Source organism: Ambystoma mexicanum, chromosome 8, assembly GCF_040938575.1.
Source record: "Ambystoma mexicanum isolate Mex_15411 chromosome 8, UKY_AmexF1_1, whole genome shotgun sequence".
Classification (NCBI taxonomy): domain Eukaryota; kingdom Metazoa; phylum Chordata; class Amphibia; order Caudata; family Ambystomatidae; genus Ambystoma; species Ambystoma mexicanum.
Window position 1 is genome coordinate 1,158,020,072 of NC_090929.1, and position 144,179 is coordinate 1,158,164,250.

Sequence of the window (144,179 nt, forward strand, 5' to 3'; positions counted from 1 at the left end):
CGAACGCTCCTCGGGACCGTAACCAAGCCAATCTACCAGGCACTGGAGACGACCCCTACAAAGGCGGGAACCCAAAATGGCACTGACTTCAAATACATCCGGAGAGGAGACAGACGCCGGGGCCGGGGCGGAATCAACCGGGTGGGGGCCAGATAGGGCTTCAGAAGGGAGGTATGAAAAACCGGATGTATGCGCCACGTAGATGGAACAGAAAGATGCAAAGCCACCGGATTAAGGATCGCAGACACCCTATAGGGCCCGATGAAACGGGGAAGCAATTTGCGGCAGCCAGGCAACCTCAAATGGCGGGTGGACAACCAGACGCGGTCACCCACTTGGTAAGAGGGAGCCGCAGTTCTCCTCCTGTCAGCTTTCCTTTTCATGGAAGCCTGAGCTTCACGCAAATGGATCATGGTCTGGGTGTGAACAGCAACCAGATCGCGGGCACAGGCATTGGCGGCAGGTGTCGGGGTGGGTGGAAAATCGGGGAGTACGGGGGTGCTGCCCATAAAGAGAGTAAAAAGGAGAGAATCCCGTAGAGGAATGCCAGGTGTTATTATACGCGAATTCAGTCAAATGGAGCAGGTTCAACAATGCGTCCTGGTACTGAAGAGTCAGGCACCGCAGGTATTGTTCAAGGGCCTGGTTAACCCTCTCCGTCTGGTCATCACTTTCTGGGTGGTAAGCCGAAGAAAAATGAAGATCAATACCAAGGATTTTAGTGAGGGACCGCCAAAAACGAGATGTAAATTGCGGACCCCGGTCAGATACAATGACCTGAGGTAAACCAAAGAGTCAGAAAATGGACTTGAAAAACAATTGGGCTAGTGAAGGAGCTGAAGGAATGCCTGAACAGGGGATAAAACGGGCCATTTTGGTGTAAGAATCGACAACCACCCATACTGTCTCATGTCCCTGCCTGCGGGGCAAATCAGTTATAAAGTCCATGGAGACGGTATGCCAAGGCCGAGGTGGTATGGGTAAGGGGTGTAAAAGACCCAACGGGTGGCCCTTGCGCGGTTTACATTGTGCGCATATGGAGCAAGTGTTCACATAATGTTCCACATCGCGTCTCATCAGGGGCCACCAACACCAACGCTTTAATAATTCCAGAGTGCGTTGTTGCCCAGGGTGTCCATTGATGGCCGCGTCATGGGACCAAACGAGTGCCTGATTGCGAGTATCACTAGTGGGCAAGAACAATTTCCCCTGTATAAAGGGTAAGCCTTCCTGTAAAACCAGATCCCATTCTGTTAGTGCATGTGGATGAAGCCAAACCCATTGTCGAATGGACTGCAACATGGAGGGTGATGGGGTGCACAAGCAACCAACATGCCCCTCGCCCAGGAGTGTGTCTGGATATAAGGACAAGGAATCCCCCCCAAGAGAGCGAGAAAGAGCATCAGCCTTACTATGAGAAGACCCCGGTCTATGTTTCACCACGAAATCGTAAGCAGCAAAAAACATGTGCCAACGTACCTGCCTACTGTTAGAACACTTAAGAGAGGCCAGGTCCTGCAGGTTCTTATGATCTGTGTACACTACAGTTTGATGTTTGGCCCCGATAAGGTGATGCCTCCAAGTTTGCAATGCGTCCTTGATGGCCAACAATTCTTTTTCAGTCACGGGGTAGTGACATTCAGATGGCGTAAATTTCCGTGAATGAAAAGCCACAGGGTGCAAGTGGCCTGTGGTCGGGCAAGGTTGTGAGAGCACTGTGCCTAATGCGAATGAGGAGGCATCCGCTTCTACATCAAAATGGGAATCGGGATCGGATGTTTTAGTACAGGGGCAGTGATAAACCGTGACTTTAGCGTATCAAAAGACTGCTGTTGTTCTGAGGCCCAATGGAACGGGAACCGGGGACTAGTTAAAGCAGTGAGGGGAGAAACAATCGAGGAGAAATCGGCAATGAATCGCCGATAGAAATTGGCGAAACCAAGAAACGATTGTAATTGTTTGAGAGTGGTCGGAGCGGGCCAATCAGTGATAGCGCAAACATTTGATTGGTTCATGGATAGACCTCCTGGTGTAATATGGAAACCTAGAAAGTCGACTTCCTGAGTATGGAACATGCATTTCTCGGGTTTAGCGAACAAGGAATTCTACTTCAGGCGTTTCAGGACTTCTTTAACATGGGCTATGTGTTCTTCTAGGGAGGAGGAGAAGATCAATATATCATCTAGGTACACTACGACAAAGATATCAAGAATGTCATAAAAAACCTCATTAACAAAACGCTGAAAAGTGGCGGGGGCATTGCAGAGACCGAAGGGCATCACGGTGTACTCGAATAGACCCTGACGGGTACAGAACGCCGTCTTCCATTCGTCTCCGCTGCGCATGCGAACCAGGTTATAGGCACCCCGGAGGTCGAGTTTGGTAAATATGGATGCCCGTGTTAGTCTGTCCAATAGTGTGGAAATAAGGGGTATAGGATACCGGTCTTTTATGGTGATAGCAATCAATCGTCTATCGTCAATGCAAGGACGTAGGTCCTCCTCCTTCTTAGGCACGAAAAAGATTGGGCTGGCAGCCGGAGAACTGGATGGTCGTATGTGGCCCAAACGTAAAGCCTGTTGTATATACTCTTTGAGTGCCTGCTCCTCAAGCGGAGAGAGCGAATATATCCTACCCTTCAGTATTGGTGCATCAGGAATGAGATCAATGGGGCAGTCGTAAGGTCTATGTGGCGGTAGACCCTCTGCTGTGCCCTTATCAAAGACCTCGAAATAGTCCTAGTAAACAACGGGAACCCCTGCTACGACGGCGCCCACTGTATGTGCGACCGTTTCGGATGTACCTGTGTTTCCAATACTGAAGGAGGCCATGGCCCCAAGTAGAGAAGCAGGAGAGGGCCGTGTCTCGGGTTCTGTCAGGCAAAAATGTTGACAAATATCGGATTCAAAGGTAACTTGTCCAGTTCCCTAATTGATCAACGGATTGTGTTGCCGAAGCCACGGGATACCCGGTATGACACCAAACTGAGTGGTGGTGATAAGATCGAATGATAAGGTTTCCCGGTGCACATCTTGGATCATCACTGTCATTGGAGCGGTTTGATATTCATTACGGCCGGAAGCTAGACTCGAGCCATCAACCGCTTGTACCGGTTCAGGGTATTCTTTCTTGATCAGGGGTAAATTGAGTGTTTGTGCTAGTGCAGTGTCAATAAAACAGCCAGTAGCCCCAGAGTTGATCACGATTTGTACTGAATGTGAGTGATCTGCGGTTGGTTTCAATAAAGCCTGGACCACAATCGGTCGGATAGGACCAAACATTGGTCCAGTCGGGGTCAAGGAAGGGCCCGCCCGTACCCCCAATTTTAAGGGCGAGCCTTCTGAAAACCCGATGGTCTCTTCGGGCGACGGGGACAATTTGTTACGTAGTGCCCATGGATTCCACAGTAAAAACAGGCGTTGTCGGATATCCAACGTTCCCGTTCTGCCTGAGTGATAGGGCTTCTAATCCCACTGACCTGCATTGGTTCTGGAGTAGAAGAGGAGGTGGTCGGAGGAATTTGACTGGATGCTCCTAACTCTACCCTACGCTCGATCTTACGTGCGTCTATCTGCAGGGTTAGGTCCACTAGTTCAGAAAAAACGGAAGGAAGAGCAGGGATCACCGACAGGGCGTCTTTCAGACTTTTGCAAAGACCGCGATAGAATACAATTGCCTTCTTTTCTTCAGGCCATGAGGTCTCAGCAGCCAATTGATTGAAGCGGGTGATGTATTCAATAAGCGTTTGTCTGCCTTGTGTGAGATCCAATAACTCTAGGTCTCGAGACTGCGCCCTATACCTAGTATCAAATACCTTGGACATTTCCGCAACCAACAGATCGAAGTCGTATAGGGGGGGATGATCACTCTCCATTAAGGGGTTAGCCCAAATTACCGCCACCCCAGACAGGTGCGAAAGAAGAAAGGCTGCTTTGGTCATGGCATCAGGGAAAGCTTGGGGCCTACACAAAAAATGTAACTTGCACTGATTCAAAAAAGTGCGGTACTTCCTGGGGTCACCCTAGTAGCGTTCAGGGGCAGCAAGAGGAAATGAAGTAGAAAGGACGACTGGGGTGGGGACGGTGGGTGGCGGGACCGGTGTTTGGGATGGAGGGGTAGGGTCGCCGAATTCGGCGTCAGCGGGTAAAGGGTAATGGGTACTTTGTAGGGCATCAAGTCTATGGTGAATGGCGGTGGTGGCTGAGGCCATGTCAGTCCTAAGGGCCGCAACCGCCTGCATTAAAGCGGCCACGGGGTCCCCGGAGGAGGTGCTCATAATCCGAACGACCAAAAAGGCCTTAGTCTGTTCTGATCTTGATGGTCGTGCAGATTTATTGCACCTCCGTCCCCAAGTACCGCACAGGCAAGATAACCAACTACCTGTGCAGTCTTTGAGGCCACAGATATTGTAGCCGTCAGTCAGGAACCGGGAACACCGGAAGAACCCCAGACCACTGTAAGGCAATAAGCAATGTATAAGCAAACAGAGGACAATAGGAATGTAAACTAAATACAGCTGGAATAAGGCTTACCCCGATGGATGACAGGAAAACCCTCAAAACGATGAAGAGCAGTGAATCGGGGGCCAGGTGAATAGGGTTCAATCTGACTTGCAGGAAGGCAACACCCGGGATCAGGATGGCAAAGATCCAAAGGTACAAGGTGCAAATACAGGAGCAACAGGTCCAAAGTTCCAAGGATGCAATGTAGAGGGAAAATTCCAAAGGAGTCCAAAAGAGCAGTCCAAGATCGTGCCTAATAGTACTTAGAATCCAAAGAGAGCCAAAAATCAAATCCGTTGAGCAATCCGAGGTCAAGTTATCCGAGGTCGTGAAGAGCGGTACCAGAATCCGAGGAGAGAGCAAAAGGCAGGTCTGTGAAGCAGTCCGAAGTCGAAACAAGGATGAAGTCAGCAGGAGCAACAAGAAACGCCAATACCTCACGTGAAACAGCTGTAAGGCACTGCTTCCGTGTTTTCGAGTGCTTATGACTCATTCAGGGCTGTCACGTGAGGAAAAACACTGGAACGTGCGGCGTGAGGAATGTCACGTGATTCGGGTCACGTGATGCAGTTCAATCAGGGTTGGTGCGGGGCTCTCACCGTACAGTGCCAGGATGAAAACCGGGGAAGATGTCGGCCACGAAAAAGTCTCCATGGCAACTGCCAACAAGCGGAGGGGCGAAAGACACCCGGACTGCCAGGCAGCGTTTTCATCCACCGATGCTGCTTCGATGTCTTAGTTGCCTCTGCAGGTGAGTGAGCGGAAGAGACCTTTGGGATGGGAAACCTAGGAGACATGACACATATCTCAATGGAGCTAAAATAGTACCCTTGGATATTCAATGTTTTACATTGTCCATACCAACCTTGCAAAGTCTCTCAGATCATGAAACTCCTCGCCCTACTACTTCTTTAGATGAGAACAAATTAAATCTCAATCTTAAAAACACATTTTTAAAAGCACAAGAAGGATGTTTAAAAAATACTGTGGCAAAACATTAAAATCTATAATATCAAAGATAAAATGATCTGATACCCAGTAGCTAAAGAGTTTTACATGATTGTCCAGCCAGTCCAATTCAAATGATTTTTTTATTTTCACCTTGGCCGGAGTCAGTATTAAATCCTCAGCCACCACTTCTATTTTCAATGATAACTTCATACAATCGGTTACCTAACTAGCGAACACACTGCACTGATTTAGCTCTACTGTAGTGTAGATTTCATAAAACACAAAAGAATCGGGGGTCAATAACATGTTTCAGTACAGCTGCAACATTTGCCAGTTTATACACGCTTTGAGTAAAATCAGGGCGAGTTCATGACAGATGATACTAACTGGGAGTCCCTGCAGGAAGTTTAAAGTCCTCCTCCAGGTTGATGCCTATATTTTGTCCGAGTCCATATCAGACTCAACAATTTGTGCACCATTTGTGTTAGTAAAATAGCAGCAGTGGTCTGATTGAAAATTTACCAAATCGCTTATCTATTTGCCGCATTTGAGTTGCTGAAATGTTTGCATGGGCCATCAATCTGCAGAATACTTTGAGTTTATTTCCTACCGCTTGGATCATTACAGCCAGATACTTACAATCATCCACTGATTCCAATGTTGAACCATTTAATAGGAAGTTAAAATTCAATCTTCGATCTACGGCATATTTTCTGGATCTCACAATCATCACCTGCATCTTAGACAAGTTAACAGACCGATATAAATCCCTTAAAAAAGTTTTACTGCTGCAAATCTTTTTTGCAGGCCCATTGTGGTTTGAACATGAACTAGAGGTCATCCACATATACCAAGTACTGTGCATGGAGCTTCCCTAGTCCTGTTGGGTTTGTATTAAGATTATTACAAGCCGACCATATGTCGTGAATATAAAAATAAATGGTGCGAGAATGCAACCTTGTCTTAGGCCATAACAAGTATTGATCCATTCACTGTGTGTACCTGTGTTTTCCAGCCTAATACTAATTTGTGTATCCTTATGTAAAGCAATTAAAATATTAAGCAAATTGGCTGGACAATTCCTACTTCCTAATTTGTTCCAAAGCTTGTTTCTATCAACACAATCGAAGGCCTGAGTGAGGTCAGAGAAAGCCATAAATAACCGGTTGTATACGAATTGTTTGTATTACAACTGTTCGAATGACAATTGACCTTTTCACAATTGACCGAATTGTGATGGTCAATTGTAACATATATGCTGGGGGAAACCCCCCGCAACCCCCCACCCAACCCAAACCCACCCAAAACCCCTTTTTTATATATATATATATATATATATATATATATATATATGTATATCACATGGCCACGGTAGTGGCCATCTAGTTATGGTTAAGTTGCCGTTTCCATAGGAAGAGCACTTTTTGGGCGGCTTATAACTTCGCTCTACCTGGACGAATCCTCACCAAACTTTGCAAAAAAAAGTATTTGAGTCACTCTGAATTTTTTTTGCAAAGTTTGGTGAGGATTCGTCCAGGGGGGGCAAAGTTATAGGGGGGGTCCCAAATCTTTTTTTTTCCCCATAGACTGAATGGGAAAAAAATGTTGCTCGCGTCTACAGCCCAAACCGCTGGACGGATTTTCACCAAATTTGGACCAGGAGCAGCGGCTTGGTCACAAATGCGTGCTTTTGCAAATTTGGTGAAAATCCGTCTGGTAGTTATTTTTAAAACAACCAAAAAGTAGGTAAAAAAAAATTAGTGATATCTGTGTTCGGTCCGCGGACACACTTCCCTGTTCGCTCCGCGGACAGTGTCCTGATTGGCCAATCGGCTTGCGTGATGTTCGCGGACATGCAACGTGTTCGCTGATTGGACGGCGTGGAGCGTGAAGCGCGTCAGATTTTCGGTAGCGCCCGCCATCTTGGATTCGCGGTCGTCCGCGGACAGCACGGTGAAACTTTGTTCAAAATTTGTATTTAGTAGAGTGTGTTGGTGTGTAGGAGTGTTTGGGGAGGGTGGGAGTGTATGAGATAGGATGAAAGTTGTGTTTTTTTATGTGTTGGACGTTCTTTTTGTGTTCGATTTGTCTGCGGACATCACAGGTGTTCTGAAATGTTCTAAATAAACTGAATGGGGGGTGTTCTGAGGACTCAATATGTGTCTGTTTGTTCGCAAGCAAACTGAAAATGTTCTAAGAACACTCGCAGTGTCCTGAAATGTTCACAAATAAACAAAATCGGGGTGTCCTGAGGACGCTGTCCGTATTGTTGGTTGTCAAGTTGAATATGTTCTAAGAACACTCGCGGTGTCCTGAAATGTTCGCAAATAAACAAGATGGTGGTGTTCTGAAGACGCTTCTAAGAACACTTGCGGTGTCCGGGGAATGTTCGTAGGGGGTTTCCTGAGGACGCTGTCCGTATTGTTTGTTTTCAAGTTGAATGTGTTCTAAGAACACTTGCAGTGTCCTGAAATGTTTGCAACTACACAAAATGGGGATGTTCTGAAGACGTTGTCGAACACTTGCTGTGTCCTGAAATGTTCGCAAATATGAATGGGGGGTTGTGACTGGCAAGTTGAATGTGTTCTAAGAACACTCGCGGTGTCCTGAAATGTTCGCAAATAAAGAAAATGGGGGTGTCCTGAGGACGCTGTCCGTATTGTTCTCTGTCAAGATGAAGGTGTTCTAAGAACACTTGCGGTGTCCTGAAATGTTCGCAAATAAACACGATGGTGGTGTTCTGAAGACGCTTCTAAGAACACTTGCGGTGTCCGGGGAATATTCGTAGGGGGTGTCCTGAGGACGCTGTCCGTATTGTTCTCTGTCAAGTTGAATGTGTTCTAAGAACACTTGCAGTGTCCTGAAATGTTCGCAAATAAACAAAATGGGGGTGTTCTGAAGACGTTTCTAAGAACACTCGCGGTGTCCTGGAATGTTCGTAGGGGATGTCCTGAAGATGCTGTTCGTATTGTTCTCTGTCAAATTGAATGTGTTCTTAGAACACTCATGGTGTCCTGAAATGTTCGCAAATAAACAAAATGGGGGTGTTCTGAGGACACTGTCCGCATTGTTCGTTGTCAAGTTGAAAGTGTTCTAAGAACTATCGTGTTGTTCTGAAATTGTTAAGGTGGGTATCACGTGAGTGAAGCGTACCAGTAGACTTGGAAGAAGATCTTGACGTGGCAGCCAGACTGACGACTATCTTCTGATGAGTAAATGACGCGGGAAACCGGCCTCTCCGCCACCCAAGGTTGAAACAGGGTGGAAGATGGACCGACTCCCAACGCCACGGGACGCACTCTCCTGATTAGCGTGGCATCAGGACAGTGCAAGCACTGACAGGAGAGGCAGATGTTGAATGTCCTTTGACTGTAGAGTCCGAAGTTCTTTCCAAGAAGAGGTCCCAAGGACCTTGTAATGAGGAGCGTTGAGGAGATGCTGGTATAGCTGCTGAGCGTGTACAGGGAGACCGAAGTAGGTGGTTGAGCCTGGCACCCGCAAACCACTGGAGAAACAAAGACGACAGGCAGGTGGATGGTCCGGCTGGAGAACAGCTGGTAGTCTCAAAAGTCCCAAAGGAAACAGGTAACAGCTCAGGCAAGAGTGTGGGAACCAGACCCAGGAACTGGACAGTGGAACCAACCCCAAGAACTAGACTGGGAAACCAACCCAGGAGCGGGACTGGGCAGGGACAGAACATGGGAACCCAGGAGAGAAGAAACTGAACCCCCGGAAAGGGGACCCCGGGACCCAAAAGGACCTCCAAACAACACCAAGGAGGGAAGGAACAGAAGCCACAGGAGGGGCAAGAAACCAGGGAAGAATTCAGGCAGGAGCAGGCAAAAAATGCAGGGCAGGAACAGGCGAGCAAGAAACGAGCGAAGAACACGATCAGGGCACAACCGCGTTGAGACGTGACTTGCCCCTGATCGAAGCTCGTTTTATGAGATGGCCAGCACCCGAGAGGCTTGAAACGCAAACCGTCTCGTTGCTGGGTGCCGGCGCATCCAAAGCGAGGCTCGAGACGCAAGCTCTCGCCGTGGAGAGGGCCCAATCTACTGCGCATGCACGGAACCGAGACCGTGGTCTCCCGCGCATGCGCAGAGGACTCCTGACAGGAACCCTAGAAGCTCTCCCCATGGCGGATCCCCGCAAGCGAAAGCGCGGGTAGATCCGCCAAGAGGGAGGAGAGCGAGCAGGTGTGGAGAACCCCAGTCTCCAGGTAAGTGGCGTGACAGAAATGTTCGTAGTGGGTGTCCTGAAAACGCTGTCCGTATTGTTCGCTGGCAAGTTGAAAGTGTTCTAAGAACACTCATAATGTCCGCAGACATTAAAAGTTTCCATAGACCATAGTTGAAATGTTTGACTCTATGAATGTGATATGCTGCGGTGGTTGTTGCCAGGGCATAGAGTCGTGGGTGCATGGCCATTTGGCCAAGACTGTATGCCCTGGCAACAACCACCGCAGCATATCACATTCATATTTGCTTATAACTTTGGGTGAAAAACAAATGTATAAGGAACAAAGGTATTAGATACTATGGATGTGATATGCTGCTATGGTTCTCCTTATTATTGTATACTTACTGTTTGGTCTAGTAACCGGAATACATGTATTTCTTGTTAATTTCTGTGATAAAAGAAAATAGCATGTTAGTATTAGTATTTTGTAATGACTTATTACATTGTATAATCAATATACTTTTTTTTTTTGGACCCTCATATTTAGTAGATTACAAATCAGAGTACTATGCAATTTGCTCAGTTTCTGTATTTGTTGCTAAAATCATTGGGTCTGTGGGAGAAAAAAAAATCCATGTTGGAGTAAAAAAAAAAACCTTTTTCTGTTATGCTACAGTTTATTTGTTTGTTTGTTTTCAGTGTTCACTTGTTGTTTCTGGCTAATGCTTTATACTTTGGCTTGTTGCATTTGTTTGGAGCAGTAACATGTTATTTATTTGTTTTGATATTATAAAGTTTTTGATATATTTTAGTGGTATTGATTTCTCTATTTGGATATTGTTAAAATTTTGGGACAGTTAGATACCAATTGGCGTATTCTAACTGTGTATTTTTTGGCCTAATTTAGTGGTATTAATTTATCTGATTAGTTGTTGAAGAATCTTTGAGCTGTTAGATAGCTTTTGGAGTATTCCAACAGTTTATATTTTTTTAACACAAATTTACTTAAAGGTTTAAATACAGTTTATTTATCAAATTTTGGTTTTAAGAACATCAAATAAGCGTTTGTAAGATTTGCTGGTAATCTCTGCTTTAGAGTAATGGTACTATCATTACATTCAAACCATCCACATTTCTTTTTTATATATGCAGTGTAGTGCCCTGAATTGGTTGTGGCTCCTGCGTGGTAGATTATACCTATTGTTGTGAAGGTTTTCTTACCAAGTGATATTTGACCATGTGTGAATCCAGTCAGCTTGGAGTTGTTTTTGGTACCATCTGCATTGTAACGTAGAAGCATTAGTATTACGTATTTACTATGTGTTTGTATTACTAACATGGAGTGATTATCTGAATTGCAGGTAGAGCATAATCTACCATGGTTTGCATTTTGTACAAGTTGCTGAAATGGAATGGATTCACAATTTGGTATTGATATATATATGAAGCATTCATTGGGGATTTCTTCTTGTGTCACATTGTTGCAGAGAGTGCATGTATGTTTCCACATGTATGAAATCTGAATGATTTCATTTATAGGTATGTTTGTGTTTTCCAGTACTTGTAGTAAGTACATTAGAAATTATTGTGGATCTTCCTGTGAGTTTATAGTGAATTTCACCATTCCAGCACAGTAGTCCAATTGTCGTCTTATTCCAAAAACACTATCAGGGTAATTCATAGAATTTCGCAGAAAAGTGTCGCAATCGGCTGGCGCAGAGTGTCCGCGTGCGATTGACTGCGCCAGGCACGTGCGATAAAACCGATTTCCGCGCACAGCGTATTCATGGATTTCATGCTCCCAAACCAGCCGTGGCGCAGAGTATCGCAGCGACCCAGCAGCAGCGCCAGTAACGCCCCCAAGAACGCCCTCGCGCAAGGAAAAGCCAGCAAAATCGCTAAATCATCGCAAAGGGCTGCGCTAACCCTGGACCAGTTTACAGGGCAGCCAAACAAGGAACGCAAAGCGGGTAACGTGCATATCAGGGGTACACGTGAAGTCATACACGCGATTAGCCAGGGTAAGTGTATTACAGGGGTACACGTGAAGTCATACACGCGATTAGCCAGGGTACGTGTATTACAGGGGTACGCGGGAAGTTTAACACGCGATTGGCCAGGGTACGTGTATTACAGGGGTACGCGGGAAGTTTAACACGCGATTGGCCAGGGTACGTGTATTACAGGGGTACGCGGGAAGTTTAACACGCGATTAGCCAGGGTAAGTGTATTACAGGGGTACACGTGAAGTCATACACGCGATTAGCCAGGGTACGTGTATTACAGGGGTACGCGGGAAGTTTAACACGCGATTAGCCAGGGTACGTGTATTACAGGGGTACGCGGGAAGTTTAACATGCGATTGGCCAGGGTACGTGTATTACAGGGGTAGGCGGGAAGTTTAACACGCGATTAGCCAGGGTAAGTGTATTACAGGGGTACGCGGGAAGTTTAACACGCGATTAGCCAGGGTACGTGTATTACAGGGGTACGCGGGAAGTTTAACACGCGATTGGCCAGGGTACGTGTATTACAGGGGTACGCGGGAAGTTTAACACGCGATTGGCCAGGGTACGTGTATTACAGGGGTACGCGTGAAGTTATACACGCGATTAGCCAGGGTACGTGTATTACAGGGGTACGCGGGAAGTTTAACACGCGATTGGCCAGGGTACGTGTATTACAGGGGTACGCGGGAAGTTCAACACGCGATTGGCCAGGGTACGTGTATTAAAGGGGTACGCGGGAAGTTTCACATGCGATTTGGCCAGGTACGTGTATTACAGGGGTGCGTGGGAATTATCACACGCGATTTGGCTTGGTACGTGTATTACAGGGGTGTGCGGGAATTATCACACGCAATTAGGCTGGGTGGGTCCTCACAGGTGTTCCCTGTACACCCTCCACAGCCCCTGCAGGCAGCCCACAAAACAGGGGACTACCCTGCACACCTGCTCATGTCCCCCTGCACCCCCACCCCCCAGCAGTGCAGGGGCACCCTCCACCAGGCCCCCACTCATGTCTCCCACCACCCCCACCCCCCAGCCACCAGGGTCACCCTCCACCAGGGCCCCACTCATGTCTCCCACCACCCCACCCCCCAGCACTGTGGGGCACCTGCCAGCAGGCCCCCACCCATGTCCAACTCATGTCTCCCACCACCCCCACCCCCCAGCAGTGCAGGGGCACCCTCCACCAGGCCCCCACTCTTGTCTCCCACCACCCCCACCCCCCAGCAGTGCAGGGGCAGCCTCCACCAGGCCCCCACTCATGTCTCCCACCACCCCCACCCCCCAGCACTGTGGGGCACCTGCCAGCAGGCCCCCACCCATGTCCAACTCATGTCTCCCACCACCCCCACCCCCCAGCACTGTGGGGCACCTGCCAGTAGGCCCCCACCCATGTCCAACTCATGTCTCCCACCACCCCCACCCCCCAGCCACCAGGGTCACCCTCCACCAGGGCCCCACTCATGTCTCCCACCACCCCCACCCCCCAGCACTGTGGGGCACCTGCCAGCAGGCCCCCACCCATGTCCAACTCATGTCTCCCACCACCCCCACCCCCCAGCCACCAGGGTCACCCTCCACCAGGGCCCCACTCATGTCTCCCACCACCCCCACCCCCCAGCACTGTGGGGCACCTGCCAGCAGGCCCCCACCCATGTCCAACTCATGTCTCCCACCACCCCCACCCCCCAGCACTGTGGGGCACCTGCCAGTAGGCCCCCACCCATGTCCAACTCATGTCTCCCACCACCCCCACCCCCCAGCACTGTGGGGCACCTGCCAGCAGGCCCCCACCCATGTCCAACTCATGTCTCCCACCACCCCCACCCCCCAGCCACCAGGGTCACCCTCCACCAGGGCCCCACTCATGTCTCCCACCACCCCCACCCCCCAGCAGTGCAGGGGCACCCTCCACCAGGGCCCCACTCATGTCTCCCACCACCCCCACCCCCCAGCACTGTGGGGCACCTGCCAGCAGGCCCCCACCCATGTCCAACTCATGTCTCCCACCACCCCCACCCCCCAGCACTGTGGGGCACCTGCCAGTAGGCCCCCACCCATGTCCAACTCATGTCTCCCACCACCCCCACCCCCCAGCACTGTGGGGCACCTGCCAGCAGGCCCCCACCCATGTCCAACTCATGTCTCCCACCACCCCCACCCCCCAGCACTGTGGGGCACCTGCCAGCAGGCCCCCACCCATGTCCAACTCATGTCTCCCACCACCCCCACCCCCCAGCACTGTGGGGCACCTGCCAGCAGGCCCCCACCCATGTCCAACTCATGTCTCCCGCCACCCCCACCCCCCAGCACTGTGGGGCACCTGCCAGCAGGCCCCCACCCATGTCCAACTCATGTCTCCCACCACCCCCACCCCCCAGCACTGTGGGGCACCTGCCAGTAGGCCCCCACCCATGTCCAACTCATGTCTCCCACCACCCCCACCCCCCAGCACTGTGGGGCACCTGCCAGCAGGCCCCCACCCATGTCCAACTCATGTCTCCCACCACCCCCACCCCCCAGCCACCAGGGTCACCCTCCACCAGGGCCCCACTCATGTCACCCACCACCCCCACCCCCCAGCACTGTGGGGCACCTGCCAGCAGGCCCCCACCCATGTCCAACTCATGTCTCCCACCACCCCCACCCCCCAGCACTGTGGGGCACCTGCCAGCAGGCCCCCACCCATGTCCAACTCATGTCTCCCACCACCCCCACCCCCCAGCACTGTGGGGCACCTGCCAGTAGGCCCCCACCCATGTCCAATTCATGTCTCCCACCACCCCCACCCCCCAGCCACCAGGGTCACCCTCCACCAGGGCCCCACTCATGTCTCCCACCACCCCCACCCCCCAGCACTGTGGGGCACCTGCCAGCAGGCCCCCACCCATGTCCAACTCATGTCTCCCACCACCCCCACACCCCAGCACTGTGGGGCACCTGCCAGCAGGCCCCCACCCATGTCCAACTCATGTCTCCCACCACCCCCACCCCCCAGCACTGTGGGGCACCTGCCAGTAGGCCCCCACCCATGTCCAACTCATGTCTCCCACCACCCCCACCCCCCAGCCACCAGGGTCACCCTCCACCAGGGCCCCACTCATGTCTCCCACCACCCCCACCCCCCAGCACTGTGGGGCACCTGCCAGCAGGCCCCCACCCATGTCCAACTCATGTCTCCCACCACCCCCACACCCCAGCACTGTGGGGCACCTGCCAGCAGGCCCCCACCCATGTCCAACTCATGTCTCCCACCACCCCCACCCCCCAGCACTGTGGGGCACCTGCCAGTAGGCCCCCACCCATGTCCAACTCATGTCTCCCACCACCCCCACCCCCCAGCACTGTGGGGCACCTGCCAGCAGGCCCCCACCCATGTCCAACTCATGTCTCCCACCACCCCCACCCCCCAGCCACCAGGGTCACCCTCCACCAGGGCCCCACTCATGTCTCCCACCACCCCCACCCCCCAGCAGTGCAGGGGCACCCTCCACCAGGGCCCCACTCATGTCTCCCACCACCCCCACCCCCCAGCAGTGCAGGGGCAGCCTCCACCAGGCCCCCACTCATGTCCCCTATCACCCCCACCCCCCAGCCACCAGGGTCACCCTCCACCAGGCCCCCACTCATGTCTCCCATCACCCCCACACCCCAGCAGTGCAGGGTCACCCTCCACCAGGCCCCCACTCATGTCCCCCTGCACCCCCACCCCCCTGCCACCATGTGCAGCCCCCACCAGGTCCTCACAATGTGCGTAATGGTCAGCCTCCACAGCCAAAAAGCCCTACCAAGTAACCCATTCACCCACATGGAAATGGAAATCACATGTTACACCCCCAATGTTCATGAAGCAAATGAACCCATGTCCGTCACACACATATTTTCCAATTGAATGGGAAAACACACAACATGACATGCATGAAACCAATGAGATGAAACCACACAGTGAACAATGTAAAAAAAAATGTATTAGAAAAAAATACGAATGCTAAAGAAAGAAAACTAACTACAATGTAAATGTGAAAAAAGAAGCTGCATGTCCGCATAAAAACACAAAACTAGAAAATCTAATCCAAAAAGTTTTTGCCCAAAGTGAAATGTCAAAACTCTCCGTGCAACAAAGAACTATGTACAAAAATAACAAGGGTCCATCATCACAACAGAACTAAGGAAACCTCCTAAAAAACCTACCTAAATATCAACTATATACAAAAAGTGGAGCAGTGTCCGTCGACTCCAAATCATAAGAAAAAACAAAGGAAACCTAAAACTAAAGAACTATATACAAAGGCGGCGGGCAAGTCCAGCGGCTCACTCTGTGGTGTTCCGGGCCAGGGCATCATCGAACTCCTGTTCGATGTCCCGGAGGCGGTCCAGTTCCATGGCCCCGAGGGTCCGCAGGGACGACGCCGTGTCCTCCTCCAACCCCCTGCGGATTGCCTCGAGGCACTCGGCCCGCCTCAGGGCCCTCCGCATGGAGTTCTCCGCCCTGACCATTGTGAGCCGCGCCTCTTCCGCCCGCCGCCGCTCCGCACCTATGGCGTGGCCCAACCGCTGCCACACGGAAGACACTCTCTGTCCTGGGTCCTCCTGCCCTCCGGCCGTTGCCTGCCCCTCCGATGTCGAAGGCCCCGAGCCTTCATGGCTCCCACCATCTTGCTGCTGCTGCTGCTCTGCCTCTGCCCGTGCACTGCCTCCTGCTGCCTGCACATCCTCCGCCGGCTGGGGTGCAGTTGTTGATGTGGCCACCCCTGCTGGACGTCCGACTCCCGACTGTGGCAGGGATGCCTCCTCCACCAGCCTGGCCGCACTGTCAGAGGCAGCTCCACAGGGCACCCAGGTGACTGATGGGTGGGAAGATGGCACAGAAGACGACTGGCGCGTAGGGGGTCCAGTTGAGGAGGGGGTCGGAACAAGCCCCATCAGACGGAGGAATCCGGTCTGGGTGACCTGTCCCAGCAGGCTGACGTGGTCAACGAGCCATTCGAGATGACGTGCAGTCTCTCCATGAAAAGACTGCAGGTCACCTCGCATGGCCCGTTGACACAACGCCACACCAGCCAGGACAGGCTCAACCCGGACCTGGATAGCCACGTCCGCAGGCAGAGGAAGGCCAGTTGACGTCAGCTCATCCCCTGCCTGAAAACGGGTCTGGACGTAGGCATCCCTGCTGGTGCAAGATGATGCAGGGACAAGATCGGGGACAGGATTGCACACAGGCACCTCCGCGGCCGCCTGTGCTGCCTCCTGTCCCTGGTCCTGGACTGCACCACTAGCACCAGTGGGATCCCCACCTCCAGACCCCGTCTCTGGTGCTTGCACGGCCTCCTCCTCCACCAGACCCCCCACCAACCTGGATGACTCTGTGCCATCTTCCCCTGTTGGGCCTTGTGGGGTCCCAGCTGCCCCTTCTGCTGCCGAGGAGTCCAACTGCAACCTCCGCCTCTTGGACCTCCCCCCGGCAGCTGCGGCCTGGGACGCGGCACCGGACTCCTCACTCCCCGACGAGATGACAACACGGGAGGGGAGCCGGGCCTTGCGTCTCCGGCTGGCGGTCGGATCCCCGCCGCTGTGCTCCATAGCACCTTCTCCGCCCTCTTCATCAGTTGACGCTGCAGACAGGGAGAAACAAAACACAGGCATCAGGGCACTGTACAATGGACACATACACGCATGACAGTTGCACATGAGTGGCATTGGCAAACCTCAGACATGTCATCACAATCCCCAACACACATGTCATTGCAACTGGCACACATGAGCCATACCACAGCCATATCGCAACTGCCACCACCATCCCTACACATACAACAGCATCAGCAGCCAAAGGGGAGCCATACATCACATGCAACACAGGAAGTGCACCACACATGTACACACACCACCACACTTGCATGCATGTCTACACCTCTGCCAAGTGTCGCACTGTTCAGACGGGCATCCATGTCACATCTGCCAATCAGGCTTCCACATACCGCTGTCACATGCATCCATGTAGCATCACTGTTGCACCTTTGACAAATACACACACATGCACATGTACACAGTGCTCATACATGCAGCCGAAAACAACATACATGCCTGAGATCACGGACATGTCTACTTACATACACATTCATCCAAACATGTGTGCACGCACAACTGCATTTGCCATGCAAGCCCACACACACAAGCACCATCCATGTCTCACACATTACAGCCCTCGCATGTGTCAGCCCCACGGCCCTGTACACCCCCACCCATACTCCACCCCATACAAACAGATGTGCAACCGGCACAATGGGGAATGATCACCACACGCCCTGCTCACAACCAGGATGCATGTACACTCACCGCTCGACTCCAGACGGCTCTGCTTCTCTAGGACCTGGACGTGGAGCGCTGGGGATATGCGTTCCAGGACCCCCATCTGTTCTTCCGACAAGTGGCCCCGGCGCCCCTTGGCATCCGCTGCCTTCAAGAGGCGCCGGGCCTTGTTCAGGGTCCTGGACCTGAAGTCCTCCCAGCGCTTCCTGACATGTTGTAAGTCCCGGACTGCCACCCCCTCCGCGTTGATGGCAGTCACGATGTCTGTCCAGATCCGAGTCCGTCCTTCCTTGTCGGCGCGGGAACTTCCAAAGAGGGCATCATACTGCCCCAGGACTTGCTCCACCAGGACACCAACTTCGGTGGCACTGAAGCTGGTGCCCCTCTGCCTCTCTGGCCGGGGGTTGTCAGTGGTCACAGATGGTGTTAGCCCCGACATGACAACCCCAGAGGCAGGAGTGGGTGGGCAACTGGGTCCTGGGGCTGGGCTGTGGAGCGATGGAATTCCAGTCGGGAGTCTTCGGTTCCAGCAGGGGTGGTCACAGCAACAGCACCCCTGGCTGATGTGCAGGCAGCAAATGGCAGTGCACGTGGGCAGCAGGCAGTCAGGCAGCAGCAGATAGCAGGTGGGAGCGTGCTCGGGGCTCTGGGGGGCAGTAATTCGGCCTTCTGGGCAGGAGCGTGGTCTCCCGTGTGCTCACGCGTGGCCAGCTTGGTACGGAGTGAATTGGCACGTGAAAATCCTGCACGTCAGCGTGAAAACCGAGGAAAGGCCCTAAGCGCGTAAGCGCGTCAGCACGCATACGCAATTCCATTGGACCAAAGGCCCTCAGCGCGTAAGCGCGTCTGTGACGTGACCCGCACGGGTGTTTCCCACACAGCACGTGATGACAGAGCACACGTGGAAAGACTGCACGTCAGAGTCTCATTGCGTGTGATTGGTGGAAATGGCCGTACACCGGGATACAGGTGCGCTGACGTACTTGCGTGTGTAAGTGTCCGCGCACACCTCATATACACGTACATAGGCCAATCGCGTGTACACGCACTTTTGTCCAATTACACGCGATGAGACTCTGACGTGCAGTCTTTCCACGTGTGCTCTGTCATCACGTGCAGTGTGGGAAACACCCGTGCGGGTCACGTCACAGACGCGCTTACGCGCTGAGGGCCTTTGGTCCAATGGAATTGCGTATGCGTGCTGACGCGCTTACGCGCTTAGGGCCTTTCCTCGGTTTTCACGCTGACGTGCAGGATTTTCACGTGCCAATTCACTCCGTACCAAGCTGGCCACGCGTGAGCACACGGGAGACCACGCTCCTGCCCAGAAGGCCGAATTACTGCCCCCCAGAGCCCCGAGCACGCTCCCACCTGCTATCTGCTGCTGCCTGACTGCCTGCTGCCCACGTGCACTGCCATTTGCTGCCTGCACATCAGCCAGGGGTGCTGTTGCTGTGACCACCCCTGCTGGAACCGAAGACTCCCGACTGGAATTCCATCGCTCCACAGCCCAGCCCCAGGACCCAGTTGCCCACCCACTCCTGCCTCTGGGGTTGTCATGTCGGGGCTAACACCATCTGTGACCACTGACAACCCCCGGCCAGAGAGGCAGAGGGGCACCAGCTTCAGTGCCACCGAAGTTGGTGTCCTGGTGGAGCAAGTCCTGGGGCAGTATGATGCCCTCTTTGGAAGTTCCCGCGCCGACAAGGAAGGACGGACTCGGATCTGGACAGACATCGTGACTGCCATCAACGCGGAGGGGGTGGCAGTCCGGGACTTACAACATGTCAGGAAGCGCTGGGAGGACTTCAGGTCCAGGACCCTGAACAAGGCCCGGCGCCTCTTGAAGGCAGCGGATGCCAAGGGGCGCCGGGGCCACTTGTCGGAAGAACAGATGGGGGTCCTGGAACGCATATCCCCAGCGCTCCACGTCCAGGTCCTAGAGAAGCAGAGCCGTCTGGAGTCGAGCGGTGAGTGTACATGCATCCTGGTTGTGAGCAGGGCGTGTGTTGATCATTCCCCATTGTGCCGGTTGCACATCTGTTTGTATGGGGTGGAGTATGGGTGGGGGTGTACAGGGCCGTGGGGCTGACACATGCGAGGGCTGTAATGTGTGAGACATGGATGGTGCTTGTGTGTGTGGGCTTGCATGGCAAATGCAGTTGTGCGTGCACACATGTTTGGATGAATGTGTATGTAAGTAGACATGTCCGTGATCTCAGGCATGTATGTTGTTTTCGGCTGCATGTATGAGCACTGTGTACATGTGCATGTGTGTGTATTTGTCAAAGGTGCAACAGTGATGCTACATGGATGCATGTGACAGCGGTATGTGGAAGCCTGATTGGCAGATGTGACATGGATGCCCGTCTGAACAGTGCGACACTTGGCAGAGGTGTAGACATGCATGCAAGTGTGGTGGTGTGTGTACATGTGTGGTGCACTTCCTGTGTTGCATGTGATGTATGGCTCCCCTTTGGCTGCTGATGCTGTTGTATGTGTAGGGATGGTGGTGGCAGTTGCGATATGGCTGTGGTATGGCTCATGTGTGCCAGTTGCAATGACATGTGTGTTGGGGATTGTGATGACATGTCTGAGGTTTGCCAATGCCACTCATGTGCAACTGTCATGCGTGTATGTGTCCATTGTACAGTGCCCTGATGCCTGTGTTTTGTTTCTCCCTGTCTGCAGCGTCAACTGATGAAGAGGGCGGAGAAGGTGCTGTGGAGCACAGCGGCGGGGATCCGACCGCCAGCCGGAGACGCAAGGCCCGGCTCCCCTCCCGTGTTGTCATCTCGTCGGGGAGTGAGGAGTCCGGTGCCGCGTCCCAGGCCGCAGCTGCCGGGGGGAGGTCCAAGAGGCGGAGGTTGCAGTTGGACTCCTCGGCAGCAGAAGGGGCAGCTGGGACCCCACAGGGCCCAACAGGGGAAGATGGCACAGAGTCATCCAGGTTGGTGGGGGGTTTGGTGGAGGAGGGGGCCGCGCAAGCACCAGAGACAGGGTCTGGAGGTGGGGATCCCACTGGTGCTAGTGGTGCAGTGCAGGACCAGGGACAGGAGGCAGCACAGGCAGCCGCGGAGGTGCCTGTGTGCAATCCTGTCCCCGATCCTGTCCCTGCATCATCTTGCACCAGCAGGGATGCCTACGTCCAGACCCGTTTTCAGGCAGGGGATGAGCTGACGTCAACTGGCCTTCCTCTGCCTGCGGACGTGGCCATCCAGGACCGGGTTGAGCCTGTCCTGGCTGGTGTGGCGTTGCGTCAACGGGCCATGCGAGGTGACCTGCAGTCTTTTCATGGAGAGACTGCACGTCATCTCGAATGGCTCGTTGACCACGTCAGCCTGCTGGGACAGGTCACCCAGGCCGGATTCCGCTGTCTGATGGGGCTTGCTCCGACCCCCTCCTCAACTGGACCCCCTACGCGCCAGTCGTCCTCTGTGCCATCTTCCCACCCATCAGTCACCTGGGTGCCCTGTGGAGCTGCCTCTGACAGTGCGGCCAGGCTGGTGGAGGAGGCATCCCTGCCACAGTCGGGAGTCGGACGTCCAGCAGGGGTGGCCACATCAACAGGTGCACCCCAGCCGGCGGAGGATGTGCAGGCAGCAGGAGGCAGTGCACGGGCAGAGGCAGAGCAGCAGCAGCAGCAAGATGGTGGGAGCCATGAAGGCTCGGGGCCTTCGACATCGGAGGGGCAGGCATCGGCCGGAGGGCAGGAGGACCCAGGACAGAGAGTGTCTTCCGTGTGGCAGCGGTTGGGCCACGCCATAGGTGCGGAGCGGCGGCAGGCGGAAGAGGCGCGGCTCACAATGGTCAGGGCGGAGAACTCCATGCGGAGGGCCCTGAGGCGGGCCGAGTGCCTCGAGGCAATCCGCAGGGGGTTGGAGGAGGACACGGCGTCGTCCCTGCGGACCCTCGGGGCCATGGAACTGGACCGCCTCCGGGACATCGAACAGGAGTTCGATGATGCCCTGGCCCGGAACACCACAGAGTGAGCCGCTGGGCTTGCCCGCCGCCTTTGTATATAGTTCTTTAGTTTTAGGTTTCCTTTCGTTCTTATTATTATTTGGAGTCGACGGACACTGCTCCACTTTTTGTATATAGTTGATATTTAGGTAGGTTTTTTAGGAGGTTTCCTTAGTTCAGTTGTGATGATGGACCCTTGTTATTTTTGTACATAGTTCTTTGTTGCATGGAGAGTTTTTACATTTCACTTTGGACATAATTTTTTTGATTTGATTTTCTAGTTTTGTGTTTTTATGCGGACATGCAGCTTATTTTTTCTCATTTAAATTGTAGTTAGTTTTCTTTCTTTGGCATTTGTATTTTTTTCAATACATTTTTTTTTCCATTGTTCACTGTGTGGTTTCATCTCCTTGGTTTCATGCATGTCATGTTGTGTGTTTTCCCATTCAATTTGAAAATATGTGTGTGACGGACATGGGTTCATTTGCTTCATGTACATTGGGGGTGTAACATGTGATTTCCATTTCCATGTGGGTGAATGGGTTACTTGGTAGGTCTTTTTGGCTGTGGAGGCTGACCATTACGCACATGATTGGGGATTGTGAGGACCTGGTGGGGGCTGCACATGGTGGCAGGGGGGTGGGGGTGCAGGGGGACATGAGTGGGGGCCTGGTGGAGGTTGAGCCTGCACTGCTGGGGGGTGGGGGTGGTGGGAGACATGAGTGGGGGCCTGGTGGAGGGTGACCCTGCACTGCTGGGGTGTGGGGGTGATGGGAGACATGAGTGGGGGCCTGGTGGAGGGTGACCCTGGTGGCTGGGGGGTGGGGGTGATAGGGGACATGAGTGGGGGCCTCGTGGAGGGTGACCCTGGTGGCTGGGGGGTGGGGGTGGTGGGAGACATGAGTGGGGGCCTGGTGGAGGGTGACCCTGCACTGCTGGGGTGTGGGGGTGGTGGGAGACATGAGTTGGACATGGGTGGGGGCCTGCTGGCAGGTGCCCCACAGTGCTGGGGGGTGGGGGTGGTGGGAGAAATGAGTGGGGCCCTGGTGGTGGGTGACCCTGGTGGCTGGGGGGTGGGGGTGGTGGGAGACATGAGTTGGACATGGGTGGGGGCCTGCTGGCAGGTGCCCCACAGTGCTGGGGTGTGGGGGTGGTGGGAGACATGAGTTGGACATGGGTGGGGGCCTGCTGGCAGGTGCCCCACAGTGCTGGGGGGTGGGGGTGGTGGGAGACATGAGTTGGACATGGGTGGGGGCCTACTGGCAGGTGCCCCACAGTGCTGGGGGGTGGGGGTGGTGGGAGACATGAGTTGGACATGGGTGGGGGCCTGCTGGCAGGTGCCCCACAGTGCTGGGGGGTGGGGGTGGTGGGAGACATGAGTGGGGCCCTGGTGGAGGGTGACCCTGGTGGCTGGGGGGTGGGGATGGTGGGAGACATGAGTTGGACATGGGTGGGGGCCTGCTGGCAGGTGCCCCACAGTGCTGGGGTGTGGGGGTGGTGGGAGACATGAGTTGGACATGGGTGGGGGCCTGCTGGCAGGTGCCCCACAGTGCTGGGGGGTGGGGGTGGTGGGAGACATGAGTTGGACATGGGTGGGGGCCTACTGGCAGGTGCCCCACAGTGCTGGGGGGTGGGGGTGGTGGGAGACATGAGTTGGACATGGGTGGGGGCCTGCTGGCAGGTGCCCCACAGTGCTGGGGGGTGGGGGTGGTGGGAGACATGAGTGGGGCCCTGGTGGAGGGTGACCCTGGTGGCTGGGGGGTGGGGATGGTGGGAGACATGAGTTGGACATGGGTGGGGGCCTACTGGCAGGTGCCCCACAGTGCTGGGGGGTGGGGGTGGTGGGGGACATGAGTTGGACATGGGTGGGGGACTGCTGGCATGTGCCCCACAGTGCTGGGGGGTGGGGGTGCAAGGGGACATGTGTTGGTGTTCATTAGTTCAAGGAGACATGTGCCTTTGCTGGGGGGCATGCCCATGTTGGGTGGGCTGCCTGCGGGACATGACCAGGGATGCAGGGTAGTCCCCTGTGGTGTGGGCTGCCTGCAGGGGCCGTGGAGGGTGTACAGGGTACACCTGGGAGGACCCACACTGTCAAATCACATGTGGGACTCCCCGGCACCCCTGAAATACACGTACCGTGCAGAAATCGCGTGTAAAACTTCCAGCGCACCCCTGAAATACACGCGCCCAGGCTATTCGCGTGTAAAACTTCCCGCGCACCCCTGAAATACACGCGCCCAGGCTATTCGCGTGTAAAACTTCCCGCGCACCCCTGAAATACACGCGCCCAGGCTATTCGCGTGTAAAACTTCCCGCGCACCCCTGAAATACACGCGCCCAGGCTATTCACGTGTGGAACTTCCCGCGCACCCCTGAAATACACGGGCCCAGGCTATTCGCGTGTGGAACTCCCCGCGCACCCCTGAAATACACGGGCCCAGGCTATTCGCGTGTGGAACTTCCCGCGCACCCCTCAAATTCACGCGCCCAGGCTATTCGCGTGTGGAACTTCCCGCGAACCCCTGAAATACTCGCACCCAGGCTATTCGCGTGTGGAACTTCCCGCGCACCCCTGAAATACACGCGCCCAGCCTATTCGCGTGTGGAACTTCCCGCGCACCCCTGAAATACACGCGCCCAGGCTATTCGCGTGTGGAACTTCCCGCGAACCCCTGAAATACACGCGCCCAGGCTATTCGCGTGTGGAACTTCCCGCGAACCCCTGAAATACACGCGCCCAGGCTATTCGCGTGTGGAACTTCCCGCGAACCCCTGTAATACACGTAGCCCGCTCCCCCAGGCCCGATCGCGTGAGGAACTTCCCGCGCACCCCTCAAATACACGCGCCCAGGCTATTCGCGTGTGAAACTTCACGCGAACCCCTGAAATACACGTAGCCCGCTCCCCCAGGCCCGATCGCGTGAGGAACTTCACGCGAACCCCTGTAATACACGTAGCCCGCTCCCCCAGGCCCGATCACGTGTGGAACTTCCCGCGCACCCCTGAAATTCACGCGCCCAGGCTATTCGCGTGTGGAACTTCCCGCGAACCCCTGAAATACACGCGCCCAGGCTATTCGCGTGTGGAACTTCCCGCGAACCCCTGTAATACACGTAGCCCGCTCCCCCAGGCCCGATCGCGTGAGGAACTTCCCGCGCACCCCTCAAATTCACGCGCCCAGGCTATTCGCGTGTGAAACTTCACGCGAACCCCTGAAATACACGTAGCCCGCTCCCCCAGGCCCGATCGCGTGAGGAACTTCCCGCGAACCCCTGTAATACACGTAGCCCGCTCCCCCAGGCCCGATCACGTGTGGAACTTCCCGCGCACCCCTCAAATTCACGCGCCCAGGCTATTCGCGTGTGAAACTTCACGCGAACCCCTGAAATACACGTAGCACGCTCCCCCAGGCCCGATCGCGTGAGGAACTTCACGCGAACCCCTGTAATACACGTAGCCCGCTCCCCCAGGCCCGATCGCGTGTGGAACTTCACGCGAACCCCTGTAATACACGTAGCCCGCTCCCCCAGGCCCGATCGCGTGTGGAACTTCACGCGAACCCCTGAAATACACGTAGCCCGCTCCCCCAGGCCCGATCGCGTGAGGAACTTCACGCGAACCCCTGTAATACACGTAGCCCGCTCCCCCAGGCCCGATCGCGTGAGGAACTTCACGCGAACCCCTGTAATACACGTAGCCCGCTCCCCCAGGCCCGATCGTGTGAATTACTTCACGCGAACCCCTGTGATGCACGTACCCTGCAAATCGCGTGTGACACTTCCCGCGCACCCCGGTATACATGCACACGTATTTTTTGTCAGCGGGTGTCCGTGTTTGTGGGTACCCCTTAGCACGTCATTTTTCCTGGAGGGCCACAGTATGGGACATTCATCATGGCAGTATATAGGTGCTTTTTGTTGGCGCACCTTTTGGCGCACATTTCTTACAGCCGCAGAGACGCTACCGCCTCCTTTCTTGTGGCGGTCGTGTTTGTGCCTGTGCGCTGGTTTGAGCGTGCGCTTTTTTCCCCTATTCTATTCCATGAATACGTGTTGTAGGCGAGCGTGTGGGCGTTCCGCGCACTTGTGCCCTGTACTTCCCCCGTGACGCCCACGTTTTGGCAAGTTGTTCCCCATTCCGAGTGTTACGCCCGTGTTCCGCCTACTTTTATTGCGTGCGCCGCGCTATGTGCGAATTTCGCTGTGGCCTGTGCGATTTTCGCTGTGACCTGGCGCACGCTGTTAGATGGCCTGTGCGCCAACGTGCGCCAACGTGCGCCGCGCACTTTTTTTTCGCACATCCGCTGGTTTTCTCGCGCACGGCCTTCCATGAATCGACGTGCGCTGCTTTTCGTGCGATTTTCGCACGTTCACTGCGATTTTCGCTATTCCACTGCGAATCACACGTTTTTGCCCACTTGCGCCGCGCTAATTATTCCATGAATCGGCCTCTATGTGTTGTCAGGATTGTTTGCTGCATTTCTGTGAAGTACTAACATTTGCAAACACAATGGGTCTGTACTGTGTAAGTAAATGTTGTCAACAATTGGTGGTAATTGAAATAGAATATTCATTGCTACATTTGCATAGCAACTTACACCAATTATATTTGAGAATTTAAATGGTCCGGGTAGTTCTGTATCTTACTGCTTTTTTGGAGTTTGTCTTCCTCCTTTAAAGAAGCACCTGGTTTACTTTCTCTAATTGATTCTTTTTTGTTTGTGGTACTTGATGAAGTATTAATTTCTTTTACTCTCTTTGGAGGATTTGCAGTGACGTCCTGTTGCATTTCTGTTTTAGTTTTCTTTTACAACGTTTTAGTTTTTGTGGAACTGAATATGTGTTTAGATGGGGAGTGTATAGTGAGCGAAGTCTATTATATTCTAAAATGCAAGGAATATCAGCGTTTACTTTACTTGCATCAAAGTTGATTAGAAATAGACCGTCAAGTGTACGTAAGCGTGATAGTGCTACGTAGCTCATGCCTTCTTTAAAGACTGTGTTACCAATATCTATCATTGCTTTGTCTAGGGTAAGACCTTGTGATTTATGAATCGTGACTGCGTATGCAAGAGTTAGAGAAAATTGTTCTCTGCGTACATACATATCTTTGAAGAGAAGGAATCTAGCTGTTGAGCGTCCTATCCGTTTTACTTCTGAAAGTTTGTCAAAGAGTATATTGACAAACTGAATTTTGTTGTCACGTGGGTATGTTTGAAAGCCAACAACTGTACCCAGTGCTCCATTAACTAGTCCTTGGTCCACGTCAAGGTTACGTTTAAGCATTACTCTGCAATTTAAGGATAATTTTAACATCTTTTCTAAGCCTGCTGTGTTTGAGATTGATTTTTCTAAATTATTTAGTCTTGTTGTGGCTTGGTCACACATGGGTAGTGTCATACCATGTACATCTAGTTTGTCTGTGGCGCTAATTTCCATTATTGGTTGCATTTCTTTACTTAACATTATTTCATTGAATTTGAGACAGCTTGCAAGAGTTGGCATTAAGGCCATGCAATTGACATTTTTTGGGGGCTAATTGTTCCATAACATCTGTAGCACATGCATTATCGCCATAAAGTGCATTAATGTGCCGGGTTTTCAATGTTGCTTCTGCTTCTTTAGAAAGTATACCAACTCTCAAACTTTTAAAATGTTGTCATAAGTTAGATCTGCAGATTGGCGCATGTTTTCTGTTAATTCTCTGTATTGGAAATGTTGCCAAAGGTTGACATTTCCAATGCTGCCAACAGTTTTACGGCAGAGTTTATGCCCTAATGTTTTAAAAATAGGTTCACCTTTTACTGGTGTTAATTGAAGCAGATCTCCAAAAACAATAATGTGTTTTCCTGCAAAGAGCTCTTCATAGTCTGTATTGAGTACTTCTTGTAATCTGAGGTGAATCAAAGCTAACATCAGGTTGGAGACCATGCTCACTTCATCTATTAGTAGCATTTTCATTTGTTTCAATATTCTGCGTAATTCCATTGCAGCTTCTGCAGAAAGTTTGTAATAGTCTAATTTGGTCTGGTGTTCTACTGGTAATAGTAGTAATCGGTGTAATGTAACACCACCTATGTTGTAGGCAGCTAAACCTGTGGGGGCAGTGACAACAGCTGACAGTTTGTTGTTTGTCAATTGTTGAAGGAACTTACTAATGATTTTGATTAGGAATGTTTTGCCAGAACCAGCTTCACCACTGACGTACAGTAGTATAGGTTTATAATTATGGCAGGAACATTCTTTATTTTCATGTTTTACACCATGTGCAATTTGTTTTGTTACTTCTTGAAAAATGCTACTTTGCTCATTGTTTAGTTTAGATTGTAGTATAGTTAAGTCTTCCTTATCTTCATACTGACACATGGTGTTTTCTACTTCTATCATAGCTAATTCTGCCTCATTTGTTATTAGTGGTTCTCCCAGTGGTTCTTGGCTTCCTGTTACAGAAGGTTGACTACTGTCAGGAGTATCCTTATCTAGTTGGGCTTGGAGTTCTTCTTCATGTTGCTGTTCATTGTGCAACATTGTTTTGTACTGTGTAAAGTTTATATCAGTTATAGTGCTTTCATTTGCTTTGAAAGCACCCTCATATGAGTCATAGTTATCTAGTAATTGTTCTTCTTTTCTCCATGGTTTGAAGAGTTGTAGCAGGGACATGTAATATACTTCTTTATGTTGAGGAGTCTTCAATGACAATTTGATATGATTAATTAAATCTGGTTTAGTGAGTTTAACTAAGCTGCCTTCACAGTCTGTCACTCTATATTTACCTTTTTTCATCAGGTTTCATATTATTTTTGTATGTGTAGTTTTGGGATATTTGGTATAGACACATGTTTTCAAAAGTTTTACTTCTGTTTGGGTAGTATGTGTCCAATAAATTGTTTTTTAAAATGTCTTGGCTGTTGGGATCATGTTTGGCTATTGTTTCTATATCTTCATACGATTTTAGAACTCTTTTTCTAGATTTAGCTGGACCAAGACTTAGCCATACTATATTTTCAGATTTACCATACAATGAAGTACCAGTTAAACGATCAGCTGCTTCATAAGATCCACATTTTCTATGGGTGAGCATTTTTATGCCCAAGCTGTATAATTTCTGAGATTGTCATGTCTCGCTGGCGCCGCGGCTCCCTTTGGCGGCGCTGGAGAATGCGGACTTTGTCCTTGTTTCCTTCTCCCAGCATGGCTCCTGTTTCTACGGGTAGCGTTGCAGTGTTCCCGTCTTCAGTCAGACGTCCTCTGACGTCACCGCGCTGTTCCAAGGATCCCGGATATGGTGCTGCAGAACCACAGCTCAGCGCGTCGCTTCTCTCCTCAGACGCTCCGTAAGTTCGCAGCTAGGGTGCATGTTACCTACATCCTTGTCCTTAAACTCACCTTTTCTCTTTACCTACCTATCTACATATCTACAGACTTGTGTCCGTATCCAGCCTCCCTCTCCCGACCTCCGAGACTCCTCAAGACTCCTCCTCCATCCAACCCGCTCGGTACTGCTCTTTTCTCACTTCTGTCTGTTTTTTCCATGATTATATTTCAGCTCATACCCTGTTTGTTTAAATTAGAATACAGAAGCAGACAGAGTCCTGCAAATAGAATCCTTCCCACGTTGAAGATCGACGTACCGAGGACGATTGGATCCATCTCCGTTCCGGCAGGGTTTTCTCCCCCAGGAGGGTTTCCCTGGGATCCCTTACACCACCACTTGTTTCCTAATCAGGAGAGGGGAGGTGTCAGGGTCCCTAGGGGGCTCCCCAACTGCCTCGTTGATTGCTGCACCATCAGGTTAGTGTTTGAAAACTTTACAGAGATACTGTTTTATCTGATGACAGGTCATTCCAGAGGTCTTGGAGCTCTGTCTTTTCTGCTTTAGTTAAGTATGCTGTGACATATCGTGCAACTGCAGTAGAATTGTCTGCAATGTACTGCACATCTATGTTTGCATTCCATAAGTGGGCAATGATTGCATTATAATCATTGATATATTTTTCTTCTTATTTTCTTTTTATGTAATATGTATTTTTTGGTGACTTACCTTTAACACTATGTCTAACTGAAGACATGAGGTTGTTTACTTGACCTGTATTTGTAACTGGTCTAGGGAAACCAAATCGGCATTTGGTGTAGTATTTGCCTTTGTTTTTGTATTTGCGACGACAATATTTTCCACTATTGTGTCTTTGAAATTGTAAAATCTGTGCACGAAGATCACTATTTGTGGCTTCTGATGGAATTTCACAAGTGACATATTTTTCAATAAACTGTAAAACAGTGGCATCACTGTCTTGACCAAATTTAGGAGCATCTTTAATCCATAAAAGCATGTGGATATGTGGTGCTCCTCTGGCTTGGTATTCTTTTCTCCAAAAGAAGTGTTGCACTTCTGCAAGGGGAGGAACAGTTTTATTACAAATAAAATGTAGCATAGCAATGAAGCGATGGTGAAAATATCTTGAAACATTAACAGGATCCAAAGAACAAAGTTCTCCAGGTGTTAGAATATCTATGTTTGTTTTGTTTTTATTTGATATGCGTAGGAAATCATGTAAATCTTCCCATGCATATTCTGCACAACTTAATGTAACAAACCAAGTGGGTGGGCCAAGGTTTCTGATCATACAACGTACATCTCCATGACGTTGAAACCAGTACTCTTTAGTACCACGCATATTTGCTAATAGATTTGTAATATTTGATTGGAAAACCTCATCATTTTGTTGCACTTTCTCTAATAATTGTGTAGCTGTCATATTTTGAAAGTGTGATCCTGATTTTAATATGTGTGCAACTCCGTAACATAAAGTTGCTAGTTCACTTTCAAGGAGTAGGTGGAATATGTATTCCACATTTTGTCTAAATCTGGGATCTTCAGAATACATCCGTAATGAGCGGTATTCTGAAGCTGATATTTGAATAGGTCTATCATCAGACCTTCCTCTTTTGCCAGTAGGAAAGAGTAGAGGAAAAGCACATGCTTCTATACTTTTTTCCCATATACTGATTGGCGATCCTTTTGTTTGACGCATTTGGTAAGTTTCCAGTACATCTTGTACAGTGTCATTACAGTGCAAAGGATGAATTGTATAATGGTCTAAAGTATTTGATATTGTAGCAGGATCTAGTAGCTCAAATTGACCAGCTTCTTGTGTTTCTTGAATTATTTCAGTTGTATCTTTCAAGTTTTCTTCAATATTAATTTCTTTGTAATATTCATTATTCTCTTTAAGATATTGGAAGGCTTGTCTAACTTTATATAAATCTACCAGCTGTTGCCATATTTTTTTGTCTTTTGTAGGTACTCCATTCACTAATATAATTAAAGATTGCTGCATTGGACGTTGCACTCCTAGAGTAAGCACATTTTCTTTTAGATTTAATGGTAAATAAACTACTTTTCCACGAATGCCTTTTACCAATTCAGAGGGAGGTAATTTTGTTGTTTTTGGTTGAAGGCGTATTATTGCTTGAAATGGGTGTACTGTTTGAATTATGATGCTCTCATATAAATTAGGTTGTTGTAGAGGTTTTGGTACTGGGTATAATTCCAAATTATTTGTGATAGAACGTGAAGGAGTTTGGTTGTTGTCAAGTTTTGTAGTGCAATAACTGCAAAGTATTAAGGGCTCAGTTATTTCATATTTGTTTTCTGCTACAAGGTAGAGAGCTAATTCAAACCATTTAGAATCTTCATTGTCTTCTATTTTGTATTATAGGTCCACAGTTTTTGTGTTACTTTTATAAAAAATTCTACGGCAACATACACATACATGGTTTGGTACTTCAGCTGATGTACTTTTAAATTTTAGTATTTCTTTTTTGTATGTGTTTAGCAAAAGGTTGCCATGTGTAGAATTGTTGCTTAATTGGTTTAAAGCTATTTCATTCTGTAAATGGCTTTCACTTCCAAAATATTTTTTCTGGATATAGTGAATTTCTTCAAGTAGGTCTTTTGCTGTACCATGTAGAAGGATGTTATTTAACTTTGCTAGTGCTAAAGCAGGACTTTTAGCATAGTACAGTTTATAGACTAGATTTCTTATAGTTGAATGATGTGTTGATATCCTTTTGATATCATGGAAAGTGGTTTTACAAGTAGGTCCTGTAATGCAGGCCAATGAATGTCCTTGTAGTCCTGTGTACTTGCGCACTGGACAGGTATCTATACTTTGCAGTAATTTAATTTTGATTTTGTCTTTGCTTTTTACATATTTATTGAGGAATTGGCGTAAAGATTTGAAACATTGTTTGGGAATGTTACACATTGACGTGCATGGCCATTTGTACACTAGACGTTCTGATTCAGTTGAATGGAGGGGTAACTCTAAGTTTTCAGGGCATATTTTTGTAAGAAGTACTTCTTGTTCCATTATGGTATTATTCACTTTTTCATAACCTCGACCACTGCTATGTATGGCAATTGTATTAGTTTGCTTTTGTTTGTACGCTTCTTCATTAAAATATGGTTCTGTGCTTATAGTGTGATTCCATTCACCTCCGCTGATACTTAAGAAGTTCTTTCTGTTGATATTTCGCTTATTGAAAAGTCTTTTTTGTAATTTAGTTATTAGTTTTGTTAGTGGTTTCGTTTTGTTTAACAGTAAAATAAATACATTTCTTTTGAGAAGAATTGCACTGTCCATCAATTTCCTAGGATAGGTTTTAAGCTTTTAACCTGATTTCTCTCCTGTTTTTATAAGATTTTGAAGGACTTTGTGACGGTATATTTTGGCTAAAATACTTTTCTTGGTATGCTTACTTTGCACAATATTAAAATTTGAAGAAGTAGTTTTATCTGTACTGATAGCTGATTTTCTGTTAATTGTTTTTTGGTTTGTTTTACATTTTGATAGAGGAAGCGAAGTTGTTATACTTGAAACTTCTTGTGTTTCACTAAATTATTGTATTAGCTGTTTTGTTTTAACTTTTTTTACAAATTCTGCTAGAGATGGATGCTTATGTTGGACACCTTTATTTTCATTTGCTCTACTTTTGCGTTGCTTTCTACGGACTTGACTTTTGGTAGGCATTCTTTAGGGTCTGTTGAAAAAAATAAAGAAGATATGGGTTGGGGTGTTCTGGAATGTATGTGTGCTGTGTGCATGAGTGTTTGAGTAAGATGATAAAGATGTATGTAATGGTGTGTGATTGTGCATTGGGAACTAAAACTAGTAGGGATAGGTATTCTTGAATTTATGTGTTACTAAACTGGGGTTCAGATGACAAAAAAAAAAGTAAGCTAGTGGTGTGGAAAAGTACAAATAGTAAATCTAATGTATACAATTAAAACAGTTGTTTGTTCTATAACATGAAAATTGTAGTGGTTCAGTTGGCTAATTTGTGTGTCCAAAAATAGAAATTTGTGGGCCATTCTGGCTGTAAATCGCTGTTTAAGACATGGAAATTTTTGGACAAAATGGTACAAAATCTCTGTTTTTAGAAACCGAAATAGCTCGTATTAATGTTATACTATATTTGATTAATAATACAAATATTATGGTGATATTTTACTTACTTTTTTTTAAAATTAACAGGTAACTTCTTAGTTTTTCTTTCTTCTTCAAATTCGGCTGCTTCTTTTCAGGAAACTGGTCTTCACTGCAATTGTAAAAGCTTCAAATTAGTAACTTTGTTTGTATATAGCACTGTTTTTGATTTAGATATTGATTTTTTTAATTGAAATCCTCAGTGCCTTCTGTAAAACCATTGAACTAATTTATTTACATAAGATACATTGCATCAGTTCAGTACATATGATATGTTCTTAATGAACAAATTGTATTGAATGACTAACTGTAGCAAAAAAAAAAATATCTTTACTATGTCTTGTGAAATTTATAATATATTAGTGAATACCACTATTTCTGTAAGTAAACTGTTCTAGGTAATAGCGCCTCAATGTCATGTCTAATTTAAAGTAATTAAGTAAATAAATAAATAAAAACAAAAAATATGAAATTGTATAAGTTTTTAAGGTTTAAACATAGATTGTGTTTGCATGCAATTTTGTTTGAATATATGGAGTCTATATATTTCATTTAAAAAATGTTAGTTTAACATGATTTGAGTGTGTGTGTATAAAGAAAGTAAAAAGTATAAAGGTTTATAAGTGATAGTTGATTTTAGGAAATTGAAAAAAGTACAGTAAATTCATTTTACAGATTTTACAAGGTAAAAGTCTGTTTGAAAATGTGTTCATCTACTATACAGAAAATATGCATACCTGAAGTTTGTGTTCATGCATATGGATATACATGGAGCTGCAAGTAGAAATCTTGGAGATTTGTACAGTATTTCTGGTAGATTCTGCTTGCCAATGATATGACACTTGTACTCAGAGAGATTCAGAGTACATTTGCAGTGCTGATCTATGATGATGCAGTTAGATGTAGAGGTCTTGAATGTGATTGGTGCATGGTCATGTGTTTTTTGAGGTACATCCAATGAGGGAATGGCAGAGAGAGTGGAATGGTAGAAGGGCTGTTCATGTTACGATATGTCCGCGGACATGGCGGTAGTTCGCGGACATCAGGACTTACATCCGGGGATTTTTGGGTTCAGAAGTCATGCAAATGAGAATAAGCACTGAAAGGGATTGGTCAGGAAAGTTTGGTGGGTGTGTTGTGCCAGGAGAGATTTTCTCAGATACTCTTTTTGCTGAGAGAACAAAAGATAGCTATGGCTGTGTGTTTCAGAAAACAGATTGTTTGGATTTTAGGAGATTCGTGGATACATTGGTTGAAGGTGCATGCAGAAAGCTGTGGAGTAGCTGTAGATCTTGGATTCCCACATGTGGAAGTACACTGGCATGGAGTACGTGGAATGAAGTGGTTGGACTTGCTACCTCTCTGTGCTACTTTGGAGACAGAGCAACATCCAGACATAATTGTAATTCATTTTGGAGGGAACAGTTTAGGACATGTGACTGGAATTTGTTTGCAATTTGCTATGAAAGAAGGACTTAGGAAGGTTATGGACATGTTTCCTAATTCTCAAGTGATATTTTCACAGATTGCGCAGAGACAGATGTGGCTTCGTTCTTCTTCATTTGGTCCACAAATGGAAAAGGCAAAGCACAATGTTAATAAGGCTGTTTGTGGCTTTCTAAGAGATTTTGGCATGTCTTCTTTTCACAATGAAAATATTATGTTTTGTAGTACATACATTTTTCGCAGAGATGGAGTCCATCTTACTTATGCTGGCAATCAGATTTTTCTGAGAAATGTACAAAATGCATTGCGACCTTTTTTGGAATCACAACAACGATTTTGAAGTAGATGTTAAGCATTTACAATTTTTGACTTACAAACACCACCCAAAGGCTCTTTTCAGAGCCACCACTTCTTTCCAGAGAAAATGACAATGTTTGTGATGGAGTAGCAACCCAATTTTTTTAATGTTCGCGAACTGTCCGCGGACTTCTAAAAAATACAAAGAGCCCTGCTTCATTTATTTTCACTTCTATTTTTTAACTGGGAAAGGCGGCTCTGAAAAGAGCCTTATTTTTTTTTGTAATTTTGTATTTTTTTTGGTTTTTCAGACATGACACACTAGGAGAGGAGGGTAAAGGAGGGTAAAGGGGGGACATCAACCACAGGGATAAGAAAGGGCGAGCTGAGAGACGAAGATGTAGAGTGGTTTTTATTTGGGTAGTGAGCAGGTCTTCTCGTGCTCTGAGACGATAGTCTCAAAAGCACTCCGAAGTCGCTCCCCCCTGCAGAGTACTGTGTCACAGTACATACATACAACTGTGACCCTCGAAAGGTAAGGGTCATCAGCATTCTGTATGGCCTGTGAGGCAGCTTGAGAAAGACGCTGTCCCGCAGAGGTGGTCCTTGTGGTGACAGGATCAGAAACAGAGGATGAAGTAAAGGAAATCAACCTGCTACGTTCTTCGCAAGGTACAACCCTGCGAATAGCCCCAGAGTGAAATGACCTCAGGTGTCGCTTCATAGTAGTGGTCCCAAAGCTGTACTTACCGTGCTTCCCGTGACTGAGTATCATTTTGCACTCATTGCAGGTAACACGGTTCGCACGAGCCTTAGGACCATTCCCATGAATGGTAAATAACTGCCACACCCAAGACTCACGCCTAGTGCGGGTAGTAGGGATTTCCTCTACCTCATTCTCATCATCCTCTTCTTCCTCCTCCGCATCCTCACTCTTGTTCCCCTCTTCAGGCCCTTGGGGAGGTGGTGGTGGTGGAGGGAGTGGTGCTGAAGCAGGTGCAGCACCAAGTGGCAGTTCAGCAGCCAAGGATGCCATCTCGATGATGGTGTAGTTTGCAGGTGGCAGCAAAAATCACTGTGTTCTGAAGAATAGCCAGAAACACAATGGGAATAAGCTCTTGGGCGTGGTCTTTTATAGGGGTGCTTGTGCGCTGTCCGCAGACATGCGCACTGTCCGCGGACATATCGAACACAAAAAAAGGATCAGAAAGTTTCAAAAGGTATATAGAAACTCAAGATTGCTATGTGGGACTTGTGCCATGGTGGGATTTTATTGAAAAATATTATGGATTAACTGAAAATGTACTTTTAAATTGTTCGGGGACATGAACAGTGTCCGCATTTCAGGACACACGATGAGCGTGGGCGCGGTCATACGATCCGTTTGCGAACTAGTCCGCGAAGGAAGCGCGTGACCGCAGGACACCAAGTGCACGGAGATTGGTTAGCGCATGCGCATTGATGTCCTACGGACACTGTTCGGGTTCTGAAGTAATTAAAAGTGCGTCACACGTGAAACGAACATTTCAGGACACCGCGTGTGTCTTAGAAAAGTTTAAACTTGGTAGCGAACAGTAAGGACAGATATAGTGTTCTTCAGGACACGTGTAATTTAGTTTATGTACAAACATTTCAGGACACCAATTGTGTTCTTAGAACAGTTTCAATTGGGTAGCGAACACTACGAACACTAGGTATAGTGTTCTTCAGGACACCTCCATTTTCGTTTACGTATGAACATTTCAGGACACCAATAGCGTTCTTAGAACAGTTTGAACTTGCTAGCGAACAGTACCGGACAGGTATAGTGTTCTTTAGGACACTTTAATTTTTGTTTGTTTACGAACAATTCAGGACACCGCGTGTGTTCTTAGTACAGTTTCATGTTGCTAGCGAACACTACGAACAGTTGTACTGTTGTTCAGGACACATCATTTTCATTTATTTACGAACATTTCAGGACACCAATTGTGTTCTTAGGACAGTTTTAAGTTGATAGCGAACATTACGGACAGATATAGTGTTCTTTCGAACACTTTAATTTTTGTTTCTTTACGAACATTTCACGGTGGTGGCGTGAGTTATGGTTGCTTAGCTTACCATAACTGGCGAATTTCAAGGGTTTTTCGGTTTTACTTGGAACCATAACGTTCCTTTAACAAAGTTTTTTCACTGAATTTCATAGGTTTTTAGTAGCGCAACTTAACCATAACGTCCTTTTAACAACGTTTTTTTTCACTGATATATATATATATATATATATATATATATATATATATATATATATATATATATATATATATATATGGTTAATTGTGAAAAGGTCAATTGTGACACAATTGTCAACAATTGTAAATGATCAATTTGGGTAATACCAAATAACCGCTTACTCTGAACTCTGGCCTGGATAGTTGAAAGCTGTAAAATAAAAACATTTTGTGAAGTACCCATCCCCTTTTTAAAACCTGCCTGAAATGTATCCATCACCCCTTCCTGCACAAGCCCACCGTTCCAGATCTCTCAAAAGGATAGTGGGAATTGATTAACTACCGGCATCCAGCAGTGAAATTGGCTGGTAGTTCTTCGAGTTTGCTCTATCTCCATTTTGAAAAATAACAGCAATGTGCGCACCCCTCCAGGAAGGTGGGATGCACTGTGTATAGATAATGTTTTTGAATAATCTAAACGGCAATGTAGACCATAATGTTGGGTCGGATTTAAATGTACAATTCGAGAAACCAACTGTGAACCTACATGGTTTGCACTTCAGCTTTGGTAGTACTGATGACACCCCCTCATTTACTAGGTATGTGTGCTTCAAACAGGGAACCTGTTGATGCTGACACAACCGTGATTCTTCTTTACCAGGGTCTCTTGCCAGTTGATCTACGATACATGGCACATCACCCTCACCATTCTCCGACTCAATATATCTGGGTGGACCGTTAGTATGATAAGATCCAATGATTCATTGGATAGAACCGTTGTGTTAGCAATTGGTTCTAAGAAAGGGGTGATGGTGTGTTTCCCCAGGAGGGGACCAGCGACTCTCTTTTTACTGTTCTTAATTCCCAATTTAGACACACTTTTTTTACCGGTTTGTTTACTGAGGCGGTCATTATAACTTCTGTAATTGACCGTTCCAGCTCTTCCTCTAAACTGCACCTCATTTAATGCGGAATAGCCCACTAAGACTTAACAGAAGGGCCCCTCTCATCGGGCTAAAATTGAGCTTCCGAAGGAACTTCCTAGTTTTAGGAATATTTTTCACATTTTTAGATTTCTTTTTAGGGGCATCACGGCAGGAAATAATTTTCATTTGCACAGTCAAACCTACTTGAATTCATCGGGGCATCTTTCACTCACAACATTAACACATTCGGTCTCCTCCATTTGAACTAAGTCAATTTGCAGCATAATTATACTGTTCAGGTCATTAGTGTTGGACCCATGCAAGCCAGATGCTATGTTAAGCGGGTCAGGCACTGCTACAGGTAGTGCCTCCATTAACAGGGTAATTCATAGAATTTCGCACAAAAGTGGCGCACGCGGCTGGCACACAGTGTGCATGTGCGAATGTCTGCGCCAGCCGCGTGAGATAAAATCGATTTCCGCGCACAGCGTATTCATGGATTTTAGCCTCCAAAACCAGCCGTGGGGCAGAATGGCGCAGCGACCCTGCAGCAGCACCAGTTACACCCCCAAGAACGTCCTCGCGTAAGGAAAAGCCATCAAAATTCCCAATTCAGCGCGAAGGGCTGCGCTAACCCTGGACCAGTTTACAGGGTTGCCAAACAGCAAACCGCAAAGCGGGGACCGTGTATTACTGGGGTGCACGTGAAGTTTCACAGGCAAAAGGGCCTGTGCGAGTGGGGTACGTGTATTACTTGGGTTCGCGGGAGGTTTCACACATGATTCCAGCAGGGTACGTGTATTACGCGGTTCACGGGAACTTTCACACACGAAAGGGCCTGTGCGAGTGGGGTACGTGTATTACGGGGGTGCGCGGGAAGTTTCACACGCGATTGGCCTGGGTACGTGTATTTCAGGGGTGCGCGGGAAGTTTCACACGCGATTGGCCTGGTTACGTGTATTTCAGGGGTGCGCGGGAAGTTTCACACGCGATTGACCTGGGTACGTGTATTTCAGGGGTGCGCGGGAAGTTTCACACGCGATTGGCCTGGGTACGTGTATTTCAGGGGTGCGCGGGAAGTTTCACACGCGATTGGCCTGGGTACGTGTATTTCAGGGGTGTGCGGGAAGTTTCACACGCGATTGGGCTGGTTACGTGTATTTCAGGGGTGTGCGGGAAGTTTCACATGCGATTGGCCTGGGTACGTGTATTTCAGGGGTGTGCAGGAAGTTTCACACGCGATTGACCTGGGTACGTGTATTTCAGGGGTGCGTGGGAAGTTTCACACGCGATTGGGCTGGTTACGTTTATTACAGGGATGCGCGGGAAGTTTCACACGCGATTGGCCTGGGTACGTGTATTTCAGGGGTGCGCAGGAAGTTTCACACGCGATTGGGCTGGTTACGTTTATTTCAGGGATGCGCGGGAAGTTTCACAGGCGATTGGCCTAGGTACGTGTATTTCAGGGGTGCGCAGGAAGTTTCACATGCGATTGGCCTAGGTACGTGTATTTCAGGGATGCGTGGGAAGTTTCACACGTGATTGGCCTGGGTACGTGTATTTCATAGGTGCACGGGAAGTTTCACACGCGATTGGCCTGGATACGTGTATTTCCAGGGTGCGCGGGAAGTTTCACACGCGATTGGCCTGGGTACGTGTATTTCAGGGGTGCGCGGGAAGTTTCACACGCGATTGGCCTGGGTACGTGTATTTCCAGGGTGCGCGGGAAGTTTCACACGCGATTGGCCTGGGTACGTGTATTTCAGGGGTGCGCGGGGAGGCCTACACGTGAATTGGCATTGTGGGTCCTCCCAGGTGTCCCCTCTACCCCCTCCACGGCCCCTGCAGGCAGCCCACACCACAGGGGACTACCCTGCACCCCTGGTCATGTCCCGCAGGCAGCCCATCCACCATGGGCATGCCCCCCAGCCAAGCCACATTTCATGTTGCAATATGATCACCAACTCATGTCTCCCAGCACCCCCAACCCCCAGCAGTGCAGGGCACCTGCCAGCAGGCCCCCACTCATGTCCCACACATGTCCCCCTGCACCCCCACCCCCCAGTAGTGCAAGGCACCTGCCAGCAGGCCCCCACTCATGTCCCACACATGTCCCCCAGCACCCCCACCACCCAGCAGTGCAGGGTACCTGCCAGCAGGCCCCCACTCATGTCTCACTCATGTCCCCTTGCACCCCCACCTCCCAGCAGTGCAGGGCACCTGGCAGCAGGCCCCCACTCATGTCCCACTCATGTCCCCTTGCACCCCCACCCCCCAGTAGTGTGGGGCACCTGCCAGTAGGCCCCCACTCATGCCTCACACATGTCCCCCAGCACCCCCACCCCCCACCAGTCAGGGGCACCTGCCAGCAGGCCCCCACTCATGTTCCCTTGCACCCCCACCCACAGCAGTGTGGGGCACCTGCCAGCAGGCCCCCACACATGTCCCACTCATGTCCCCTTGCACCCCCACCCCCCAGCAGTGCAGGGCACCTGCCAGCAGGCCCCCACTCATGTCTCACTCATGTCCCCCAGCACCCACACGCCCCAGCAGTCAGGGGCACCTGCCAGTAGGCCCCCACACATGTCCCACTCATGTTCCCTTGCACCCCCACCCCCAGCAGTGCAGGGTACCTGCCAGCAGGCCCCCACTCATGTCCCACTCATGTCCCACTCATGTCCCCTTGAACCCCCACCCTCCAGCAGTGTGGGGCACCTGCCAGCAGGCCCCCACTCATGTCCCACACATGTCCCCCAGCACCCCCACCCCCAGCAGTCAGGGCCACCTGCCAGCAGGCCCCCACTCATGTCCCCTTGCACCCCCACCCCCACAGCAGTGTGGGGCACCTGCCAGCAGGCCCCCACACATGTCCCCCAGCACCCCCATCCCCCAGCAGTCAGGGGCACCTGCCAGCAGGCCCCCACACATGTCCCACTCATGTCCCCTTGCACCCCCACCCCCCAGCAGTGCAGGGTACCTGCCAGCAGGCCCCCACTCATGTCTCACTCATGTCCCCTTGCACCCCCACCACCCAGCAGTGTGGGACACCTGGCAGCAGGCCCCCACTCATGTCCCCCAGCACCCCCACGCCCCAGCAGTCAGGGGCACCTGCCAGTAGGCCCCCACACATGTCCCACTCATGTTCCCTTGCACCCCTACCCCCAGCAGTGCAGGGCACCTGCCAGCAGGCCCCCACTCATGTCCCACTCATGTCCCACTCATGTCCCCTTGAACCCCCACCCTCCAGCAGTGTGGGGCACCTGCCAGCAGGCCCCCACTCATGTCCCACACATGTCCCCCAGCACCCCCAGCCCCCAGCAGTCAGGGCCACCTGCCAGCAGGCCCCCACTCATGTCCCCTTGCACCCCCACCCCCACAGCAGTGTGGGGCACCTGCCAGCAGGCCCCCACACATGTCCCCCAGCACCCCCACCCCCCAGCAGTACGGGGCACCTGCCAGCAGGCCCCACACATGTCCCCTAGCACCCCCGCTCCCAGCAATCACGGGCACCTGCCAGCAGGCCCCCACTCATGTCCCACTCATGTCCCCTTGCACCCCCACCCCCCAGCAGTGCAGGGCACCTGCCAGCAGGCCCCCACTCATGTCCCACTCATGTCCCCTTGCACCCCCACCCCGCAGCAGTGTGGGGCACCTGCCAGCAGGCCCCCACTCATGTCCGACACATGTCCCCCAGCACCCCCACCCTCCAGCAGTGTGGAGCACCTGCCAGCAGGCCCCCACTCATGTCCCCCTGCCCCCAGGTCATGACGATCCTCAATCATGGCCCTTATGGCCAGCCTCCCCAGCCCAAAGACCCAACCAAGTATTGCATCCACCCACATAGAAAAGGCAATTACATGATACAACCCCAACGCCAAGTATGTAAATGAACACATGTCCGTCACACACACACAATGGTTGCAAGTGACTGTGCAAACCCATATCATGACATATAATACCACACATCGAAGTATGAAGAAAACAATGTATTAAATGCAACATGAATGGAATTAAAATCAAACAAACAACAATGGGAATAAAAAAAGAAAAGCTGCATGTCCGTAAAATAATGAAAAACAGGAAATCATAATCCAAAGGAAAGGTGTCCAAAGTCACAGTCCAACAAAGCAAATCCAAGGGAAAAACCATTGCTCCATGGGGAAATCCAAAAAAAAAGAGATGAATCCAATAGTGAACTATATACAGATGAACAATCCAGGGTCCATGATCCCAACTGAAGAAATGAAACCTCTCAAAAATACTGCCTAATGAATAACTATATACAGAAACATGGTGCATTGTCCAAGCGCAACCAAAATAAAGAAAAAAACCAAAGGAAACCTAACACTAACTATTTATAAGGGCAGCGGGCTAGTCCGACGGCTCACTTTTGGATGTCCCGGGCCAGGGCATCATCGAACTCCTGCTCAATGTCCCGGAGGCGGTCCTCTTCCATGGCCCCGAGGGTTCGCAGGGACGACGACATGTTCTCCTCCAACAACCTGCGAATTGCCTCGAGGCACTCGGCCCGCCTCAGGGCCCTCCACATGGAGTTCTCCGCCCTGACCATCGTGAGCCGTGCCTCTTCTGCCTGCTGCCACTCCGCATCTATGGCATGGCCTAACCGCTGCCACACGGAAGACACTTCCCGTCCTGGGTCCTCCTGCCCTCTGGCCGATGCCTGCCCCTCCGATGACAAAGGCCCCGAGCCATCATGGCTCCCACATTGTTGCTGCTGCTGCTGTGCCTCTGCTCGTGCCCTGGCTCTTGCTGCCTGCACATCCTCCTCTGGCTGGGGTGCAGTTGTTGAGGTGGCCACCCCTGCTGGAGGTCCGACTCCCGACTGTGGCAGGGATGTGTCCTCCACCAGCCAGGCCGCAGGGTCAGAGGCAGCTCCACAGGGCAACTAAGTGACACATGGGTGGGAAGATGGCACGGAGTACGACTGGCACATAGGGGGTTCAGATGAGGAGGGGGTCGGAACAAGGCCCAGCAAACGGAGGAATCCGGTCCTGGTGACCTGTTCCAGTAGGTCGACGTGGTCAACGAGCTATTCGAGACGACATGCAGTCTCCCCATGAAAAGACTGCATTTTGCCTCGCATGGCCCGTTGACGCAACGCCACACCACCCAGGACAGGCTCAACCTGGTCCCGGATAGCCACGTCCGCAGGCAGAGGAAGGCCAGTTGTCGTAAGCTCATCCCCTGCCTGAAAATGGGTCTGGACTTAGGTATCCCTGCTGGTGCAGGATGATGCAGTCACAGGATCGGGGACAGGATTACACACAGGCACCTCCGCGGTGGCCTGTGCTGCCTCCTGTCCCTGCCCCTGCACTGCACCACTAGCACCAGTGGAATCCCCACCTCCAGACCCCGTATGTCCCTTGCACGGCCTCCTCCTCCACCAAACCCCCCACCAACCTGGATGACTCCATGCCATCTTCCTCCGTCGGGCCCTGTGGGGTCTCAGCTGCCCCTTCTGCTTCCGAGGAGTCCAACTCCGCCTCTTGGACCTCCCCTCAGCAGCTGCGACCTGGGACGTGGCACCGGACTCCTCACTCCCAGATGAGATGACAACCTGGGAGGGGCGCCAGACCTTGCGCCTCTGGCTGGCGGTGCGACCCCTGCCGCTGTGCTCCACAGCACCCTCTCCACCCTCTTCATCAGTCGACTCTGCAGACAGGGAGAGATAGGACACAGGCATCAGGGCACTGTACAATGGACTCATACACACATGACAGTTGCACACGAGTGTCATTGTCAAACTTCAGACATGGCATCACAATCCCCAACACACATGTCATTTCAAATCACACACATGAGCTATTCCACAGCCATATCCAACAGCCAGCACCATCCATACACATACAACAGCATAAGCAGGCAAAGGTGAGCCAGACATCACATGAGACACAGGGAGTGCACTAGACATGCACACACGCCACCACACTTACATGCATGTGTACACTTCCACCAACTGTCGCAGTGATGAGATCGGCATCCAAGTCACATCTGGCAATCATTCTTCTACATATCAGTCTCACATGCATCCATGTTGCATGACAGTTGCAAACTTGTCAGATACACATACATGCACATGTACACAGTGCAGATACATGCAGCTGGAACCAACATCCATGTGTGACACCACAACCTTGACAACTGAAATACACAGTCATTCAAACATGTGTGCTCACACATCTGCATTTGGCCTGTATGCTTACCCACAAATACACCATCCATGTGTCTCACACATGAAAGGACTCGCATGTGTCAGCCTCACGGCCCTGTACATACACATCCATACATGGCCCTACAAAACCACATGTGCAACCTGCACACTACTGGCACACCACCACACACACAGCTTCCAATCAGTATGCATGTACACTTACCGCTCGACTCCAGACGGGTGTGCCGCTCAAGGACCTGGACGTGGAGCGCTGGGCATACGCGTTCCAGGACCCTCATTTGGTCTTCCGACAGGTGGCCCCAGCGCCCCTTAGCATCCGCTGCCTTCAAGAGGCGCCGGGCCTTGTTGAGGGTCCTGGACCTGAAGTCCTCCCAGCGCTTCTTGACATGATGGAATTCGCGGACTGCCACCCCCTCCGCGTTGATGGCAGTCACGATGTCCGTCCAGATCCTGGTCCGTCCTTCCTTGTCGGCGCGCGACCTTCCGAAGAGGGCATCATACTGCCCCAGGACTTGCTCCACCAGGACACCAACTTCGGTGGCAGTGAAGCTGGTGGCCCTCTGCCTCTCTGGCTGGGGGTTGCAAGTGCCGCCAGATGGTGTAGTGCTGGACATGGCAACCCCAGAGGCAGGAGTGGGTGGGCAACTGGGTCCTGGGGCTGGGCTGTGGAGCGATGGAATCCCAGTCGGGAGTCTTCGGTTCCAGCAGGGGTGGTCACAGCAACAGCACCCCTGGCTGACGTGCAGGCAGCAAATGACAGGGCACGTGGGTAGCAGGCAATCAGGCAGCAGCAGATGGCAGGTGGGAGCGTGCTCAGGGCTCTGGGGGCAGTAATTCGGCCTTCTGGGCAGGACCGTGGTCTTCCGTTTGTGAACGCGTGGCCAGCTTGATACAGAGTGATTTGGCACGTGAAGAAAATCTTGCACGTCAGCGTGTAATTCGAGGAAAGGCCCTTAGCGCGTAAGCGCATCAGCGCACGTACGCGATTTCATTGGACCAAAGGCCCTTAGCGCATAAGTGCGTCTGTGACGTGACACGCGCAGGTGTTTCCCTCATAGCACGTGATGACAGAGCACACGTGTAAAAGCTGCACGTCCGAGTGTCAGCGTGTGTAATTGGAGGAAAGGGCGTGTACACGCGTAAGTGACGTGTACGTGTGGGCCGGTTTAAAAGGTACATGTAGGACGCCATTTCCTTGTACGTGCTTTTTGTGGAGAGCGAGTGGATGGATTCTGTACTTCTTGTCGGTTCACACGCGATTCAAGTTCGTACTCCCTGTTACCTCTAACAGCTTTCATTTTTCTACTTTTTTTGGGCCTGTTTCCTCAAACAGTGTTCACTTCTCCTTTTGTCCTGTCTCCTCAGACAGCGTACAATTCTTCTTTTGGCAGGGGTGTTGCCAACGCGCACACGTGTGTATTTTTCACATTCTTTTTCCAGGCAGACAGTGAGTTCCACACGTACTTAGCAACTGTGCTTGCCCCGTGTGTCGCGTACCCCTTCAGAGGTCATTGTAGGCTGCGTGTATCACGCGTACGCTTATTTTTGTGTTTCTGGGTGCCACAGCGTTGTGCGGGTTCATTTTTCCACGCACGTGGTCTACGAGGGGTTGCGTGCATGTTTATTTTTGTTTTTGGGCTGCCTGTGTGTTGCGTGACCCGTCATCTTCCCCCAGGGGTCACAGACAGCCTTGTTAGAGCAGTAGGGTACGAATTCCATCTGGTACCCTACCCCTTTGACCCCCAATTGCCCAGGACAATAGTTTACTGCTCCTCCCATACGAACAACAACATTAGTGCCATGGTTGGGAGGCGACCAAGCGGTAAGGGAGGCAAAGGTGGCCGACCTTCAAAAGGTGGACGTGGTGGGTGCGGTAGGGGACGTGGCTGGGGTTTTCAGGGTGCCCCTATAACCCCATGTGTGGAGGACCAATCGGGGACACCCATGCCCCCCCCATGGTTGAGGGAAACGTGGCTGAGACCATCCCAGCTCAGCCCTTGTTGGACCAGCCCGTTGTGGCATCTGACCTGGCACAGGATGACTCCCTGGCTGACTTCCAGGTCAGCAAGTCTAAGCCACGTGTGGCGGTGCAAGCTGTCACCAAGCCAAGGGGATCTGGGGCAGCTATGTCATCTGCTGCCCCAAGTATGCAGCGTGGTGAGGCTGCAGGGGCAGCTCCAGCTCCATCCGCCCCAGCTCTGATTCTCCCAGCCAGGACAGTGTCGGTCCTGGTCCATCATACTGATGTTTCCCCTGCCAACATCACACTTCGGACAATGCCTGCACCAAGTCCTATGCTCAATGTGCATTCGCACACTCCAACAACCCAGTCCACCAGTGATTCTGCCCCTACTGAGCAGAGCGGCGTTAGCCACTCTGGCTCCGCTCCACCTTCTAAAAAGAGGAAGAAGGGTGCTCTGGCACAACAGGCTGAGACCCCAGGCACGGCTACACACTCCGGTACCTCAAGGAAGCCTTGCTTCAATGATTCCGAACTTGATGCACCTGTGAGCTATGTGTTGGCACATAGCCATGAAATGGTGGTGACTGCAGTCTCCAAGACCACACCTGGTCAACGTAAGGCACACTGGCAGACCATCGCCAACCACATAAGTGCCCTTGGATTTGTGAGGTGCTCAGCTGATGATTGCTACAAGCGGTGGAACGACCTGAAACGCAGAGCAAAGAACAAGCTGGCCTCAAGTCATGCCGCTACTCTGGTGACTGGCGGTGGGTCTCCACAAGAGGACAACAAACTCACTGAACATGAGTCTGTTGCTGGGACCTTCGTCACAGAGGAACAGATCCGAGGTGTGGGAGAACTACCCAATTATGACACATTGTCCGGTGAGTGCCCATGCGTGTGTGTGTAATGCATGTGTATGTTGTTTGGGTGACGGGTTCTGATTGAGTGGCAGGTGAGGGTGTGTGTGACTGAGTAGTATGGGTCACCCATGTGCTTCATCCAAAACATTCTGTGGCCTTGATTTTGGGTGTGACAGTATCCCTTCTGCCCACAGCATTAATTTAGCGCAACATTACGGCAGTTGCCCTTGAGGTGGCATCATGCAACAACATTGTTTGTTTTTTCAGTGTTCTTTCAGGCTGATTGTTTCAATTCTCCCACTTTTGCAACACATTCCTCAGCCCTATTGTGACATATGTGACATGCTTCTGTCATTGAAGAACCCCACATTGGCCCACATGTGTCACCTTGGTAGATGAATGATTTGACCATTCAGGCTGAATGAGTATTGTCCTGATCACATGATGTTTTTGGGCCTGTTTGAATAATGTGGAACATGCTAGTTGTTTCCTGTCATGTTGAAGTGCACAACCATTGATGTGTACATGGCCTTGCAATCACTGTATTTTTGTACACTGGATATGTTGCAGTGTGTGGCACATGGCGTATCTTTTCAAACTATGTGGCATTTTTCATCTCTTCATGTCCATCTCACATGGATGGGTGACAGTACTCATTCACTGACATATGGATGTACACCATGGCTATGGTACATGCCATTTGTGTCTTGGCATGTGTCATTTATGTATATAGGACATGCCACTCACAGACCAATGTGTGATGGCAGTGCTACCCAGCATGCAGCAAATGTGTTGCTCTTTCATCGTGGTGTCATCAGTGTCTGACTGTTGCCTCCCCTTCCAACTCTGTGACAGTGTATGCATGGGAGGGTTATAGTCATGTGGGACATGTGTAAATCATGTACTGGTTCAGTAGCTTGTCAGGCCTATTTGTGTGCTATGGTGCTAATGCCTGTTTCCATTTTTTGTCTTTCATGTTTTTGCAGGGGATGACGCACTTGATGCAGTGGGGGACATGGTGTGGTGGTGGGTGAGAACCCACTCTTGCTGCAGACGATTCTGTCAAGGGGTGTCTCTGGGTGCACTTCCCCAGACCTCTATTCAGGTGCTGATTCGGATGATGAGACCTAGGTGGCGTCGCAGGCAAGTGTTTCTGGAAGGGGTTCTGTTCTGTCCAACCCACCTGCACCAGGGGTAGAACCTTCTATGGGGATGTCAGTGTTGGTTAGTCAGCCTTTGGTGGTTACGGGTGCAGGGTCACACTCCACAACATCTGATCCTGTTCCTGGGCCAGTAGATCAGAGGGGGAATGCAGTCCTGCAGCCTCAGGCAATGCCGGCACAGCAAGGCGCAGATCGCCTTGCCCCAAATAGGTGTTGTGCCCGCCGACGTGGTGGCCGTACGCCACCATGCAATACCGCATGGGAACAATCCATGTACGGTATGGCAACCCAACAGGCAGCATCAGTTGAGATGATGGCTCAAGCAATGGAGAGGGTGGCCACTTCCATTGTCCCCCCTGAAAGGCAGATGGAGCAATTACAGCAGGCAACAGACTCCATTTGCCAATCACACAGGGAGGACATGTTGGCGTCCAACAGGGACAGACGGGCGGCACTGGAGACTCTACGCTAATCGATATCAAGAGAGTCCCAGGGCCACAGGGAAGCCCTGAGGGTAGAACTCCATCCCCTCTGGGAGACTCTTGTTGACCTTGAGACTTCCACTAACTTGAGGACAGAACAGCAGCTGGAGCGGCTCACACATTCGCTCTCAGCTGAAATGCAGGCAACTCGGGAGGAGATCCGGGCATCACGTCAGGTGCTGCATGGGGATCTCCGCACTATAATCCTCCAGAAAGAGACCTTCCACACCCGCATGCTTGCTGCCATGGAGAACCATAACAGGGCTTTGCGCGGGCCACCTCCCATAGCACCACCACCTCCTGATGCAGCAGCAGAGGGTCATGAGAGCGACGGCAGCAGTTCTCCCACATTGGCATAGCCGTGCAGGCCATGAGCCCATGGAGGTGTTTTTTTTTCCCAACATCCACACAGGTGGCTGTTGGTGCGCACCCTGTCCTTGGACCTCCTGGGTGGCCTCCCCCCCATCCCCCACATGGCCATTTTGCATTTTTGATTTTTGATTTTTGATTTTTTATTTTTGATTGTTTTTTGACAGTGTGTTGCCTTGTGTGGGTCCCGTGGGCATCCACTGTATTCTAGCTGGGCACATGCAGGCTTGTCCTGAGGTTGGGTTCGATGCTTGGGTTCGTGAGACACACACCCCTCCTGCTTCCCGTTTCCATGGGCTTGCAAAGGGTGTGACCAAGTGACAGTGATGTACACAGTGATGTTGGGCTCCCATGAGCTGTGTGGCAGTCTGTAGTCAATACTGTGTAGACATTCCTTGTGTATATTGTTGTTGTATTGTACACTGCATGTTGTAATTATGTATGCTTCTGCTTCCATGTCTCCCTCTAAATTTGCAGGTTCATTCCTGATGTCTTCCCAAGCCCGTCTAGTTTGGAGATGGAGTTCATGTTGTATGCAGTATACAGACAAGTTTTGAAGCCGGCAAGACTACAGTTGGAAAGGGGCAATGTGGTGGCATATTCAGGTTGTAAAACTATGACTACTTTAACTTAGTACTGTCATGTTTTAGTTGTGTTTGTGCTTGTGTAGCTGCATTGTATTGTTGGTAAGTATTTGGTCATGTGTGTTGTTAGTTCAACATTACTAGGAGCAACTTGTGTGTGGCCAGTTTCCATTAGGGACACTGTACTTTGTGACACTTGTGTCAGGTTTTCGGGATTGCTTTGTTTGCTCTCACATACCATGACATGCCATGGTGTGTTGGGTGGCGGTGCTGGGGAGGGGTTGGGTGACATGGCACTGTTCTCATGTTGTATTTTGCAAGGGGTAATGCATTTAGCAGCATATGTGTCTTTAGATGACACAGCATTGGTGGTGTTTCTGTAGGTAGGGATGCACACATTGTGACACTTCCAGGTTACCAATCTCAGGCTGGTATGGTTGTGACAGTTGACTGTCGCTTATGTCATCATCATTGATTGTCAGCTGGTATGGGCTGTGTGCACTCCACAGCGGTGTGATTCTAAGTGAAGTAATTAGCCACCAGCTGTGTTCGGGCTGCCTCACCCCGTGCCCTTTCCCCTCCCATGCTCAGCGGGCGTGCATGTGGTTGGGAATGTGAGGGCACCACCATGTCCACCGGCAGGCCCCGGCGTGTTGCAAAGTTGTGCAGGACACATGCTGCCACTATGATCCTGCACACTACTGGGGGAGCGTATAACAGCTGCCCGCCAGAACGGTCAAGGGAGCGAAAGCATGACTTGAGCACTCCGAATGTGCGCTCCACTATGCTCCGGGTTGCAATATGGGCTGTGTTGTATCTTACCTCGGGTGGCGTTGTGGGGTTCCGAATTGGCATCATCATGTGGATGCTCAGAGGGTAGGCACTGTCCCCTGGGGAGGTGGTGATGGGTATCATTAGTGGGGTTGTGACATTACTCAGTATCTGGCATGCATGCATGTGCTGTGGCATTTATACTCACCAAGCAGCCATGTATCGCCATGCCGCCCAGCTTCTAGGTCCCGGTTTAGGGTTGACATTCTGTAAATGAAACTGTCGTGGGTTGACCCTGGATAGTTGGCATATACTGAGGTGATGATTTCCTTGGCATCACATACTACCTGCACGTTGATGGAATGCCAGTGCTTGCGGTTTCTATAGATGTGCTCTGATGCCCTGGGGGGACGTAGAGCCACATGGGTGAAATCAATGGCACCTAAAACTTTGGGGAATTGTGCCACCCCGTAGAAATCCTGGACGGCAGCTTGCCTTTCTGTAGGTGTTCTGGGCAGGTATATGTGCCTGCGAACTGATGGGCGTGCAGTCATGATGGCCAAGACCTGGTGTAGGCAGCATGACTGCGTGGCCTGTGACACCCCCCCCCACTATGGCACTTGTCCGCTGAAATGATCCGGTGGCCAAAAAGTGCAGTACATTGAGGACCTTCTCCAGGGGCCGAGTGCTTGGGAGCAGAGGGTGGGTGATGTGAGGTCATCCTCCCACTCGCTGACCAGGTCGAGTATTATGTGAGGTGGAAACCTGTACCTCCCATACACATGGTCATCAGGCATGCCAAAAAGGCTGGTTCTGGGTGTGAAAATTCTGGGCCTGACTATCCTCCTCCTCCTCCTGCGGTATCCCACGACCACTGGTGCTAGGAACGGTATGTTCATCCTGGCGTCTGAGCTTGCTTGTTGTTTGCGCGCACTTTTATGCTGCGCGGGTCCACGTACGCCTGCTTCCTGCTGGCGTACGTGCTTCCGGATTAGCGTGCCTTTTTTGGCGCGTGCATGTGGGTGTTCCAAGCATTTGCCTCCTGTACTTCCCCACCCACCCCAGTAATACACGTACCCCGCTCGCCCAGGCACAATCGCGTGTAAAACTTCCCGCGTGCCCCTGAAGTACACGTACCCCGCTCGCCCAGGCACAATCATGTGTGAAATTTCCCGCGCACCCCCGAAATACACACTATTTTTGACATAGCGGGTGTCCGTGTTTGTCGCGTACCCTTTTGCACGACATTTGTCCTAGAGGGCCACAGTATGGGACATTCATCAGAGCTGTATGTACGTGCTTTTTGTTAGCGCACATTTTTTTAATGCGCAGGGACGCTACTGCCTGCCTTTGTGTGGCGGACATGTGTTGATGTACATAGTTGACTTTTGGTTTGTGTCATGAGATCGCCATTTCACTGCTGGGGGGTGGAGGTGCAAGGGGACATGAGTGGAGGCCTACTGGCAGGTGCCCCTCAGTGCTGGGGGGTGGGGCTGCTGGGGGACATGAGTGGGGGCCTGCTGGCAGGTGCCCCTGACTGCTGGGGGGTGGGGGTGCAAGGGGACATGAGTGGGACATGAGTGGGGGCCTGCTGGCAGGTGCCCTGCACTGCTGGGGGGTGGGGGTGCAAGGGGACATGTGTGGGACATGAGTGGGGGCCTGCTGGCAGGTGCCCTGCACTGCTGGGGGGTGGGGGTGCAAGGGGACATGAGTGGGACATGAGTGGGGGCCTGATGGCAGGTGCCCCTGACTGTTGGTGGGTGGGGGTGCAAGGGGACATGAGTGGGACATGAGTGGGGGCCTGCTGGCAGGTGCCCTGCACTGCTGGGAGGTGGGGGTGCAAAGGGACATGAGTGGTTCCCTGCTGGCAGGTGCCCCTCAGTGCTGGGGGGTGGGGTGGAGGGGGTCATGCGTTGGTGATCAGTAGTGCAAGCTGACATATGGCTTGCCTGGGGGGCATGCCCATGGTGGATGGGCTGCCTGCGGGACATGACCAGGGGTGCAGGATAGTCCCCTGTGGTGTGGGCTGCCTGCAGGGGCTGTGGAGGGTATAGAGGGAACACCTGGGAGGACCACACTGCCAATTCACGTGTAGGATTCCCCTGCACCCCAGATATACACGTACACCACTCGCACAGGGCCTGTCGCGTGTGAAACTTCCCGCGAACCCCAGAAATACACGTACCCTGCTGGAATTGCGTGTGAAACTTCCCGCGCACCCCAGAAATACACGTACCCCGCTCGCCCAAGTCCAATCGCGTGTGAAACTTCCCGCGAACCCCAGATTTACACGTACCCAGGCCAATCGCGTGTGAAACTTCACGCGAACCCCAGGAATACACGCACCCCACTCGCACAGGGCCTATCCCGTGTGAGACTTCCCGCGAACCCCAGATTTACACGCACCCCGCTCGCCCAAGGCCAATCGCGCGTGAAACTTCTCGCGCACCCCCGAAATACACGCACATGCTATTTTTGATGCCACGGATGTCCGTGTTTGTCGCGTACCCCTTTGCATGTCATTTGTCCTAGAGGGCCACAGTATGGGACAATCATCAGAGCTGTATATACGTGCTTTTTGTTAGCGCACATTTTGGCGCACATTTTTTTCATGCGCAGGGACGCTACCACCTGCCTTTGTGTGGCGGACGTGTTTCGGCCTGTGCGCTTCTTCGCCCGTGCGCTGGTTTGCCCTATTCGATTCCATGAATACGTGTTGCAGGCGAGCGTGTGGGCGTTCCGCGCACTTGTCTCCTGTACTTCCCCGTGACGCCCACATTTTCACGCGTTGTTCCCCATTCCGCGTGTCACGCCCCGTGTTACGCCTACTTTTGTTATGTGCGCCGCGCTATGTGCGCTTTCGCTGTGGCCGTAGAGCACGCTGTTAGATAACCTGTGCGCTGGCGTGCGTCACGCAGATTTTCAGCGCACATCCCAGATTTTACTCGCGCAAAGGACTTCCATGAATCGATGTGCGCGGGTTTTGCTGCGATTTTCGCACTTGCACTGCGATTCGCACGGTTTCGCACGCTTGCGTGGGAATTTTCAGCACACATTAATTCCATGAATCGGGCTGTAAGTCTGCACCAGCTAAACACTGCATGATGTCATTAGATACTGTTTCTTCAGGCAGATCCCTTGGTTCACCATATTTTGCATTCGTAAAAATGAAACCCTCTATAAAGTTTGATTTAGATAACACATTCATCAAATTCGCATTAGCGTTTTTTGACTACTCATAGAGGTTTTCATATGATTTAATTAGGTTAGTCAAAGTAAAGTTAAGATCATGCATTATTGAAGGTGTGTCCATTCTCAGACCGATCACTGTAGTCCCAGGTGGAAAATGTCTTGCATCATCTCTGGAGAAAGTCGATTTGTGGGAAAACCCCGAAGGATGAAGTACTTTCGGAGATTCAGATACAAAAAGAGGGGGAGAACAGGACAGCCGTGTAGGAGGTATGCTGGTCAGAGATAATCTGGCAAAACATTCAGAGCCAATCCATCCTTGCCATTTAACTCGTGAGTAGAAGCAACATTTATTTCACTGGCATTTTATTCCTAATTGAGGAGTGAAGTAGCTTCATACTTTATCGGTATGAGCGCCAACATTGCTGACTCACTCACTGACTGTATGCTAGCCCGACCCTGCCCAGCAATTGACTTTCTCCCCTGGGCATTGATCTTCGATATGCCCAAAGGTTTAGAAATTGCCGCTGATGCAGATATTGCATCAGACTTGGTCTGCACTTGAATAGCCAAGGCCTGAGCCAATGTGACTCCCAAATGGGCATCTGGAAAATGATTGGGGTCGAAAGCCACTTTACTTCGGAGCGCATACATAGCGAGGGAGGGAGAGAGGTATGGCGCTACGAAACGGTCAATTCAAAGCAAGACACTCCATGGAAATTCTTGTTCTAGCAAACAGCTACTCAGAAAGACAGTTGATGTAAAATAAACTCACCCGTCCTTGTCACCGATACCAGAACGGCCAGGCACAAATCCTGCGGGCTGTCTCCAGAGTCACTTTCCGGTCTTTCCGGTTTCCTCCCAGAAGACTGCTCGATCTCTGCAATGAACTCTGCACTTAAAAGGAGTTCTTATAGTTGCACCTGCCTCCTGGAAACAGTGTAACAATCGAGGAAAGACTTCAAAGTCACTGACACACTGATATTGCTGATAATGCTGCTCAGCCTCTGCAATGAACTCTGCAATGCGCTGCGCACTTCAAAGAGTTCTTATAGTTGCACCCGCCTTGTGGCAACAGTGTAACAATCGAGGAAAGAGTAATGAACTTTTTATGTAATAAAGTCCTGGCGCAAGAATACACCAGGTCAAGCTAAACATTTGTGCAATAAAGTATTTGCATAATAAAGCACTGGACAAAGAGGATACCAGGTGAAGTTGAATATCTGTAGTAGCAGAGTCCTGGCAAGTATTACAACCGAGCTGGCCGGGGCATTGGGTAGTGGACCTCGAGTCGACTGGACGGTTAGTTAATAGAGCAATCCCTCCGGCCTCCACTTGTAAACTGGGGTTCACCCAAAACCTATGGCTCCTCAACTTGAGGGAACTCTTTTTTTTACGATACACCCTTCTGCTGTTTGTATTATACAGACAGAAGAGTTGATCACGCAAAAGAGCGGGGAACATGCACACTGCTAAACTAAATCTGCAAGAAAAAACAAGACAATTGTTAATACAAGCGGAGACAGAACAAATATAGATTGTTTCCAGTGGTTCCCTGAAGTACCTGGTTTTGTGGCTACTAGGGCGTATGGAATATGACCTAAGAAGAAGAAAGGTAAGGATTAATCTCCTATATCCCTGGGACAGGACCATAATAGTAGGACAGGAGAAATACAAAAACAAGAGGCTTACCATACAAAGGGAATGGTATTGAGTTATGGGCGGCACGTGGGTCGCAAGGGTTATGGGCTGGTGCACAAAACCTGCAAAGGGTTCATGAGTGCACTTATTGGTGTCTTGTGGAGGAAGTCCCCTTTGATGATCAGAATGTGATGTAGCAGAATAAGAGTCACTAAAGTATGGAGCTGGCTGGTCAGTGGACAAGAGAGTGTGGAACCAGGAGTGAGTGAACCTCTGTTATGAAAGAGGTAATAGCTAAGAATTAATTTGTAACCCCACAAAGAATACAAGGTTGTAAACAGCAGAGACACATAAGAAACCACAGCAGGCTTACCGGGTGTTCTGTAGTTGATTGTATGGGAAATGGACACTAAGCGCCAAGCGGGAGGAATCCAATACACGGGCTGAGGTCGGCAACTGCGGTAAGAATCAATATGTGAGAATGCGGAAGTCCATTTAACGATCCGAGTTGGCAACAGACGGTTCAAACGAAGCAAAGTAATAGGCTGTAGAAGAATTATGCCTAGCCGAGGTCATAGATCAGGATTCAAAGCAGAAGTGTAAGGTTCGGAATAACACTACGAAAACAAGAAGCCTCTTACACCAGAGCGCTTCTTTTAATCATTATGCGGGGGGCAGAGCCTGTGAGGCCGTGTAGCGGGCGAGTGCAGCTGATGTGTCATGTGAGACCGCCTAAGCTTTCGCACCATGGAAACCGGAGCTACTGCTCGATGCCATGTCCACCTCCAACACTGCTGCACAGGAGCGGCTCTGGGAGGAGCTGTGAAAAACGCACGCCTATTGACGTGAGGGTCCCACTGTCCCCCAAGTGTAACAGCAAGAGAGTGGGCCAGATGAAGTTTTGGATTTGTGCAACAAACTGTTCATACAATAAAGTCCTGGCAGGAGAATATACCAGGCAAAGTTAAGTATTTGTACAATAAGGTCTTTGTAAACTAAAAGCCGTGGCAGGAGAGTATGCCAGGTGAAGATTAATGTTTAAGAAATTAAGTCCTGGCAGGAAGATACACCAGGTTAAGGTGAAACAAGTGTGCAACGTGACGTGGCAGAAGAATGCCCAGGTGCAAATTGATTTTAAGAATATTGTATAGACTTCCAAGAAAAGGTCCTTGGTCCAATGAACTATTGGGAAACTATAAAGAGTAGAGGGAAGTCCTTAGGACAAGACATACCCCTACCAGAACTGTAAAGTACTAAAGGAAGAGAAATCTTGGGGAAGGGAGCCAATACCCTACAAATGTTGAACAACTGAATGTTAAGTTAAGGAGCCTAGGGAAGGAAGCTGATCCCGGAGAAAAGAGCATTGTTCATGAGAAGAGCCTTTTTTGTTGGATGAGAACTCTTGTGTTGAACCTGAACATTTGAGCACTTGGAAAAGTCTTGAAATAACCCCTTTAAACCTTTAGAATTTGAGTGTAAGGGCCAGAATAGCACAGCTGACACAGGACAGATGTTTTGTTTGGACATCTTGACACTGGACAGATGCCGTAGTTTTGGTTTGAGGTAGGGACATTCCTCCTAGAATAGGGACAATGAGGCATTCTCTTGCCCCACTTATTTTAATAAACATTTAAGCCAAAAATATGTCTGCTCTGTATCCGTGTCTCATTCTTGGTGCCTCATATTGAATATCAAGTGCCTTTGAAGAACAGGTCTGTTAGAATCTGGTGACACTAAGGGGTCATATTTCCTATGTTCACAGGCAAGAACGTTCATGGGCAGACCAGCTGTAGAAGAGAATATTGGTGGGACTTGTATATTTAACTTATATTTAGTGTGATGGACAGGGGAGTAGTTGAGCTTAAAAAGAGTAATTATCAGAACTGCAGATACAATCATACTGTGTAAATGTCATGTAACTTCTGCAGAACTTAAGTGCTTTACATGTCACATGGGGTAAAGACTAAACAAATGCATCTTATCATAATGAAGGCTTTCAGTGTTGATAATTAGGTTCACAAATACATTAACAACTCAGGATCTGAAGGTCATAGAAATAAATATTGGCTAGAGGGGAATGATGCGCTAAATATAAAAATGTAATAACAATTACAATTGAACCAGAATTGCTGCCATAAAAGGATACAATGTTGTAGCTCTGGCATTTTTAAGGTTAGAGAGTCCAGAGTAATCATATTCATTTCCCTAGAAAGAGGCACACTTCATCAAATGATTTTTCTTAAAACTTATGCAGCAGTTAGAAAGTAGATTTATAGAAACTAGAATTATTTAATTTCAGTATAAGACCAAATGGCATCATGACAGGGGATGTGTTGGAACCTTGTCCTTTGCCAAACCCTTTGAACAGCAATGAAGGACTCTTGTCCTAGGAGAGACAGAGGGTGTTTTAACCTACCAATCCGATCAAGCCTCCAAGAAAAGCTGAGATTGGGACAATACCTTTAGAAGGTCAGCAGTCTACACAGGGAGAAACAACTAAAAACTGAGTGCCAACCTGAGTTTTTGTAGACAGTATTGCTATGGGTAAAACCAGACATGATTGAATCCAAGGCCGTATCTATGGGAACTGATTTCAGAAAGAGTCTCAGAGCAGGACAGAGATCCCAGACTGAGAGGGAATTGAGAGTCATATCCCGGGAAAGGTGACAAACAGGGAGAAGAGTTCCTGGTGCCAGCTGGTGGTCTCTGCATGTCTGCCTGCATGTCTGCCTGCCTGAATTTGAGACAGAACTGACAAGAATATAAAGGCTCTGAGAAATGTTACCTATTTTCTATAGAATTGGAATAAATACCACCTCCCTTTTTATATTAAAAGGTATATTTGGAAAACCCTGATTAAATTTACATTGTTGGGAACCAGAATGTAGCACAAGGTATGTGTGCCATTTAATTTAAATAAAATTGAAACCACTGGTGTAAGCATTGTGCACAGTCTATTTCCTATGTGCTCTGGATACGCTGCAATTGGGAATTAAAAAGCAGAGGCCTCGGGTATGCCATATCAGTAGAAGTAAACTGATTGTCCTCTCCGGAACCAAATTACTTGTTGGTTGATGCTTTTCATGGGGTCTAAGTCATTGAAAACACAGAGTGGGGTAGGCTAATGGTTAGTGTGACGAGACAAGGTCCCCTCTTCCCTAGGGAGGTCAGCCCACTAAGCAAAACCCTCCCTTGGGGTTTGGGAAAGTTGGACCTCGCTGCGAGTGACTCCCCTCCAGGGCACAAGGATTTCCATTCCCATGGGGAACTCTCTATACAACAGACATTATCTGCATACATGGAAATCAGTAATACTAACCATACATCTATTTATGTGGCTCAAGATAATATGTTCAATACCTCTATGTGATTGGCTCAAGGTAATGAGGAACTTTACAATAAAGGGCAATCGACCCTTGAGTGGAGGAGGAGAAACCACACACACCGATGTCGGTATGTCAGAAAGGGGCAGAACTGCGCTGCACAGTGGAGCTGGCTGTGGCATGGAGAGAGGCACGCGCCAAAGGGTGAGGAGTGAATGCTGAAGGGAGAAGCCACCATCCCGATACAGAGGCATCCTAGGGCTGAGAGGCTAAGGGTAGCAAGAGTGAAGCTTACCTGGAGGTGTAACCACACAGAGTGCATGGTGGGCACGGTGGCCATGAACAAACACTGAAACCAGGGACCGAAGGAGGATTGAGTTCTCCACTCCCAAAGAGAGAGCAGAAGGGCAAGAGAATGCCATGAATATCAGAATCCAAAAACCTCTCATATCTGAAGCGGAATACCGACAAGCTGGGAAGAATGCTACGGCTGCCAAAGAGACACACCCTCACTGGAGCGAACCCTGAAATGTGGAAGATACGTGGGTTTCCCAGGTCAAGGAGGAAGAGAGAGCGAAAATAGCAAGTGGGAGCGAGGGAAGGATTCTCCTTATGTAATACTAGGGTCACAGAGGCCCAGAGCAAAAGACTGAATGAGAGCGAGAGAGAAGGGTTATGAGAGCCTGAGAAACTTGAGGAGGATAAACCTCGAGGAGGGCTCTGGCTTCCCCCAACCTTAAAGCCCTTCGCACTTCCAAAAGTGTAGTGGAGTCCACTTGGAGAAAGTATCCCACAGCCTCCAACAAAGATCTTTTCAATTGCCTGGCCAAAACCTACAGACTGGTCACTATCCTCGTAAAAAGTTTACCTTACAATGATAGAATAGAAAAAAAGCCAGTTCAGGCACACCAGAACTCTTCTCCATACTGCGGGAACTTGAGTCACCGGTTTCCCCTTTAGACAGCTGTCTCAAAGATACTTCCTGATTCTCCAAAATCCTAGGCACTCTACTCGACAAATTTTCATTATTACAACCCAAAATTCTCTCCAAGAAAAAAAATTAAGAGCTGCTGAAGAAACTTATGATCCCCCATCCTCACCCCTGCCCTTCGATACCCCACGGTTCAAGTTTACCACAGTCTCCGACGCAGATGTCTAAAAATTATAAAAGGCCTGAAACCTTCCAGATGTCAAGGCGACATCTACCCAGCCACAGTCATCAAAGACTGCGCTATTGAGCTTGCACCTTTTATCACATCCCTCATTAATAACCCTTTTTCTACCAGCATTGTATCATCGAACCTAAAAGGTGTTTGGGTCCTCCTGCTCCTCAAGAATCCTACCCTTGACCCAAGCATACCGATAAACTATAGCCCTATAATGACAGTCCCTTTTTAACTTAAAATATTGGACAGAGCAGCATAGGTACAGATCCAAAAACATCTCAAATCCAATTAATCTCCTTGGGTTATGTCAATTAGGATTCTGCCCTGGCCATTGAACGGAATCAGCACTTCCTGACTTAGAAATCCTAATGGACGAGTTTAAAGACAATGGTAAACTGTCTCTCCTGCTTTTGCTAGATCTCTCCACAGCCTTTGACTTGGTGAACGAAAACATTCAGCATCTATCTTCAGCAGGCCACTTCTCCACAAAAGCAACAACATGGATCATCTCTTTCCTTTCAAACAGAACTATGAGGGTCTTCTCCCCCACGGCATCAGCTTGTCCAGCTCCATTCTCCTGCAGAGTCCCCCAAGGCTCCTGTGTTTCATCTATGCACTACAATATCTTTACAAAGCCCCCCTTCGTCCTCCTCGACACCCTGAGTATCTCCTATGCTAATTATGCGGATGCACCCATATGACACTGACTCTATATCACTAGGTATAGTCTACCAAAACATCCAAGCCTGGATGGTACTCCACTCTCAGTGCCTGAACGATGACAAGACTGAGTTGCTCCTTGTAGGATCACAAAATCATATAAACAAATTGGACACTAAATACAAATCATTCATCATTGACAGTTTAACTATCCCAATCCCTAGAGAAATTAAAACATTGGGGGTTTATCTAGACTCATCCCTTTTACTAACTAGACTAGTTAACGTAATTGCATTGTCTGCGGCCTACACGACCAAACTCATTAATGCTTTCAGACCCTTTATCACTAATGACAACTGTGTGACAGTTGCAAGAGCCCTTATTATCTCCAGACTAGACTACTGCAATGCCCTTTTTGCAGGCACTATAGGTGCAAACATAAAAGAAAATGCAAGTGATTCAAAATAAATGCAGCCTTGAACATCCCGAAGAAAGACCACATCTCTTAGCTACAAGAGGTGTGCACTGGCTGCCCATTAGCGAACGTATTCTGTTCGAAACCCTGACACTAATGTAAAATTCCTCGCTAACACAGCACCTAGATACCGCTCCAGAAAACATTACAATCCCAATCTAACAGAACTATGAAGGCTTCACATGCTCAGCTCCTTACTATCCATAGATTTAAATTAAAAACGACAGGAGCTGTAGTTTCCCAGTAATGGCCGCAAAACAATGGAATGCTCTTACCATTTAATCTAAGAAAGGAACCTTCTTTCTGGACATTTCGTAAAGGCCTCAAAACCTGGATTTTTTCACTCGACTCATAACCATTACTCACTGTTTCTAATGACAATCAATCCAGCGCTAGTGATTCCTCAGAGTGACCTGAACATTTGTGAATTTCTGAAAGCAGATGCCAATTCAAGAAGGAGATCACATCACTCAAATTTCTTAATTGAACAAGGAGGGGGAATGATTTCTCAGCAAAATCAATATAAGCCTTTGATGCTATCCCATATGAGCACATGTTGTTCAGCAAGACTGCCTCAATATTCACAGTTATCTTTATGCCTGGGATACAGATGATGGCTAATGCCAAATGGTTACAGATTACCAGATGGGAACTTCTGCAGATCATCAACACCACCATAAAGGGATTCAATGCTATCAAGGAAGAGCTGAGAGCCATACGACTAATAACCCTACAGAACAGATATGTCCTGGACATGATCACAGTGATGGAAGGGGGAGTTTGAGACAAAATTGGGACATCGTGTTGCACGTTCATACCTTCTCACGATGACGAGAATAGAACCTTGACAGAGGCCATAACGTTGCTGATAAACCTGCACAACAGGATGGAAGATGAGACAAAAGACATCACAGATGATGGATGGTTCGTGTCCATTTTCCCATGGGTCCTGCAGTGGATGGCGAACATCTTCAAGTTTCTTGAAGCAATATTGGTGATGGTGATGGTGATGTTTGGATTCTGTGTGATCAGGATAACAATTACACAGTGCAAGAAGATAGCAAAGAAAGCGGTAGGAATGAAGATCATGATTGATGTCGAATCCAAGGAGTTGATAGATGAAGATATCAGAAAACACATGGAGGCCAGCATTGTAGCACCTGAGGGAACAAAGTTCCTGTATCCGAAGAATCACAAGAAGTACATGGGACGATGGATCTATTGTAAATTGAATGGGCAGTGCAGTTACATCACTTGGAGTGTTGATGAACATGTAAAATCAGCAGGATCCCTGAAAGGAGTAATGAAGATTTGGACCATGAAGAAATACTTCTTCAAGAGAAGAAATCAAGATGCAGAGATTAATGAAGATGTGGTTGATGAATCAACCAGAGGGGGGAGTGTAGAGAAGCAGCTAACTGCCTCTGCAGGTGGTCCCGCCCCCCCCTACTACATATATGCTGTAAGCCTGAAATAATGGCATGTTTGACACCAGCAGTTTTGATTATTCTGCATCCAGTCTTCGAGAAAAGGTATCCACTAAGAAAACCCTATCAGATGTATCCCCGAAGAGATGACAATCTTGTGGAGGAGATCCCTGAAAGAATATGAAAAAGAGAGAAAGAGCAGTTGGTGACGTCTAAAGAAACAAGCGTGACGCACTGAGAAGACTGGCTGACGAAGAGAATGTATGTACCTTATAGAAACTGATAACAAATGAAAGAATCGAGTAAACTTTCATGTGCGAAACGAAGATTGCATGTGTGAAAAGCACTGTAGAAAATGCAAGCTGTTTAATAATTGTACAGAAGCAGCAACGCAAGTACACTAAGTGATCATAGAAGCTGTCTATACACAAAGCCGCCATTATATAGAAGCTGGACAGTAGTTTCACAATTTTAGTACGTTCAGACCATGAAGAGAAAGGCTGTAGACTGTGTTGCAGCAAAGTATTAGCTGGGAGCATGGAAGAAGCGAGAAGGGCTGTCTGGCCTGGTGTCAAGACTGAAGGCAGTCAAGAACTGGTTATCTATCCTCAAAGAACAGTGAACGTGAGAAGCTGTATTATCCCTCGTTAAGGTGCAAAGAAGGAACACCATGACTGCCAAGTTTATTAATTCAAGATAATTAAATGCTATAAAATGGGCAGATTTGCAGTCTTCTGTCACCTGAGCTAAGGATGGGAATAGAGTTGGGTACGCAGTACAGAACAGTGATAAGCGTATGTCCGTACTTTTATTGCCAGAGACGAGAATACACTGCAAGGCCAATTTCAAAGACAGTCTTCATGGTGGAATGCATGGGTGATGAGAGATAATGGGCTAATTGGGTGGGGAGGTACAGTTCAGTCTACGCCCTGGCACCTGGGTCGGAACCCACATGCTGCTTAGTGAACCGAATGTTCCAGAAGGGCACGAGCGTGCCAACCAATTGTAGAGGGCCATATAATGAAGGGCCTGATAGTGTGAGGGCAAATGGAGTACCGTGTTTCTAATAACTGATGAAGATGGCTTGCACTAGGAGTGGGCATGAGTTGTCCACCTGACTGTAGAGACCAACCACAACCTGACCCCTTATAGAAAGTATACATAGATGTTCCCCCTGAGCCAACCACAATCCCCCGTAGGTTTTTCTTATCTGCCACGTAGTTTGATGTCATGTATGATGGGTTTTTACTTTAAAAGTGTTTATTATGGAATGCTTTGAGAGAACGCTGTGCGACATCCGTTGATGTCAGTTGTAACTCCCTGTTTTAGATAATTGATATTAAAACAGAAAAACATTTTGCCATCTTCCTGAGTTGGTCTGATTATTGGAGTATGGAGTTATTCTGTTTCCCCTCCACCTGCATGACACGCTACATAAATTAAGACCCTATAGTCATTATGTTGCAGATGTTACATTGTAAAGTACAAAACATTTGTATTTCATTTGTATGATGTCCTCCACATCACCCCTTACAGCCGTCACATACCTCCTAAAATAATAGGAACCTTTTAAAAATAGTTTAATTAGAAAAGCCAAATTTCAATTTTATAACTTTTATGTACATTAACATTTGAATAAAATACTGGTTAAATGTGCTTTTAATGTACATGTTAGAACATAAATACTTTTAGGTACTTGTCCAATATGTATCTAGATATCACAATGAAAATCACCATAAATTGAGAAAGTTTGTGAAAGTATGCTTGCATGTTATTAATGCATTCATATATTATTTAAAATTGTATAATTGAGTCATTTTGGAACGGTGCCACTTTTAAGTTTCTGTTGCCCTTTACAATAACATTATGCATGCATCTTTTAAATGACATGGCAATATTTCTTTTATGAAAATGGCGCATCATCTAATATATAAAGCTGAATGTATATATGTGCGTATGTTTGTCCGGCTACACAAATCCACGCTGTTGAACCCACGTCTATCATATTTTGCATGGATTCCTCTTTTGTCTGGGGCAAGATCGTACTCTATGCTTGGATGCAAATAAGTCACTCCATATGTACCCTCATTTACTGATGCTCACCCCGATTCACTGCTAAGACTAACACCCAGGACATCAAAGATGACATCACAAATGTCATTGATGACATCACTGATGACATCACATGTGAAATTAATTTTAATGAGAAGTCCCTACAAGGGGTTGTGTTTATAATGTGTCAGGGGTGATTGTGTAATGTTAAACTTCTAATAACTAGCTAACAATTCAAGACTTACTACACACTTGTGCTAGTACAAACAATACATATGAAGACCCACAATGCATACAAATCAGAAGCACATACAGGGAAACTAAAGTAAGGAAGAAAGAAACAGCATCATCAGAAAATGGTAATGGCATTAAAGTTTATCTTCATGTATACAAATGAATTGTGTGTTTGAGGCCTGCCTATTGCCCCATGTACGTGCATCATGAGCTGAGACCAAACCCTAAGGAAAGTACTTTAAAAACATATGACAAGATTAACGTCTAGATATACAGCACCTTTTGAATTTTAATATTTTGACTTTCAGTGAACAAAAAAAAGTGGGCCAGATATGTGATGTCATCAGTGATGTCATCAATTACATTTGTGTTGTCATCTTTGATGTTGTGGGTGTTAGTCTTAGCAGTGCACGGTGGTGGCGCGAGTTATGGTTGCTTAGCTTACCATAACTGGTGAATTTCTGAGGTTTTTCGGTTGTACTTGTAACCATAAGGTCCCTTTAACAACGTTTTTTCATTGAATTTCATAGGTTTTTATTAGTGCAACTTAACATAACGTCCCTTTAACAAAGTTGTTTCATTTGTTTTTTCATTTTTCTTTGTTTCTGCCTTCTCTCCGCCTCTCCCCTGCTGACCCGCTCTCTCTTGACACAGTGCACCTGGCCATCCTCTTTCCTCTGGGTCCAGGTACCTGCTCACCCTGCCGCCCTCCTGCACTGCCTCCCGGCCAGCTCTTGCACTGGATGGACTGTATCTGTACCCATACAGCCCCCCACACCATTTTCTTCCTTTCTGCACTTATCAGACTTACCCAGTCTTTCGCATAAACACAAAACTTGCCACATGCTGGCTGCACTATCACTGTTTATTGCCTGCTTTCTATTTTTTTTAATTTATTACTTATTTATCTGCTCTCCTCTGCTGTGCACTTTCCACTCTTCCCCTTCCATGCACTTTTTCCCTTTTCCCCATCCCATGCACTTGCGCGTTCTCAATGTCACTGGGCCTAGTAAGATCGTTGTTGTTTTTGTGTTCTCCCTTGTTTCCCCTCCCTTGCCTAGTCGCGCTCTGAAACACCTGTGTAAGAGCGCGATACAAATAAAACTTCATATCATAATATATATATATATATATATATATATGTGATGAGACTGTTTTTCCTGCAGTCCAGGTGAGAGGCACTCCCCCGTTCTTCAGAGAATTACCAGGAAACCAGTTTCTGTAGCAAAGTATCTTCTTTATTCAACAAACCATGCACACCACATGACTGTCAGTAAAATCCACATAAATTGTGGTGCTCCATATGAAATGGCTCAAAAATGACGCGTTTTGCCATTACCTCACCGATTGATCACAACAAGTGATCCACAAACCCAATACTGTTTAAAAATACCCCATATGACAGAAAATTCAACATAAAAACAAGACTGAGTGGCTGACTGATTTGGATTCGGCCATCTTGGAACGGGGTAGATTCCTTGGTGTTTATATGTGTCACACTTTTTTCATATGGGGACCCACTTTGTATATTAAAAATATATATGAATAATATATAAAAGAATATCGCACATTATTCAGCAAGTTAGCGTAAAACCAATGTTTAAAGTGCCACGTGCATGCAATTCACTTGAAGTGCATAGTGCATCCGAACTTGTCCCGCCTCCATGTGGTAACAGGGGCTCATTCCATGTGCAAAATCCTGCAATATTAAAGTGCAATATGCCAACATTAAAGTGCATGGTGCTAGCTGTTTCTGAAAGTGCTTACTGCATCTATGCTTTCTTTATTTGCTCATGTACATTTAGCATGATTTCTGTGGGTTCACCGAAGTAATTTAAATCACCCCAGTCATTCTTTTCAGAATTCATATGTGTGTGACAGATGCCATAAAATAATCAATTAAAACACTCTGTTCCAAAATGTGTGTCAATGCCAATCTCTCTACATTTTACACAATAGTGTGTCATAAAACTCCACAGGTATAATGCAGACAACATATAACATTTCTATGGCTTCCTAAACAATAAGAAATTCATGATACCTGTTAAACCAACACTTCGATCATCCAACATAGACTCAAAAATCAAACATCAAAGGCTCGATTAAAATTATCCTAAATATAAAAAGAAAATACATTTATGAATGATTGCCCAAGAGTAATATGTTGATATTCAGCTGTCAGTTAATACTCATGTTTTAGGACATTAATACCTCGTGGACAATGTGTATTCATGAATAAAAGGCATTGGGCCTCATTACGACCCTGCCGGTCCGGAAAGAACAGTGGTGGTAAAGCCGCCACCACCATTCTTTCCGGACCGGTTGATTAAGAGTCCTGCAGGCGGGAGGTGTCACTCCCACCAGGTCTGACATGGCGGGTTTAACACCACCCGCCTGCAGGCGGAAATGGAGACACTGGCTCCCTCATAGACGGAAAGGGTGTTTCCATTGTCCCCATCCCCATGGAGTCCTATTGGACTCCATGGGAATGGGGACTTACACAATTCCGCCTCCGGAATTCCCGGGTCACCAGGGTCGTAATGCCCTGGTAAGTCCGGGAATCACAGAGGCGGAATGGTAATACGAGTCCGGCTGTAACCTGCTGGTTTTTCCGGCTTGGTTACCGCTGGACTCGGAATGAGGCCCATTGTGTAGCAATTCCAAAATTGGGGTGTACACGTTCCCACTGCCAAAAATGCATTGCTAACGCCACCATTCCTTATCTTCAAAAAACTGTCACATGACTCACCATTAAAAGCATAAAAGTTCACCATAAGTGCAAAAAAAGGGGGGTATAAAAAGAGGAGACCACAATAGATGCCTCCAAATCAGGCAACAACCTCATCCTCAAAACCATAGGATAAAAGAGAGGAAAAAAACGAGGAAGAGAAACAAGGGAAGCGAAGACATGGAAGAAGGAGAGTATAGAGTAAAAATTGGTGTTTAGTTACATTGTGTATAGGCATAAATGTTTTCCCTCAAAATTGGAGTAGGAGATATATAAAAAAGATCTCCCAGCAAGAAAGAGAGCAAGAAGTTAGAAAATTAGTGAAACACATAATAAGATGAAGAGGGAGAATACAGATTGACATCATCTAAAATCACTGTCCCAAAAATGTATGCATTTCCTCGTCCATATTATGGCCGGTTGGATGTTTTGTTTCAAAGTCCAAGATGCAACATATCTCTTTCTGACAGAGTCTTTTTTCTCGGCCACCTCCTCTTGGTTCTTTGTCAATTTTGTAAATTCCAAGGAAGTAGAAACTCTGCATACCGTTATCATGATGATCACTGAAATGTTTGGCCATTGGGTAATTTGGGTCATGATGTTGAATTGCCCTTACATGTTGTTGAATCCGTATCGTCAGCTTACATTTGGTGCTGCCCATTGCATACACAACATATTCGGTCTCACACGTAATTGTGTCCATAATTTTGATTGTGTTGCCCAGAATCGGATGTTCATAAATTGCACAGTTTTTTGCATACCTGCAAATATTGCATCCTGTGCATTTGTAAAAACCCAATCTTTGTGTTGTAAGCCACATTTCTTTTGTTGATGTTACATCGTTTCTCAAAAAACTTTGGACCAAGGTATCCTTCAAGGAACAGTTGCGTCTGAGACTTATTTCTGGGTACAGTTTTAGATCCCTTGCAAGGTCTTTGTCTGCCAATAGAATCTTCCAATGTCTTTTAAGTATCCGTTTAATTTCCGATGTTTCATTATCAAAAGTTAAAATCAGTCCTGTTGTGTCTTTCTCTTTCTGTGTTCTGGCTGTGGTTTGGGATCCTGTGAGAAGGCTCGATCTCTCCTGTTTTCTGGCTTTTATGTAAGCTTTCTCAATTACTTTTTTCGGATAACATTGATCAGAAAACCTCTTTGCTCCCATTTTACTGTCTAGATCATATGCCTTCAAAGTCGAGCTATTCGGTCGAATCCTTATGAATTCCCCATAAGGTATGCTCCAGATCAATGTTTTTGAATGGCCACTGGTTGCATGCAAAGGTATATTTGTTCCAGTCGGTTTTCTGTGCAGTTCTGTTGTTAATGTGTGGTCCACAATTCTGATATTCACATCGAAGAAAGTTGAAAAAGTACGGCTGTGTGTTTCTGTGAATATGAGATTGTGTTCATTTTCATTGAGCAATTTTATAAATTCTCCCCATGCCTTCTCAGGTCCCTTCCAAATTATAAAAAGATCATCAATATATCTTAGCCAGAGAACAACATTTTCAGTTAACATATGATTTTGATCAGACCAGACATCGGAAGCTTCCCATGCTCTCATTGTGAGATTTGCGTACGATGGGGCAAATATTGTGCCCATTGCAGTGCCTTGGACTTGTCTGAAGAATTCATTGTTAAAAATAAAAACATTATTAGTCAGACACAAGTCAATCATCTCCAAGATCATTTGTGTGTGTTCCAAATAGTTAAGTGATCTTGTCTTTAAAAACTTCTCAAATGCTTGCTTGCCATATTCATGCCCAATGGATGTGTATAACGACACTACATCCATTGTTGCCATGATGTAATTCTGTTCCCTTGGCAAGTTATCAATATGTTTTAAAAAATCCGTAGTATCTTTAAGCTACAAGGGAAGGGAGGAGACAAAAGGAAAAAGTACCTCGTCTATATATTTGGACATATTTTCCAAGACCGAGCCCATTGATGAAACTATTGGTCTCCCTGGTGGTTTCTTTATATCTTTGTGCACTTTAAGGAGAAAGTAAATCGTGGGTATAACCGAATGAGATGTTGACAGAAACTTGCAATTGTCTTCAGTAAGGATGCCTTTACTCTCCCACTCCATAAGGAAATCCTTCACCTTATCTTTTAGCTTTTTGATAGGGTTGCTTCCAATTCTTTCGTAACATTTTCTGTCATTCAGCTGTTTGTTTGCCCCCTTGATATAATCATCTTTGGTCATGAGGACAATATTTCGTCCTTTATCCGAGGGCTTAATGACACAACTGGTGAACATTTTTATTCTTTCAAGCCTGTCCTCTCTTTGATTGACAAAGTGTCTTCAAATCTCGGTTTTTTGGTCCTTCGATATTGTTTCAGGTCCTCGATCACAAGAGTTTGGAACGCTTCAATATTGTTGCCCAGAGTTGCCGTTGGGTTAAATTTGGATTGTAGTTTTAGCTTGCTCTTTGTGGTCCAATCTGTCCTTATGTTTAGATCTTCGAGGTCTATCGTCTTTTCTCCAAGTTCTTCATCAGGCTCAATTCTTTTCTAGATTTGTCAAGTCTCTTAATGCTTCTAGATCGTTAAAGGTTAAATCCGTTTTACCTCCTTCTCTAGATGTTTTTTTTGGTGGCAAGTTGGTTTATTGCAAAGAATTTTTTCCGACGTAATTTGCGCACAAAATGATCATAATCAGTGCGGGTTTGGACGTAATTGAAGGATGCAGCCAGGCAGAAGTTTAGACTAAGATTTAAAACCCTTTCTTGATGACTGGTTAGGGTATGGTCTAACAGATTGATAATTTTCTGACCTTCTTTTTTGGCTCTGTCATCTACTTTCCAGAGCGTACCAATCTGCCCAGGATATTGTTCGTGGCATTGGTTGCCCCTCTGCCCCCTCCTCGTTTTGCCCGGCCGCCTCTGCTCTTTCCTCGGCATTGATTTCCTCCTCTTGATTGTTTTTGTTTTTTGCCATCTTGGCGTAACAGTCTCATCTCGTCTAAAAAATGTAAACGTACAGTTGGCTCATTGTTCTCACTTGCTGTGGCATCTGACTCAGATGCTGAAGATTCTGTATTTCCCTCTTTTCCATTCTCTTCCATGAGTATAGGGGTTTTGATGGTAGAAATTTGTCTTAATTGCTCAAATCTGCAAGCAAATATATAGACACTCCCTCTCTCATAATCTTCCTTGTCGCGCAAGAATTTACATTGTTTCCACTGTTTTATTTCATCCTCGTAGCTTGTAAGATTTTTCTCCATATTTATCTTTAGTTTCTTTCCCTCCTCACTTTCAGGCATCTCCACCAGCCTCTACTCCACCTCATCAATCGTCCCTAATACTTTCTTCCTATCGGCTCCCGCATATTTTACCAGGAGGTGCAGAAACGTATTCGAGCAGGTGTTTGTGGCTTCACTCCATTCATTGAGCATTTCCGAGTCTTGTTCCTCAAATGACGGAATTGTCAAAATTCTAAGACCTTGTGGAATTCTTCCTACTTCCATGTAGTTTTATAGGGAGTGCTCCTCCCACCATTTGCTCACTTCTTTTTTTTGGAGTTTTTCCATTTCTTTTAAAAGTCCAATCTCACTATTGCTCTCTACTGCCTTACTGGAGTTTGGGGCCGTTTTGGTCTGTTTTAATGTTTCATTAAAAAGAGATGCAGCCTGTGCAATTCTTATTGCTTCTTTGTTGGCCTGGGAGCTAGCCAAGGTAAAAGGTTTTCAGTTCCTGGCATATCCACACTGTGTCAGTGTGTTCATTCTCCAATCCGATTTAATTAGTGTTCAAGTTTTTATGAGCGGGGACGTTGCAGCGTATTCAATAATAGATTACGCACGTCGTGGGTGACAAAGGATTGCATACTTCATTGTTTAAGCGATATTTTATTGCCGGAAAAGTCGGAAAGACGGCCGCGGCCGACACACTCACCCGGCTTCGTCTTCTCAGCTCTAGTAAACAGCTGTCTCCACTCTGCCGCGCCACGTGTCACTGCGGCTCTGCTTCCCGGCAACCCAGCAATAGTTGACAAAATGTTCAAAGCGATCCGAGCTGCAGCGGAACAGATTGTTTCTCCAACGTGAGAAAAACGCGCGCTCTGCTGTCCCTGCTTCCACCGGTGCACTCCCTACGTTGTCACGTTGCAATGTTCAAATATGTGATGAGACTGTTTTTCCTACAGTCCAGGTGAGAGGCACTCCCCCGTTCTTCAGAGAATTACCAGGAAACCAGATTCTGTAGCAAAGTATCTTCTTTATTCAATAAACCATGCACACCACATGACTGTCAGTAAAATCCACATAAATTGTGGTGCTCCATATTAAATTGCTAAAAAATGACGCGTTTCGCGGTTACCTCACCAATTGATCACAACAAGTGGTCCACAAACCCAATACTGTTTAAAAATACCCTATGTGACACAAAATTCAACATAAAAAGAAGACTGAGTGGCTGACTGATTTGGATTCGGCCATCTTGGAACGGGTTAGATTCCTTGGTGTTTATATGTGTCACACTTCTTTCATATGGGGACCCACTTTGTATATTAAAAAATATATATGAATAATATATAAAAGAATATCACGCATTATTCAGTAAGTTAGCGTAAAAACAATGTTTAAAGTGCCACGTACATGCAGTTCACTTAAAGTGCCTAGTGCATCCGAACTTTCCCCGCCTCCATGTGGTAACAAAGGGGCTCATTCCATGTATATATATAATAGTATACCTATTGTTTCATAAACATTTATTCCAGCTATAAGTTAGATTTCACCTATTGTCAACAACAATGCGTTAGGATCTTGTTGCAGTTTGTTAGTAAACTAGGTTTGATGTAATATATTATCTATTTCTGTAAACTAAGTGTTTTTCAGAATGTTCAGTAATGTTATTAATTATAAAAATATAGTCACTCATTTTTATATATTGTACTAAAGGTTCTACTTTTAACGGCATATGCAAAGTGTGAGAAACCTGAGGCATTTCTCCCATGCTATTCGCGGGGATCCCTGAATCAGGTGGCCAGGGGAGGGCCATGGCTCTTGGATCCCGACCCTGGGGGCGGACAAGCGATAGAGGATCACCTCGGAAGGGGGTCCTTGGGGACTGCGGGAGGAGCGCCCTTGGGCAAGACACATTATCCTTTTTTCTTCATACACCCCTATGCAACAACCCCTCTGTCTTTATGGGATATGGTCATCAGAGTCCAGTCCTACCCCAACCTTTTCCATTACGGAAAAGAAGACAGCGCCATCAGGGGAGACCAAGACATCCATAAACCCCAATGTGCATTTTACCTCTCCTTCCGTGAAACCCATTTCTCAGCAATCTTACATCCAAACCCCCTTTTCTGACAAAAACCAACCCTATTTTCCTTTCCCTTTCAAAGGACACTACAACTTCCATAATCCCGTTCTTCTTCTAGAATGCCAAAAGACTAAGATGAGGAAGAGAGGGACTAAGAGTATAAAGATTACAAAAGGAAAGCACACTAAGACACAGAGGACAGACTCTTCCATTCTGACAGCAGGCTGTCCTGTTAACAAGGACAGGCAAGGTCAGGCAGACCCAACCCTGACCAAACAGCTGCAGACAATTAACATCTCACAGGTGCATAAAAGGAGCCTGCAGGGGAAGAGAAGGCAGTTGCTCTTGGGAAACCAGAAGGGAGGCTGCAAGGCTGAGTTCGCCAGAGGGTCCCTACCTAAGTACCAAGCACTCAGAGAGCAAGCTGGTGATGCTGGACGGTACCTTGAAGCCAGAGCAGAGAAAACTGCTCAGAGCAGGATATTTCCAGGCCAGTGCCCATTCCTCTCGGGCAATGGCAAACAGAGGAGGAAGTGCATTCTGGGAAAAGTAGTGCACTACCTCCCGGGTGAACGACAGAGTTGGGGAGGAAAGACCAGGTAAGAAGCATCTGCTTCCCTCCTGGGTGAACGAAGGAGTTGGGGAGGAGGGAGGGGCAGGTGGTGAGACCCTGACATCAGCCCAAGAAAGCACCAGACCCTGCATGTCAGCGCTGTGTCACCTGGGTGAGTCTAAGAGAGAGTTCTGTGATAGCGAGGTCCTAGCCTGGCTGAATAAGATCTACATTGAATCAGGTTATTTTCTTGAGAGGTCCGACCCCGACAGAGGGAGACGTATGTGAACTTTGTTGAATCGGGAAATTACTTGCTGGTGAACTTAAGTTACTTTAACATGGAATGCCAAGCAGGCCTCAACCCATGTTTTGAACTGCCTTTTTTTGATAACCTAAACCAGAGTGTGTCATCCTGTCTACAGGGGCCAATTTACTCCTTGCTGTCCAATGTGAGGAGGAGAACTGACTAAGCCATCTTCGTCCTTTATGTTGTAACAATAATATTTTTTGCATACACAATGGGGGTCATTCCGAGTAGGGCGGTAAGGGTGAACGGTCACCGGTAACGAGACCGGTGCCGTTAAACCCTTACCGCCCTATTCCGAGTTCCCTTTGCGGGTTGGTACTTAACGCCTGCTTTTTGCAGGCGTTAAAAAACGAACCCGCAAAGGGACCTTGGAGGTAATTACGGTACCGTAATTTACGGTAGCGTAATTACCTCCTTCCCCATTCCCATTGAGCCCTATGGGAGCAAAAATGGGAATGGGGAAGGGCCCATGGTGAATGGGGAATTACCGCCCCGCCAACGTCGGAATGGGGCGGTAATTCGCCATTCACCATGGCGGAGTTGGAAAAATACCGGCGTCAACCATGGCGCTAATAGCGCCATGGTTAATGCAAGGGTCGGAATGAGGCCCATTCTCCTTTACACACACTTTTTGTATAAGAGATAGGGCAGGCATTCGTTTTTTTTAGTATAGGCCATTTTGATTTGACATAGACTGACTAGGAGTGTCCTTTTCCTTATTTCAATGGTCACGATTACTCCCATTCTAGTATTAGGGCAAGTTAGGAGTTTTTACAAACCCTTTAATACTGTTCAATAAACACCCTTGAACTTGCTCTTTGTGTTGCGTTTGTACTTTTGATGCCATGCATTCCTCACAAAAGTTGCATTAACGTAACAATTTACTCCATTATCATTAATGAAACCTAGACAGCTATTTTTTAGAACATTGGGCTTTCTGAAACTTTATTACTCTTTTTACTTTTAGATGTAACTTTAGTACTCAATAGTTGTACTTTTAAAAGTTTGATTTTTCCTTTTGTTGTAACTGTTTTAAGTTTTATCAGTATATCTATTGCTGGTAAATAGCTTACATCCATTAAACACAGTCAATTATATTCTTTTATACATGGAATATGAGCTGTGATTTTTGATACATCCATGTTTATTAAAAAATAAGTCATTATGTGTTCGCACTCTTGCAAGGCCACATAACTCATTCTATATGTAAAAACGTTAGATCCTGTCCCTACTATTAGAGTGTTTTAACTTAAAACTTGAGATTTATGTATTGGCGCTGCATATGCTCGAGTTGTTGGAAATTCTTTATGTGCTATATAAATGCCTTTTAAAAGTTGTAAATGGACAGTAACCCATTGTATTTCCTCAACATGTTTAGTGTTATCATATTGTATTGCGATATTTTCAATACATAGGTTCCTGGTGTTGTAAGGTTTCAGATGCAATGCTGCCAAGGGGGATGCACATACCAGTTGTGCAAGGAACGTGATGTTTTCGACAGTGATGTGGTGGGTGACACCGGGATTGGGGATGTCATTGAACGTGGTTACACAGGGGAACGCAATGGAGGGTGGGATTGCACAGTGTCTTAGGGGGTAACACAGTGGGGGGCTTTTTAGCAATATGTGAACATTAGAAAAGCCATTCTTTTGTAGGCCCAAGTCAGGAAAGCATTTTCGCAGACAGCTCATAATAGGAGGGCTACAGGATTTTGCTAGGCACCTGGTTGTCTGAGCAGAATTGGCAGAGAAATAGAACTCAAATACAGTTCATTAAAATCCATCCACGGCGTGGTACAGTTTTTTCGGACTAAATTTGGCAGTAAGGTGTGAGAAGGGAGCTTGGGGGCCAGAGAGCTGGGGTATGGGCTGTGGGACGCATGACGGGGAGCCAATTAATGGAGAGAGTTTTTGGTGTCCATCGGGTGCAATATTGTGTAGTGTCCTCACTGATATGCGCGGGGCACATCATTGGTCAGACTCTTTGTGAATGTCTCCCCCTTGTCATCTCAAGATGATGTGTCCAACCAGTGTGTAGTAGTTGATCCATTTGTATGTTGAGCATTGCCAACCAATGGCAAACAAGTGCTTTTGACTGATCAGCACAATCACGTATTTGCGTGGGGGAGTTGTGACATCACAGAGGGTGGTAATGTGATTTTGGTCCAAGAAATGGTTCACCCAATAAGGCTGCCTAAGGTACATAGTCATATAAGGGTTTGGCGTAGTTCCCCCAATCAGTTCTTGTGACCTGCCCTAAAAATGTAACTAAAACATTGGGCCTCATTACAACCCTGGCGTTAAGGGGTTAACGGCGCCGTAAAAGGCTGCGGCGCCGTTAAACCCTTAACGCCCGATTCACAGTTTAACGCCTGCTTTTTGCAGGCGTTAAAGTCCCACCCGCTAAGGGACCTTGGTGCTAATTACGGCAACGTAATTTACGGTGCCGTAATTAGCGCCTTCCCCATTCCCATTGAGCCCTATGGGCCAAAAATGGGAATGGGGAAGGGGCCATCGTGAATGGGGATTTACCGCCCTGCCAACCTTGGAATGGGGCGGTAAATCCGCCATCCACCATGGCGGAATCCGGCATGGACCATGGTGCTAATAGCACCATGGTCCAACGCCAGGGTTGTAATGAGGCCCATTGTATGGTAATTCTGCAATTTATGTATAAAATGTTCAGCCGCAGTGGGTGGTGTCGAGAGCTCATTTCATTTAGTTCAGTTCCATGGGGCTGTCCGAACCATGTCTCCCAGCTGTTTGGGTCCAATACATTTGTGTTACTTATTGCTTGGTGTACATACGCTCCTTTTTTTAACTCATTTTTCTTCATTGGGATTATGTCTGACAGAGGTCCCCTGGTACATTGTGGAGGCCCCAAAGAGATCCTCAGTTCCCTCGACTAGCTGAGGGTATTCTTGCTGCACGCCTGGGGGCATGGGGCAGGCGGGCTGAAACCAGTTCAAAGTGCAGTATCAAGGAGGCCCTGCAGATGTGTTTGCAGAGGTCTGGCTGGTCCACAGCGCCGCCCATGCTCAAGGGGAGGAGTAGGCTGTGTGAAAAGACTCAGCACTGAGGGGACTCGAGGAGCTCTAGAACATGTGAGTGTACCCTTGCATGAACACGTAGTTCCTTGCATGCATGCATGAAGTGTTTTTTAATGGTGTATAGGACGCATCCTACAGGGGGGAGGACGATCGGCCGTAATAGTCGTAGATATTAGTTGCACCCCTCTGATAGGGAGAGGTTGTGTTTGGGGGCACATCTATAGGAGAATAGATGATTGCGTAGATGGTGGCAGGCTTCCATCAGATGAATGGTTGTGTACTGCAGGCAAGTGTATAGTTGTGTCATTCGGGGATTGAGAGATGAGAGAAGAGATTATTGAGGTAAGGGCTGCTTATTGTTGAGGAGAGTGCGCAGTGGATTAGAAATATTGTGGTATATTGTATTCGCCGAGGTGGAAATGCTGTCATGAGATTGTTGCTGTAAATAGTAGTACTTAGTGATTGTTTAAGTAGTTTGGTGGCCCGAAGGGGAGGGGCCAGGTAGTTGTAGAAAAAGAGAGATTCATTGGAAGCTAGAGTTGTGTGGGCCTGTGAAGAGGGTCATTAAGTTTGATAAGAATAATTGTGTTGGCCTGCGGAGAAGGCCATTGAGTTTTGTTTTGGCGTGCTTGATGTTGGATTGAAGGTGTGAATGTGAGGAGAGATGGAGTGGGTATGAGGTAAGTGAGAGGTATAGTGTGTGTGTATGGGAAATGTCGAGTGGATTGTGAATATGAGGGTGCGTGTAATGTGTATTTTTTGTTAATAATTTGAAGCCTTGTACAAGTGAAGCAATTGTGATTGGCTTTATATATATTAGAAGACCTGTGGTAGCGCCCCTGTAATTATGGTTAAGTTGTTCAACTCATAGGAAGAGCACTTTTTGAGCGGCTTACAACTTCACCCCACCCCTTGGACGAATCCTTATGAAACTTTGCAAAAAAAGTATATGGCCCCGTCAGATTGATCCTGCAAAGTTTGGTGAGGTTTCGTTAAGAGGGGGGGCAAAGTATTTGGGGGGGGGTCCCAAAATGTGTGGTTTTTCCCATAGATGCAATGGAAAAACAACTTTTGCTCATGCTCACAGCACAAACCGCTGGATGGATTTTCACGAAGTTTGTGGCAGGAGCGGCGGCTTGGTCCCAAAAGTATGCTTTTGTAAATTTGGTGTAAATCTGTCCAGTAGTTTAAAAAAAAAAAGTAGGTAAAAAGAAATTAGTGATATCTGGGTTTGGTCCGCGGACTCACTTCCCTGTAAGGTCCACTGACAGCCCCCCGATTGATGCAGAGGCCAAAGTGAGGTCCGGAGACATCGAACACGCCCGCTGATTGGATGGTGAAAAGCGTGATGTGCATCAGATTTTTGGAAACGCCCGCCAAGTTTGATTAGCGGACTATGCCCCTTGGCCACAAACATCAAAGTAAAAACATATTAAAAAACACAACATTACACTTGTCAAACTAATGAAGCAATCTCTGGCGAGGTGAAAGTTGATTAGGATGGGATGGGATATGGCCATAAAAAGCCAGAAAACAGGTGTTTTTGTTCTCTGATGTCCATGAACAGTCCAGGGGAGCTTTGTGATGCATGCAAACATCTGAGATGTTCAAGGGCATCTATGCTTATTTCTGCATTACAGGGTTGAGGGAAAGCAGTTTTTGGATGGCTTATAACTTTGGTGCCACACAATGAAATGGCGTGAAATGTTGGAATTTAATTCTAGACATCAATATAAATGCTATTGGAAAGCGTGGTGATGTTTTGTGAAGAGGGAACCAAATTAGAGGGCGGGTCCCAAACATTTGTGAAGGCTTATAAATGTTGTGCCATTTGACAAATCTGCACAAAAATGTGCAAAAAGATTGTAGATCTAGATATAAATATTCCTGCAAAATTTGGTGGGATTTTGTCAAGCAGGGGCAAAATTATAGGGGGTCCCAAAATATTGAAAATGCTTATAAATGTGGTGCCATTTGTTTGATGAATCTGCACAAAAGTTTGCAAAAAGATTTTAGATCTAGATATAATAGTTTGGTAGGATTCTGTCAAGAGGGGGCGAAATTAGAGTGGGGGACTCAACATTTGTAGATGGCTTATAACTTTTCTGCTGTTTGACAAATGTGGATAAATGTTTTCAGAAAGATTATAAACCCAACCTTGAATACTTGTGCAAAGTCTGAATGGATTTTGTCAAGTGGGGGCTAAGTTATATTACTATTGTATGTATGTACATTTTGATACTTTTGAAAAAATAAAACATGGGTGGATTTTCAGCAAACCCATGCGAGCAGCATTGCTAAGGACCTGAAAGCATGGTTTTGCAAATGTGTCTATGTTTTATTTTTTGACAAGTGTCATAAAGTAGGTACAAAAAATAGTGATATACCTTTGGTGACTGAATTAAAGACTGTGGCCATGGGCAGTGGCCAGATTGTCCGGGTAATGGTATAAGGTCAGAACCCCGACAATCTGGCTACTGGCCTTGACCACGAGGGACGACCAATGGGGTTAAAGTGGCCATGTCCACCAGGGACCATCTATGGGATTAATTTCTTCGAAATTGGGATGGGTTTGAAAGCGGAAAATAAATGTGCTTGTGGGTACAGGCTTGTATTTGTATTCTGTATTTGTATTTGTATTTTGGTGTTTGTAATATGCATAAAACAGACCAAACCGCATAGCGACGCAGATGAAAACAGCATTTGGTATAGAACACAGCTAGATCCATACAGGAACTCATAGGTGTAACACTACTCTATCTGAACAAAAAGGTCTTCAATGCTCGACGAAACTGAAGAAGTGAACTCAGGGTCCTTATGTCTAATGGCAAGGAGTTCCACAACTTTGGGCCAAAAACAGAAAATCTTCCATCGCCCCGTGATTTATATACTGAGTGGGGGACAGTCACTAGAGCGCAATTGTCTCACAGGTAGATATGGCTGAATCAGCTCTCTCAGATGAGCAATACCATTTACACACTTAAAGGTGATACCGACTATCTTACACCTTATACAATCTTCAATTGAAAGCCAGTGTAACTCACAGTGAAATTGGGACACATGAGCAGTTCTGCTCAGCTTGAATATCATGCTGATGGCCATATTCTGTGCTTTCTGAAGTTGTTGGAGTTGTTTGGATGGAACACCCAACAACTGGCTATTATGATAGTCCATGTGGGTGCCGATTAATGCACCAATCACAGATGCCTGGTCTTCTTTGGGAATGTAGGAGAGTGCTTGGCGTAGGAGTCTCAGAGAGAGCGAAATGCACCACCTGGATCTTTGCTCCCACCTGAGCTTCACTACCAAGATCCTCTTGCCATACACAACCTAGATTCTTTATCCTTGATACACATTTTAAATGTTTACCTAAAAGCATGGGGATAGGCAATGTCTTAGCTATAGTCAGTAGATGCTTAGGTCTGAACAAATAAGTTTGGTCTTGGCTGCATTAAGTTGTAAATGTTTTTTTAACATCCATCCACTTACTTCATCGAAGCACTGTCCCAGTCTGCTGAATGCTTCCCCAAAATTAACAACTCTGATGAAAACCTGGGTATTATCCGCATAAGACTAGAAATTCAACCCATAACGTCTTGGGATTTCCAAAAGAGGTCGAATATACAGATTAAATAACAGTGGGGATAGGGAAGATCCCTCCGGGACTCCACAGTTCAACTTAAAGGCATCGAACTGGAACTCCCAAAATCTCACCCGCTGTTGACGGTCAGTTAGAAAAGACCTGAACCAGCCTAATGTCAAATCGAAAGCTCTTCCTACTTCTTGCAGTTGTTCTAAAAGGATGTGATGGTTCACTGTGTCAAAGGCTGTGGACAGATCCAACATCACCAAAAGGGAAAGTTCACCTTGGTCCGCGGCCCTTAGCAAATCATCCTGTATGACCAGGAGAGCAGTATCAGTTCTGTGTTTTTGTCTGAACCCTAATTGGAACTTGTCCAATAGCGACTCACGTTCAACAAATTCTTGCAGCTAGCTGGTGACTACCTTTGCTAGAATTTTAGCTGGCCAAGGTAGCCCTGCAATGGGACAGTAGTTTTGGAGGGTCTCTGAATCCAATGTTGACTTTTTCAATAAAGGAGAAACAATTGAGAGCTTTAAACTCTCCGGAACAGTCACACTTGTTAAAGACTTATTAACAAAAGTAGTCACAAATGGAGTCAAATCAAGCGTCAATCTCTTTGCTGCATAAGCAGACAGAGTAGATAAAGAATCAATAGTGGGCGTAAGGATCATCATAAGTTGATATACATCATTTTCAACAACCGGATGAAAATCAAAAATGGGCGTTAACATCTGGCTCTGTAAATCAATCAGATTAACCACAGGTTGAAGTGCTCGATGAGATTGCAGCAACTATGCACAAGGAGGGTCAGCAAGAACTGAAAAGCATGGCTTTGCAAATATGTCCTTTTTTATGTTTTATATATAAATAGTAAGTACACAAAACAGTGATATAACTTTGGTGTGGGCAATGGGCCTGGCCGTCAGCAAGGAGAAATGCTTACTGTCATTTGCTTATTGGGGCATGCGGCATGGCTTATGCGGTAGGTTTGTATGGGAAAGAATGCGCTGTGTTCTGCTTGCGGTTACAGCCTGAAGGGGAGGACTAGATTACAACAAACCTGAGCGACAAGCATTAACAAGCACCTGCAGGCATATTTTTGGAAATATATCTTGTGTTTAATTTTTCCAAGGTGTACGAATGAAAGTAGAAAGACTAGTGAAATACATTAGGTGTTTGGGTGGTAGGCATGGCCCCCAGCAAACGCAAATGTGTACTCTGATTTCCTTATTGGGGAAGGAAGCATAGCCAAAGCGTATGCCCAATGGATTTGGGGACTGGCCATGGCTGCAAGCCATGAGCACTGGCAATTGCTTACATTATTATGGTATAGTAGGCACTGAGAAATTGAGACAGCGGCAGAAACATCTAGTAAAATCTTTGAAATACTGAAGGGGATTGAAAAGACAAAGACGCGTTCCCCCCCTCATACTCCTACTAGGGAAGACAGTGACAGAGTGCAAGAAGCATTCGCAACCAAGATCCACAAGGCCCGAAGTAATATTATCTTAGCTAGAAGAGAGGGAGGTTTACCAGTCCTCCCAGTTGAAACAATAAACCCGGAAGGAAGAGGGAGCTTTAGCTTCTTACCCATATCCAAGGATGAACTATGCAGAGTTATGGCTAAAATGAAGCCCACTTCCTGTGCAGAGAACATCCTGCCCACTAAAATCATATTGGAGAATAAAGAAATCTTCGCCCCAGACCTGATAATGATAGACAACGCATCTTTCAGGGAAAGGGTTGTCTCCAAGGAAATCAAGGAGGTAACAATCACACCGCCCAGTTAAAAAAGCGGGGCTGGGTCCCAAGGACCCCAGTAACCTACGACCCATTACGAATTTGAATTTCATCTTGAAGATTCGAGATAAAATCGCAACAAACCAACTACAAAAGCATGTAGAAGACCGGAAACTATTGCACGAACAGCAGTCAGGTTTTCGTGCCTCTCATAGTACTGAATCAGCGATGCTCGATCTTCAGACTCACATGTTAGACCTGATAGACAAAGGCAAAACAGGCATTCTTATGTTACTGGACCTCAGCGCCGCGTTTGACCTGGTGAACCACCAACTCCTGCATGAGGCACTAGCCAAAACAGCAGGTTGCACTCCCAAAGCGTTGGATTGGCTGGCATCCTTTTTAAAAGATAGGAGTGCTAGAATCCATTGGGGAGATAAATTCTCTATGGCTGCCCCCATTCTGTACAGAGTTCCTCAGGGAGCAAGCCTGTCACCACTGCTGTTCAATTTGTTTATGAGAAGCTTTTGGAACACATCGGCATATTTTTCACTAATTACGCCGATAACACGCAGCTCATTTTTTAACTTAAAGGAGACTATAGTATTGATAGCGCAAAGATAAGAGGTTTATCACATCATTGATAACTGGATGCAACACCACTGGATGTACCTAAATAATATGAAAACAGAACGGATGATCTTTGGAACTCAACAGGCCAGATCCAAGTTAGGAACAGAATACAAGACGTTCTCCATCAAAGAGGCCAAAATCCAAGTGATGCCTTATGTGAAAACTGTAGGGATGATTGTGGAAGCATCTGTGGGATCGAAGGGTAAGGTCAATTACTTGCAGAAAAACAATACTTATTTTATGCATCTCATGAGAGCCATAAAACCATTCATTAATAAGGTGAATGCAGCTACCATAGCAAGAGCCATTATATTGTCGTGTCTTGACTATGGCAATGCCCTACTGGTAGGAGCCACAAAGAGAAATACAAAAGTGCCAAGTCATGGAAAATGACACAGTTCAGCTTGTCAAGTGTATTAAAAAAAGGGAGCATGTATCAACGGGGAGAAGAGCCTTATACTGGTTAAGGGTGGAGGAGAGAGTACATTTCAAGGCCATGACCATAATCCATAGTTGTCTGTATGGAGAGGCTCTGAGTTATTTCAAGAAACAATTCTCCGTGTATACTCCTCAAAGATACCTTAGATCAGCTGACAAAGCCAATCTGAATATCCCCAGAGCAAATCGTGTGCATGGGTGTGGAAAATCCTTCACAGTCAAGGCAGCACAATGCTGGAAGAAACTGCCAATAACATTACGGCTGGAAGCGAACTATCAGAGGTTCAGGAAATTGTTGAAAACTTACCTGTACCCATGATAACCATTACTTCTCAGATTTTCTGTTAAAAATAAAATAACATAAGTTTTAGATCACTCCGGGTTCTCCCCGCGCCCTGATGCCTGCGGGCTACTGGCACGTTATAAACAGGTACGTAAACATAAACATAAACTGAACTAGAATGCAGGGTAGGCGCAGTGAATAAAAGGGGTGGTTTGCTTCGGCTGGGGTTATGGTGGAGCCTTATGCTGTAGGTAATTGAACAATGATTTCCATCCCCAGCATGCCCTGCTGATGATAACAGACATAAGTATGTGTTGCAAAAAATATGTTTATTAAAGGAGCTTTATAGGTCTTTCATATATGTGAAAAGAGGAATCATTAATGACTTATAAACAATAATGTAACACCATGAAATATTTTCAATTTCAATACAAATCTATTAAATTGACAGAAAAACTTTGTTCAAGGGGTTGTTATGGTTAAGATGCATCCCACCCTTTGGACACCTCTGTTCTAGAAGTTACCCAGTGGCATCCCATCTTGGTATACCTTGGCATTTCTCTCCTGGGTTCTCATGAGCACTTGCCCATCCGTACTGCCCCTTCAATTTGTGCACTTCTCTCACTGTACAATGCATATGTACATTTATAGGAGCATTGTGTACAATTCTTTGGGATAAGTAAGAGAAATGTAGATGGAAAAGATTTCTAAAGGATTGTTAAGTAGCAGTTGGTGGGTGGTAGCTTGATATGGCCATAGGGTTCTCTTTTTGCCTTCTGTAGGCCACCATGGAAAGGAGGGAGGGGCTCTACAGCGGGACAACACTCCAATATAATGTTTTGTTTAGATGAGTACATTCTTTAATAGATTAAGTAGTTCATGATAGGTATCCAGAGCACTCCTGACATTTTGTTACCAACATTATAAAAACAACCAATTGTAGGGATTTTTCATCAAAATTAATTTCACATGTGATGTCATCAGTGATGTCATCAATGGCTTTTGTGAAGTCATCTTTGATGTCTTGGGTGTTAGTCTTAGCAGTGTGCGGTGATGGCATGAGTTATGGTTGCTTAGCTTACCACAACTGGCGAATTTCTGGGGGTTTTCGGTTTTACTTATAACCATACGTTTTTTTCTTTGAATTTCATAGCTTTTTATTAGTGCAACTTAACCACAATGTCCCTTTAACTAGGATTTTTCATTGAATTTCATGGGTTTTTCTTAGTTCAACTTAATGGACACACCCCTGGACCACCTGTGTACTAAATTGTCCCAATATCGAAATAAGATATTGAAAAAGGAGGTGCAGGGGCAGTGGGAATACCGGGTTGCTAGACCTCTGGAAAAAGAATGTTCAAATTAGATAAAAAAGACTCAGGAGGAAGAGGGCTTGTGGGGTCCAAAACGGACCCAGAGGACACAGACGAGGGTGGAGGAGCAGAACCTGACAGAGGGGGATGTGGGACAAAGGGGAATTGGACAAAGACAGAGAAAAAGAAAGGGAGGAAGAGAGAAGGCAGGGGCAGAGAGAGAGAGGAGAAGGAAAGGGAGATAGATTGGGCAAGAAGTAGGGACTGGTTCCAGAAAACAGGGCAGGAAAGATGGCAGTATCCAGCGCTGCAAAGGGTGGGGCTGCCCGCATGCAGTAAACACAGCTGGCCCTTTTACAGAAAGGCAGGGGAGGAGCACAGAATATACCATGGCAGAGAATGGACAGAGACAATTTGATGTATAGTTTGCTATCCCTCACAGTGGGGTCAATCAAATGGATATATACTCTCGAGAAAGTGACAGCAGGCATTACCCTGGCAATTGCCAATATAAAAAGCCTATTTGTAGCTTTATTAGGCGAGCAAGGGGAAAAAATATAGCAACAGGCAAGATATGATGCAGTTAAATTGAGTAGTAACATTAATGACGGTGCGCCCTTTAATAACTGCCATGCACATGTGTGAAAAGTATTGAGGGCCATGTACCTATACACATCAGACATGCAGGCCATTTTGCCATGCAAAATGAAACCAGATGAAGGCCCCAATAAATACATACAAGATACAGGATTTGTGGACAATGGAGATACGACAGTCATGGGAAGTGAACATACCAATATTTTATCACATACTGCTCAGGGGTCTCCCCACAGATGTGCAGACATACCTAGAGAAGCTCATTGGGAATGAGGCAAAGGGGCAGCCAGAGATACATATTAAAATAGTACACTTTTGTAAGAAGAAACAGTAAAGGGAGAAAGACATGGCACATAATGCAGTTAACGCACAGGCTAAATTGGTGCAAAAGAAATTAGCAAACATATCCATGAAAGGGGCGGTGCCTACAAACATTGTTCCAGGACAGCTTGAAGTAGCCCTCACCCAACATGGTGGGTTTCCTGCAGGGGGCATGCCACCGGGAAGAGTATACCCGAAGCAAGGCGGAGGGTTCCAACAGCAGAGAGGGTATCCCCAACAAGGAGTTTATCAGCAAAAAATATATTATCAACAAGCAGGGTATTACTGTGAGAAACCTGAGGGTATTCTCCCAAGTAGAGCCTGAGAATCCTTATTCAGGTGGCCAGCAATGAACCTACTCTCTCCAATCCCAACCCAATAGGAGGACGAGCAAGGGAGAATCACCTAGGTAGGGGAACCAGGGATTATGCTCAGGTGAATGACCAAAGGGAGAAGCAGTATTATACCAAGGAAGACGGGTATGGAGGCGAAGTCCCTGAGTTTTTTGTGGGTTATTCCACTTCTACCCCCCTTCTACCCAAAGAAGCTCCCTTAATAATATATGGTCACCCCTACACCTCTGGTAAACCAACTAGGAGCACAAGTCCCATTACAACCAGAGACTACCTCTCCCAGAATCCCTGTCTTCGATGCCCTACCCGAATACTCCACGTAATTCTCCTTCCTATCTCCCTGATTATTATTTCCTGCACTCCCGATCTGCTCAGATAAAACACTACCATTTACACAATTCCCCGTTTATTTCATGATAATAATCCTAGTCATTCCTGTTTGCTTCACAAACCCTAATAATCTCATCTTTCTGAATTTACCAACCCCCCTTTTTACACAAACACTTTCTTACCCCGTAGAGGACGGCATACTAATTCTAAAGCTGTTTACCTGATGGGTCATGACACAAGAATCAGGCAAGGTCAGGCAATTGACCAGAATCACACACACCCGACTGCCTTTCCTTTACCCACAGGGATAAAAAGGTGGGGCACGAAAGTACAAGACGAGCAAAGCAGATCGCACGACGTAAGAGCTAACTCAGTAAGGCAGTTCAAGAGGAGGAGAAAGTTGGCCCATACCAAGAGGGTGACGAGGAGAGAAGCAACTAAAGCCTTTCCAACCAAGGCCTGTAAACCCTCAGCAGAAGGAATCGCAAGACCACGAACAATAGCCAGCATGTGCTGCAGCAGATGTCAATGGTAAACAAGACCGTTACACAAGACCATCCTCTGCTGATAACTAAGCCGGGGAGAGACGCTTGTCTCGGTGCTACCAAAGAGAAAGAAAGCTAAGCGGTTCCTCACAGCTGGTGAGTCGAGGGGAGGGTCGATAAGAAACCGAACTGTGTTGAACAAAAAGTAGCAAGCGGCTATTTTAACTGTGAAAGCATAAAGAGCTATTGATGCTAGAAGGGGGAAACCATCAACAGAGGAGTCCGGCACCATGTGGGTGCTCACTCAAGAAACTCTGGAGAGTACCGATTGTTGAAACTGCCATAACCAGAAGCCCTTGGGAAACAGGCGAAAAGAGGGTCAAAGTGGTGATACTGGGTCCTGTAAAGTCCTCTGTACAGTCGAAAGTCTTTGACCGACCCGTGATTAAGAAAAGAACGATTAATAAAGTTGGCAACAGTGAACCCAGCAGAGGGATGCTAATGCAAAGGGGTGAAGCGTGATCGAGGGATGTCCATTGTGAATTATGAACCTAAGGGAAATGAGTCCCATATCGTAAGAGCTGAATAAGAAAGATATGATTGACAAGATTGGCAAGAGTGAACCTGAAGGAGGGATGCCGATAAAAGGAGGTGAAGTCTAAAGGCCGGGAATACAGTATGTTGTGAACCCGGCATGGGGATGTCGACAGTGAACTGTTTATCAAAAGTTTGCAAGAGTGAACCCGGCAGAGGGTTTCCAACGGAAAGGGGCGAAGCCTAAAGAATTGTTTAAAAATACATTAAGATTCGTGAATGCAAGAAAAGCCATAGTGAACCCAAAGGAGGGAGTATGATGTTTAAAAGGGGTATGAGCCCAAAAGAAAGAGATCCACGGTTGGAAAGTCATCACCCAAAGTCCAGTGAGAAGGAAACTGTTTATTTGTTTGTTTGAATACGATTCATGAGGGGTATGCTCCTGGAAGAGTGGGATGTAGGGGTGAAGCCATCACCCAACGTATGTGTAGAACAGAACAGTTTATTTGTTGAATACATAAGGCCCTCAAAGGTAAGAGACATTTGTTGAAAGAGACTTAACCATCAAAGAACCTGATAGCTGGTACGGAATGGAGTGGGCTGGGGGGCAGACAACAACAACACAGGGGACCAGAGGGGCTGGGGGCACACAGCAGCATCATGGCGAATCAGAGGGGCAGGGGGAGCATACAGCGACATCACGGGGGACCAAAGAGGGGTGGGGGCACACAGCGACGACACAGGGGGGCCAGAGGGGCTGGGGGAACACAGTGACATCACAGGGACCAGGGGAGATGGGGGTACACAGCGACATCACAGGGCGGGAAGAGTACCTGAAGTGGACCTTGATTGTAGGCCTTGTTTGGATGGGCCGGCTCTTGCCTCCCAGTTGCGATGATTGGCTTAAACAGGACAGGGGCAGCCAAGGGAGGGGGAGCAGGCCAGGCAGAGATGAGCGTATTCAGTGACGACATTGTTGGGGGTCTCATTGAGCAATATCCATCGGGTTGCTAGGGTTCAATCGCTTCAGAAGGTCGTGTTTGGTATTGCGGAAAGAGCCACGGTTTTAGAGCTTTGCGGAACATCACATAGTATTGGGTGTGCCGAATATGAGGGGGAAGTGAGTTCCCCAGAGTTGGGGCCAGGGTTGAGAAGGTGGATCCTCCGATCATGACAGAGTTAGAGGTTGGAATCACTAGAAGGAGGGAAGTGCTTGATCTTAGGTTGCGGGATCGGAGGTATGGTTTTATCTTTTCTTGTAGGTATAATGACCTGTCTTGTGCACCCTTCATCTGACTGGGAGCCAGTGGAGTGTTCGGAGAGCTGGAGAGATGTGGTCTCCTTGACTCAGGACAAGGAGCTGTTTTTCAGGAGCATATTGGGCTCTTTGGAGTTTGTTGAGTTTGTATGCCGGGGCTCCTAGGTATATGGAATTGGCATAGTCCAGTCTCGACATCACAAAGGACATCACTGCAGCAAGTCTGTTCGGGTAGGAGAGGTAGGGAAACATGTGTCTGAGAAGTTTGAGGTGGTAGTGACAGCATTTTGACATGTTTTTGATCTGACGGGAGATGGTCAGGCCTGAGTCTATAATACACCCTAGGTTCTTTACTATATTGGGGGGGCAAGGGATGGGGGCCATGGGAGTGGATGTGGTAGCAGGCAGTATTCCCACACACCATGATTTCAGTTTTAACAGGGTTCAAAAGGAGGTGGTTTATTGTCATCCATCGATCAACATCCAGAGACAGGCTTCAAGGTCGGGAAGGGGGTTGGTGTCTGACTTGGGAATTCTTAGGATAATTGAGGTATCGTCAGCATAGTTGTAACAGGAGATGTTGTGTATGCGGATGATTCCTGGTAGAGTGGTCATATAGAGGTTGAACAGGAGAGCAGACAGGCATGCACCTTGGGGCACTCCAGTGTTCACAGAGCGAGCAGTTGAGACATAAGGGGAGAGGAGGGTTAGTTGTTTCCTGTTGTTTAGGAAGGATCCGATCCATTTGAGAGCAGTGCCATAGATTCCTAGGGAGTGACGGCAGTCAAGGAGGATTGAGTGGTTAACCATCTCAAAGGCTGCAGAGAGATGGAGGAGAATCAATGCTGCACAGCCTTCAGAGTCTGCAGTGACCTTGAGATCATCCCAGATCGATATCAGAGTAGTTTCAGTTCCATGTCGTGGTCTGAAGCCTGATTGTGCAGGGTCGAGGAGGTAGTTGGATTCTACAAAGGAGTTGAGCTGGGAGTATGCAGTCCGGTCTATGAGTTTCGTGAGAAGTCTGGTGTTGGAGATCGGTCTGTAATTCCTGGGGAAGAGGGCAGAGGTGAGGGATTGATTCAGAATGGCTCTTGCATGTTCTCCTGCGCAGGTAGACGAGAATATTACTTTCAGGACAGAGGCCCGGGCAGGGGTTGAGGGGTGATCCAGAGGGTTTGCTGTTTGATAGGTCAAGGAACTTGTCTCTGGAGATGGATTTGAAGAAGTCGTAGATAGGGATATTGGACGTTGGGGCAATGGGATCATGAGGGTCGATGATGGGGGGGGGGGGCAGTTTGATGATAAGGGATGTCGTCCTGTCTAGAGAGGTGGTATAGAAGTGTAGGGAGAGGGAGTCTCAGAGTGATTGCGAGGGGGTGAAATGGGTAGCGGAGCAAGTGGGATTGACAAATTCTGATATGATCATGTGGAGTTCTTTGCTGCGGTTGCCACAGCTGAGAATTTGTTTATTGTAATAGGCTTTTTTTGGCCTTTCGGCTTTCTGCTTTACAGTTACAGTGGTGCAGGGCAAACATGGATCTGCTGAGGTCGGTTTTTGATGCTCGCCATGTGCATTCAAGAGAGTTATTATGTTTTTTGGTATTCCTCAGGAGGGCGTGAACCATTTTGGGGACAGTACATTGCGTGAGGAAGCAGGGCGGAAGGGGGTGAGAGGTGTTAGTGAATCATTAAACCAGGAGTCGAAGGAGTCTATGGTTAAGGCTCTATCGGGGGGAGCGTTGTAGGAGGGCAAAGAAGCAGGGGTTCGGCTAGTTCGGGAAGGATCTTGCCTTTGTACCAGCATTTGAGATCACGGGGGGGCATGGGAGCTGTAGGGGGAGGGCCAGGGGTGTGGATAGAAAAGGGAATGGCAAAGTAGTCAGTCCAGAGGAGTGGTTTGGGACAGGATAAGTGAACAAGGTTGTGAGAGCTGAAAATTGCATCAAGGGTATCCCATCTGAGTGGGTTGGACCAGTCGTGTGATAGGAGAGGTTGAGCGCATCAATACTATCAACCAGCGGATAAGTCATGGGGTTAGAGGGGATATCGAACCAGATATTAAAGTCTGCTAGGATTGTAAGAGATGGGTAATTCATCAGAATGGTAGCTATTGAATCACAGAGGTTGTTGGCGAAATTTCTGTTGTATCCAGGGAGTCTGCAGATGAGGAAGAAACTGTGGGTGAAGGTCGATGGTAGAGATAGTTTTACTAGAAGGGATTCACAGGAGGCAGTGCATGTCTGGGATTCAACGAGTGAGACAGAGAAATGACGGTTGAAGAGGACTGCCACTCCGCCACCTCTGGAGGGTCTATTGTGGGCGATGAGCAAGTAGCCAGCGGGGATGGCTTTGTGTGCTACAGCGGCAAAGTAATTGGAAAACCTGGTTTCGGTGATAAAAATGAGGTCCGGCTTGCCAGAAGACAGGAGGTCAAAAATGCTGTGGCTGTTTCTTGCTATCGAACAGGCGTTAAAGAGGATGCAAGTGACTTCATGAGGGGATGTGGGTTTTGTGGTGCCCATCGGAGTGGGAGCTTGAGGGACATGGTTGCCAGGAGGGGTGATGGGAGTGGTAGGAGCATTGAGGGGTGTTGAGACAGGATGAAGAGGGGTACGGGAGCGGCTGGGTGCCTGAGTGTCTGCTGAGAGAGTTACGTCGATGGGGGGGCGGGATGAGTAGGCAGGCAGAAGCAGGAATGTGAAAGACGAAGGTGGGTCAAGGGGGAGTTGAGAGGGTGGTGGATGGGTAGAATGGTGTGAGGGGCTTAGGTGGGCAGAATTTGGAATGAGTATGGGGGAAGTCAAGAGAAAGGGGGTGGAAACTGGGGGAGGGGAGTGCAGGGGGGTAGGGGATGGAGAGGCTGGGTGGGTGGGCTGATGCAGAAGTGGTGAGGAGTAGAGGGTCGAGGGAGTGGGCCAGTCGCGTTTTCTGCATTTCGTAGGATTTGCTGCCATAGGGGTGTGAGGGAGGGTTGGGGTTTCAAAGGGGGGTGATGAGGAGGCTATCACTGTAGAAAGGGTGAGACGCTCTACTTTCAGAGAGGGGAAGTTATATAAAGGGGGTGGTTTTTGGCAGGTGTCCAGTAGGGATTATGGGGCTGGTTTGGGTGGTTGGTGGGGGGGGGGGGTTGTGTCCCTCAGTTGGCTGAAGGGGAAGGAGTGGGCAGTATGGGAGGTTGTTAGAGAGGGAGGGGAGTTCCTCAGAGGGCTCAAGGTTGGAGTGAAAGTGGAGGTGGGATTGCACTGTTTGGAGCACCACAGGGCTCCTGTGGCTTGTGAGTACAATAGAGGGCATGGTGTATGTGCGGGGGGTATTACGGTATTCTCAATAGGTGTCAGGGGGAGAGTGGGAGTCGGTGGGTTAGGGTGGGAATGGGAGAGGCGGTTACGCGCTTGAGGGTGCAGTTGTTTGGCACACCAGAGTGCTCCTCTGATCTTAGAGTTAGACGTGGGATGATAGTCGGCGAGTGGGCGGGCGGCGTCTGGGTCTATTGGTGTACAGGGGAGTGAGGTAGTTTGTGATCAGGTGGGGAATAGTGGGGGGGATTGTGAAGTTGGGTGCTAGAGCGTGTGTGATGTGCTGCGAAGGGTGAGGGATAGGGGTGGGTATGCTGCGGGGCGGCTAGGGATCAGGACGGGCCGGAGAGGGGGTCTATCAAGAGTTGGGATCTCCATTCTGGGTGAGGTCAGTGCAGTACCTAGAGGTTATTGAATTAGTAACAGTAGATGTGTAGACCCAAGATGTACAATCTGTGTCTAAATTCTGATCACCAGGGCAGTGGGAGAGGGTGAAAGAGGGTAGCAGTAGGAAGTTCTAACTGAATGGCAGAGGCATCTGAATCACGGAAATATTACAGTGTGCACTTTCTAGAAGTGCATCAGTCACAGTGGGCACTTTCTAGTTATGGAGCAAGCCGACAGGAGCAATTCTAAGAGAGCAGCGCAGGTATCCTTTAGATGTGAGTCAAGCTACCAGGAACAGAGAGTACTGTCCAGATGAGAATCAGTGCAGCAAGAGCACATTTCTAGGTGTGTAGAAAAATAAATCACAGTATTATCTCGGAGGGCACTTCTAGATGTGAATGAGGCTAACAGGAACAATTTCCAAGTCTGAGGGACAGGCAGAATAAACACAGTAATATCTCAGGGGGCACTTTAGATGCGAAATAGGTTAACAGGTACAATTTCTAAGTATGTGGGATAGGCAGAATAAAATAGAGTAATATGACGCAAGTGAGACAAATTGGGGGACCCTAAAATTCTAGAAACTTAGTCACAGAGCCTCAGAAACCTCTACCGCCACAAAAGAATTCATAGGCGTTGATATTTGTAGCTGTAGAGAAGCCACTATCCATCCAGGAAAAAGAGGGATGATTCCCACCGACTTAGTCCTAATACCCCCTGAAGGTTGTTATATGTAAGATTAGCCCCAAAATCTGGCCTGTCCTGAAATTTTGTCTGGATGTCCCGGCAGGTGTCATAGATCCAGACTTTCAGGGAGACATAAAGGCCCTCCTATAGAAACAAGACGAAACCCCATTTGAAATACACTGGGGACAGGGAATTCTGGGAAAGGCTATATTTCCCCGATTTAAGGAACAAAGTGAGCCAGAGGAAACTGAGAGAGGTAGCCTAGGCTTTGGAGAGACTGATGAAACACTTATCCCTGAGGCAAAGAGGGAAGAAGAACCTACCATCCTTCCCTTCTAGCATTCACTCAGCGAAACGATACAGCACTTGCATAAGATTTCTTACAAGTGATTCCAGAGGGACAAGGAAAAGAAAAGGGGAGCCCTTTTTTTTCCTGAAACAGGGGTTATTATATAGATAGGAAACCTCCCAAGAAGGCCTAGTAAAACATACTTAGTAATACCTAAAACCCATCGCAAGATCGCGCCTTGAAACACTTGTGTCTAGGCGCGTTACAAATGCCATATCATATCATATCATGTTGTGCTAGAGATTGCACATTCTCATTTGACAAGGGGACATTTAGGACAATCTGAAACCCAAGCTCACATCAGTGGGAAATTCTACTGGCCAGATATCCATGCTGACATAAATAACTTCATTCAGACTTGAAATATGCCAGAAAACCAGTGCACGTATTCCCTTTCTTGCCCCCTCTAAACCCCTTGTCGATAATAGAAGCCCCTTTCTCCTGAAATGGAATAAATATCATTGGATCGTTGGAAACATCTAGACTGGGAAATAAATATGTTCTCGTATTCCTTGATTACGCTACTCGGTACCCAGAGGCTTTCTCGGGTAGCTGTCACCCTTAAACCATATACAACTGTAGAAAAAATGGCATTTCATAATTTTTCTATGTACAGCAATGCACTGCAAGGCAAAGAAAATACTGTTATTGGCTGTATATGAACATTTATAAATGAATGCAAGGCAAAATGCTGTAGTAAACATTAATTAGTAATATCTACCTCTACAATCCCATATGTTGCAGGGATAAACATCTGACAAAGAAGGGATGAGGATTCATCTGTAAAGCTGTGCCTTGCACAATGCATAACCGAGACATGAGTTCTTCGGTTGGGACTTTTCGAAAATGTACTCTCTTGCAGTGTTCTATGAAAGAACAAACAAAAACACAGAGAGCTGTGTTACAACTAGTGTTTCCATTTAGGTGCATCATTATTGAACACCTTACACCAAAGATGGAGCAGACACAAATGTCAAATGTTTAACCTGTCGCTCAAGTTGTGAGAATTTGACTCCACTCTCGGCACTGTGGGGTGGTCTTTGGTCGCATCTCGGTTCTCCCCCAGAATGGTAACTATCTCTCATAGGAGAGTAGTTTTGGTAACTCTGAAAACTGTTGTTGTATGTATTACTTGGTCTTCACTGGCCATGGTACTGGAATCTGTTAACCTAGGAGGAGGAGGATAATTTCCCTAGCACCCTTTCCCTGGGTTCTGACTATTTTCTTCGGAAGAAGGGACACATTAGTAGCCCAGGAAATGATTAGAGCATAAATACAGAGGACTAATGTAAAACTCTGGTTTTATGGGAACAGTATTTTGCAGTATTTTGCATGACAGGTGGAAAACTAGTCAGCTGGCTTTGAACAGGGGGTCCTCTCTGGCTGCTAGGATCCTAAACACCAGAAGAATAAGTCTTTACCCCCCTTGTCTCTAAATCCAACTCTACACCTCTACACTTCAGCTATCTTAACAGCAGATGGAGCAGGCCTTTCGTTTGGGGTTCATTTCCTTATTTTGGGGAGTTATTGGATTCTGTATTTCATAGATCCTCGTACCTTGCATGATGATCGACTCAAGACTTCCTGAGTCATCAAAATCCCAAACTGAGTCACTATTTATTTTGAAAGGGCAAGAAACAATGCAGTTTTGAAAATGCAACTTTCAGTATACACACATTGAGAAATGTGAGCAAATGCTTGCTTGAGTTCTTGAGCAAAAAGTTTGTTGGGAATTTCTGTGAGTTGAAAAATATTTCAAAAGGGCCACCTGGTAGGAGCAGCCTTTGTAATGATAACAGCTCATCAAAGGAACTAGAAAACTCAAACATTTTATGAATTCAATGCTTTGGACATTTTTCAATCCAAATGATATCATCTGTGCATAGAATTCTAAATGTTCCCAAGCAGAATATTTTGCATTTTGATGGTTAGCTTTTTATGGTCTTTATGTGTTTTAATTGAATTGAAACTGTATTTATAGAGCACTATACGCCAAAACACTGTACATAAAACAAATAGCCGGTACAAATTAAATGGAACCAATAAATGGAATCAATAAATGGAATTAAAAAAGGTAAGCAAGTAGAATCGGGAAGTGAGGACATAGGTTTTGAACCGAGAATAAAATAGGTGAAGAGAGGACAGGAACCGAAAGAAAGGGCGTTCCAATGTTTAGGGGCAAGAAGAGGAAAAGATTGAAAGCGGGAACTAGCACAGGGAGGGCAAGGATCATTAAGTAGGAAAAGGGATTGGGAGTGAAGGAAACGTGAGGGGAAATAGAAAGAAATGAGGGAAGAAAGATAAGGAGGGGCAAGACCATGGAGAAATTTAAAAACGAGGCAGAGAAAATTGAAATGCAGACATGTTTCCAAAGAAAGCCAGTGTGGAGAAACTGGAGCAGAGGAGATGGAATCACAAGAAGATAGAGAGAAAATGAAGCAAATAGATGTGTTAAAGATAGAATAAAGGGGAGCAAGATGTGTAGCAGGAAGCCCAAGAAGGAGACAAGAACAGTAGATTAAGCGAGAAAAGAACTTCAGTCTTGGAGGAATTTAGATTGAGATAATGAGCTGTCATCCAAGACTGAATAGCAAGAAGGCAGGAGGAAAGAGTCTCATGAAATAGAAGGGGAGAAGGAAGAAAAAGAAAGGAACAGCTGAGTGTCATCATCATAAAAGTGATGAAAAAGGGCAAAAGAAGAAATAAGAGAGGCAAGAGGAATGGTGTATAAAGAAAAAATGAGGGGGCCAAGGAGGGAGTCCTGAGGGGCACCGAAGCGAAGTGGGAGAATGGGGGAGCTTGAACCAGCCCATGACATTGAGTAAGTGCGGTCACTAAGATACGATTGCAACCAGTATACGACAGAACCACAGAACCCAAGAAGAGAAAGGGAGCAGAGAAGAATAGTGTGAGTGACATTATGTGAGAGACCAAAAGGTGTCTCACCCACTAGTACCCGGGGATCTGTCATCCAGGTGGCCAGGACACAGTCATTGTTTTTGGATCCAGTTGCTGGGGGTGGACCAGTGGGGGGGGGGATCATCTGGGTGAGAGGTCTTCGGGGAGTGGGACACTGGACGGTGAGATCCGGTATCCCCTTCCCTGTAACACCTTTACCACATCCTATCAGGAAGTATATTTAGGAACTCAACCCCCCCCCTTTTTCAACACAAACACTTTCTCACGGATAGCCACTATGAGTGATTATGGACTAACACCCGAGCCGTACACCTGACGTGTCCCAATACAATGGTCAGGCAAGGTCAGGAAATTACTGACTATCACACACACCTGACTTCCATTACACTTCCACACACGGATAAAAAGCAGAGCACGAGAGCACACTTTGTGCTAGGCAAAGCACAGAAGGAAACAGCATTCCAAGATGGCAGTTTAATAAGAGGAGAAAGACGATGAAACAGAAGGGGATTGCAAGGAGGGAAGTTCCCTTGACCTTTTTCGACAAGGGACCGTTACTTTCATGAAACCTCAAGAATAGAAAACGTAAGACCAGGAAAACCAGCTGAAGGATCCTGTATTGTGTGTCAAAGATATCTGGGTCTCTCCCACGTCGATACTCCAGGCGGGGAGAATCACCAGCTGCTGTAGTACTGTCCTTGGCTCCAACAACAGAGCAGGGTCAGTGAAATCAGCACAGCCGGTGAGTTGGGGAGACTGGTACAGAACCAGTCTGCGTTGAAGCCAAGGTTGCAAGCGGCAACATTGTATGGAGAGCGCTGAAACAAACATTTTTTGAAACGCATGTGATAACCAAAGCGAGTGAAGTTGAACGGCAGATGAGTGATTGAACTTTGAAACCAAGATACGATACCATTGGCAGAGTGGTCCGGCACCACATGGGTGCTCAATCGAAGGCGTCTATAAGGTATCCAGCTGAGAGTTGACAAAAGTGAAAGAGTGACAAGGGATTGTGAATCAAAGTGGTCCTGCAATGGGTCAAGCAAAATGCTGTGCACAATCGAAAGTCTTCAATGTTGATACAGTAAAGAAAGCTGATGGGAAAGTAGATAAATTGACCCAATCCCGGTGGAGGGAGACTAATTGAAGATTTTGTGTCAAAGTGGTTGTGAGCTTGGCGCAGGGGCATGCGGGGTGAACAGTGAAACACCTGAAAAATTGGATAAGTGAAAATCCTAATAACATTGCGTTCAAGTGGATCTGAGCCCGGCAGAGGGGGATCCGAGGTGACTAGTGAAAATCCTAAGAATATTGTGTACAAGCGAAATACTGAAAGAAAAGGAACATTATTGTTTGTTTGTTGCATCAGGCCTTCTGAAAGAAGAGACTTTGAATGGCAAAGAGACTTTGGCACAGAAGGCTATGATATTGAAGTTTTGAACTGCACCCTTGTGCCAGAGAAGCCAGAGACTGTGCTAAGCTTGAGTTTGCCTCCTTGTCCCGTGCTTAAAACGTGGGGAAGGAGAGCCAATGGCTCAGATAACCTGACATATGATTTCTTGAACACTTTTTCTTTTGCATAACATTATTTCCCACACTATTTGTATTTAGAGGTAAGGATTGGCAATAGGTTTATTAGTATAGGCCCTTTTATTTTGACAAGACATTACTAGGACCGTGTTATTATCATTTGATGGTCGAAGCTTGCTCCCATCTTTAGATTTAGGATTAGATAGGTGTTTTTCAAACCCAATTGAAGTTCAATAAACACCCTTGAACTGTGTTCACTTGGGTCGGTCTTACTGTTGATACCATGCCTTCCCTACGAGTATCAAAAGAGGCTGACAAGTCGAGAAAGATCAGGAGGGAGGACTGTCTGAGTGATGAGCAGAGAAAAGTGAATCCCAACAGAAAGGAGAGCAGCTTCAGTAGAGTGGAACGAGTGAAACATAGATTGGTAGAGTGTAAGAGGTTAGGTAGGTAGTGGTGATGTGGGAAGAGACTTGGGAATAAAAAATATGCTCCAAGAGTTTAGAAAGAAAAGGTAAGAGCGAGATGGGGCAATAGTTGGAAGGGAGAGAGGTATCCAAGGAAGGCTTTTTAAGAATTGGAAGAATAGTAGCAAATTTAAAAGTGGAAGGAAAACAGAGAATTAAAGAGAAGGATTAAAGAGAGAGGCCAATTAAGGAGAAAGTAAATGAAAGACTGAGATTGAGGGAGGAAGGGAGAGAATCAAAAGGCGCCTGATGGAGACTTTGAAAAACTGTGATGGCAATTTTCTTTTTCTATGTCTCTTAACTTGAGTCCAACTTCCCTCATCAGAGTCTGAGTCCCTACTTGTATACTTTCCTCTGTCCTAATGAATATATGGAGATTTCCTATGTGCATAGTATAGCAGATACTCTGTTTTCTCTCTTTCCCATTGGTCCCCTGGGTTTTGCACCTCAAATTGCTTCTGACGGGCTGAATAATATGGTATGTCGTCAGATTGTTGCTCCAAATCTGTGTTTTCCCCATCTACCTTGGGGCACTGGGGTATCCCCATAACTCCTGGCATTGATAGAGTTCTTTAAAATGCAATATTTGGGTTGCATTTTCTGTCTCTGAATGACAGCCAAATGGGCTAAATGGTCTCTTTGTTGGACCATAAACGGTAATTCATCTCCCCTTAACTCATTTTCATATCTTGATTCACTCATTATTTGTTTGGTATTATTTTCATTTCCTCTCCTATACCCTACTGGCATACAAAGTGTACCACTCCCTCTCCTCTAACTGGAATGTCTCTATATTACTCCCTATATGACAATGAACTCAATACTTCCTGTGTATCTGGGTGCGTTTGAGAAGAAGAAATTATTGTGTCTCTGGTGCCCCTATATCCTGACTATGGCTAGGTGTGCCAAGAAAGACCACAGGTATGACTCTGGTGGGGTCTGGACAGTGGTGAGGTAGTGTCAGGAATGTAGGTCCAAGTGAAGAGAGGGCTCAGCGAGGACACAGGGCCATTACCAGCTATGTATAGCCACCTTGAGTGGTGGTGATTGCTATTCGTACACTAAGGTTCTCCCAGGGTGCAAATAATATTGTGCAAGCCCAATCTTCCATTGAAATAAAAAACAACAAGATGGCCGTGGCCATAGGAAAAGGGACTTAGTCCCTTTTCTATTTCCATAGTGGCCGAGAGGTGCACCAGACTGGATAACAAAGCTCCGATCCAGCAGAAAAGTGAGGCGGGATGGAGGGAGGTGGGAAAAGGGTGTGCAATTTCATTATGGGTGTGGAGGAGGGTGGGACATGGGGAGGCAATAGGGAGAAATTCCCTGTTGCCTCCCCACAATCAAGATGGCTACAACCGGGCAAGGGCCTCGGGAGGTTGGAAAAAGTTGGTGGTACACAGAGTGTTCTTGCATGCTTGTCCAGCCACCTGATTGGCTGAGCGTCCTTCTCTGGGTGTGAATGAGGGATAATCTTTCTTCTTCCATTAAAAGTATTGGTGTCAGTCTTAGATTGTTAGTCTGAACTCAACTGAATATTGTTGTGTGATGGACCTGGGAACGGGAATCAACCAGATGGAGGGCAGAGGTCCGGTACATCAACTTTATTTGTGAGTAAAACAATTTTGGGATCGTTGCCGCAAGCAACCACTCTCCAGGCTCCCTCAATGACTTCAATGCGGCACTCATGCCTGCCATTGGCACGGGAGCTAGAGCAGGACTGCAGTGCACATTGCTGATGTGCGCTCGCACTACAGTCATTCACCAAAACAAAAGCCACAATTTTTTCCTCAAATTTCAATTCACAATCACAACCTGTGTATACTCTCATGGGACTATAAAGGGATCATCAACTTCACATAGATTTGTGATCTTGGACACATTTTGTGTTTCTCAATGCATATGTGCATCGACATCAGCAATTCCAGCTCCCTGCCACTATGAGACTGAGGCCCCATTTCTGTCAAAGATATTGGTTAATCTATTGGTTTGTTCACTAACTGGATGTCACCGATTTGCTACTCCCTGATCTATAGTCCCACCCCAAAATCCTGGGTCAAGAACCAGGCTGTGCTTGAGGGTTACAACTCAAATGTACTCAAACAAAATGAATCAAAGATGGTCCCCTTACTTTATGCAAGGGAAACCACTACAGTCAAATATATGGACATGAAAGATTGTTTGCACAATTACAGAAGGCCTGTCTGTGAAAATCTGTCTACCAGGTAGCACACACACACACGCGCACACACACACACACACACACACACACACAGTCATATCATGATAAGACCCTTTTTTAACATTCTTAAGCTGAATAATATGAGGCTACCTCTAAACAGCATTCTCAATGCTATGTTAATATTACGACTTATGACCAGTTTATTGAAGTTGTCTTCAGTTAACATTCACACAAAACCAACTTTAGCCAGTAAACAACAATTCTAGTATATTTCATTTTTTCCAGTATCAAAAACAAGTGTTGGTACCAGAGACAAATTGCATATAAAAATGTATTTATGTACACATATCTACATTGATGCACCACCCTTGTATGAATATGGGGTTGTGGATTTCTATCATGTACATTTAGTTTAAATGTAGACCATAGTGAGTTTCATCAAATTATTTTAGTTTTGGGTTTGAAACAATGCTATCAATTTAGAATGCACAGGAAGTTGGTTCACCAACCCTACTTAGGAGAAGGGTTCAGGGATTTTCTGATGCATAATGTTTGCTTCTAAAATCAAAATCATACCATTTACAAACATGCCAAAAAGTACATATTAAAGTGGAGAATATCCACTATCATATGATACTAAATGCAAATTGTCTATGATTTGTAATAATTAAAACCATTTTTAATTTTCTTAACTTAATTAATAAATGTCTGACATTGTTATGCTGCATATCCAGATGTCTGTCTTCAATAACAGATGACAGAAATACATATTTCATCAAGGTGGCAAGTTGAATAAAAACGATTTTGCATTCAGAAGCATAAAAGTGAAACCACCCGTCCTTTGCTCATGTAAAAATATACAGAAAGTATGATTAACCAATAAGAAATGGAGGGTGTTCTATGGGTGTATTTGAGTACTGAGAAAGCCAATAGAAAGGCATGACCAATCAAATACTGTAGCTGAAGCATGGAAATAATGCATGTTATAAAAAACAAGAACACACAGGGAATAGGATTCTGAGCTGACTCGAATATAAAGCTAAGCAGAAGGCATACTGGCTGTTCCAAACAGATGAGTGAACTTGGACATTAACTGGAGAACTGGGCTTTATCCAGGAGAAGAATATTATCTGGAGCAGGCTTGCTTTCCAAGAGGGAGAAGAGCCTGACTTGAATTTCTTTAAAGTGAGTATGAAAAATCTCCAAATGTAATTAAATAAATGCTGTAACTATCATCATTGCCCTGCTAACTTCCTAAGGTGCCAGGGAATTTGGGTGGTTATTTCAACTATAGGAACTCATGGTGACAACAAGTATGACAGACACAAGTGATCATAGTTCAAGGGTGTTTGCTGAACAATCAAAGTGGTATGTGGGTTGAAAAAATGCCTAATCTAAACCTAAATCTAAAATGGGGACAGATGTTGACCATCAAATGAATATAAGGCAGTCCAAGTGGTGCTGTGTCAAAAATAAAAGGGCCTATACTAAGAAACCTATTGCCAAACCTCACAACTAATACAAAAAGGGGTGTGGGATAGTTCTCAAGAAAAGAAAGAAGTGTTCTCAAATAATATGTCAGGGTGCAGTAGCCTGTGTCTCCCTTCCCCACATTTTAGACACAGGGTAAGATGGGAACTTGAAGCACAGTATAGTCTTGGGCTTCTCCAGCGTGAAATGACAGTTCCAATGGCATACCTCAGTACACACTCTCTGGCTTTTCTAGCATGAGAGAATAGTTCAGCTTTGAACCCTCGAGCTTTCAGTTATGAGGGCCGTCGATGGCCAAGTCTCGTTTCAATTGAAAGTCTTTTGCCTTCTAGGACCTGATGTGTTCAATCAACAAAACAAAAGTTCCTTTAACAAATGAAAGTTACTTTCTAATGTCCACTGGGTGTTGATTCACCACTGGGTCCCCCTCTTCTGGGTGCTGACCCTTCTCAATCGTATTCTAAAATATATCTCGTGTCCTTTATCAATCAATGTTTGTGTGTCAGCTTCACCCCTGGATCTCCCTCGGTCGGGCCCGAACACCTCTTGTGGGATTTCTTTTCCTTTGGTTTCTCAATGTTTACTTTTGATGTGGGATTCTTTTCCCTTCTCCTTACACTGTTTGTAGATCAAAGTATTTTGATTGTGTGAGGATTTTGCTTGACCATCTGTATGACCACTTTGACCTATTTCACCGGCTCTCCTATGAACTTCTGGTACTTGTAGTTTCTCTCGTATGGGGCTTGTCCAGAGTCTCTCAAGTTAGCCCACATGCAGTGCTGCTTTTCCTCTGCAGCTGGTCTCCCCTTCACGCTTTCAACAGTTCAGTCAAAGGTCATCTGCTTTAGTTCACAACTTGCCACTTTGCAATTCTCACTCAAAACAGCTCGATTCTTATTGGTTCTCCCCTCGACTCATCGGCTGTGATAAACCACTTGGCTTTTGGCTTCTGTGGAGTCAAGGCCGGTACCACGGGTACGGGAGCTTCCCTCATTCCTGCTTATCGGTATAGGCTTGTCCCGTGTACCGTTAACATCTGCTGCAGGACAGTTGTGGTATTGTTTGCAGTCTTCGGCTCTCTTCCACAAAGGTTACGTGGGCCTGGGATGAAAAGGGCAAGGTCTCTTCTCTCCTTGCCACCCTCTCAATTCCTGCCACCTTTCTCCTTCATTCGAACTGCGCGTGGTAGCAGTCTCGTCATGCTGTCTGCCATGCTCGCCTTGTTCGTACTCTGGTCTCTGGCTCTACCTTTTATCCCTGTGGGGAAGAGAAAGGGCTGTCAGGTGTGTGTGATTCTGATCAATTGCCTGGCTTTGCCTGACCCTTGTATTGGGACATGTCAGATAAACGGCTCTGATGTTAGTCCGTTGTCCTTTGTGCTGTACGAAAGTGTTAGAGTTAGAAAGGGGGGCAGTGGTTTGGAATGTCCTCCCTGAGAGGATGGTTAAAAGGTGGATAGTGCATCTCACCCATCGTTGTCCGACTCCCCACAGACCCCCCATCCAGGTGATCCCCCCTATATGGTCCACGGCCAGGAACTGGATCCAATAGTGATGGCCGTGCCCTTCAGGTTTCACACAGTACTGATTCCAAGTAGAAAATCTTGATATTTTTTGTGTAAAATGCTTCTTATCATATTTAAAACAAATTGAGATTTGACTGCTTGGATAAACAAGTTATTTCCTGCAATTGGGGATTGAAAATTATAATTCACAGAAAGAGAATAGGATATAGTAGTTTTCTAGTGTGAGTCCTATCCCGGTTTCTTTTTATTAAAGCTGAGGAAGATCATATTTTAAAGAAAACCAAATGGTGTTTTCTCTGAACTTGAGGTGTGTAAAATAGGGAATATTTGCTTGCCATGCTTAGAGTTTACAATTACAATTTATTGTTGCTGACATGCTTGCATATCGGGCAACGTTTAATTTTTATTGTGAACACTGCTTACCATGTATGCATGGTAACCATGTATGCATGGTAAGCAGTGTTGACAGTTACAAAAAAACATACAATGTATAATGTTCAATGTACATTGATTCCCTATGCAGTCTGCCTGCTTTATGCTGCTGCACAAAGCAGGCGGACTCCATAGGGATATCCAGTATTTACACCGACATGAAAATTCATGCCGATGCAAATGCTTGAGGATTTGTATTGTCGGAGAGGAAGGGATGCAGCGTAAATGCAAGTTGAGTTGTGTATCCTTTCCGCCATACAAATGATTGAAAATGAGCCGTGGCATCAATGGAAGACGTAAAAGCCGTTTGCAAGGCTTTTTCCTCTTTCATTGACGAAACAGATCCTACGAACATGAGCTCCACTGAGATGTAATTTCGGCTGCCCTGATGGTTATCAGCAAACACATCATGAATTTCAGCTTGGAGGAATTTTATTAAACATATTTTCAAGTATTTAACCGTAAGCCAAGCTCTTGTGGGAGGGGGTTTTCCAAATTGCCCTTTGGTTGTGGGTTTTAATAGCCTTGTCAAGTTTATAGCTTAAAATACATCTTTACACTCTGGAGGGCCCAGGCCAGCATCATGAGAACATACTATACCACCTCCATTGGAATCTATAAGAAAGGAGGAAGCAAAGTTTTACATTTTGGTCAGTTAACAACAGGAAGACAACAAAACAAGTCAATGCCTCTATTAATTTTATGCGAATGAAAGGCTGGGGTGAGGGCAATTACCAAACAGTATTAAGGAACAATTAGCGATTTATTGACCATAATGGAGGTAAATTGATCCCCAATTGATCCCCAACTTAAAATATGTTGTCTCTAAATGTGAGAGTAAAACTGTCTGGTTGTGAAGACTATGCCAGGGGGATAGGTACTATAATTACTCAGTCTCCCTCAGATACTGACGTGGTTTTCGGCAGAAGTCTGGCTTTCACCTCCACACATGTAATTGTCCTCACACCATGTTTTAGTTTCTTCAGTAGCTAGGGTCTCCGACCAGTGCTCCCAACTCTATTTGCATGATAAACAGCTTCAAACACACCATTGCCTGGGTCACTAGTTAATTAAGTATCCACAAAGGAAAGAAGAAAGTTGAAATATCTACAAATTGCTGTCTTCTTATTCAGTCCCTATTAGATAAGCTGCACAACAGCGCTGACTAAGGAGAGGTCATAGCCCAGGCAGGGACATTTTAGAACCTTCTCTGTCCCCCTTTTTCTTTTGCCCTATCTGAGCGTTGTCCGTTGATAGGCCCAGGCACTCTTGTGGTCTTCTGTAGAACAGACAACAAATTAGTAGTACTGTCTATGGCACAATAGGGAAGCACTGATCTCATTCTCTCACCCCTTGAGACACACACAACTACTCATTGAGCCCAACTGATCCTAGGGTGTGTCTGCCCCCCACCCCTTTTTCAAGTTACCTTATTGTAAACCAGCCCTTGGGTAAAGGCTAGATTTAGCTTGGCTAGAATGGACAAGGGACACAGAAGTCAAATGGGAAGGGGGAGGAGGCAATGCTCTGGAAAGGTAGGGGTATAGAAGCCCCATACACACAGAGTTATTAATGAAAGTTAGACAGAGATACCAGGCAGAAGGTGGAATACAGTGCTGAGAAGTCTATTGAGGTGTTAGATACAAGTGTAGGTAAGGTATTGTATGAGAGAGAGTGATACCAAGAGTGGAAGACTGGAGGGCTGGTTGTGAGAGTGTATGATACAGTGAGTGGTAGTAGAGACGGCAAAGTGATATAAGAGGGAGTAGAGGGTTGAAGGCAGATAGTGGAAAGTGGAAGGTGAGAGTGGGAGAGAATGATTCATCCTGATATTGTGCTGACTTTAAGTTGAGCTGGATTTCAACTCCGAGCCAGCTAGCCCTCCCACCCCTGAGGATCTTTTTTTTAAATGTATGTTTTATTTAACATATTATGGTTATTACAAAGCTTTCATGATTCAATTCCTTTATCAAAACAATCATTCCCTCCTCCTTAAAACCCCATAAGAAAATACTGAAAAGGAAAGGGGGGAGAGTGGGTGAAGGGTAGGGAAGGAAGAAAATAAGATCAACCATCAACACTTTCCCCTCAATTAGAAGTAAACCTCCAACAGCCACTCATAACACCCCATTCCATAGGAGATTCATTCCCCATTCCCCTTCCATCAGCCTCCCTCTAATATTCAGTTCTCAGCCCCCCTCTCCATTTGAAAATCATCCGTTCCTCATTCTAAAACCACTATTAAAAATGTCGATATCGCCAGTACCACTGGTACCCTTTCTCGAAAGATAGACCATTCCCACAATTCCTAGCTCATTAAAGACCTGTGCTCAGAGACTATGTCACTTAAAAGTTTCTTTCTCGTCTCGGCTAAGGCCTTACAGACCAACAGTAGATGCTTTGTTATTTCTATCTGTACCTTACAGAATCTACAAGAGGGTGTTAGAACTTCCCTCTCCCTTCTGGTCCAAAGGACCTCTTTCGTGGGGAGAATATTTAACCTTAGCCTTAAAAAGACATTTCTGTGTCTATTAGAAGGGAATTTTGCAAGGTATTTTGGCAATTGATTAATAGCCCTCTGCTCAGTGCTTAGATTGAGGGTTCATTTGTATGTTAATCTCTTTGCCATGGTCTCAAACCAATCTAGTCTTCTCAGCTGTATTTTAACTTTATCCGGATTATTCAGCAGAATGTCCTCCTTTACATCCATTGCTTCAAGTGCCTCTCTGTTCTTAATTTTCCAAGGGTAAGCTATCCCATCCCTCAAAAAAACATTGCTTCGTTCTAATCTCCTCTCAGTATATTCAGGGCGGGAGGGTTGTTCACCCCAATGCTTTTCCTATAGAGACATAATGACTTCCACTTACCCATAGATTGAAGGAATTGGAGTGCCAGTTCAAATCTAATAAGCGTAAGCGATAAAGAATTTGGCAAATCCAACACTCGCCTCCAAAAGATCCCCTCTGACAAGTTCCAGAAGGAGACTGAAACTTCCAAAGCTTCTTCCGCTCTGTATAATAGAATTGGAATTACCTTTTGCTTATAAGAAGTTATGATAGGCACAAGCGTGAATTTGCCAAATTTTCTTAATATCACTTTGGTTTGGGTCGCCAGTCTAATGCACTTGCACTTAAACTCATCAGTCCATAGTTTCTCCTTTAAATTATTGTTATTCAAAATGCCCAGGTATGTTATGGACTCTAAGCGCTCGATCTTCTACGTGCCTACGTACCACAACAGTTTTTGTTAAGCTTTCCTCCTGGTGCTAGTAAATGCCTGAATTTTGGTTTTATCTGTATTTATTCTCAGCTCATTGGTCTCAAAGTACGTGTTCAGATGAGTGACCCTCCTTTGTAGGCCTATTGGTATTCGATCTATCACCACCAGGTCATCCGCGTAAATGACCCAATGCATATTCTGCTTATAGTGCTGAGGAGGAAAAGCTATGACCTCTTCTTGACTGGACATCATGTCTGGCAGGAATAGATTGAAGACTGTGGGTGTCAAAGGGCAACCCTGTTTCAACCTCCTGTGTGTTGGAATCGAAGCTGGGAGTACTTCTTTAGCGGTCATTCTGACCTGTATTGAAGTCCCTGAATAAAGGCTCTTTATGGCTTCCAATAGATCTCGCGGACACGTCCAACTAGACATCTTTACACACAAAGGCTTGTGCCAGATCAATGAAATCCATATATATGTTCTGCTTGGTCTCTAGTGACTAGTTCCCGTCCCCAGGACAAATCCCACTTGTCTTATCTCGCTGTGCCCTGATTCCTGTACCCATGTGTTTAGATGTTTTAATAATATTGAGGTGAAGATTTTCCCTAGAGAATCCAACAAGGTAATGGGCCTACAATTTCTTGGATTGTCCCTTTCCCATTTCTTATAGGTTGGGACCACAAGGGCAGTCCTCCATGAAGGTGAAACATCTCTTACTGCCAATATTTGTATAAACAGAGTCATACAGAAATCTGTCCATTCTTCAAGATTTTGTTTAAACATGTTATTATTTAGGCCGTCTGGGCATGCTGCTCTCGAGGGGTTTCAATTCTAAATGTGATTTAATATATCCACCCTGTCAAATGCAATAATGCAATTACCCATGGCAAGGGGCTCTTTCGTGTTGTTGACACAATTGCTTGATCCGAGGGAGCAAAGAGGTCATTGAAAAAACTAATCCAAACCCTCTCTGGCACTGCTGCTGTCATGGAAGCCAGCTGGAATGTGGCATTATTATTAAGCAATTGCCAGAGATCTCGTATATTTCTATTCGCCAAGGCCTTCATCAAAGTTTCAGCGTCTTCTTGAAACTGCTGGGCTTTAGAAGCCAACAGCCAATTCCTATACTTTTGTTTCCTTAGTTTTTTTAAACATTGGATTGTCTCCAGATTGTTGACAATCTATAATTCGAAGGTCAGCTCTTAACGACCTTTTCATCTGCTTCACCATCTTGCTGGAAAAATGTAACATCTTCAGTTGTTTTACCCCCGGATATGATTTCTGCTTAAAAGCCAGAAATTCACTAGAATAGTCCATACCCCCACTATTATTCAACATAATTCCCTGAAGTTTTGTCGTTATCTTTCTCACCTCCTTTAGAGGAATTTTGGGGTGGTTGCCCCCCTGATTGACCTGCCATGGGCCTTCAGATGCATCCATAACCGCTGTCAGTAGCCCTTCAAAGGTGAGTTTCAATATAAAATGGTTGCTGCTTTCCATTGGGGTTATCTATAAGGTGCCTAACCATTCATACATATCGCTGGAGCAAAGACATAGACCAGATGAGCGGTTTGAGAGCCCCTGGGCCAGGGTATTTTTACCCGGGCTATCACCTTTCATATTACCATTTAACATAGTAATATAGTAATATTCTGCTCTTTTAATTCCGACACCCATGCAGCCATTTTCTTTGATAATTTGGTTTTAGGTAGTTTGAAGCCCCCTGCATCAAGACATTTGATGTTAAGGTCTCCACGTATCAATACATGGGTGTCATTATATTCTGAAATGGCTATGTCTAATGCATGTGTTATCAACTCTACAAAGTCATCATCCCCAATTCCCACCAGATTCCAGTACACACTAAAAAGCAATGTATGATGTACACCATTCATCTCCCTCCTCCAAGATGGCACCACCGATTGTTCAAACGGACTCAACCATTTGAACTCTAGGATCTCACACAGACATCCCCTTCTCACCAGTGTCATGAGGCTCGCCAAGGGACAACCCTTGGCTTTTCACCAAGGCCGGAGAAAAACAGATATCAAATCCCTCACACACCGGTTTGGATACAAGCCATGTCTCCTGCATGCAGATAATATCTAGGGTTTCAAGATCTTATCCCCCCTCATTAAATAAATGCATGAAACCCCTGGCATTCCATGTGGCCAAAGAGAGGGACCCTCTTCTTGATATATGAAATTATGAGTCCAACCTTTGCGCTAATGAGGCTGCTAACCAACCCCAATCAGCATTAAAATATGGCAAATTCCCATTCCCCTGTGAGTGCTTAACTTTTCTCTCGTCACCACGCTGACATTCAAATGTGACTTTCACCAGGGATCTTGCCCCTCTTTCATTAGATGTGCGGTCCTTCCCATGACTGGAACCTGTCCAGCCTTTCCTCTAATAGAAGGAGGAGTTTTCCTCAAAGGAGATTCATTATTCAACCCTTGGGGATAATAGTATCTTCCCTCTATTAGCTCAAAGCCCAAAGTCAAAATAACCATTGCAGCTTCAAGCAAACAATTCTTCACCAGAGTTGATGACAGTTGGAGCATCACCCAGTCCAATCTCTCCTCTTCCACAAACTCTACAATCCTTATATCATCCGGGGAAATAAACCTGAGTCTAGGCGAGCAATGGAGGAGTTTTAAGACATTTGTCCTGTTCATTATTAAACCTTCTTCCTGAATTCTAGTAGGCGGTCTCCTCTCTTCTTTGAGTGGGTGAGAGTTCTGTGATCTCCAATGAGCATCAGTCTTAGGTGGTTGGTTTCCCTTTTCCAAAAGGCATCTTTTTTGCTCCATAGTACGAAAGAAGGGGGACAGCTGCCATGAGTCACCCCTAGGCTTTTGTCGTTCCACAAAGCTTATTTCCCTCTCCCTTTTTCCTTGCTGTGGCATGACCAGACTTTGTTACAGTTCTTCCACATTGAATGTTACTTTAAGAAGACGTTCCCCATGCATGGGAGCCTCTTTGGAATAGGTCGAGAGGTTCAGTAACAGGAGTCTATCTTCTTCTGGGACCTGCTGTAGGGGCGAGCTCGCTGTATCCCTTTCTCCTCTTTTAACTCGGACCCGACAGACTCTCTTTGGGGTAATCTCCACTTTGCATATATTACAGAGCACAAGGTTTATCAAGAACACCCTCGAGCCACTTGGGTGCCCATTTTTACTCACCTGTTGATTGTTAGATTTTTTCTTGCTGAGGGAGTATGGGTTTTAGTTTCTCCTGAGGGCCTTTTGTCCTTTTTCCAAAAACAGAAAAGACTTTTGGATGTTCACCCAACAAAGCTTCCAGATCTTGAGGGGAGTCTGACTCCTGTGGATTCTCAATGAAGGGTACTTCATCACTCGGATCTGTATTCGTACTTTGTAGGGAACCCTCCATTAAAGGGAACTTTGCTTTATTAGTCAAAGCCACCGAAACAGACCAGAGCTTCTTAGATCTTGGATCCAGGGTTTTTACAGTTGCAGAGGAACGTTCCCCAAATAATGGAATCTCCTTCCTCTTCTCCCCCTCTCGAACCTCTGATGGAATTGCACTCCGGTCCATTTGGGCTTGTTCCTCTATTTGAGATTTTGGAAGAGCAGGCCTAGTTTGTACCTCATTCAGGAACCAATGACTATGTCCCCCGTGGGCACTCCATCCGCTACCTCTCCCAATTTCAACTTCTCCACCCGGTTTGTAGTTCCTCCCGGTGCCGGGGACTGTTCATCTTGTGCCTTGGCCTCCACCTCAGCCATTGACATAGACGTTGCGCTCATCCCCTCATACTTCCCATCGTGAGATCTCGCCACCTCTCTCCCCACAGCTGTCCGGCACCATTAGCCTTTAAAAGTAGTCTTGTCCTGCCATTATTACGGCCCGGTGCTATGTCCAGTTGCTTCATCAGGGGTGCACGGCCATGATCCAATAGAACCAATTGCGAGCTTATCAGCCCTTGTGTTAAATGGACCAGGTGACCGGGCTCATAACTTTGGCTCAGTTTATTGTTCAGGTCATCTACTGTTTCCTGGTTCTTGACCTGTCGCCTTGTGTGTGGTGAGTATGTAGCATGATATGTAATGAAAAATGTTCACTGTGCAGTTCTTTGCAGTTCTAAACTTAGACAGCAGCGTGGTTCATTTGTCAGTCACTTATCAGTTGTACTTATACTCCCTGCGTTAAATGCCAGGTACCCCAAAAATTCACTGGAGTTCTTTGATCATCAAAACCCCAATAGGCCAGTAAACGCAGATGATGGAGAGCCGGGAGAGAGCAGCTCCACTCCACACCCCCCTCCAAGAGAGAGTGGCTGCTACAATACGCAACACGCGCCCAACACAGTGAAGCACTCTCGCCTCACCTCACTCTGTGCTCGCTTTCTTGATCACCAAGATTGACCTCAAAAGGCAGCTGAAAAGGAACGATTCCCAATGGTCGCCGCCACACAGTGAGTAAATGTTCGGACCACAAACTAGGACTCGTGTGACAAAGGCGTCCAACTGTTAATATGGGAGGGACTTACTGCGACTCCCGCAGACCAACGAAGACCACTTTCTCCCACTTTCCGTTCTGTGGTTCCTGTGGCTATTTGTGTCCTTGCTCTGCAGTCCTCTCAGCAGCGCCACGCCTTCAGTAGAGGAAATGGTAAAAAGACTGTGGACACAAAAAGACCACTTTCTCCCACTTTTGCTTGCATGTAAGAATGTTAGAAAAATATACTAACATATGTTAGTGTGATGTCTGCCAAGTTTCAAAATAAAGATTATTAAAAAAAGAAAAATACACTAACATACCCAGAAAATAGAATGTGCGGTATATGTAGAGATTAACATGCTGGTTAGCTTTTATTGACAACTTCAAAGACTTCCATTGCACTTAACATGACATGTTGAAGCTTCCATTATCATAAAATCCAAAATGCGTGTAGGTCTAATGCAGTGAGAGCAAAAGGACATGTTATCTTATTTCAAATCAATAATTCATGTGCAGAAGCACGGGATCTTAGCCCACAGTTTAGATGTAGGGCATGATTCAAATATTACCTTTTATGAAGAGAAACTAATGATGCTCACAATTCATAAGCCATATGACTGAGAGAAGTAACGAAGGGTGTGCTGTGTAGCTAAGAATCTTCTCTTCATTTTTACACCACATTTACAATGTCTATGATTTTTAATAAATAATAAAATGAGAAAAATCCCTAACTTTATGATGCAATGCACTAATTAGAATGTTGTATATCCAAGCCTATGTCCACAAGCAGAGATTCCAGCAACCATGGTTTTATTGAGTTTGCATATTGCTACCCTGAATTATAAAATAAAAATGATTTCATATTTTAAGTATTTAGGAGTAGTGTTGGCCCCCACCAGTATAGAAATTATAATCATCTAATCAAGATTGGGTGTGTGTATTGTAAGGAAGGCATGGTATTAACAGTAAGACACAAGTGACAACAGTTCAAGGGAGTTTATTGAAATTCAACAATGGTGTGATAAACGCCTATCTAACCCTAAATCTTCAGATGGGCGCAAGCTACGACCATCAAATAATAATAATGCAGTCCAAGCGAAGTCTCGTCAAAGTAAAAAGGCCTACACTAAAAAACCATTGCCAATCCTTCATGCTATAAATACAAAATAGTGTGGGTAGTGTACATGAAAAAGAAAGAAGAGTTCACAAAATGATATGATAAGATATTGAATTCATAACGCTCCTATACACACGTGTTTCAAGGCGTGACAAGGCAAGGGAGGGGGAACAGCGGGAAGACAGAGACAGAGATCCTACTAGGCCAGGTGTCATTCAGATTGCGCAAGTGCATGGGAAGGGGGAAAGTGCGGGGAGAAGGGGGAGGAAACAGTGCCGTACATGGGATAATAGAATACATAAACAATAAGTAAAAGTAAGGTCAGTTGGTGGCAAGTGCAAGGGTAAGTGCAGACATCAGGTGTCAAGTGCTGGTGGTGGGACTGTAGGGATACAGAAAACAGTCCCCAAGTACGGGGGTTGTCAGGAAGGCAGTGCAGGTGTGCAACTGGTGGAGGAGGGTACATGGGCCCGAGATCAGAGGGTGGCCAGGTAACCAGTGCAGTTTCAGTTTTGGCCAGGAAAGTCAGCAGGGAAGAGGAGGGGAAAAAGCAGAAGCAAAGATGCAGGTTTTGAGGTGCTTCCGGAACCAGAGACGATTCTCCTCAAGTTTTAGGGAGGAAGGGAGGCTGTTCCAGAGGGAGACCCCAGCCGAGGAAAGAGATCTACCACCAACTCATTGCTTGGAGAAGCGACTGACTATGAGGGAGTTGGAGGCGGATGAACGAAAAGCTCGAGAAGCAAGATATTTAGGAAGAGAGGGGTGAAGGTATTGAGGCCCCAGGACCCAGAAGGCCTTGTTGCCAATGCAGAGGGTTTTGAACTTAATCCTCGTGGCCATTGGGAACCAGTGCAGAGATTTCAGTCCTGGAGAGATATGATCCCAGGTCTTGAGACCAAGGACAAGTCTCACAGTCCTGTTCTGGATGAGATGCAGAGGGCAGAGAGTAGAAGCAGGCAGATTTAGAAAGAGGGTGTTGCAATAGTCCAGCCTAGAGAGAACCAGAGCTCTGGGGACAGTGAGCTTCTGGGGAAAGGAGAGGAAAGGAATAATACCTCTGAGGAGGTGCAGCTGGTAGTGTGACTTCTTACAGACGTCAGAGATATGAGGAGAGAAGGAGAGCGTGAAGTCGAAAATGACCCAGAGGGTTTTAGCCTCACAGGTGGGAGCAGGAAGAGGGCCAAGGTGTTCAGGCTGCTGGCCTCCCATCCCCACGTTTTCAGCATGGGACAATGCGGTTCACTCAAGCAAAGGACACACTCTGGCTTCTTCGGCACGAGGATACAGTTCCATTACCAGCATCAGGGCCTTTTATAGTTAAGTCTCTTCACTTCAAAGTCTCTTGATTCAGAGGGCCTGATGTACCCAAAACAAAACATAAAGATCTTTTGCTCTTATATGCACTCAATTCTTGTGATTCACTTTGAATCCCCCTCATCTGGACTGAGATCCGTTTATCTCACGATCATTACTGTGGATCCCCCTATTCCAGGCTCAGATCCCCCTTTTCACAATGTCCACAGAAAATTCTTTTTTTGGGTCACTCACGGTTCACCCGGGGTCCCCCTTAGCTGGGCTCAGATCCCCTTTTCACAGTGGTCAGAGAATATTCTTTCTCAGGTGACTCATGGTTCATCCCGATGCCCGTCAGCCGGCTCAGATCCTTCCTCTTACAAAATTAGTCTCCCTCAGATGGACTCAGACCAATTTAAACTATCGAAGAATTTGAAGTGTGCAGAGGGTTTAGCTTGACCCGTTACAGGACCACTTTGATTTCCAATTTCCCTTTTCACAGTTGCCAACCCATTGGATAGCTAACAGAGACCTTTAAATGAGCACCCACGTGGCGCTGGACCACTCTGTCTACTGGACCTTACTTGACTTCCAAAAGTGCAGTCACTCTTCTAGTTTTCAATTATGTTCGTGTCGATTGTTACATACTTTTCACACACAGTTCTCTTTATATTTCTTCATAGAATGTTGCCACTTGCAACCTTGGTTCTAACACAAGCTGTTTTCCATATCAGTCTCCCTGACACACCGGCTGTGCTGTCTTTACTGGCGCTGCTTTGTTGTAGGAGCCAAGGACAGAACCACAGCGGCAACCGTTCTTCCCTGCCTTGATTATCCTCTGACACACAATGCAGGTTTCTTCAGATTTAGTCCCTGTTCTTAGGTTTCCTATTTTCCAAGGTTTATGAAAGTAATGGTCTGAAAAGGTCAAGGGAACTTCCTCCTTGCAAACCACTCTGGTCTCACTGTCTTTCTCCTTGTATAAAACTGCCATCTGCGAACCAATGTTTCCTTGTGTGCTTTGCCTTGCTCGGAGTGTGCTTTTGTGCTCTGCCTTTTATCCATGTGGGGAAGTGTGATGGAAGTCAGGTGTGTGTAATGATCAGTAATTGCCTGACCTTGCCCGAAAATTTTATTGGGAAATGTCACATATACGGCTCTGGTGTTAGTACATTTTTGCTAACGGTGAGCTGCCTGTGCGAAAGTGTTTGTGTCGGGAAAAGGGGGGGTTGTGTTTTTAAGTATCCTAGCTGGTAGGATGGAGAAAAGGTGTTACAGGGAAGGGTATACAGTGATTGCCTTGCACAGTATGGGCAACCCACCTTTTACAGTATGCAGTACTGTAAAACACGCTGGATTTTCCTAATGGCCCAGCACCAACACCTCACTCAGCCTGGCCTTCATCTCTGGGCTGATGATTTTAGGCATTGCATGTACAGCAGGCACAACAGTGAGACAGGTACAGCAGATGAAGTGTCTCACGAGTTGCCATGCACAATGGTTAACTGTATACTCATCACAAAAATGGGTTCCCACAGATGGGTTATGATAGAAGCAAAAACAATACATGTTAAAGCATGCAGTTTAGTTGTTTCATAGTGTACTGCCTTAAAAACAGCCATAAGCGCTCGACAATTTAATCATAACCTATTGATATTTTCCATTCTAGGTAGACAGAAACTGCTAACGAGATTGGTGTGAAAATCTTGCAAGAGTTCAGAGGCAATATCCGGAAATCCACACAAGGTTAGATTTTCATGTCACTGGGCTCCATCACCCCACAACAACCCAACCGAAAATTCAAACAAAAACAAAGTAAAATTCCAAATAATAGCGTGCATGCCAATAAAGTGACAACATTAGACCATTATAAATTGTAATGTGCTTGTCAGACTGCGATCAACCATGAAAACAAGGGCCTGTGACGTAGGTCAAGATATTTGACCTAATGGAAATGGGGATAAGTAGGCTTTGCTCAATGTACTAAAGGTGGTACATTTCCCACTATAGGTGATTAATAAGGAGGACGTTGTGGCTTCCACATCCTTCTTTGTTGAGATTACCAGCGGATTAATCATGGGCTAGGGAGGAGTGTGACAAGAAATTTTGGGCCAACGCGATGTTGGCAGACGAAAGAGTGAGTACCTAACCTTTACATATCCTCTAAAATATGAGTTTGCGATCAAGGTTAAGATACTTGAATGGGGAACCATTGGGTATGTTTTCCTTTTTACAGGCTGAGGCAAAAAGTGCATCAAAAATTACAGAGCTTGCATGGAACACCACCCTGACCGTCTGTACTTCCTCCAACAATTATGTATTGCAGGTGAGTACGATGTCATAACAACTATGAAAGTTACTTATAACACATTAAGCACGTCAATTAAATAAGCGAGGATGACAAGTATGGAAATGGATGGTAATAGGTTTTTACTATTATGTTTTTATAGATGATGTCTCTCACTCCATCTACTCTGAAGCAAGACATATTTGGTGATTTGCTTATGTCCTGATGAAAGTTGGATCAACACAACGGCGATAGATGTTCCGCCCTGCATAACCAACCAAAACACATGTCGACTTATATCTGCTGTGTTGCACACAGATAGGCATACCTGTACTTAGGAAAGGGTGAAAAAACAGTGTGTTAAGAAATTGTGTTAATGATCATATAGGTGATGTTACCATGTTTTGATTTATTTAAGAGAGATTTCTGGTATGAATGTATGAGTGTGTATGTTCGATGGAGTAATTGATTGTGAGCATTTTTATAAGTAAAATTGACTAAATATTGGAATTGTTGTAATGAAATTAAAACAGTGTTTGAGTAAAGAATTGAGTAAGAGGATATTGTCATCCTCGATCTACTGGTCCAGTGTGTGTTATTTTAATTACTGTATCTTTACCTGGAGGACCATAGATTATTTTCAGTTACCCTTTATTTTTTGACAACCGCACACATACCAACCCTCCCGATTTATGTGGTAGATTCACAATTTTTCAGTGTTTTCAGTATTGTTCACGTTCTCCCGCCTAGAATAATTCTAGTCCCAATGCATTCCTATGGCAATATTGATGTCTCCCGATTTCTCTGACGAAATCTCCCTTACAGGTACGTTGCAATGTTGGCATGTATGAACACGGTAAGCTGATGTGTCGGAACTTTTCTTCTTAGACACTTACTTGTGTTCTCCCCAACCTCCTTGTTTCTTATCTGTTCCCTTACTTTGTCCTTGTAGCTATACAGCCCCCGCTCCAGTCAGTCCTCCTTCCTCCCTTAAACCAAGACCTAGAGTCATAGATAGGCTGATGGACATGCAATGTTTTTCTCTGAGGCCTCGCACCACCTCCCTCACTTGGGGCCTTCTTTGTGCAGTCTCAAAACCCAAATGCTTTCTCCCCCGCAACGTTCCACCATGAGCTCAGGTATGAACCTGGGGACCTTTTCTTGTTCCTTTCTTCCTTCTCTTTATCTTTAATCTCGTACTTCTGTTGCTTTTCTGCTTTTCCTCAGGCATATTCCTCTATTCGTTCCAGGCTTCCCCTTGCATCTTCTATCAGTCGCCCCATCCTGATCTTCTATTCTGCTTCTTATGCTCCCCAATAAGTAAGAGACTGGGTCTTACTCTCTCCAGCCTACTCAGTCTTTCTTAACCCGGGCACCTAGGCCTTTACTCGAGTCTCCTATCTTCTCCTTACCCGGGCCTCCTGGGTCCTTCTATCCCCAGCCTCCTGGCTTCCTCCACCAGTCTCCCTTTTCATGCTGCCGCTACTTCTGCATTCCTCACCAATCATCTCCAAATGAGCTCCTTCTCCTGACTCCCACAGCTTTCTGCCAAAAGGCCATTCTGTTTATAGGGTATTGGCCCCAACTTCCTGCGTTGCTTTGGCCTGAGGGAACTCACATGTGTCTCCTTATGCAGATAGTGTGAGATTAGCTGATGGGCCCCCACCTCTGTGGAACTTTTACTTTTTTGAAATGGGACTTGGGTTTGGTTAATCCCTCCCCATTGGCAGTCCTCCCCCTGCTTGCCTCACCCTACCACCTCCCCAGACAGGACTCTCTTAGCCTAGCAGGCTTTCAGTGTATGAGTGTGGGGAACTTGTGGGGTGACTGACTAACTGCACTTGTTTTCTGTTCTAGATTGGGACCCACTCCTCCACCTGTAATTTTGGATATGACTTCTGTACCCATACAACGGGAGTCAAGTGTGTAATTTCTGCCTGCTACTTCGTTCTGTATCTATTAGCCAATTCACTTAAAGGGACATGAGTTTCCAAGGCATTCATTCCTCCCATTCATGACATGGTGGGTTTGGTGAGGTGATTCTCTCAATGCTGTGCCCAGGCCTAGCATCACCTAGTTTTACACCCAGTGCCCTTGGCAACCCCATCATCCACAAGCAAAGACAAGTCAAGGGACTTCATCACAGGCCCCTTTCACATCAATTTCCCTTTGAATGGGGTCTCTCCAGAAGTCTTTTTGTTGCAAAATAAATGCCCAATTTCTTTTATTTGCTCCAAATGCCATACAGTAGTCACATACTCTGCTCCCCAGCAGGACACAGAGCTTGGGCCAGGCTAATAGTACAACAATTTAGCAGGTGGGCAGGTAGTGTGTGTGGAGGTTTCAGAAGGCACAGGAGGCTGGTGGTGATCCCAGTGCATGTCATGTTTGAAGCAGATAATGTCATGGGAACCTCAGGACGCCCCAGGGGACAATATCCCCAGGTGGAAAATGATTCATATTCTCTGGAGCGGACTGTGGGGACGAACGTGGATGCAGTCAGGGTCTGCTCTGCAGTGGTATCTGTGAACCATTTCACCATACATATTACTTTCTTAGATTTAAATCAGCAGAAATCTGCAGGAAGAAAGCAAACCTCTTAGTGAGGCAGCAAAGTTAAAGACCTCTGTGCTTTTCGGTTTATACTCAGAAGATAACAATTCATTTTGGTGGTGTTCTATTGTTTTTGTTTAGTCAGAAATTCGAATGCAGAATCATATCTAATATTTTACATGGTTTATCATGGTACTTTAATGGTATTACAACCTATTAAGTATAGGCATAACCAGGGCTTTAAGTGGGCCGGGGCCTGCCGGGGCTGAGCCCCGGCAGGCTCCGAAATTTCGTTTTGAGGCGGGGCCCTGACAGGGCCCACTAATCTCCCCTGGCAGCCCCAGCCACTACACGAAAAGGCATTTCAGCAGCCATAATGGTGGCGCTGCACCTACGAGGCATCCCTTTATGGAGAAAACGTGAGGCCGCTGGAAGCAGAGGCCTTGCTTTCTAAATACTGAAGCTCTAGCGGATTCGCGGGAGTTTCAGTCTTTAGGAAGAAGGCCTCTGCTTCCAGTGGCCTCAACCTTTCAGCCTTGATGGTGACGCTGCCCTTCCCCAGCTGGCGAGGGGCAGCACCACCATTAAGGCTGAATAGGCGAGGCGCTGTCCCCTGCCAGGCAAGCCTATAGAATATAAATGCAGAGATCAGCACCCTCTCCCCCATAGGGGAGAGGGTGCTAATCTCTACAAAAGGCTGCCTGGCAGGGGTGCCAGTAGCCCATTGAACCGGGGCTCGTCAAGGGGGCGTGGCCTAACGGGCCATCAAGGCCCCCGTTGTTAGGCCACGCCCCCTCGATGAGCCCCGGCTCGATTTGTAGTGCCACTTAAGGCACTGGGCATAACATGTTACAGTTGTTCCTTTGTGCATTTTGATACAAATGACTAGTGTCTCGCAAGATTACAGTGGTGAGTAGGGGCTTCTAATCCCCTACTCAGCTGCACACTACTATTAGAAAATCAGTGATGTCAATCATGAATAGAAAGCAGGCAGAGCATGAATGGCATACCTACTTCACCTCTTAAGGTAGCTTAGGCCGAGGGTAGGCTTTACTACTCAGGGGTGTGTGAGCCAGCAAGTTAGCATCCAAAACAACAATAGTGCAGTAAGCGCCAAAATAAAATAAATGTGCAATAAGACCTGCTTGAGCTTAAAGAACAACCAAACTATTAAAAACAATAACAGCCTACTTGCATCAGTGATACGTTTGGAGATGAAAGTGATCCACCACGCGGAACGCCGCCCCATTTTGAAAGAGGATTGAAAGACAATTGTAGATGCAGATATTAAAGCAGAACGTTTTTCCCGGTATATTACAACCTAAATAATCTCGAAAATTTGAACTCAGAAATACATCTATTCATGCTGCACGAATACCATAAGGCCAAGTCATATAAGATATGCGTTTTCACAGAAGCACAATTACCAGGAGTGGGTAGGAATGACCCTGAATTTCTCACTCTCATCTCAAAACGTATCGGTGGAATTTTACCTTTCTGCGGTATTGAAAGAATTGTTTTAAGATACGTGGAATGTGTGTGACCAACTGGCGGATTTCATTGTATTATTCATGTTGTTTTGCTTCTGTACAAATGTTTGTGAAGATTAATATTTTGCCTAGATAAAGCTATACGGGCCAAAACATAGGAATACGGTTATAAGATAGGTGAAGCAGTTATGAGCTGCAAACCATCACAATATTAAACAAGCATTGGCAATGCCAATAGTTTTGGCATTTACTATTGTTCTTTGCATTTTGTATTTATAGGCACCAGGGTGCAAGGAGGAGAGTTCAAAGTTTCAAAGGAGGATGTGATAGGGGTGCAGGTGTGCACTACAATAAGAAGATGAAGAGACGAAGGGAGGAAGCCATCAATAGAGGGTGCCATCAATGATGAGCAAGAGGAAATATGACACAGAAAGGGTGAGAGTGTAAGGAACCGGCACAGAGATAGTGACAATGCAGAGTGAGAGAGACAGCGCGGGGCGCTGTTGGACACCGGCTAAAATGGCCACCTGCGAGCTGAGGTGGGCCAACGAGAATATCCTGCGGACCGGGGTGGAGTTAAAGAAAAAGCTTTCCGGAATACGGTGGCAGAAAATATGGAGCACCGGAGGAACTCCTTGTGATCAAAGCTGAGCTGAGCTACAAGCCCCCGAGGAAAGCAGCGCAGAGTTAACGGCCTTTCGCCTCTTTGCCAGCGAGGCGAGCACCAGCGAGACCAGGTCGAAGCATCCGGCACACTGTTGATTCGCGGGCGTGGATGCTGCGGGCATAACAAGCGAAGCGCTGACACAGTGTGAAGGCACGAGAGGTGACACCGGACAGAGGGTATACTGGCCCAACTTCCATCCGAAAATTGGCGAGAGAGCTATCGAGTCACCCGGCATCTGGGGCGGTCTCACCTCCCCCGACGGGCCACAGTGTGCGCTGTGAGAGAGCAGTGCCTTCTGTAGAGGGTCGAGGGAATCCCAGCGCTGGAACGAGATTATCTATCAGAGGCATAGGGTACGTGGGATGGCAGCAATACAGGGCATGCGCAGCGCCCAAGGCATCAGGGCTGGCGCAGTGTCCATATTAAGCTGATCAGCGGCATCCAACTTGATTCTGGGCTGCATAGACAATAATATCCTGATGGGGGGGACAGGAAAGAAAGTGGTTGTAAAAGCGAGCCCATACCGCTGAATGGCCCAGTGCGCACGGAAGGGGCTGCGCAATATACAAACCCCATCGGCCCAAGGACAATATAATGTCCCAATTGCTCAGAACACTCTAGAGGAGCTTGGAAAGCAAACCATGATCCTAAACACAAATACAGCGAGACCGACATCATATATGGTGTGATACTGAAATAGACACACAAGTGGAACACCCCCCACAACAGCCTGAACACGCTGCACTGGCTGGGAAGAGAGTACATGGTGTGTGGGCACTGTGATGCACGGAGCATAACAGGCACTAAGGACCATCGAGAAACAGAGGGGCCCTGTCCGAGGAACCACTAATCTACAGATTTCAGGTGTTCGCTAAGACCTCACCATTATAGTATACAATATGCCTGAACCCGACATTAACCAGTGCGGCTGTCTACATAATTGAAAGCTCCACACAGCCTGACATGTCTAGAAACAATAAAGGAAACAGAAAGGGCCCTATGGACGCTTTCACCAATACTACAATGGAAGAGGGAGGAGCGAGATCCTGACAGGTGGGCTCCTCGAACACCCACACAACTGCAGAGAGCGAAGGGGACCCCTATATGGCAGCACTACAGACCGGTTTTGCAGCAGTAAATAGTAGAGTGGACGACATTGGCCACATCGTATCCTCGATTAAGGCAGACCTCCAGCAAGTGAATACAAGGGTCTCGGAGGCATATAATAGGTTAGGGGAAATGGAAGACACAGCGGGCAAGCATGGCAAGGATATTGAAGATATTAAGAAGAGCCTGAAACTAGTCCAATCGAAATGTGAGGACTAAGAATCCAGATTGCGTCAGAACAACATCAGGGTGGTGGGGTTGTCTGAGAAATCCTTGAATGTCCCAATGGAAACTTTTCTGGGGAAAGTGATTCACACTATACTTCCAGAGGCTCAGTTCTCCCAACAATTCCTGATTGAGAGGGCACACAGGAACCTTGCCCCTCAGCCTAAACCAGGAGCTCCACCACATATGGTTATCGCACGTCTACTCAACTACCGCAACAGAGACCTGATCCTCTGCTTATCCAGAGAAAAGGGAACATTATTCTATGACTCCGCAAGGATCCATATATACCCGGATTTCTCTAATGGTGTGCTGACAGCCCGTCGCACCTTTGACCAAGTCAAAAGGGCCCTTAGAGCGAGATCAATACCATATGCCATGCTGTTCCCGGCAAAGCTTTGCGTGCAAACCTCTGGAGGGTCACACTTTTTTGAAACGCCAGAAGAAGCCATGGGAAACATAGAGCGTAACATTCCACTGCCCCCAAACAGTAAGGAACCAACAGCAAAGCCCAACACCTGACCAAAGGAAATAACTTAAAAGCAAGGTGCAACGCTGAGTTATCCCGATTCGCTAGACAATGGCGCAGCAGCTCCCAAGGGTGGAATGGTTGGAAAGAAATGGAAGCGACCAACCAGAGCCACCCGCAATTGCAGAAGTGGCAGTTCAAAGATAGGGTTACACTGTTCAGTTGGGGGGATGGTGAGGGAGGGGGGAGGTGGGGAAAAAGGCCTGTTGCCTATTCTGAGAAGTGAAGAGGGACAGATATAACATTCAGTATGAGTATGTCTATGGAAGCTATCACGGAGAGGGAAGTTGGAGGGTTAATTGTTCATTGAAAAGCACTGACAAGTACATAACTCGAATGAGGTTCAATCAAGTATACGAGGCGGATCCAAAGGTAGAAGCATATAAACAAAATGTCTGCACCCAGAAAGACACAAGGAGTTAGATTCCTGACTTGGAATGTCAGGGGTATAGCATATCCTATAAAGGCGAGGAAAATACTGGCCTATTCTAATAGGCATAATATCGACGTCCTCCTCCTGCAGGAAACGCATGCTACTAGGAAAGTTACGGACACGTTCTCTAAGAACTGGGGCCAAATCAGAATTGCCACAGACTATTCCTCACAGGCCAGAGGGGTGCTAATGATCATACATAAAGGGAGGAGTTTCCAAATGACTGGAACAAAGGTAGACAATGAGGGCAGATGTGGGATCATCTGGGGGACAATACACAATCAGGAAATTATTGTAATTAACACGTATGGACCCATCATAGACGCTCTAGAATTCTATCTAAAGATTTTGCCATTAATTTCACCAGTGCGAACAGCCAGAATAATATGGGACGGTGACCTCAACACAATTCTTGACCGATCCAAAGGTCACAGAAACCACACCAAATCTGCACTTACTATACTGCAAGACATGTATACACTTCACCTGGCGGACGCATGGAGAAAGCTACACCCAAACCAACAGGAATATGCGTTCGACTCCAGTGTCCATGGGTCCAGCTCCCGCATTGACTATTGGTTGTGCTCAACGGAGTACATCCCAGCCCTGAGGGTCAGTGCCATATTCCCACGCACGCTGTCGGACCATTCTCCGGTCCTTCTTGAGCTGAGCCCATCGGACATGGATCAAACCACACAAAGTTGGAGAATGCCTCCTGCACGGCTGAAAGAGGAATCACTAATAGAACCACTGTGGACATATATAATAGACTTCTTTGACCGCAACACCGGATCAGTGAGATCAAATGCAATGGTTTGGGAAGCCTTCAAAGTCTGGCTGCGCGGACACCTAATGTCACAAACACAGGACGTGCTCAGAAAGATAAGGAGAGAACTGAATCAAACTGAGCAAATACTAAAAGGACTTGAGAACACACAAGCCCAAACACGGCGCTTGGAGCAACTACAAACGCTACAGGAACAATTGGCCAAATTTAGATCACTGGCGGAACGTGAACTCTTTTACGTGACACAGCCAATAAGGGCCAGACGATACAGAGAGGGAAATAAGGTGAGCGAACTATGGCTAACCTTAGCAGAACAAGGGCTGAGGCAAATCACAAGCGTAGTCGACGCAGACGGGATCGTGCATACAGAGGCACATGAAATAAACAAAGTGTTTCAGAACTTCTATGCTAAACTATATGCAAATGCAGATGTGGTGTCCCCTGAGGAACTCAGAGAGTATATGAATTAATTCCACTGCACAAGCTGGACCTGGAAGACAAAAGGGCATTGGATCTCCCCGTCTTCAGAGGCAGTGGAACAGGCTATTAAATCCGAGATCGGACGGCCTACCAGCAGACCTGTACAAAACCTTCAAAGGGGAACTCGATCCTAACTACTGGAAGTATGGGAAGAAGCCTTGGAGAATAGAGAACTGCCAAATACCATGAAAGAAGCAACAATAATGGTCCTTCTTAAGCCCAATAAGCATCCACATGAGCCTGCTTCTTACCGTCCCCTATCCCTGATGAATGTAGACACTAAGATATATGCCAAGGCAATAGACAATCGCCTATTGCCACACATGAACAAATTAATACACCCCGATCAATCAGGATTTATCCCTAATCATTCTACTGCTTTGAACCTACGTAGATTCTTCGCCATCACCTCACAATTAGATCCAGAAGCCAAGACGATAGTGGTCACTCCTGATGCTGAAAAAGCATTTGACTCTGTCTCATGGAGCTACATGTATGCTATTCTTGATAAAATGGGATTTGGTTCAGGTTTCCTGCTGAGCTATATACGACTGCTATATAGCGACCCCAAAGCCAAAATTAGAACTGATAAGACGGTATCACCAGGATTCACACTGCAGAGGGATACACAGCAGGTCTGCCCACTATCTCCCCTCATCTTTGCACTTTCCATAGAATGCATGGTGTCAAGACTGAGACACAAGCATGCATGGAGGGGAATCCGCATTAGAGGCCCCCCACAATTTATTTCATTATACGCAGACGATACCATGCTTTACATCAGAGATCCGGAAGTTCACCTACAGCCAGTAAGTAATGCAGGAGATAACCAACTTTGCAAAATACTCAGGCTACAAAAAAAATCAATCTAAATCGGAAATTATCCCCATAACACACACCACAACACGATCGCAGGCCACGACCCAATTCTGATGGTCCCCTAGCTCAGCACGTTACCTAGGCATCATACTTGCAACATATAGACATACCCTATATGCCAAAAATTACGAACCATACCTAATGCTCCTCGAACATAAGCTCAACGTATGGGGCAAACTCCCAATATCCTTGTACGGGCAAATAGCGCTACTTAAAGTGGTGGTGGTGCCACAGCTGACATATCTCTTCAGCAATATCCTGATATGGCCAGGAAGGCAATTCTTTGACAAACTGCAGAAGCTGACGTCAGGTTTTTCGTGGGGGTGGGGGGGTGTGCTGTGAGGCTGTGCTGGCCAAAACTATGTGAGAGGTATGAGATTGGCGGAATAGCGGCCCCAGACTTCCTGCTATATTTTTACACTGCACAGGTGTACTTTGCAAAATACTGGACCAATGCCATGGAACAGTATGCTCACATAAAAGCCAAAAAGTTTGCTGCTGCTGCCCCCATAAATCTGCAGGCCATGATTTTCGCCAAATACCGGGAAGGACAAGGAAGAGGTTGACCTGTTAAACTCCACAGTTCGGGCTTGGTCCAAAATATTTAACAGGATGGAATGCGTAGATCTTTTAGGCCGCATACCCCCACCTCTGGCATTACCCTGATCTCGAACCTACACAGGACACAACATTGCAATGTAAATGGGACGATGACAAGGTAATGTGGGTTTGTGTCACTGGAGGACGTTCAGGAAAAGGTGGGGGTAGGTCTTACCACGACATTGCAGTATCACCGATTGAAAGCAGCATGAAGGAAAAATGGCCATCTTTCCCTAACGCACCTACCACACATCAGTTTCTAACAGAGATCATGTCACAGGAGGGATTCACAGGCAACATATCAAAATTATACAAAGTGGTCCGGAGGACTCACACCCCATCCAAAAACAAGATTAAGGTGAAGTGGGAACGAGATTTAGACACAACAATAGAAGACCAACAATTGGCAAAATTTGCCAATATACTAAGTCCATTTCAACAAGCGCCAATTTTAGATTCATTCAGTTTAAAATGTTGAATCACCTCCATATCACTCCTAGTAAAATAGCAAAATTCGACCCCTCAAAACAACCGGTCTGCCCTAAATGCCAGGCACCAGCGGCGAATTCAATACATGTGTATTGGGAATGTCCTCCTATCAGACACTTTTGGGAAGAAGTGGCTACAACTGTGAGCGATATACTGGACATACGTATACCAGCCACCGCATTGAAATACTTACTGGGCGACATAGCAAGGTTCCAATCATAACCCATAGACTTTTCGCGATCGCTGGGGCTGTGGCGAAAAGAAACATACTAAGAGCCTGGAAAGGGAAAGCGGCTCCCACCCTGCGGACATGGCTTAATGATGTAATATATGTACACGAATGCGAGGGGCACTATGTCGGGGGGGGGGGGCAGTCATCTGTAGACCAAAAGATATAATGGGTCCCCTAAGGAGATACCTTAAAGACATGCAAGAAACGTCAGATGATGACTCAACCTGTTCCAACCGTTGAACTATTCGTACCAGAATGCTACAATTCCAAAAATTGATTATGTATTTGATTGTATACATTTGTACCTCTACAATATGTTGTTGTTGCATTGTACTTGCCAGAAAATAAAAGTTGTTAAAAAAAAAGAAAGAGAGACAGCGCAGAAAGGGAGACAGCGCAGAGAGGGAGACAGTGCAGAGAGAAAGATTGGCTGCAAAGAGAGAGAGCAAGGCAGCACAGGGAGAGAGACAGCAGAGATAGAGAGAGAGGTAGGCAGCACAGAGAGAGCGAGAGAGGAGTGACAGCAATGAGGAGACATATAGAAAGTCAGCACAGTGCAGACAGTGACAGCACAGAGAGAGAGAGAGAGAGAGAGAGAGAGAGAGAGAGAGAGAGAGAGACCGAGAGAGAGAGGGAGGGCACAGAGATTAACATGTACGGTAAATATTTACTTATTAGGGTTGCTTCGTCTACCGGGAAAGCCTGCTCAGCAGCTGCAAGGTAGACAGCAAACTGAACTGAGCTGTGATGCTGCCCGTGCTGCAATCTCGATTCCAAATGCGGCTGAACAGCCCAGACCGGGCTCAGACTCCAGCTCTGGCTCCTCATCGAGAGTGGTGAAGGTGGGAAGGCTGATTTATATTTGAAACCCCTCCTATGGCTTACTGGAACAACACCTTTTTCGATCAGCAGCTCTTCAACCTCCCATGAGTGCTCCAAATACAACAGTCATAAATTAGATATACTTCAAGGGGCTACTCTGTATTATCAATAGTTCACTGTGATCCTTCCTGAGCAATTATTTTCCCTTCATAAAGCATCTGTATTCCTTGCAGAATTTAACCACATTGACAATATATGTTTGTTAGTGGTCAAGGTTAGAAGAGAACAATGAGCCCTTGTTTCATAATTGAAGATTAAACGCTGCCCTTATAGGTGTGGCTTCAGAAATTGCGTCGTCAAGGCCGCATCCCCCGAGAAGACAAGGAAATTGGTGTTGTTCAAACAAGGTTTTGATATATCTCTTTATATATATTTGTCTAATTTCGCCCTTGCTCTCAGTGGTCCTGTCCACTTGGTTATCATTCGGGATATTCTGATACTTCTCGTGCAGGGGGCATCTCATGGAGCTGTAGTTCTAGGACAAAACATCCAGTTCCGCTGTCTGACCCCAGTTTCCCAGGTGGCTGGCTTGTGCATCAATGCTACCAATGAGGTGTACCCAAGTTGAAGGTCGCTCTACTGCCTGCTCACGTCGAACTCTGTCAACTCAGACAAGCCCATCCTTTCTCTTCTACCACGCCGAAAGCGTCACCACTGTGAAAGTGCTCCCACAATAAAACCTAGTAGCAATTCCTTACGTTTAACTAGTGTTCTCTCCATTGTGAGCCAAGTCCTCAAAGCACAAGTACACACTGTGACCGATTTAAGGAAAAGCACCCACAAGCTTCGTCACTCTACCTCCTCCTCCAAGTTACTCAACATACTCAACCAGCAGTTTTAAAGTAAATGCCTTATTTGCATATGATCATATTTAAATCTGCAAAGGATCATTCTTTTAGTATAATGTCACATATCCAGACACCATGTTCAAAGGATGCATTTGACAAACCTGAAACACACCAGGGTAACCTCCTCTCACCATGCTGAAGTAAGTCACTGACTATTGTGTGACAAACATGATACTTAAATAGTTACACCAGCGGCAGTCACAGCTCCTTCCTCCACCTCTGAAGCTCTCATTATAACCTTCCTTCCTAGAGCCTCCTTCACAGAACCCTCTCCACATACCAGATTCCAAAGCAATACTTAAACTACCACAAAGCATCCCCCTCCCCACAAAACAGCATAAACAAAAACAAAAATAGCAAAAAGAAGCGCATTACAGGTAAATAAAGACGATGAAAACCTAAAAAACAGAAATGTGTTACTGGAACAATGTAAAACAGAACATGGTGTACATGAATGTGAAACACTGTGATAACCGAAACATCATGAATAAGTTGCTCTGACACTTATTTCTATTAATAAAATATAGGTCCACGCAGGAGGTCTGCGTAAAGATCACCACAATAAACATTCTATGCAAACCAAATTAACAACAATTGTGGTATATTATTTCATAACATAATCTCTGGTCCATGCAGGTGCTAAATTACGATAGACTATTTTTATAACATAGGCTCTGGTCCACACAGATGCTCTGCGTACTCTAAGACCCATGTTGCTCACATCAACATTTCCTTCCCTCTCCCTTACATTTCCATAATCATTCACACTATCAAACCTTCTATCACTACTCACATCTCTCACCAATTTATTCAGATCTTCTTCCATCCCTACATCCATCTTCTTCCTCTTCAAACCATTCAACTTCATCTGTTTCTCATTCCATCTCCTTTTACCTAATCTGTCCATTTTCCAAACTGTACCGTCTTCGATTCTAACAGACCTGCCAAATACCTCTCTTATCCTTACGGGAACAGAAAATGTAGGACCACCTTTCCCAGGAGGCACACCCTTTTTTACCCTCAAATAGTCTCTTGGTTTAAACCTGCAACCATTATAATTCCTTTTATTGGAATTATCCTGAGATTCCTTCAAATCTTCTGCAAATCTTCTCATATTGACCCATTCAGGATTTAAACTAAAGTTGGGTTCTCTGTCCCTCATAATGCTAAACAGAGATTTTTTTTCGGAATCCTTACATACTGATGTAATCACATACAATAGTTTGTCTTCAATTGCTTCTCTCTCTCATCCTTATCGTTTCTCACTGCTTGCCCCACTGCTTCTGCCATCACCCCATTGCACCCTTCGGCTCTCCCATTAATCTGGAGATGAAAAGGGGACGAAAATGTCCACTTAATACCAACTTTGCATGCATATCTTTGCATTGTACTCCATTGTCACTCACTATTTTCCTCAGATAACCTTCCCTTTTGAAAACCTGTTCCAAAAATCTAATTATCTCGGTTGTGTCAACTTTCTTGATCCATTTGGCCTCCATCCATCCTGAACAATGATCTGTCATCACAACTAGAAATCCAGTTTCTCTCCCAAGTCTATGAGATGGTTCTACACTATCCATCCCCAACTGTTCCAAAAATACATCGGGTTTGGCCACCTCCAAACTTTCCACTTTCTGAATTTTACAGCTCTTGTCTGAATTCTGGCACATCCAACACTTTCTTAGAAATCTCTCCACCATTAAATCTATGCCTGGCCACCAGTACTTTGCTCTTACATTTTGTTTAGTTATAGTAGATCCTGGATGCCCCGCATGAGGCTTTTCTATCAAATCTTTCCTCAATTCTTATGGTTGCACCACTTTGTCACCTATTATCATCACCCCACCATCTAAAGAACATTCCTCCCTGAATTCCCAAAATGGCCTACACCCTTCATCCTGTTCACTCTTAGCCGGCCAACCTCTAACTGTGAACTACTTTACTTTGCTAAGTACTTCATCTGTCTGTAAACTTCTCAACCACTCAATCCTAGATAAAACATGTTGTACAGCTGCTACTGCTTCTTCCTCTTGCTCTATCTCCTTGATTTCTTCATTCTCAACTGGCAATCGTGAAAGAAAATCTGCTACTCTATTTTTTACACCTGGAACATACCTGACCGTGAAATCATAACCTTGTAATCTTACACTAAGGCTCGCCAACGTTGGTGTGGCCTTACACAAACCCTTCACAATCAACAATTCTACCAAAGGCTTGTGATCTGTACACAAAATAAATGTACTTCCCCACATGTATTTGCAAAGGTAATTTATGCCCCATTCACATGTGAATAGTTCTCTCTCGATAACTGAATATCTTCCTTCTACTTCCGTCTCTGCTCTTGAAGCATAACAAATTACCTTCTCTTGGTTATCTTCCACCTCAGTCAATGCTGCTCCCAATCCTATACTACCTGCATTTACGGTGAGTACAGTTTTCCTTCCAATAACAAACCCACCGAGATTAACAGCGTTTCAAACACTATCCTTAATGTCTCTGAAAGCTTCACACCATCCTTGTCTACAGGACTAGGAGCATTTTTTCTGGCATACATCGCATCTACTTTTGGTCAATACCCTTTTCCACTTACTATATGACTTAAATACTCCACTTCACTTTCTCTAAACTTACATACATTTGCTTTTTTCTACCTTAAATCCCTTCCTGGCTAACGCTTCTAGCACCAAATTCAATCTTTCATCATGCTCTTTAGATCCCTTTCTGAATACAGTTATATCGTCCTGATATACTAATGTTCCTTTGAGATCTTTTAACACCTGGGTCATCGTTCTTTGAAACACAGCTGCTGCTGAAGTGAGCCCAAACGGCATCCTTGTATGTCTAAACATTCCAAAGGGAGTAATGAAAGCTGTCAAATCTGCGTAACCTTCCATCAAATTGATTTTATGGTACGTGTTAGATAAATCCAATGTGGTACGTGTTAGATAAATCCAATGTGGTAAACACATCTGCTCCCTCTATACAGTTCAGCATCTCAGCTATAACAGGCAATGGGTAATTATCCACCTGGATATTTTTGTTCAGATCCCTTAAGTCTACACAAACTCAACGTTTTCCATTCTTCTTAGCTGCTACTATAATAGGGCTCATCCATAATGATTATTCTACCTTCTCAATCACATCTTCCTTTTCTAATCTCTACAACTCTGTTTCCAATTTGTCCATCAATGCAAATGGAACAGGTCTGTCTTTCTTGTGTACTATCGGTATGTCATTGGGCTTTACAATGATCTTATGGGCATATCCTCTCAGTAACCCCAACTTCGTCTTGAAAGCCACTCCACCTTGTATCTTGGTTTCTCCATCTCCTTCTTTTCCTTCTACATACAACACTGGCTCCATTTTGTATGGGGGCCGAACAGATTTTTAGCTTAGCTTGGTCTTTCCATCCTACAACATTCACTCCTTTCTTGGCCACATACATTTTGATCTTGGCCGAGGGTCCTTTGAACTGCACGTTGCTTGTAAAATATCCAATCAAATTTATCATTGATCCTTCAAACCATTCGAATATCTGATTGGTGAAGCCTTTTTCTTAAACCTTCCGATCTTAACATTTGCCACTTGCTTTCTGTGATAATTGTATATGCTGAACAACTATCGACCATCAACTCCAGCACCCAATTTTCTATTATTATCTCACACTTAGGACACTTTAAATCATCATCATTTCATCTACTCAAGGCACGCACAAATATGACCCTCTCTTCTTCGGTGTCTGAATCTTCTTGAATTACTGATATTCTTTTCTTGCGTCTACGTACTACAGCAAAATGTCCCCTGCCTTTACATGATGTGCATATCTTGTCAATTGCAGGACAATTTCTAGATGAAATCAAATTGATTTTATGGTACGTGTTAGATAAATCCAATGTGGTAAACACATCTGCTCCCTCTATACAGTTCAGCATCTCAGCTATAACAGGCAATGGGTAATTATCCACCTGGATATTTTTGTTCAGATCCCTTAAGTCTACACAAACTCAACGTTTTCCATTCTTCTTAGCTGCTACTATAATAGGGCTCATCCATAATGATTATTCTACCTTCTCAATCACATCTTCCTTTTCTAATCTCTACAACTCTGTTTCCAATTTGTCCATCAATGCAAATGGAACAGGTCTGTCTTTCTTGTGTACTATCGGTATGTCATTGGGCTTTACAATGATCTTATGGGCATATCCTCTCAGTAACCCCAACTTCGTCTTGAAAGCCACTCCACCTTGTATCTTGGTTTCTCCATCTCCTTCTTTTCCTTCTACATACAACACTGGCTCCATTTTGTATGGGGGCCGAACAGATTTTTAGCTTAGCTTGGTCTTTCCATCCTACAACATTCACTCCTTTCTTGGCCACATACATTTTGATCTTGGCCGAGGGTCCTTTGAACTGCACGTTGCTTGTAAAATATCCAATCAAATTTATCATTGATCCTTCAAACCATTCGAATATCTGATTGGTGAAGCCTTTTTCTTAAACCTTCCGATCTTAACATTTGCCACTTGCTTTCTGTGATAATTGTATATGCTGAACAACTATCGACCATCAACTCCAGCACCCAATTTTCTATTATTATCTCACACTTAGGACACTTTAAATCATCATCATTTCATCTACTCAAGGCACGCACAAATATGACCCTCTCTTCTTCGGTGTCTGAATCTTCTTGAATTACTGATATTCTTTTCTTGCGTCTACGTACTACAGCAAAATGTCCCCTGCCTTTACATGATGTGCATATCTTGTCAATTGCAGGACAATTTCTAGATGATGTGTAGTGTCCTATACTTCCACATATAAAACATCTACCTCTATGACTGCCATCTTGTCTCCTGTATGTGTTTCCCGTGGAAAAACTTTGTTTTCCTCCAAAACTGTTGCTTTCTCGGTTCCTGTTCTTGGAATTAAACTCAATGTTTTCTCGATCTTCCTTTCATTACGTGAATCCTTCGTCTTTTTAATTACTGCTACCCGTGGTCGGTCAATTGTACTTGCCACTTCTTCTTCCATGTTTTCGTCTGCCTGTTTTGCTTCTTTCTTTTTGTCTTTTATTTCTTTTGAACATCTCCGAGTGTGTTCAATTCTCTTTGCGATTGCCAATGCTTGTTATAAAGATGGGTCTCCTATCATCCACAGTCTGTCCTGGATGGTTGAATCTTTGGTGTGTATTATTATTTGACCCTGTATCAATTCTTCTGTTGTTATACCAGTACCAAATCTACAGGTCAATGCTAATTTCTTCAATGCTGAAACATATTTCTCTACTGTTTCTTCTTCTCTCTGTACTCTGGTATAAAAATTAAATCTGTTTATGGCTACATTAGTTTCCAGTGCAAAATAGTTATAAAGTTGTCTTATAACTTGTTCATGTGCATCCATGTCTCTGGCATCTAATCTGTTAGTTTTGGCAATTCTCTATGTTTCAGTTGTCCCTCAGGACCTAACGCATGTAGCAGTAGTAATTTCTTTTCTTCCACAGTAAGATCATCATGTTCCACAGTCTTTATGTAATTCCACCAATATTTCCTCAATTCTGTGTGTAATCCTTGTATATATACATACACTGCAAAACATATTTTCTTTTTTCCACTGGGACGAGGAAGAGCAATGTAACTCTGTTTATATTTCCTTTGTGCCTGTTTCCAAAATGGCATCACGCAGATCAACGCCATAAGGTCCTTTCTTCTAATTTTCATCATACGACATAGAGGCGTAGCAGTATGAGGTTCTGTTTTCTATGGTGGAGTTGGATGGGGTGATTCGGAAGGGGAAGTGGTCTAGCCCAGGGGTGGATGGGGTCATGTATGTATTTTTGGAGAAATTGCCAGTGAATGTAAGTTAGAGGTATTGGCTCTGTTCAATGAGATCTGGAAGAGTGGAGTTTTGCCGAAGTTGTGGAAAAGAGCGATTGTGGTGGCGATTTTGAAGGGTGGCAAGGATCCTACGGAGTGTAAGTCGTATAGGCCGATTGCGCTGACTGTTGTGCTGTGTAAGGTTATGGAACGGATGGTGGTTGAGCAATTGGGGTTTTATTTGGAGTTGAATGGGTGTTTGAGTGATTTTCAGAGTGGGTTCAGAAGGAATCGGTCGGTGGCTGATCCGCTAGTGAGGTTAGTGACTGGGGTGGAGGAGGCATTGTGTGATGGGGAGTTGGTGGGAGCGTTCTTTTTGGATTTGGAGAAGGCGTATGATATGGTGTGGAAGAGTGGGTTGTTGGTGAGACTGTTGGAGATGGGTGTGAAGGGGAGGATGTTTCGGTGGATTAGGGCATTTTTGGCTGATAGGACCTTTCAGGTGAGAGTGAGGGGGGTGCTGTCTGAAGTTTGGAAGATGGAGAATGGGACGCTGCAGGGAGTGTGATTAGTGCAATGCTGTTTAATGTGATGGTGGATGGGTTGATTCAGGCTTTGGCGGCAATCGGGTGTCGGGTAGATTTCTTCGCAGATGATGGTGTGGTATGGGTAAGAGGGCGGAGTTTGTTGTTGCTGCAGAGTCGGCGGCAAGCTGCGATAGTGTGTATGGAGGAGTGGTGTGGGAAATGGGGCTTTTCGGTGTCTGTGGATAAAAGTGTGAGTATGGTTTTCTCGAGGAAAAGGGTGCAAGTTGAACTTGGTTTTGAAAGGTGTGAGGGTGAAGAGCGTAGAGGAGTTTCGGTACTTGGGGGTGATTTTGGATAGGAAGTTGAACTGGAATTTGCAGGTGGATGGTGTGGTGGATAAGTGTAAATGTAGGTTGAATTTGTTGCGGGCGGTGTCTGGAAAAGAGTGGGGTGCGGAGCAGAAGTGTTTACGAATGTTGTATAAGGGGTTGATTTTGAGTGTGATGGATTTTGGATGTCAGGTGGCAGTGGGTTTCACAGCGAGTCAGAAGCTGCAGTTGGATAGGGTGCAGGCGAGGGCATTGAGGGTGTGTTCGGGTGTGATGAGGCCCTCTCCAGTGAATGCGGTGCAGGTGCTTGTGGGGGAGATGCCGTTGGGGTTGAGGAGGGATGCGTTGAATATGAGGTGGTGGGTGAAGTGCAGTGCGAAGAGTGTGGCTCATCCGGTGCATGAATGTTTGAAGTATAATTGGAGGGTTGACTACTATGGGGACTGGTGGAGGAGGAAGGGGGGCACTTTGGGGTTTCACATGTGGGAGAAGGGGGTGCAGTGGGGTGTGGGCGAGTTGTTGGTTGTGACGAGTACGGATTTGGTGAGATGGCCGATGTGGATGATGGGGTCTCCAAAGGTGTGTTTAGAGTTGGCGAGTGTGGTGTCGAAGAAGCAGGGTTTGCGGGGTGAGATCAAGACTTTGGGTCAGGCGTATGTGGCAGGGAAGGAAGGATGTAAGGTGTTCACGGATGGTTCAAAAGATCCTATGTCTGGGAGAGTGGGTATGACGTGTTATCCGGAAAGCACTGGGGAGTATAAAGTGGGACGACTGACTAATGATGTGTCTATTTGTACGGCTGAGTTGGTGGCAATTGCATTGGCGATTGATAGGGTGTGCGAGTTGGGGTATGAGAAAGTGGTGGTGTTCTCGGATTCATTGAGTGGGTTACAGGCGATTGTGGCAGGGGATGGTGATAGGAAGGATGTGATTTTGGACATCAGGAGGAAGATTGATCGGTGTGTGCGTGGTGGAATGGATTTGGAGTTGGCGTGGGTCCCCAGTCGCAGTGGCATTTTGGGTAATGAGTTGGTGTATCTGGCGGCAGGTGAGGGTATGAGAAGGGGAGCGGTTGATGTGAGGTTGCCTTTGAGTGTGGATGAGGTGAAGGCTGTGGTGGTGAGACGGGTCATGGATGAGTGGCAGAAGAGGTGGGTGAGTGGAGTGAAGGGCAGGTGGATGTTTGGTGTTCGTGATAAAGTGTCGGTGAAGGTGGATGCGGGAAGTCTGGAATGGAGGAGGCGGCAGGAGGTGATGCTGAATCGGTTGAGGATAGGGCATGTGGGGCTGAATGACTGTCTGTTTCGAGTGGGGAAGTGTGAGTGGAGGGAATGTGCGGTGTGTGGGGTGCCTGAGACTGTGGGACATTTTCTGCTTAGGTGTGAGAGACATGTTGAGGAGAGAGAATTGATGAGGGTTCGGTTGTCTTTGTTGGGTCTGGCTGAGCTGAGTGGGAAGGCTTTGCTGGGAGATGACGGGGTGAGAGGCAGGAGGAGGAGCAGTGTGCTGTTTTGTAAGGCAGACGGGGCGGCTGGAGGAGTTGTGAGTTTATGTGAGCTAAGTAGTGATTGGTGGGTGTGGGGCACATCATCCTATAGGATGGGGAAGCGCCTCCGTGGGTCCGCCCACGCATCCGATAATTAAGAAGAAGAAGAAGACATTAAGGCCTTTACTGGTAACTCCATATGTGCACGCGTGTCATGTATCTCTAAACTTCAATATCAGGACACATGAGTCAAACCCCTGCAGGTATGAAAGGGGCTTCTGCTGCGCAGCTCTGCCTACAACGTTCCGCTCAGTCTTGTTTCGCTCAGCCCTCCACACTGATAGCGATCGAAGTGGTGAGGTAAACAGCGCTTCCACCAGATCTGCAGATTGTATCACTGCTGCAGGCACACGATGGGGCGCTCCACTGGCGCTCATTGCCAAATTGAAGTAAGTCACTGACTCTTGTGTGACAAATATGATCCTTTGATAGTTACACCAGCGACAGTCACAGCTCCTTCCTACACCTCCCCAGCTCCCATTATAACCATCCCTCCTAGAACTTTCTTTACAGAATCCTCTCCACGTTCCAGATTCCAAAGCAATACTTAAAGTACCACAACACATACCTTTTGTTAGAAGTCTAAGTTAAGCAAGTACGTTTTGAAAACTCAATTGCATTCTGGTATTTGTAGTCACCCCTACTGGATGCCCCTGGCACGAGCCTATGCGGTCTTTTGTGTGGGAAAAAAGAGCCCAAGGAGCCTGTTTAAAGTTAAGGGAGCACTAATACAAAATAAACAAGCTCACTGCTGTCGCGGGACCAGTATTAACTCCCCCACCGCTCATTGCGGAGCACAAAAACAACACAACCGTCAGCAAATACGCTTGTTGCGAACCACAAACGGAACCCCAGTTAGGCTCCTTAACCAAATCCCTTGTACTCTGGGATCAACTTCCGACATGACAAATTGGCGCATGGCACCCGTATAAAGCAGGACCCTAAACCCTGTGAGCTCCTTGTAACAAGCACCTTAAAAATCAAAATAGAAAAAAAGGCTGCAGTGATGCACATTGCCACTAAGCTATCACCTGCTTGGCAAAATAGCCCAGGCCCACACATCTGATTGTAATGTGCTGCTCACAGCGCACATAGGCATCTCGACACAGACCTAAATCTAATGCTACCCCGGAAGCGCCCTGCACATAAGAGACCCGGCACATACATCATAAAAAGGTTAAAGACCTTTAGTTATTACTGTTTAAACCAGTGTACTACACTGCATTGCCAGCCCATCCCGATGGCTGAGCATCGGAAGCATGCACTCTTCCCCTAATTAGAACACAGCTGCTCCGAGGACATACATTATTACATACATCTATTCGATTATATAAGCGCCCTCAGGGCCCGCGATCCTAACATTAAATCTGCTGGTTGAGAAACCGGCACAACGGGTTACTTGCAGGGCAGGGAAGCACGCAGGCAGTTGCTTGATCTTCCTTTAACCTAACATGGCGGTCCTTCGTACCAGCCCATTAGCGAGGGCAATCCAGAAACCCGCTTGCCTGCATGTACCTCCCAATTCAACCCCAGACGCCTGAATGCAGCATCGATCAAATACAGCAACCAATCTCCACAGGAAGTGCTGGCCAGCATAAAGTCCTCATAGAAGGGGTGGGCATATAGCGAGCAACCCAGCCCTTCTCAACAGCACTGTACAGAGATGCCTAGGCAAGGCAGGAATCACAAGCCGGAACAGTGGCGGTGAGTGCAAACCTCCCATCAGCTCTGAGCACACAGGGCCCAGTCCACACACTGGCCCTAGTACTAAAGGGCAGAAGGAACTTTTCACCGGAACGACACCCTCAATCAAAGCTGACACAACGGAGGGACCCACAAAGAGGCCATCAGTGAACTCTAGGTGGGTGTCTAGCCCCCAGGCCTGGACAGCAAAAGGAGGGAAGCGCAGAGACGCTTCTCAAACACCACAGAGAGAAAATGGCAGCAGGTAGGGGCCCCATTACGGCGTGAGGCAGGGAAGCTGCGCAGCCATGTTGATGGAGGACATCCCAGCCACTGTAGCAGCACACCCATCAGAGACTTTCCACATGTCGCAGAGCAAGACCATCCCACGGCAATTGGCAGCTGCATTTGCCCTTACAGTCAAAAGCAATCAGGGCCTGGGGTGGGTCAGGTGGTAAAAGGTCTTCATATGAGCCATGGAATACTTAGATGATGACAGAAAGAAGAATCTGCTGACCCTGGTCGTTAGTGCAGCAGTCCGGGACATCTTATATGAACTGGTGGGCAGAGAGAAATCGACATTTCAAGAAATCCAGTAGACCCTGACCACATACTTTGAACCATACACAAATGTCGTTTACAAGCGACACATCTTCCATACAACAACTCAGGAAGCAAGGGAGACCCTAGATAATTTCATCATGAGGCTACACATCCGCATGAAGCATTGCGCTTTCCACTGTTACTCCAACAATGAGGCGCTGAGGTCCCAGGTTATATCAGGGTGCAAATCATCAGACTTTCGCAAAAAGCTTGTACAGAAACAGGGATCGCTAGACGAAATCCTAGCTATGGCCAGATCAGACTCTGCTATTTCCCTACAAGTAGAAACATTGGGAAATTAAAGATCTTCTCCTCAATCAAAGACCGTGAGTCGGTCCAAAAAATGTTGCCCATGTAAAAGGAATGCACCGGAAAACCTGGCATGTCATGCTATTGGTGTGGCTATGAACACCCGCATTGAGGGCACATGCCGGCCCTAGGCATGAAATGTGCAGCATGCAGGGGAGAAGACCATTTTCAAGCCCATACACACTCTACATCTTCTCAATACCCACACAGACTTCCACATTGACACAGGGTGACCGTAAATTTCATGAGTGAAGAGACATACAACTAGCTCCAACGACCTCCCAAACTGAAGCCATCTCAGGTAGACATTTATCCCTATGGATGGGACACCCCATTCCCCTGCAAGGGAGTTTTCACCCCTGTGTGTACACAGAAATCACACACGGCACATATACAACTGCATGTATTGTCCACGGCAGCCAATAGTGGGTGCATCTTGAGTTCTAAAACAGAAATAGACATGGGCCTGGATTAGTTTAGTTTGTTTGCTTATTGGGTGCTTATTGTAAAGACTGGAGGGGGGTGTCTGTACTTCGGCCCCCTTTTTGGTAGAGGAGAGGCACAGAGGACCCCAGCCAAGATTCTTTATTTGGTAGCTATGGAGGTGATGCAGGCTGGTTCTTAAGTACAGTGTCGTCCACAAGCACCCAAAAAGGAATGTCCACACACTGTATTGGTTAAAACACAGTCTTTATATAATTAATATTCAAGGTTATGTACACTATCACAATAACTCACTTTGTGCTCAGAAAATCAACAATGGTAAATATATACAGTTCTACCGTGGTACCACAAATATTTTCAGATCTCATTAAAGTCCATCAACTATGCTGTCAAAATGTCACACAGATCAATAAAGAGGAAATCAGCAGTAGAGAAAGGAAGGAAAGCAAGATGCTTGAACAATTGGCAGTATACTGGGCTCTACCGTTAAACACAGCTCTGTGTGGTGATCCCCCCACCTGGGCAACTTGTGGAATAAAGATACAAGCCCAGTCCATATATTAGCAGTAAAACAGTGTGGTCCAGAGGCCTATGTGAACAACCAGCGCTAATGCTCAATTTTAAGAATATGAAAAAGGCAGCGTTCAACATGAAATTGTGAGGGTGCCAGGACCAAGAACCCTCAGTGAGAGATAAGTTAAATGTAATCAGTGAACTGCGCCAATTAACAATAATACAGTAACAGTTGAGTTATATTTTTAATTCCATTCCACAGCCTGACACGTGTTTCGAGCAAAGCTCTTTTTCAAAGGCTGTACATAGTTGCAAATATACAAACAATAGCATGTTCATAAATCTATTTACATCATATCCATTGGGCAAACACCAAGGGGGTTACAAGGGGAATTGGCCAAAAAATGAATGTGTATTACATAACAACAAAGTTGACATCATAACATTAAATGATAGTGAAACATTTTTCATGCAGTCAATTACCGTTTGATAAAAGGATCCATCCGGTTCCAAAACCAATAAAAGGGATGACAAAACAACATGGTAAGAAAATAAGTGTGTGCGGTGATCAAACAACCATAGATGAATTAATATACCAAATCAACTAAATTGGTCAAAACTGGCTAAATATATTTACCGATGAACCTTGTCCAAGAAGAATCTGTACAACAAAAATTCACAAAGATTATCTATTGCCATATCTGTTACGTCCAAAGCCAACCAAATTTCACCAAATAATTACCTTCATATTACTTGCTATTGCAATGACCATTAAAGGAATTCTGCAGTAATCCACGTACGAAAGGGAATTGTTGCCCGTAAAAATGCAATAATCAACCAATTCAGGATGAACCACATATCCATTGTCAGTAGATGATTGGACAGTTAACAAGAGAGGAAAAGGGGAAACAAGCTCAGAGTTAGGTGAAAGCGCCTGATTGAAACACAGGGACCGTATCAGAAGAAAAAGCAGACCGCTTACCAGCCTTCCGGCAACAACAGTATCCAAGGGAGAGCGCGCGCGCGTGTTGCTACTCGTGTAGTTAAGAAAGAAACCTAGATCGCGTAGACATCAACATGACAGAGCATCCAGCGGCGGCCATGTTGGGTGAGGGAGAGGACCGGCTGCAGTCAAGTGACATGCTCCTGAGCCATAATTAAACACCTTAGGATCCACCAATAATTTATAAGAATGAGGCGGTTATGTTAGTGCTTTTACATGCATAATTTAGGTGTTGATACGAATTAGAAATTAAAATTAACGCACCGGAAGTAGTGAGTCCAGGTTATGTGCTAAACACACAAACCTATTGGTGCTACTAAGCCTGAATGACCACTTAAGACTACAATTTAATTGAAAAAATGATTCAATTCATCTGGCACAATTACTTATATTGTTGTGGTGATAAGAAGAATAAATCTTAGCGGTCTAAAAAGATATGTTATCATAGATTGTGTAATGAACCGCACACACCCATTAATACATCACGGGGCATACTCACAATCAGATTAGCTCCCTTTTCGATCAGAAAATAAAATACAAATGAATAGCATAAAGAGCACGGTAGTCAAGTGTAGCTGCCTAAATGTCAATGGCACAAATAACCAAACTTAGATATGAAATAAATCATAAGAAAACATGAAATTCATGATCGGAATTGAGTCCACAATTTACCAATCTATGTTTACAAATAAGTCTTGCTTCTAATTGTCTAAGTCTAAGTTCCATATTGCCACCTCTTTTTAAAGAGCGTATTTGAGCCAACCCAATAAATTTTAAGTCCTTAAAGTCATCCAACTGGTGTAGAGTCTGCCAATGTAATGCCAGTGGATATTTAGAATCCTGTTTGTTCAAAGAGGCCAAATGCTCACAAATCCGAATTTTGAGTGGCCTGATGGTGCTCCCAACATAGAATAAGCCGCAAACACATATGATGCAGTACACTACAAACTTAGTGTTACAATTAATAAATTAATTGATTACATGTTAGCCTGTTGTGCCAAAATCAAGATCCTCGGATTCAAATGTATGTGAACACATGTTACAACTCCCACATTTGTGAAACCCATTCAAGCGCCCTTGATCTAACCATGTTTTGGCAGTGAGTACTGGTGCCATAAAAGACGGACATAAAAGATTTTTAAGAGTAGGAGCTCTACTAAATACTATTGATGGGTTTGGTTCCAATAATTTGGTAAGATCCTTGTCAAGGTGAAGTAAGTGCCAATGACATTTTAGTATAGCATACACCTCATTGCTATCACTGGTGTATCGAGTAATCAACCTGATTTTGTTAAAACGTGTGTTAGCTGAGTTTTTTCTAGTTTTGGGTTTAAGTAAATCAGCCCTCTTCATACTAGACACTTCTCGTTCAACCTTAGCGAGAAAATTTGGTTGGTACCCACGTTGTACAAATTGGTCATGTATAAACAGTTTTTCCGCATCAAAGTCAGCATTGAGGGAACAATTCCGTTTAGCTCTAATGTATTCACCTTTCGGAATATTGTTAATAACAGAACGTTTGTGAGAACTAGATGAGTGTAAAACTGCATTAACCGAGGTAGGTTTGCGAAAAGCTTTAGTGATAAAACCCGTAGGGGACATAGAGATATACAAGTCAAGAAAATCCACAGAATCATTAGAAAAATGATGTACAAATTGCAAACCCCAATTATTAGCATTTAGAAAATTTACAAACTCATTTAGTTCAGCCACATTGCCAGTCCAAATCATAAAAACATCATCAATGTATCTTTTCCAAAGATGTATCAAGAGTGAGAAAACATTGTTATGAAACACATATTGTTCTTCAAATTGGTGCATAAATATATTCGCTACAGAAGGAGCAAAGCTAGCTCCCAATGCAATCCCAATCAATTGTTGGTAATAAGTATCATTGAAAAGGAAAACATTATTTTGCAAAGCACAAAGAAGAAATTCTTTGATCATTTCAATATGAAGATGGTATGATGCTGATTTGTGTCGGAAAATATAGGTAATGCTGGCAATTGCTTTATGGTGATCAATGGAAGTATATAATGATTTAACATCAAGTGTGAATAATAATACTTCAGAAGTACAAGGCAATTGTGCAAGAATATCAAGAATATGCATAGTATCTCGTAAGTGTGTGGGTGTAGAGTGAACCAGAGGTGCAATACATTCATTAACATACACTGATATAGGTTCCAAAATTCCACCCTGGCCACTGATAATGGGTCTACCTTCAGGTATCTTATCAAACGGCTTGTGAATCTTAGGTAGAAAATAGGCAGTTGGCATTGTGGGTTGATCAGAGAACAAAAAACATTTTTCCACGCCCACAACATAGAATGCGTATTCGTCACACACTCCATTCACCCAGGTCCCATACCCTGCTCTGTGGGTCACACACAGGTGCCCAAAAACATACACTAGGGGCACAGGGTTGCACCCCTACCCATGGGTGCCATAAGGGTATCTCATGGGTCTGTTCACCGAAACCAAAGGAGAGAGCTGTACCGCCAGGAGTCTCACATGAACGCATGGATGCAAAACACGACAGAACACACAATAAAAAGCAGTAAAGGACAAGGGTACAAGGCCCTGTCCCACTGATGCATTTCCAGCATCACAGTCGCCCCCCCCCAGACTGAGGTGGAAGGTGCCTAATCTCCCACGAGATAGACAACGTCATCCAGACGGTCAACATACCTTCTGGAAAGGCCATCTGTATTATCGTGACTCTTCCCTGGTCTATGCTCAATTGTGAAGTCTAGCCCTTGCAGGCTAATGGACAACCTGAGCAGTTTCGGGTTTTCACCCTTCATCTGCATAAGCCACTTGAGGGGCTTCTGATCGGTTTGGACCTTGAAGGTAGACCCGGTAAGGTAGGGTCTAAAACGCCTAAGGCTCCAAACTATACTAAAACATTCCTTTTCAACAGTAGCCCACCTAAGTTCCCTATCCTTAAGTT